Source organism: Ranitomeya variabilis, chromosome 2, assembly GCF_051348905.1.
Source record: "Ranitomeya variabilis isolate aRanVar5 chromosome 2, aRanVar5.hap1, whole genome shotgun sequence".
NCBI classification, from domain to species: Eukaryota; Metazoa; Chordata; class Amphibia; order Anura; family Dendrobatidae; genus Ranitomeya; species Ranitomeya variabilis.
The window spans coordinates 338722935-338867113 of NC_135233.1; the positions used below are offsets into that span (position 1 = coordinate 338722935).

General features: G+C 43.6%; 1 protein-coding gene and 1 long non-coding RNA gene across 4 annotated transcripts; both read left to right on the top strand.

The window, feature by feature from the left end:
• Positions 1–7435: 7435 nt before the first annotated feature.
• LRCH2 (leucine rich repeats and calponin homology domain containing 2) lies at positions 7436–118502 on the top strand. 3 transcript variants are annotated; one of them, XM_077285383.1, is made up of 21 exons: positions 7436–7812; positions 50171–50315; positions 51685–51811; positions 51919–52024; positions 53530–53666; positions 55179–55312; positions 57506–57593; positions 57848–57956; positions 59977–60071; positions 60160–60227; positions 62503–62610; positions 64970–65047; positions 70635–70680; positions 78687–78797; positions 80751–80795; positions 85455–85505; positions 87289–87346; positions 91542–91654; positions 96157–96294; positions 118020–118097; positions 118185–118436. In XM_077285383.1, exons 1-21 carry the CDS (start codon positions 7485–7487, stop codon positions 118302–118304), a joined length of 2283 nt encoding a protein of 760 aa, XP_077141498.1. In that variant the 5' UTR covers positions 7436–7484; the 3' UTR covers positions 118305–118436. The 3 variants fall into 3 exon arrangements, with proteins under 3 accessions (XP_077141498.1, XP_077141500.1, XP_077141499.1); XM_077285385.1 differs by lacking the exon at positions 64970–65047 and having other exon boundaries at positions 118185–118502; XM_077285384.1 differs by lacking the exon at positions 85455–85505.
• A 4858-nt stretch (positions 118503–123360) lies between these two features.
• Positions 123361–126290, top strand: LOC143805760 (uncharacterized). The gene is made up of 2 exons (XR_013221319.1): positions 123361–124851; positions 124887–126290. It is a non-coding gene; the product is annotated as an uncharacterized LOC143805760 (long non-coding RNA).
• The last annotated feature ends 17889 nt before the right edge of the window (positions 126291–144179 follow it).

The window sequence follows — 144179 nt, forward strand, 5'->3', positions numbered from 1 at the left end:
CACGGCCGGATGCGGTAGTTAAATGCCGCTGTCTGCGTTTGACAGCGGCATTTAACTAGTTAATAGGCGCGCGCAGATCGCGATTCTGCTCGCGCCTATTGCGGGCACATGTCAGCTGTTCAAAACAGCTGACATGTCCTGGCTTTGATGTGCGCTCACCGCCGGAGCGCACATCAAAGCGGGGGTCCCGACATGTGACGTACTATACCGTCAGATGTCGGGAAGGGGTTAATCCATATTTCAGATCAGACTCGTCCATTTAACAGTCTGATGGCGCCATTATGGAAATACAACTGTACATACTGTTAAAGCACCACTCCAGCATTTTTTTATTTCAGCACAGGAGTGGTGCTACTAATCTAAGTTCCCTGCCCTTACTGTTATAATTACCAGCAGGGCATTCTTCTCTTTCCGACGTCGAGCCGGTCCCGAGCCGCCATCTTGTGACGGACCGGAAGTCAGAGGTAACGGTAACCAGCTCTCAAAAATTGCAAAGTGCTCAGGAATATATTGGCGCTATAAAAAAAAATTACAGTACCATCATGGTACACGAGATTTTTTAAAATCTCATTCACACCCCACATAAAAAAAAATCCACAGTTTAAATGGACGAGTGCGGATTTTATATCAGCAGCACTTCTATTTATCCTGCAGATGTGCTTGCTTATTTCATTTTTTGTGATGCAAAAAGTGAATTTATTCTCAATGAAATGGAATCAGTCATCAGGTTTTTGCTGCCCTATCTGAAACCAGTATGATGTAAGGGCGGAGACCCAGATTCCAGCAATATATCACTTACTGGGCCACTTGCTGCAGTTTTCAGAGAATCACAGTTTTCCCTGCAGTGCTCAGAATGCTGAGCTCTGTATAACCCCGCCCACATCACTGATTGGCTGCTTTCTGTGTACACTATGCATAGGCAGAAAGCTGCCAATCAGTGGTGACAGAGAGTTTATATAGAGCTCATTAAAATGGAGTACTACATGGCAGCAGGTTTGCCAGTTCTCTACTGATAATTTCCTGATGATATTACAGTAAGTGATACATCACTGAAATCAGTGTCTCTGTCTCTACATTATACTGCTCACAGATTAGGTGACAGATTCCCCTTAAATACTTTTGGCTTTGGATTTCCTTTGCTTTTTAGGCTTCAGAACTGCTTGGGATCTTGCATTAAACTTCTACTGAGAGCTAAATAATGGGTCTCTAGAATCAATAAGCTACTTTGCTCTCAGATGATGTAGCTAAGACCTGCTGGCAGATTATAGAGATGATTAACAGCAACCTGATGTGGGGGCAGAGACCCTGATTCCAGCAATGACACATTGCAGGGGTGGGCATATGATTGGGGCAATCTTCACAGCGGCCTGTTGGTAATGGGACCCATTTCCACCTCCAAAGTAGCAAGAAGCTTCTGCCATAGACACATTATTGGACTGCAAGGGGCCCATTTACTGTTCTTGCACTGGCGCCCTATTTTGTCTGTGTCTGCCGGTGACGCAGTGTATTATTCTGGTCATTCTAATTATTAGTATGCGTTATTATGGAAATTCGATCCAGCATAAATATATAGAAAAAGTTAATAGGCCTGGCAGTATTGGGGTACTGGCGCAGCGGGCTCGCCGGTGACGTAGAGAGGAGAGGGTTAACATGGTAACGTACTATCTCCTAGCACATGAAAAATGCCTGATGAAATGACATCTGTTTCTAAGCGATTTTCAGAATAATTTACCGCTATTATACAATCTGGATGAATGCAATTTGAATATTGCACAACGGATCCGATAAGCTAGTATTAAGTATAAGTGTGTTGGCATAGCAACAGCGTGAGCTATATATTCCATGAGAACATGGACCCGGCCTGGTAGCTGATCCTGTGTTATTCTTACCGTACAAGTGCGTATAGCAGCACTTCTCAAGGATCATTTGCAGTTTTAGTCCCCGATACACCAGTCTTTGTCAGGATTTCGGCCTAAAACTGCATGGTTGGCACAAAACTTTGTGACTTTTGGCGTTTTTATGCCAGACCCAGCCTTCTCTATATACGCTTTGTGGAGGTGGGATGGGGCATTGTCAAATTCATCATCATTATTCCAATAAATGGCGGCCATTACGACAGAAATGTACTCCAGTAGTGAACAGCGGCTGAAAGATACGCCAAATTCATTACGAGGCTTAAAAATTTTGCACATCTTACTTCAGAGGACCCGCCATCAAGATTGCCGTACGAAACGCCAGTTTTAAAGAATCGGGGTGTCACGGATCCCTCCGTGCTACCACTATTTTATCACGTACCCACTCTCAGAAAGCGACTTGGGGTTGCGCCTGCAAGGGTAAATCTATCTCCTCTCTCTCAATCCAGCATTCAACCTCTGTCCTATGCTGTAATGGGAGCATAAATCACACACTGACCCAGGCCACACACCCGGTTATACAAGCTGCCACCACTCACCGGACACACGGGCGATGAGTCCCGGAAATACTACTAATACTGTTTACCACTCATAAGGATCAGTTTAAGGCTATGGATTCTTCAGAACATACAAGGTTCAATTTAATAAAGTTTTATGCTTTAATACAAAAAGCTACAGTGCTTACAGTAAAGAAAAAGGTATACAAATATGGTAATAAAAGGACATACAACTATGCAAAACAGTTATAAAAATAAACAAGAGAAAACTTACAGAAATCCTAACTTGGTAGTCTGCTTTCTGCTCCCTGAGGGGGGAATGAATATGGACTGGAACACATCAGCTTCGGCTGCCCCTCAATCTGTGAACCCCCCCTTTGGGCGCAGGCCGAATTTATAGAGTCACCCTGGAGGTCAGATATCTAGACCAGTCCTTCATGTTGATATTATAATTGCTTGTCTCTGATTGGACCATGGCCCCTCCACCAATGAATATATTATTTTCTTCTGGGATTCCCTGTGTAAAAGTTTCTCACAGATAGATAGTGTCAGGCTGTAATTGAAGTCTCTCTTCAAAAGAGCCGAAGGTGTGAAACACTTCCTCTCCTTCCTGGTCCTTAGCTAGGCCCCCTGGCGAGATTGGAGACAGAAGGCAGCTTTCTCAGGATAATACATATTAACACCTTGGTGAGACCTGCAGCCTTCAGGGCAGATGCTAAATCACTGGAAGTCACACAATCATACCTATACATATTTCACTACACGGGGCCTTACAGTACAAATTCCCATAAAGGAGTAGCAAACATTTACTTCAGCAAAACTGGGAATAGCTCTGGATTGCGGTGTATTAGGTCTCCTCACATTAGGACAGATTCACAAGGCTGGGATTCGCGGTCAGTGCTTACACTACGATGCACAAACTGGTCACAGGTCTCCTGACCTAAATTAGGCAGCCTAATGGCCACATACGAGGCTATAGAAATCAAGAAAGGAGGCCCGTGACCAGGACGTGCGCCGTGGTACGAGCCCTAATCACAAATCTCTGAATTGGGCCTAATGCCGACAGGCATTCTATTAGATTCTGCCCATTAGACCCCCATTACCATGACACCCTAGTGATGAAGAGGCAGGGGTCAATGGGCTGACAGAAGAAGTACCTTCCCTGTGTCTAACCACCTACATGCCGTGGCTGCTACTGACGTAACATCAAAGTGTTTCACTGTGTTATCGCTGATCCCCGCAGTTTCAACAGGAGCCTATGTATATTAGTTGGGGCTTCTGGTGCTGATCACGTGGCCATAGATACAGTACATGCCCAAATAACATGACATAGTAAATCTATCTGTCATGGAGCTCTTAAAAGGAGTTGTGCAGTTTACATAGATTTTAAAGGTTTAAAGAGTCATAGAATCATAGAATATTAGAGTTGGAAGGGACCTCCGGGGTCATCGTATCCAACCCTCTGCTCAATGCAGGATTCACTAAACCATCAGACATGTCTGTCTAGCCTCTGTTTGAAGACTTCTATTGAAGGAGAACTCACCACCTCTCGTGGCAGCCTGTTCCACTCATTGAGCACCTTCACTGTAAAAAGTTTTTTCTAATATCTAATCTGTATCTTCTCCTTTTCAGTTTCAATCCATTAATCCATATACTGAAGAGAAGAAAGGGTGGCACTCACCGTTTCTAAAATCCAATCTTTATTGTGACAAACTAAAACATCTTCAGCACTTCCCAGTACCAAAAGGACCTGTAGAAGCGCAAAGGAGCGCGAATCGTCCGATTTTTTTCTTCCCGTTCTACCCCCCTGCTAAAGATGTTTTAATTTGTCACAATAAAGGCTGGATTTTAGAAACGGTGAGTGCCACCCTTTCTTCTCTTCAGTATATGGATTTATGCAATTGTTTATATGGGTTGGCAGTGCACAAATGCATCCGAAAGGGCAGTGTATTTGATGAGGTAATCACACGCAGTGAATATTTGGGCTCAGGTGTTGCAGCGGTGCAGGATTTTCTCTCTATAGTATTGATTCAGTTTCATTCCATTGCTTCTCGTGTTTCCATGTGCCAATGAGAATGATGATCCCTCTATACTGTGACATCCCTTCAGATATTTCTAGACAGCTATTAAGTCTCCTCCTAGCCTTCTTTTTTGCAAGCTAAACATTCCCAGATCCTTTAACCGTTCCTCGTAGGACATACTTTGCAGTCGGCTCACCATCCTGGTAGCTCTTCTCTGAGCTTGCTCCAGTTTTTCAATGTATTTTTTTTAAATGTGGTGCCCAGAACTGGACACAGTATTCCAGACCTGACCAAGGAGAGTAGGGGGGATAATTACATCATGTGATACTCTATGCTTCTCTTAATACATCCCAGGATGGTGTTCGCCTTTTTTGCTGCTGCTTAACTCTGTTGACTCATGTGCAGTCTGTGATCTATTTGTTTACCCATGAGTCTGTCTCATCTTGTACATTTACAGCATATGTCATCTATGGGCTATGCCATAAATGTCTAGTAGACGTGGATTTCCTCATTTTTCATCAAGATAAGGTGGTTTTGAGAACATCCCTGTCCTTTCTACCGAAAGTTGTCTCATCTTTCCACCTCAACGAGGAAATTGTCTTGCCTTCACTTTGCCCGCCACCACTACATCGTACCGAGAAGGCTCTTCACACACTGGACTTGGTGAGAGCTCTTAGGAGATACGTCTCGGGGACGGCGTCTTTCCACAGGTCAGATGCCCTGTTTGTGCTCCCGGAAGGGCCAAGGAAAGGTCTAGCCGCTTCCACCTAGGACCAGCATATCTACATAAGTCAGGAACAGGTCCTGCTGAGCCCGAGTGTCAGTGGAGAGGTGTGTTGTGCATGCATGGTTTGCTCCATTCATTTATATAGGAATTGGCTCTGCAATTCTCCTAACTCTCATACAACTGAATAGAGAACCATGCATTCAAGGCCACCTCTCTATCTCTCTATGGTCCAGGCTGAGAACCACTGATGAATGAGCTGCGGCGGGCGCAGCATCATTGACCAGCGGTGACATCATCGAGGTTACCGCCGGTCAGTAAGGCTGCGTCCCCAGCAGGGCTGAACTGTGGTGACCTCAGCACCATGGGAAAAAGACAATGATGAGGTCACCGCAGTTCAAGCTCAGTGTCTTCACAGTGTCTTTATTTTTGAACTGCGGTGACCTCATCATTGTCTTTTTCCTGTGGTACTGAGGTCACTGCAGTTCAGCCCTGATGGGATCGCAGCCTCACTGACCGACGGTAACCACGATGATGTCACTGCTGACCAATGACGCTCGAAGCAGATCAACCATCAGTGGATCTCAGCCTGGACGGTGCCAATGAGGGCTTCGGTGGAATTAGGCGTTACGTGAATATAACTGTGTTTGTTATTTTAAAATAAAAATGAAAAACTGTGTTTAGTCTTATTTCTAATAAAATACTTTATTCTGGCTGTGTATTTACCATGTAACTATTGGATTAGTAATGGATAGGTGTCTTATAGACAACTCTTCATTACTAACCCATGGGCTTGATGTCACCAGACAATACAAAGCTGACATCAACCCCACAAATATGAACCCCACTTGCCACAGGGCAAGTGGGAAAAGCCGGGCAAAGCACCAGAATTGGTGCATCTAATAGATGTGCATTTTCTGGGCAGCTGCGGGCTGCTATTTTTAGGCTGGGGGGGCCTATATCAATGGCCCCTTACCAGCCTGAGAATACCAGCCCCCAGCTGTCAGCTTTAGCAAGGCTGGTTGTCAAAAATGGGGAGGAAAACACGCCATTTGTTTTAATTTTTTTTTAAATAATGAAAAAACCAGGGTGGGGACCCCTTTATTTTTGATAACCAGCCTTGCTGAAGCTGACAGCTGAGGGTTGCAGCCCCCAGCTGTGAGTTTTGCCTGGCTGGTTCTAGAAAATAGAGGGGAACCCATGCCGGATTTTTTTTAAATTATTTATTTACAGCGCAGGAGCCGGTTGATGAATACTCCCATCAGCTGATCCTGCTGTCACTGTTATTAGTGCCAGCAGGTGTAGGCTGATGGGAGTAATAGTCCCATCAGCAGACACCTACTCTCATTGATATCAGTTGAATATAACTCTCATCATTCTCCCCTGCTCGCGCTGATCGCCAGCAGAGCAGGGGAGAATGATGAGAGCGGTCTTCAGCACCCGGTGCCGGGGAACAGCGCTTACTGTACCGTTGCTTCTCAGGCACCGGGCAGTGTCACACGGATGACATCCATGTGCATCATCCGTGTATGGGTTATTTTGCGGTCCGTGCTGCTGGTAAATAACGGACACATCTACGTGTTTTGCCCACAGACACACGGAATCACACTGACATGTGCACAGAACCATTCACTTGAATGGGTGTACGTGTGTCAGTGACTCCGGTACCTGTGAAAACTGTCACCACAAGTACCGGAGACGCGGACGTGTGAAAGAGGCCTTCCAAAGTTGTTATTTTCAGACTCTAAATAATAAAAATATACACGTTTGTTATCGCCTTAATCGTACTGTTCTGGAGAATCCTGTGTCCGCGGTATTTTTAGGGGCACAACAAACGCCAGAAAAAATAGTAGTAGAATATTTTTACTCTTTTTCGGTACATAGTAAAAAAGATGGTGTCATTCACAGCTACAACAAGCCGGCTGTAGCGATGGAAAAAATAAAAAAAAGGTTATGGCGCTTGGAAGAAAACGTACGCGCAAAAATAAAAAATGTCATAGCCTGAAGGGGTTAAAGCTGACTGGCCCCTTGTTCTGTCAGTATCGCCCACATACTCCCTTCTGTTATGGCAGGACATGGCACAAGCCCCAGGGTTCCTGCGTTTATCCGCCGGAGCTGCGCTCAGGAGCGGCTCTGCCCCCGCTGCTCGTTATCTGTCCCCAGACTTTCTGTTTTGGTTTCGCCTTCCGCCGCGCACAGGTTTCAGTAACGCCCCCCCATCGCATCTCCCCTGTTGGTACAGCCCCCTCTATCAGCGGCTACTGCGCCTGCGCACAGAGCCGAGCACTTGCTAACGGTGTCATTATAGCAGGGCTATTCCTTGGCAGAAATGGCGGCGAGTCAGACGGCGGTGGCAGCTGCCGCTGCGGGGGGCCCCGGTGGGCAGAGCGGAGGAGGAGGCACTGGACAAGGCGGCGGCACTGGAGGAGGGGGTGTTGTGAGTACGACCGCCGCTGTGTGCCCGGGCTCGCTGTCCATGTTCCCCAGCTTCCCCAATGGACCGCACTGGAGCACGGGGACCCTGCACCAGCACACGGTGAGGAGCCTGGACCGGGCGCTGGAGGAGGCGGGGACGTCCGGGATCCTGAACCTGAGCGGCCGCAAACTGAGAGACTTCCCGGGCACCGGCTACGACCTGACGGACACCACACAAGCAGGTGCGGCCATTGTCACTGGTCTGTACACAGTCATCAGCTGGGGCCCAGAGGCGGCACATAGACAGTACTGGCCCACGGGAGACACAGCTGGCCACTAGGCATGGGGTCACCGCTCCTGTGGCGCTAGTATAGCGGTGTGGTGGTACCGGTAACATGACCTGTCTGTCAGGCGATGTGGTGGTGCCAGTAACGTGACCCGTCTGTCAGGGGGTGCGGGTGTTGTGTGGCTGTGGTGGTGCCGGTAACGTGACCCGTCTGTCAGGGGGTGCGGGTGTTGTGTGGCTGTGGTGGTACCGGTAACGTGACCTGTCTGTCAGGCGATGTGGTGGTGCCAGTAACGTGACCCGTCTGTCAGGCGGTGCGGGGGTTGTGTGGATGTAGTGGTGTCAGTAACGTGACCCGTCTGTCAGATGATGCTGGTGTTGTGTGGATGTAGTGGTGTCAGTAACGTGACCCGTCTTTCAGGGGTGTGGGTGTTGTGTGGATGTAGTGGTGTCAGTAACGTGACCCGTCTGTCAGGGGTGCGGGGGTTGTGTGGCTGTGGTGGTGCTGGTAACGTGACCCGTCTGTCAGGGAGTGCGGGGGTTGTGTGGATGTGGTGGTGCCGGTAACGTGACCTGTCTGCCAGGCGGTGCGGGTGTTGTGTGGCTGTGGTGGTGCCGGTAACGTGACCTGTCTGCCAGGCGGTGCGGGTGTTGTGTGGCTGTGGTGGTGCCGGTAACGTGACCTGTCTGTCAGGCGATGTGGTGGTGCCAGTAACGTGACCCGTCTGTCAGGGGTGCGGGGGTTGTTTGGATGTAGTGGTGTCAGTAACGTGACCCGTCTGTCAGGGGTGCGGGGGTTGTGTGGATGTGGTGGTGCCGGTAACGTGACCAGTCTGCCAGGCGGTGCGGGTGTGCTGTGGTGGTGTCAGTAACGTGATCCGTCTGTCAGGGGTGCGGGTGTTGTGTGGATGTGGTGGTGCCGGTAACATGACCTGTCTGTCAGGAGGTGCGGGTGTTGTGTGCATATGGTGGTGCCAGTAACGTGACCCATCTGTCAGGGGGTGCGGGTGTTGTCTGGATGTGGTGGTGCCGGTAACATGACCCATCTGTCAGGGGGTGCGGGTGTTGTGTGGATATGGTGGTGCCAGTAACGTGACCCGTCTGTCAGGTGGTGCGGGGGTTGAATGTAAGTCCACAAGGACAGGGTTCTCTCCCCTCTGCACCAGTCTGTCATTGTAAATCTGTTTACTGTAAATGATATCTATAACCCTGTATGTAACCCCTTTCTCATGTACAGCACCATGGAATTAATGGTGCTATATAAATAAATGATGATAATAATAATGTGACCCGTCTGTCAGGGGTGTGGGTGTTGTGTGGATGTGGTGATGCCAGTAGCGTGACCCGTCTGTCCGGCGGTGCGGGTGTTGTGTGGATGTGGTGGTGCCAGTAACGTGACCCTTCTGTCAGGCGGTGTGGGTGTTCGTATGGATATGCCAGTAACATGACTGACCTGTATGGCGGTGCTGGTAATGTGACCCTAATGTCAGTTGGTGCAGGTGTTGTACATGGATACGCTGTAAAGACCAGGTTTCTGTAATTGCTATGATGTGCGATCTGGCGGGGAACATTGTACTTGTGCTGATGCCTCCATTTGTTCTTTGTTTCCTCCAACAATGTGACATTATGATTTTGGAAAGAGAAATGTGACCCGAGGAGCCCAGTTATACATGTATAGCGGTGGTAACAAGTAAGGCCATGTAACAGACGGTGGTGGTTTGTCATGAGGAAGGCTGTGTAATAGGCGGGTGTGATGGTTTTCTGACTTGAGGAAGGCCGTGGTGGTGGTCTTCTGTCATGAGGAAGGCCGGGTAACGGGTGGCGGTAGCCTTCTTCTGTCATGGGAAGGCTGGGTAGTAGATGGCGGCCTTCTTTTGTCATGGGGAAGGCTGTGCAACAAGCGGCAGTGGTGGTCTTCTGTCATGGGGAAGGTCGGGTAGTGGGCGCCGGTAGCCTCCTTCTGTCATTGGGAAGGCCAGGTAACAGGTGGTGGCGGCCTTCTTCTTCTGTCATAGGGAAGGCTGGGTTACAGGCGGTGGTGGCGGCCTTCTGTCATGGAGAAGGTCGGGTATCAGACGGTGGTGGTGGCGGCCTTCTTCTGTCATGGGGAAGGTTGGGTAACAGGTGGTGGTGGCGGCCTTCTGTCATGGAGAAGGTCGGGTATCAGACGGTGGTGGCGGCCTTCTTCTGTCATGGAGAAGGCCGGCTAACAGGCGGTGGTGGTGGCGGCCTTCTGTCATGGGGAAGGTTGGGTAATAAGTGCTGGTGGACTTCTTCTGTCATGAGGAAGGCCGGCTAACAGGCGGTGGTGGCAGCCTTCTGTCATGGTGAAGGCTGGATATCAGGCGGTGGTGGCAGCCTTCTGTCATGGTGAAGGCTGGATATCAGGCAGTGGTGGCGGCCTTCTGTCATGGAGAAGGTCTGGTATCAGGCGGTGGTGGCAGCCTTCTTCTGTCATGGGGAAGGTTGGGTAATAAGTGCTGGTGGACTTCTTCTGTCATGAGGAAGGCCGGCTAACAGGCGGTGGTGGCGGCCTTCTGTCATGGTGAAGGCTGGATATCAGGCAGTTGTGGCGGCCTTCTGTCATGGAGAAGGTCGGGTATCAGGCGGTGGTGGCGGCCTTCTTCTGTCATGGGGAAGGCCGGCTAACAGGCGGTGGTATCCGTCTGTAGTGAGGTAGGCCTGTTACTAGGCAGTACTAGTTTTCTATCATTGGGAGGCCATGTAACCGGCAGCGGTGGCATTCTGTTACTATGAAGGGCATATAACAGGCATTGGTATCATTGTGTTATGAGAAACCTATACAAAATGTGGTGGTCTTTGATTAGGACCCCCTACAACTCCAGCCTGTGGTATCATCTGACAGCACAGTGCACACGGTATTGATGTAGCACTGATATTACAGGAGGCTGCGCAGGATACTTTTTAACCAGCTGTTATTGCTCTCGCCTTCACCTTGCGCCTGTCCAGCTTCTTCTAAACTGTAGGTTCTAGTACACCCCGACAGCAGTCGTCATGATGGGGTGGAGAATTGTGACGTAGGAATAATGCAGGGAAGCCCCTCATTTATTATTGCCAGTAACTTGCTGGAATGGTTAGAGGGCCCAGCTTGTCCACGCGCAGGGTGGATTGATTTAAATCACGCCGATTTAAATCATGATTTAAATCACGATTTAAATCAAAAGATTTTTTTCTATTTAAATCGGATCGATTTAAATCATGATTTTAATCATGATTTAAATCACTGATTTAAATCAAAAGGTTTTTTTTAATATAAATCACGATTAAAATGAGAAGTGAGAGCAGTGCGCATGTACGCCCATAGTTACACGGAGGAAACTAGGGGCAACGATCTAACGCCAGGGTGAGGGGCGGACCCCAAAGTAAGTAAAAATCTTTTTTGTTTTACTATATGGCAATAGGTAGGTGTTTAAAAGCAGCATGTCTTAATTGTATAAACTATTAATAGCCTCCACATTTTGTTCATACTGCCCCTTTAATTCCACACTTCTAGCTTGGTTTCAGTTTTGGTTTAGTTTCTTTTTCCATTCAGTTGACATGCCCAAACTTGTTGGATAGTCAGCATCCTACAGAAACCTCTGGAAGAGCATGGCATTGTGAATGTTACACATATACAGCCTTTATTCTACTGAGTTAAACAACTCAGCTTTATCTCATGATGGAAGAACCTTTGGATGGTAAAATATTTTCCTCAAAAAGCAGTTTATTGAAAAAAATCCGATTTAAATCAAAAAAATCCGATTTTTTTGATTTTTTTAAAAAAACATTGATTTTTATCCACCCTGTCCACGCGTTATATGGACAGAGCATTGACTTTAATAGCTGTCATGTGTGGCTTTCACAGGACCCTGTCACCATGAAAAACTGTAAAGGCTGTGTATGTGAGGTGAGCTGCCAAATGTCATTTTATATTGGGCCCCCTACTGCCCAAGAGCTTTCATTATATGGCCGAGCGTAGGAGTCCTGCATTTACACATAGAAAATGTGCTGCAGGGAAATGTCAGCGAGTATCCAAATAAAAAGTATCTTTTTTTGGATCTGCGTCTTTCACTTACGCTGATATTACAGTGGTTTGTGAAGGATCTCCTTGATGATTTAGGAACTCCAAACTACTGTATATCACTAAAACAATGGAGTTATCAACAGCCAATCAGTTTTATTTTTGCAACTTTTGAGTTGTTCTTTTTGGGAATCTTATATATATTAATTTGTAAAGCGCTGCGGAATATGTTGGCGCTATATAAATAAAATTATTATTATATTCTTTGTAAGATGGATACAAAGTCATCCATCCCGTTGCACAGCTTCTATATACTTCCTGTACTACAGATGATCACTCTGTGGGAATGCTCCCCACTTACTGTACACAGTGGGGTCCGTCCCAGTAATCCCCCTATAGCTCTTGTACCTTTAGGGCTGATTCTCCATCATTGTTATCGGTGCATTCTTTCCAATTACTACATTCCCGAGCAGCGCTTTCTTTATTACGCACAGTACAGCTATGTCACAGGATATCCCTTCTGGTATCTTGCCCTGGGAAATACTAGCACTTATTTCATGTACTAGTTTTCTTTGTCAGGAAGCCCCCTCCCTACATTTATTACTTTAACCCTGCGGGGGACATACACATATAAACTGACTTTCCTCTTTTGAAAAGAACAAGCAAAATACAATGACATGTTATACAGTATGTGAACATGCATATGTGAGGGTCCAATGATAAGTCATAGCGTTAGATAGATATTTACTTGTATGACACCAAAAGCTGTTCACAAGCTGTATGATCTCCCCAATCACTGTACTTTTAGTCACTTTATCACATGAACTATATGAGGGGGAAAGAAAAGCGTGTGCATTCTTCATAGGCATTAATATGGAGAACCCCATCCTCTTTGCAACTATAACATCCAGAAGAGACTGATGTTGAAAGAGAGGCCGGGCTCACAACCTCCTTTCTTTTTTTCCCAAAGGTCTTGGAAGGTCTCTTCCAACACCGAACTCTGCCAATCATGCTTTTATGGACTTTACTTTGTATTGGGCAGATTCATGAGGAACCAAAAAGGGCTTACATTCGTTCAAAATGTCTTGTAAGCCGAATCATTAAGATTTCCCTGCCCTGGGATTATCCGTCCTCCACCAAACTTTACAGCTGGTGCAGTCAGGTGGGTATCATTCTCCTGGCATTCACTAAACCCAGACTTGTCCATCAGATGCCAGATACAGGACACGTTTCCACTACTCCAGATTCCAGTGACAGCTGCTTTATATTATTCCTTCCGACACTTGGCATTGTGCTTGGTGGTGTCAGGCTTGTCTTCAGCTCCTCTGCCATAAAGCTCCCACTAGTGCACCGTTTTTGTGCTGGAGGTCCTAGTGATGGACCCCCAGTGATAACCATCCTGTAATAACTGGCAAATTCCTCTAATATTCTGTCTGCCCTTTTGGTATTGGGCTCTGATCTCATTCACAATCCTTTTCATTCAGTAAAGGATATTTGCTGTATTAGATTTTTTTTTTTTGTATATTTGATGATGAGAGGTGAGGTCTGCAGCTGTATTTTTACTGTCAGAAATAATAGGATCCTGCAAGAATAGTGATTGCCGCGTCATGTCTGTGATGGTTAGGAACTGAGGCCATCATGGTTTTGTGAACAGAGCCTACTCCCCTGCAAGTCTTCAAGTAAAATGATAATATAGGGTAATTGGTCCACAGTGCACTTACCCCAAATATGTGCTCATACCCTTCTAGTGGTCTGTTATGTATCTTCATTGTGCCTCTGATTTTATATGGAAGCACTAGAAAAAAGAGGCTTTATGCCATATTACAGAAGTTTTGCAGCTTTGACCTTGTCTTGAAATGCGTGCAGTGTTCACAAGCCGTGCTTTGTCCACAATTCCTCATTCTTCCTTCCCCTTTAACAGCCTCTGCCATGTTTACCCTACTCCTGTATCTTCCCCCCCATAAAAGACAAAGAGCTGATTAGCTGTTCACATCTATAAAGCTGCCCATCCTGAGGTTTCTGGTTCACGAACATAGTGCCATGGACCCCTTAAGAACAATTATTTTTTTTGTTTTTACGTGCAGCTCTATCTAAAGTATATAGACATCTCTTCTTTTAACCATTTTTTTTTTTTTTTTCTTTCCCTTCACGTTGCAGTAGGCTGGATGCATTTCTGGCAGGCTCATCTTCTACAAGAATCAATATAGAGCCGCTCCGTGCTTCGTTGCCTCTATTGCTGTGTCGGCAGGTGCTTTGCCGTTGAATAGTCATCTGCCCCTTTAATTCATTTCCAGCTGTCTGTGTCGGCGCTGTCTATTGGAAACGGAGTCCCCAGTTTCTGTGCTGTTCAGTCTTGCAAATGATGTGCGAGGGAATAAGAATTCCATTCACAGCATCGCTTCCTGACAAATGAGGACGGGAGATGTAGATACAGTAAGACGCCTGCGATAAGTGATGGGTACAAAGGACTCGGATGTTCCCGGCCTATCACTCGTTATTATTGTGTCTTTACCTTCCCCTTCATATTTTGGGGGTTGTTTTCCCTTCCCCTGTCCCTCTAGTCATGTACACGCACCTCCATCTAGTTCTGTATTCTGACTCATATGAGTGTTCTCCAACCATTTTCTGCAACCACTTCCATGTTTCATGGCCCGCACGAGGCGCCTTTGTTACTGGAGGCAGGGGTATATTTATGGCCTTTGTGATCGCTCTCTATGGAATTCCAAAGAGATGGATTTTATTGGATGGGAGCTGGCAATTGCTGGGTTTGTTTTGTTTTTTTTTCTTTGAGTATTAATGTCATAAAATTTACATCCTAATTTATTATTTTAGCTTTATATTAAAGCTTAGGCCAATTGTAATTATGCCTGAAATAATAGTGGAGGATTGGGAACCGGAAGTCGGGAGAGATCTGCTATGTGGACGGCACATTAGCCTGTGTCATGTATGCATTCACGAAAGGCCAGTTAACTCTAACAAGCCCACCGTCTGCAAACGCTGTGTGCATGGCAGATTGAACATAATGGCAAAGTGTCATTATCCAGACAGGGCTGTCAGTGACAACCTGATCCAAGCTGACAGTTATGTTGCACAGGGCTGTGGAGTCGGAATCTGTGTTCAGTCGTTATTAAATGGACCGATTCCTATAAACTGGATGCTGTAGTTAATGCAGGATGTGCTGTAATTTTTTTTCATAAGCATTTGGGAAGGTTATGAAATGTCCTATTAATGTGTGTTCTGTTCCTGATCTGAGTTGTCTTTAGTTGAGATGAATCTGTGCTGCACTTTATGTACAGTGCCTTGCGAAAGTATTTGGCCCCTTGGAACTTTTCAACCTTTTCCCACATATCATGCTTCAAACATAAAGATACCAAATGTACATTTTTGGTGAAGAATCAACGACAAGTGGAACACAATTGTGAAGTCGAATGAAATTTATTGGTTATTTTAAATTTTTGTGAAATTCAAAAACTTATTCGGCCCCTTTACTTTCAGTGCAGAAAACTCACTCCAGTAGTTCATTGTGGATCTCTGAATGATCCAGTGTTGTCCTAAATTCCTAATGATGATGAATATAATCCACCTATGTGTAATCAAGTCTCCGTATAAAAGCACCTGCTCTGTGATAGTCTCAGGGTTCTGTTTGAAGCACAGAGAGCATTATGAAGACCAAGGAACACACCAGGCAGGTCCGTGATACTGTTGTGGAGAAGTTTAAAGCCGGATTTGGATACAAAATGATTTCCAAAACGTTAAACATCCCGAGGAGCACTGTGCAAGCGATCATATTGAAATGGAAGGAGTATCATACCACTGCAAATCTACCAAGACCCGGACGTCCCTCTAACCTTTCATCTCAAACAAGGAGAAGACTGATCAGAGATGCAGCCAAGAGGCCCATGATCTCTGTGGATGAACTGTAGAGATCTACAGCTGAGGTGGGACAGTCTGCCCTTATTACAACAATCAGTCATACACTGCACAAATCTGGCCTTTATGGAAGAGTGGCAAGAAGAAAGCCATTTCTCAAAGATATCCATAAAAAGTGTCATTTAAAGTTTGCAACAAGCCACCTGGGAGACACACCAAACATGAGGAAGAAGGTGCTCTGGTCAGATGAAACCAAAATCGAACTTTTTGGCAACAATGCCAAACGATATGTTTGGTGTAAAGGCAACACCGCTCATCACCCTGAACACACCATCCCCACTGTCAAACATGGTGGCGGCAGCATCATGGTTTGGGCCTACTTTTCTTCAGCAGGGACATGGAAGATGGTTAAAATTGATGGGAAGATGGATGGAGACAAATACAGGACCATTGTTGAAGAAAACCTGTTGGATTCTGCAAAAGACCTGAGACTGGGACGGAGATTTGTCTTCCAACAAGACAATGATCCCAAACATAAAGCAAAATCTACAATGGAATGGTCCACAAATAAATGTATCCAGGTGTTAGATTGGCCAAGTCAAAGTCCAGACCTCAATCCAATCGAGAATCTGTGGAAAGAGCTGAAAACTGCTGTTCACAAACGATCTCCATCAAACCTCACTGAGCTCGAGCTGTTTGCCAAGGAAGAATGGGCAAGAATTTCAGTCTCTCGATGTACAAAACTGATAGAGACAAACCCCAAGTGACTTGCAGCTGTAATCACAGCAAAAGGTGGCGCAACAAAGTATTGAGTTAAAGGGGCCGAATAATATTGCACGCCCCACTTCTCAGTTTTTGAATTTCCACAAAAATGTAAAATAAACAATACATTTTGTTCAACTTCACAATTGTGTTCCACTTGTTGTTAATTCTTCACCAAAAATTTACATTTGTTATCTTTGTTTGAAGCATATGTGGGAAAAGGTTGAAAAGCTCCAGGGAGCCGAATACTTTCGCAAGGCACTGTATATGCTCAGTGGTGAAGTGAGCCAAGGCTGTGGAGTCAAGTGTGTGGGAAATTGAAGAGTGTGAAGTTTCTTACCGAATCCACATCCCTGGTTGCTAAATAGGGGAAAATGGTTTCCAATATAAGGGTATGTGCACACGTTGCGGATTTGTGTGTGGATTTTTCCACGTGGATTCAGCAGAATCCACAGGTAAAATAACCAGTTTTTACCTGCGGATTTTCCACAGATTTACTGCAAATTTTGTGCGGATTTCACCTGTTTTCACACCTACAGAATCCTATAATGGATTAGGTCTAAAACGCTTCGAAGTCTGTACAAAGAATTGACATGCTGCGGATAATAATCCGCAACGTTTGTGCGGACTGTCCGCAGCATGGGCACATTGGATTTTGTTTTCCATAGGTTAGCATGCTACTGTACAACACATGGAAAACTGCTGCAGATCCGCAGCCAAATCCGCAATGTGTGCACATACCCTAAGGCCATCTTTCTGAGATTAGACTTAAACCACCACCTCTTCTTTTCTAGGAGGGTCCAGTCATATCCATGATAATGTAGTGTTTTAGCAAAAATTTTAGGAACGTTGGGAACTACATACACCAGTTTCCTTGACATGCCTAGAAATGGACAGATGTGAATGATTACCTGCCTCTCTTACCAATGTTGCTGCAGCACCAGTTGGTTATGGAGGGGACCTGGTCACCCCAGTTCCATAGATGGATGTGAATTACGGGACCTGTATCTATTCTTTACACCTCAGAGAGGTGAAGACTCATTTAAAAAAAAAAAAAAAAAAAAAACCCACACAGCAAAAACACAATAATTAGGTATCTGACTCTTGCGTATTTTGGTGTAAACACAGCCGGGATAAGAAGCATTATTTTTGCATGTGGGAACGTGGCCTAAAATTGCTGTATCAATCATCCGTTATCACCCCAATAGAAAACTCCTTGAGCCAAATCACCAGGTGAAGAAAAAAAAAAAAATAGAACTTTATTGCAAGAAGATTAAAATAGAAGATTACATCTTCAATTACGGTACATATAACACACAATCCAGATTAACAAACCATTACATAACATAACATTGGCACCATTATCTGTGATAGTTTCTAACCTTTTGTGCACTGTCCTCCCTTTATGCACTGTATCACTTTTATCATTCTATTCACCAATATGAGGATTGTTTAGAACACCTCTTGGGTGTATTACTTTTATATATTTGTGTGCTTCTTTTGCATTGGGTGGTCCCTTATCAACTTTGTTTTATCATCGTATCATGTGTCATCACTTATGACCGTTACCCCATGGTTTTATAGTTCCCGTTCACTTTCAATACATCATTTTATCCACTCACCCTTTTTGTGTCATGTATGTGTACATGGTATCCCCATGGTTACATTCTCTACTCACCTATTAGTGTCAATTGTTTCATATCTTCTTGCTCCCATCTCCTTTTGGCACAAGAATTTCCTTTTTTTTTTTTTTCTCACCCATTTCAAACTTTCTAGGCCACTATATTATTCATTCACCAACATTCAATACATTTATATTGGGTATATACATTTTATTTAAATCCCATATCCTTGGTTTCTCTGAGGTTTTTGGTTCCTGGCAATAAGGTCTCCGATGTCTGTGGGCTGTGCGCATGCGCTGGTTTGCGTCACGCGCTGGACGTTCCTGTCTTTGGTCACGGATGGTAGCGATGACTTCCGTCCGCCTATGGCTGGGTGGTACGCATGCATTCCATCACAACCGGAAGCAGGAAGTCCTCGGTTGTTTGGGGTGATGCCACCTCCGGATGCACCGCCGCTCCACAGCATCTGGTGGTTTCTCCATGGTAGGGTCGGTTGCAGTTAATGAACATACATTTCAGTAGGCCAACACTTTGAATTTTAAAATCATTTTTCCAGCTGGTGTTATAAAGTATTCTAATTTACCGAGATAATAACATTTGGGTTTTCATTGGCTGTAAGCCATAATCCTCAACATTAACAGAAATAAACACTTGAAATGGATCACTCACTTTTTGTATTGAAGAACTGAAATAAATGAACTTTTTGATTTTTGATGATGATCTAATTTTGTAAGGAGCACCTGTATCTGCTTTGTTTGGTCTCATGTATTCTCCATGTCATGGAGAAGAGTCAGTGGAGCCCAGCACCATAGGAGCAGGTAATCCTAAATGGTGCGCTATGTGGTCTTATCTGGGCCAGCTATTGATTTATTTTTTTTTACTGAATGGGTGAGCCCTGACTCCTACAGCACAAATAGGAGCAGATGAGGGGAAGAAGTGGCCAGGTATGACTGCTTCTATATTCATTGTAGTTTATGGAAGAATGGTCGACTAGTCAGCAATGTAGAGATCTAGATGTGTGTGGGTGTTTTTTTTTTTTTTTTTTTTTTAACCTTTTTAGACAGTGAACCCATGAGTAATGCACCTATACCCTCCTGGTAGGTGGAAGCCCTATAATAGAGCTTGCATCCTTTGGACATTTAGGCAGTAAATATCTCAGAAGGTAAAATAATACTGTTGTAACGGCACATGGGGTTGGTTTGATCTGACAATGAGGCCTTTGGATCCAAAAAGATGTTGCACCCCTGTGGTAAAGTATACTATTCATGTATGGTTAAGCTGATTGGAATCCCTCCTGTCTGCAGATTAAAGGGACACTGGATCCCAGCGCTGTGCTGTGGCCTCTTCACTACACTCGTATTACAGTAGTATCAGCGTCTGTAAGGGCTGAGTGTAGGGCGACTGCTTGCACTAGCAATGCTATTATGCACCATGACATGTAGTCTTGCCCAATAATAATGTTGCAGGATGGGTATCCCATGTATTACGATCACTATTGTGCAGGCGGAGGCTGCGGGCTTGGTTCCCTATCGCTGAGCCTGCCTGCCATGACTGATTCACATTATTGGCACTGCTTAAATACTGTTGATTGCCGCTGCTCCCTGCTCTCTTTCTCCAGCCTCTTTTGTGTCTAGGAGATGAAGGGGGAAGCTTTTTACAGCTGTGGCTTCAGGATGATGTATCTGGTAAATCCAGCACAGCAACATCCAAAAATAACTTCCTGATTTCTAAAGCAGCCAGCCATTGTTAGTGAGAGCCGCTGCTCCATGGCCAGCCTGTGTCAGTGAAGGGAAGCCCTCCTAGATGCATGCTACATTGTATCATTTCTCTGAGATTAGCAGAAGAGGAGTGATGGCTACAGTGTCTCTGTGTAACATTAGTTTCTCTCTGCTTTTGGATGCTGTGGTTGATTGCTTATCTGTATGCACCCGTGAAAGAAGTTTTGGGATAAGCATTAAAAAAAAAAAAAAAAGGCTTGTATCTGTCTCTAGTTTCTCATGTGTTCGAAAAAGCAACCTATTAATTGAGCTTTCATTGTACCGGCTCACTATGTAGCTGTTTACCATTTCAGACACGTTATCACTTTTCCATAGCATAACTAATGGCTTACTGATCTGTGGGGTCAGACTGCTGGGACTTGCACCAATTGGCAAAAGGCCCTCTTTTAGCCCCATAATAATACATTGGAAGTGTGCACACCAGAACGTCGCTCCATTCATTGCCAATGGGGCTGCACCTGACTTTTTCCTACAGTACAAAAAAGAATATATGGCGTGCAGTCAGGCATCTGGTGGATAAGTGATACCTTGTTTTCACTGTACTACTCCTTTTTAACCCCTTCACCCCGAAGCCTGTTTTCAACTTCCTGACCAGGCCATTTTTTTTTTTTCTTCAATACTGACCACTGTCTTTTTATGAGGCCATAACTCTGGAACGCTTCAACGGATGCCAGTGATTCTGAGATTTTCTCGTGACATATTGTACTTTGATACTGGTAAAATTTCTTCGATTATGACTTACATTTATTTGTGAAAAAATAAATGGAAATTTGGCGAAAATTTAGCATTTTTTTTTACTTAAGATTTTTATGCCCTTACATCAGAGAGATATCTCACAAAAATTAGTTCATAAATAACATTTCCCACATGTGTACTATACATCAGTACAATTTTGGAGCCAAAGTATATTTTTTTTGTCAGGAAGTTATTAGGGTTAAAAGCTGACGACCAGCGATTTTTTTTTTTTTTTTTTTTTTTTTTTTTTATCCCCCCCCCCCCCAATAAAATCCCCCCCAAAAACACACACACACACACACACACACACACACACACACACACACACACACACACACACACACACACACACACACACACACACACACACACACACACACACAGTGTATATATATGTGTGTGTATGTACATACATACATACATACATACATACATACATACATACATACATACATACATACATACATACATACATACATACATACATACATACATACATACATACATACATACTCAAAATTCCTGCATAGGATAAATTGATTTTTCAAGTTTTAAACGTTTTTTTGTCTAATATCTTCGATGCTAATACGACATATTATATATGGTTTTGTTCAGAATACAATTTTGCATTCTCTCCCTGTAATATTTTTAGCTTTTGAAGCCGTTTTGCCTGAAATGATTGCAACAATATGGGAATTGAAAGCACAACTAAATATTGTACAGCTTCAGATCCAAAATTAGCCAATCACAGATGAGGTTCTTGTGACCAATCATAACCTGGATATGGAAGCCAATCACATTGCATTACATTGCATCACATCTGCTGCTTTGTTTATTTGTTTTATCTATTGGTCTATCTAGTGAATCATACTGTAGAGTTTTATGATGGGAGCCTTCAGATTTTTGTCAACGGAGGATCGTGTGCGAGTTGTGGTGCTACATGAAGAGGGTTATACTGGCCCCCAGATCGCAAGGAAGGTCGGCTGTAATCAGAGTATAGTCGTAAGAATTTTGCAGAAACATAAGCAGCTTGGAATTACCCAGGACAGGCCCAGATCTGGTCGGCCCAGAAAGTCAACTAAAAGGGAGGATAGAGTACTGATAAGAACATCCCTTGCCAATCGAAAGCTCACCTCTCCTCAGCTTCTGCGAGAATGGCAAGAAAAGTGCAATATTGAGGTAGCAACATCAACTGTTAGGAAGAGATGTTTGGAAGCAGGATTGAGAGGGTGCAAGGCCCGAAAGAAGCCATTGATGACAGCCATACAAAGACAAAGGCGAAAACTGTGGGCATTGAAATATTTAAAGGGCCACTGTCACCCCCCCCACCCGTTATAAACTAAAAGAGCCACCTTGTGCAGCAGTAATGCTGCAGTCTAACAAGGTGGCTCTTTTAGTTTTTGATTCATTTATTACCTCAATACAGCGTTTTAAAAATTGGCCACAAATACCAGATATTGTACCAGGAGGCGGTCCGAATCGTCCTCTATCAATCTCCCAACTGCCGTCACTCTTCTCTTCAGGGCCGATAGTCGCCGCCCCCTTCGCGCTGTTGCTTCTTAAATCCGGCGCCTGCGCTGTGCGTGCCTGCCTGGGGCAGGCGCAGTCTTCATTGTCAGTCACAGCTCAGACGCAGGGTGCCTGACTGCGCCTGTGCGGGCAGTGCGGCCACCCTGTTCCTGAATCCCCGCCCTGCACTATGTTATTCATTATGCACAGTGCGGGGCTGGGGTTCCTGGGCATGCGCACTGCGCTTGTCAGACGCTCCCCCGGTCCCCCGCCTTCCAGCGTTGTTCTTTGTGGCTGTTCAAAACGTCGGCAATGAAACCTGTATATTCCAGCAATGCTGGAAGGCGGGGGAGCGTCTGACAAGCGCAGTGCGCATGCCCAGGAACCCCAGCCCCGCACTGTGCATAATGAATAACACAGTGCGGGCCCCAGGCAGGCACGCACAGCGCAGGCGCCGGATTTAAGAAGCAACAGCGCTCGGGGCGGCGACCATCGCCCCTGAAGAGAAGAGTGACGGCAGTTGGGAGATTGATAGAGGACGATTCGGACCGCCTCCCGGTACAATATCTGGTATTTGTGGCCAATTTTTAAAACGCTTTATTGAGGTGATAAATGAATCAAAAACTAAAAGAGCCACCTTGTTAGACTGCAGCATTACTGCTGCACAAGGTGGCTCTTGTAGTTTATAATGGCTGGGGGGGGTGACAGTGGCCCTTTAAAATGGAGGAGTGGGAAAAAGTGCTTTTTAGTGATGAAAGCACTTTTTGCATTTTAGGAAATGATGGCAAGTGTTATGTGAGAAGGTTCCCACATGGAGTACAAGCCAGAGTGTTTGAGCTTCTCTGTGAAACATCCGATGAAAGTAATGGTCTGGGGCTGTATGGCAGCCAATGGTGTTGGAAGAACAAGGTGGCTACTATTGACTGGCCAGCTCAGTCCCCGGACCTCAATCCAATTGAAAATTTGTGGCACAAGGTATCATTAGAGATATCTAGAAAACAGCCAAGGACCAAGAAAGAGTGAGTTGATTGAGGCTCTGATACAGGCCTGGAACCACATCATCACTCGTGAACATCTGCAGAAGCTTGTTCACTCAATGCCACAGAGATGCAAGCTGGTGCTCAAGAGCAAAGGCTGGCCCATAAAGTATTAGAAGCTAAAGATGCACTCAAAAGGCCCTTTTCAGCACTAAATAAAAAATAATAAATCTTAAAAAGTAAAATTTAAGTCTGTGTGAACTTGCATTGGAAGTTAATGAACTTAGAAACCTGTTCACCATTCAACACACTGTACTGGTGTAGGTATGGTTATGCTGTAAAAAAAAAATATCAAAAATGCGCATACCATAACAATTTATACACTTGGGACATTCAAAAAGGAGTATGGCATACAATGAGGGATTACAAAAACATATGTGCCACCAGTTTCACTGTAGAGATTCAGAAGTATGAAACATATAGTTTTCTTCACGCCTATGCAGGACTTTTGAACACCATTGTGTGTGTGTGTATATATATGTGTATATATATATATATATATATATATATATATATATATATATATATATATATATATATATATATATATATATATATATATATATATATATATATATATATATATTAGACTGTGGCCCGATTCTAATGCATCGGGTATTCTAGAATATGCATGTCCCCGTGGTATATGGACAATGATGATTCCAGAATTCGTGGCAGACTGTGCCCTGGCGGCCTCGACCAATCAGAGACGCGGGATTTCCATTATGACATCATCGTCGCCATGCTGTGCCCGTCTCTGATTGGTCGAGGCCCGGCGGCCTCGACCAATCAGAGAGGTGGGATTTCCAGGACAGACAGACAGACAGACAGACAGACGGAAAAACCCTTAGACAATTATATATATAGATAGATAGATATGTGTATATATGTGTATTTTTTTTTTTTTTTTTTTTATTTCTTTTTTTTTTTAGATGGTGGCCCGATTCTATCGCATCGGGTATTCTAGTATATTGCCCAGCCACGTAGTATAATGCTCTATGCAGTTATGGCCCCATAGATGCTCCATATAATGCTCCATGCAGTTATGGCCCCATAGATGCCCCATATAATGCTCCATGCAGTTCTTTATGGCCCCATAGACGCCCCATACAGCATTGTGCCACATTTAATGCTGCTGCAAAAAAAAAAAAGTAAAAAAAAAATCACATACTCTCCTCTCGTCGCTGCTCCTCAGCGTCCCGTCTCTCCGCACTGACTGTTCAGGCAGAGGGCGGCGCGCACACTAATACGTCATCGCACCCTCTGACCTGCACAGTCAGTGCAAGAGGACGGGAAGACGGAGCGGCACCTGGCAGATGGGACGTGGACAGGTGAATATGAAATACTCACCTGCTCCTGGCTTCCGGTCCCAGGGTGTGATGACGTCGCGGTCACGTGACCGCGACGTCATGGCAGGTCCTTCTCGTCCAGGACCTGTGATGACGTCGCAGTCACATGACCGTGTCGCGGTCACATGATCGTGACGTCACGGCAGGCCCTTCGCGCGCAGGACTTGTGATGGCAGGTCCTTCGTGCGCGGGACTTGTGATCATGTGACCGCGACGTCATGGCAGGTCCTTCTCTCAGACCATCCTTGCCACCGGAACATGCTGCTTGCCTGGACCGGCCGGAGCCGCGGCGGAAGGGGAGTATATAATAATTTTTTTTTTTTTTTTAACATTAGATGTTTTTACTATTGACGCTGCGTCAATAGTAAAAACTTGGTCACACAGGGTTAATAGCGTTAACCCTGTGTGAGCGGTGACCGGAGGGGTGTATGCGGGCCATTTTCTTCCGGACTGTGCGCGTTGCTGATTGGTCATGGCAATGGTCATGGGCGTTTTGCCACGACCAATCAGCGACTTGGATTCCATGACTTTCAGAGGTCGCGACCAATGAGTATCCGTGACAGACAGAAAGAAGGACAGATGGAAGTGACCCGTAGATAGGTGTGTGTAACCACTGTTTGGGCACACGGCAGGGCTCGGAAGGGTAGGAGCACCTTTTTAACTTTTCGAATGCAAAATTGACTGGAATTGAGAGCGGACGCCATGTCTTGTTTGAAGAGCCACTGATGTATCTAAACATTGGAAACCCCCACAAGTGACCCCCATTTTGGAAACTAGACCCTTTAACAAACTTATTTAGCTGTGTGGTGAGCAGTTTGAACACCCAGGTGCTTCACAGAAGTTTATAGTGTAGAACCGTGAAAAAAAAAAAAAAATTTTCAACAAAAATGATCTTTTTGCAACAATTTTTGCACAAAGTACAAGGCCGACGTTAAATATTGGATGCTCGGGCTCTCAGATGGCACTGCATTAAAAACAGACATGATTTGGTTGTGCAAAGTGTGTCACTGGCTCAGACAGACTTATTTCTAGAAATCATTCTGTGAACACAGTTTGCCATGCAGTGCACAAATAGAAGGTAAAGCTCTATCATGCAAAGAAGTTCTAAATCAATGCAATCCAGAAATGCCACCGTCGTCTTTGAGCCAAATCTCATTTTAAAATGGTTTGAGGCAAAAAGGAAAATTGCTCTGTGGCCAAATGAATCAAAATGTGAAATTTCTCATGGAAACCACAGATGCCGTGTGACTTGAGTCCCGTTGACTCCAGATGTTCACCTCACTTCCCAGATACTTACAGACTGTTGTGAAAAGTAGAGGAGATGCTACACAATTGTAGCCGTGGTCCTATCCCAACTTTTTTGTGATGTTACTGCCATCAATTCCTCAAGGAGTTAGACAATTTTTCCGATTCTATAGAATTCATCTTCTGATCTGTGTTCTGCTGGGAATAAAATATGGCTGTAAGATTTCCAAATCATTGTATTCTTGTGTGGTGTTTTTTTTTTTTTTTTTTTTTTTTTTTTCTTCCCTCTACATCTTGGGTCTCGTTTAGACCAGTGTTCCCCAACTCCAGTCCTCAAGGCCCACCAACAGATCATGTTTTCAGGATTTCCTTTGTATTGCACAGGTGATGCAATTATCACCTGGGCAAGACTAAGGAAATCCTGAAAACATGACCTGTTGGTGGGCCTTGAGGACTGGAGTTGGGGACCCCTGGTTTAGACAGCTGTGTTTTTTTTTTTTCACAAACACAAATAAAATGGTACCGGTACTTGTTTTGTCAGTGTTTTTCACTTATGGATTATTAAATAAGTTACAAAACTCCTTGCAGTGATCATCACGGACTGTACATAGATTGTGAGCTAATGCCATCCGTGTAGAGTTTGTATGTTCTCTCCGTGTTTGAGTGGGTTTCCTCCGGGCACTCCGGTTTCCTCCCACATTCCAAAGACATACTGATAGGGAATTTAGATTGTGAGCCCCATCGGGGACAGCGACGATAATGTGTGCAAACTGTAAAGCGCTGCGGAATATGTTAGCGCTATATAAAAATAAAGATTATTATCCGTGTACTGTCTGTGGTTTTCACTGATCCATAGATTTGTGTTGACACGATTTCATCCCTGCAACCTGAAAAAAAAAAAATAAAAATTTGGACATGTTGTAAAGATTTTTGCACAGAATGTGAATATCAGCATAGATTTTAATGGGTACGTGTTGTAACCATGAAAAACGCAGAACACGGGTGCACAACATGGGTGTCTGAGGCCTGACGCAGCATCCCGACCTTCTTGGAGCGATGGATGTGTGTATTTGTGTATGTTATGTTGGCTGATGTTTTCTGAGACGCTGCACATAGATTGTGGAGACTCGCTCTTATCTGGGTTAAACACTAGGTGTGATGATCTCACAAGCTGTGTTACTGGATGGGGAAGATCATGCATGGACTTGTACTGTAAAGTGAACCTCTGCTGAGATGCTGCACAATCCATGGGCAGCATGTATCGGATCTCGGCCAGAAAAATAAACCATACTGTAAAAGCTACTATAGACTAGTCTGACAGGGTGGTCCTCGGCAGCTTCTCCCTGCCTGCTGCCTGGAGTGACAGGTCTCTGTCTATACATGCATTTTACATCTGTTTGTAACTGATCCATTGCTGAGATGAAAAACTTAGGCAATATGGATGACACGTGAGAGAGAAAGTCTGTGTTTGGATGTAAAATCGGAAATCGATGTGTGGCGTCCATCTTATGTGTTGCCTGAAATCTATTTTTGGTTATTTTTGTTCATTGACTTTTTTACAGCAATGAGGTTTTTTGTACAGTACGGCCGGGGACATAACGATGTCCGATGGTTGTGACATCCTGGCCTTAGTAACAATATGAATCAGTTCTGGATTATCTGAGGCAGTCTGCTATAAACTGTAGTAAATGTTTCACTCGTGCGCTTCCACCTCTCCTCACAATCTTCCAGTCTGACATTTCTCCTGTCTGCATGAAAAGAGGAACAAGTCTACGCAGGAAATGTTCTTGTCCGACCATCCGCAAGTTTTGTTTATTTTTGTATGTCGTGTAATAAAGTGCAAGATTTATAATTGTTTTAGGCGTGTCAACAAAAATGAGAATTTTTAATTACCTTGTACACGCTAAAGCGAGAACTTGGAGGAGGACTGTAGGGTTTTTACCGCTCTTGCAATGTTACCTTCTAAAACTGCACTCGGATTACAAATGTTGTTCAAATAATTTTTATTAGGAATTTAAACTTATAACAAGGAAGGATAAGTTAGGAGAGGATGGTGGGGGAGGGTGGGATAAGAGGGTAGGGAGAAACAAACCCCTATGGCAATAGGGGAGATAGGTAATCAAACAATCAATCAATTTGTCGATTAGTATAGCATAACCCAAGTTAGAATTCAGAATGAAGTTGCGTGGCGCACAATAGGGTAGAGATATGTGCCCTGTAAAGGGTCATTTGCTATGATCCGAAACAATAATTAACTTAGAACATAGAACTATGTACATTAAAAGGAATACCTATTCGTAGTACCTTAGCGTATCAAACAAGAAAGTGAAACATTCAGATTGGGGCCGGAATTTTAAGGGAATAGCTCATTCCAGCGTGACCATTTCATATTGTATCTCCTCAGGTTTCCGTCAACATTTGCGAACTTGGCCTCATAAGTCTTGTGGAGCATGAGAGAGTCGATTATGTCTTGTAAGGATGGAACTTCCTCAGACTTCCACTTATAAGCTATCAGATTTTTAGTTGTGAGGAAAAGGTGAATAATTATTGGTCTGAGATTAGTTTGGATTTTGTTGATCTCTAGAGAAAGAAGGGCTAGTTGGGGAGAAAGTTTGAATTCCTTTCCAATAATCCTAGAGACCAAATCCTCAATTTTACCCCATAGGGAGGTGATTTTAGGGCAACTCCAAAACACATGAAGCAAATGTCCCTTCTGACCGCACTTCCTCCAACAATTTGGGGATTGTTGTGCATCAATATGGTGAACTCTGTCCGGTGGAAGATACCATCTGGACATGATTTTGAAGAATGATTCTTTTAGGGACATAGAAATTGTTGCTCCATACGTGCTGGAAATCGCCTTCTCCCAATCCTCTATCCGAAAGCTGGTGTGAAAATCTTTCTCCCATCTAGTCATAAATGAAGTTTTTGTCATGTCTGTGTCATTATTAAGGCAATCATAAATATATTTATGGCTCCAAAAAATAGGGTGCCCTATGTTGGAGAGTAGATTTATTGCTGGAACCGAGAAGTATGGCTTCTTTTCTAGAAAGGAGTGAGTGAAATCTTTGATAATTTGGAATTCCATAAAGGAGTGGGATGGGATTTTGAATTTAGTTTTTAATGAGGAGAAGGGCACAAAATTTTTCCCATCATGAATATCTTTAAGGAGCTTAATTCCTGAGTCGGCCCACAAAGAGTTAATTGACTTGTTAAATAGTGAAGCTATGAGTTTTATTGGGATATTGGCTAAAGAGAGTATCCTTTTTGGGCCTTTTTTATATTTTGAAAGGTTGTTCCAGGCTAGACATGTTGCAGAGAGTATAGGGTGAGTTATGGAAGAATATTTTCCCGTGTTCATGAGCTTATTGAGAATAATTTCTTTTGGTGGTTTGTTTGAGTTTAATGAAGTTTCCAGGTCCACCCAGATGGGTGTTTCCCCTCCCGACCACCAGTGGACAGATTGTTTAATAAGGTTGGCATTATAGTATGCGGTAATGTTTGGAATACCAATGCCACCTCTAGATTTATTTTTGAGAAGGATTTTGATAGGAACTCTTGCCTTTTTATTCCCCCAGATGAAACGGTTAATACTCTGTTGTAGTGAATTAAGTTGGGTTGGGGAAACCGATATGGGAAGTGATCTTAAAATAAAGGCTATTTTTGGGAGTATAAATGTTTTGACAACAAGGACTCTACCCCACCAGGACAGCTCGTTTCCACTGTGGATATTGAACTCCAGAGCTAGCTTGGTGCTAATTGCCTCCAGATTGACAGGAACCAGTGAGTCCAGCTTCCTGGTGATGGTTATCCCCAGGTAAGTAAAACTGTTATCTGCCCACTCCCATAGTGAGAGTTTTTTTATCTCATTGATTTGAGATCTGTTTAGGTAAAACGACATTATTTGGGATTTTTTCCCGTTAACCTTGAAGTAAGATATTTTAGAAAATGAATCGAGGATTTCATTTAATCTACTAATGGAACTTGTTGGGTTTGATAGGGAGAGGATGATATCATCTGCGAACAGACCTATTTTGCACGTAATGTTTGAAAATTCGATGCCTGATATTTTGGTATCCTCCCTAATCATATGAGCCAAGGGTTCCATGGCCAGAGCAAATAGGAGGGGGGAAAGGGGGCACCCCTGTCTCGTACCATTTGAGATGTCAAATGTGGAGGACAAGTGGTTGTTGGCGTATATCTTTGCAGATGGGTTTGAATATAAAGCAAGTATTCCAGACAGACACCGAGGGCCAAAACCAAAGTTCTCCAAGACAAGCCTGATATATTTCCAGTTGAGGCGGTCGAACGCCTTTTCAGCGTCGAGTGACACTATCACCGATGGGATTCTCCCTGAGTTGATTTTTTTTAGTATATTAATTAGTTTTCTGGTACCGTCGGTGGCCTGCCTGGACTTAACAAACCCTATCTGGTCCCTATTAATTATCCTCGGGAGGATGTTATTAAGTCTATTTGCAAGGATCTTTGAATATACCTTAATATCGGTATTGATCAGGGAGATGGGCCTATAATTTGTTATATGACTTAGGTCTCCCTTTGGCTTGGGAATTACTACAATTGTGGCCTCTAACATTTCCTTGGGGAAAGAACCTTCTTCAAATGCTTTGTTAAATATACGTGATAGGTGGGGTGAAAGCAATTCGCCAAAGGTTTTAAAATAATCGTTGGTGAAACCGTCGGGGCCTGGGGCTTTATTTAGTTTAAGGTTTTTGATAGTGCTAAGAATCTCTTCCTGTGAGAAAGGGGCCGAGAGAGTTATAATATCCTCTTGCGTTAATTTGGGGAGTTTGAGAGAGGCGAAGAAGGCCTCGGAATTTTCCTTACTCGGTATCTCTGAGGTTTTGTTTTGATTAATGTTATATAGGGTAGAATAGAATTTACCGAATTCCTCCACTATTTTTTGCGGGTGTGAGAGGTAATTGTTTCCCGAGGATAGAATCTTATCGATCCTGTTACTGATTCTTTTCCTTTTTAACCTGTTCATCATGAAACTCACCGGTTTATTAAGGAAAGCGTAATTTTTAAATCTAGAAGATTTGATTGCGGATTCAAAATGGGAAAGAATCTCCGCTTTTAGTTTTTGTCTTAATTCCAAGAGTTCTGATTGAATTTTGGGAGAGGGGGGGGAATTTCCTAATTGGGAGTCTTCTTTGATTTTTATCAAATTCTGGATATCTTTGATTCTGGCTGTGTTTGCTTTTTTATCTCTGGAGGATATCTGCATTAAAATCCCCCTAAGGACTGCTTTATGTGCATTCCATAAAGTGAAGGGGTTTACATTATCAAGGTTATTTTCTTTAAAAAAATTTTTGATGTCGTTTTTTATTTTGTTTTGATGGACTGGGTTGGACAGAATTGATGATTTGCATTTCCATAAAAACTGGTTCCTGGTCCCTGCAATAGAAACAAGCTCACATACAACTGGGGAGTGGTCCGAGACCGTCCTGGGGAGTATAGTTGCCCTGCTGAACCTAGAAACAGAAAAGACATCAGTTAAGATTAGATCTATTCTCGAGGCCGTCTGGTGGACATCGGAGAAATGAGTGTATTCAATAGAGGTTGAGTTAAGGCATCTGAAAACATCAAACAGTTCGTTGTCAGACAGCCATTTATTTAGGGTTGCGGCCTTGTGTCTGTTTTTTGCAGATGAGTCCATGTGCCCATCTGGGACTATATTAAAATCTCCCATAATGAGCAAGACACCCTTTTTGAACAATGAAATTTTTTTGGCTAGTCTGCTCATGAATCTTAGGTGGTTTTTGTTTGGGGCATATACATTCACAATGGTATAAACCTGGCTATTTACTTTACAAGACAGTAAATGGTAGTGACCCTCAGGGTCTTTGATCTCTTCTAAGAATTCAAATGAGACTCCACTACCAATCATAGTCAAAACTCCTGCCTTTTTTTTAGAGTTAGAAGACTCGAAAATATGTGGGAAGTTATTTATGGCAAAGCTGGGGTGGTCATTGTTTTTGAATTTGGTCTCTTGGAGGCATACCACCTCCAAGTGTAATTTTTTTAGCTCCTTTTTTATACTAAACCTTTTTTGTGGGCTATTCAGTCCTCTGACGTTGTAGGTGACACAATTAAGGCTCATGTTGACGATCAACCTGGGGGGGAAACAGCAGAAAGGGAACGGATCTCAGCTGAATATTTGGGTTAAGCAGAGTAAAGCTAGGAATGAGGAAGAAAGAAGAAATTAGTTTTCCTTTATTTTATAGTCAAGGTACTGCTAATGCAATTAATTTAACAAATGACCGAACTCAAAAGATTCGGTGTAACAAAATAACACAAAAAATTTCCAACAAAACAATGTATACTACCAACTTAAAAATCCTTGGTAGTGGCCTTTTAGAGGCTCTCTCTCTTTCTGAGGGGGAAAGTTCGTGTAGAGAGCTCCGGACTTGAAATCCTCTGGTGGATAAACGGTAATCCTGGAAGGCTCAAACATTTAGACAAATACAGTTATACATAACATTTCTAAAAGTGATTAATGCAGTGTTAATATATTAAGGCATAGGGCCTAAACACTCGGAACTAAGACCTTGCATAGAAATTGTATTAATCAGGTCTTTCCCTGTCTGGACTGAGGGGGAGGACGGCCTTGGCTGGGGGGGTCACGCACAGAGGCAATGAATTTCTGGCCCTCTTCTTTAGTACGAATGGGGATTGTTTGACCTCTGTAATGAATTAGCAGTTTTAGAGGGAATCCCCACTTATATGGGATTTCTCTGTCCCTGAGGGCGGCAGTAATCAGTTTAAAATCTTTCCTCCCCTCAATTGTTTCTTTAGAGAGATCTGCGAACAGTTTGAGGTTTGAATACGGTTCTGGGAATTGTTTGTTTTCCTTCATATAATTTAGAATCCTCTCCTTCACTTGGAAAAAATGGATACGAAGGATGGTATCCCTTGGGGAATCTGGGGGGATATTAGGGGGTTTAGGTAGACGATGAATTCTGTCTATTGAGAGGTCAAGGTCACTAAGGGAGGGAACCGCTTTTTTGAATAGAGATTTAGCGAAGTCCATCAGATTATTGTTTGTGACACTTTCGGGAATGCCTCTAATCTTGAGGTTGTTCCTCCTGTTGCGATCCTCAATATCAGCCATTTTGAGTTTAAGTTTATTTAGTTCACATCTAATGTCATGGTTTTCTGCGGATATATTTTTTGTGGAGGTTTCAATTTTATTTATCCTGACCTCCTGCTGATCTATTTTGTTGTTTATCTTGTCAATGGCGTTTTGGAACACCAATGTCTGTTTTTTAAAGTTAGAATTGATGGTCTCTGTTACGTTATCTTGTATTTTTATTGCTAAATTCTGCATGAGAGATTCCATATTTTTTTTTGCATTTGTTCGTATGATTCTATGGGCCTGTGTTTATCAGAGGAAGGAGATGGATTATCAGTTTTAGTGCGGGATCTAGACGGTCCTAGATTTGCGGAGGCGTCATCATACTCTGCGTCTGACGTTTCCGGAGAGGTAAGGAATTTGTTTCCCCATGTACCTGGACCTTTCCTCTTATTTGATATGGATAAATCCATATTTTCAGAGAGACGGGATTTATCAGGGAGGTCCTCAAACTCAAGACTTTTTTTGGGTGGGTTAGAAGAGATGTGTTTGGGGGCTTTATCCATTTCTTCTCTGTCTCGGGGGGATCTCAGACCCAGTCCCAATGGGCTCAATTTGTTAACCTCATCGTTCTCTGGATTATACTCAGTGAGACTGATTTTGTGAGACCTTTGAGATGATGATGGTTGAGGGTTATTATTTTTCTTCCTTTGAGTGGTCATTATGGAAGGAAGATTTGGTGTGCCGGTATATATACGAGTAAATCAAAGAATACCACGACGTTTGAAAGACTCTGTAAGCTTTGATAATTAACCACCTAAATGGTCCCAGAGCCCCAGAGCAGGGAACTGGAGTGTAGATTAGCCGCAGTGTTTGGGAGAATTGTAATACTTGGCTTTAGAGTCCCTAGACAGAAAATAGCTTTAACAACAGTACAAGTGTTAACCCTTGAGAGGTGTTAGTTTCGATTCCCCCAATGGGATATATTTTGTTGCAGCTGCTACCCCTTGGACTAAGGGAGCTTTATATATATCCCCAAGTCCCTGCAGTGAAAATTAAGCAGAATACCAAGGTGAGCAGAGTATGTGAGTTATAGCAGAACCATATAACAAGCTGCTAGGAGTGTGACCTTTATGTGAACAACAGTACAGAAAAGCAGCAGTAAAGCACAGCAGTGGGCCCCTATGAGGAGCTTATTACAGTAGGAACGTCTGAGATTGTGCCTCCCAGGTGACAAATAAAGATGTGGCAAGCTAGTATCTTCTCCTGCTGTTAGAGCAAGGGAGGGAGGGGGAGTGGGGGGAGAAAGGAGATTTTATAGTGTTGCAGCGGCGCTGTAGATGGGTGCTCTGTGGTGGCTTGCAAATAGATGGGGAAGTTAGTTTATTTATATAGCCTCTGTGCGCCAGACATTCACCACCACTCACTTATTTTACTGATGACTAGATGCCCGACGTGAGTCCTGAAGAGATCGTTCCTTAGGAGGGGGCTTTAATCTGTTGAAACGCTGTAAGATCTGTCTTCACTCTCCTTAGGGAGAGCAAGCCTGCAGCATCGCGGTATTAAGTACTTGCGAGCAGGCGTGCATTAATCAGCGGCCACCGGCAGATCCTTGTCAGCCGGGCCGCAGCGTCGCTGAATAAAGATCCGGCCTGCACGCGCGGATTGATCTACAACCCGCCGGCAACTCTTTTCCGGCCGGGCCGCAGCGACGGGGTATGGAGATCCGGCCTGCTTGTGCGGATTGATCTACCGCACGCCGGCAAAAGAAAAATCTCCACTCACCGCCGCCTTGTCCTCCGATGGAGCCGCCAGCCAGGGGATTCCTCGGGTGATGGCAACGTGAGGGCACAGCGGAGGGAGACCTTCTGTTGCTCCTTTGAGAGCGGTGGGGAGCTCTTTTCTTTGTCGCTGGGTTGCCTCTGTGGCGCTGCGTCCGCCGGCCTCTCTGGTGTCTTTGCAGGCAGTCAGTCAGCTCTTCTTTCTGGAAGGTGCAGGACGTCTTCAAAGAGGGGCTTGAAGATAGGTTAAATGTAGGATAACCCCCCACAAAAAGAGGGACTTGACCTTCTCCTGTGGCAGAAGCTCAGCATCAGTGAGGGAAGGTGGATGGACAAAAAGTCCTTTGCAGCTTTAAGCCAATATATCTGTGAATTCTCTGTTGGCTCTTTTCAGCAGCAGCTTTATCCAGGGAAGGCTGTACGCTGTTTTCTAGAATTGTATGGTCCTTCCAGCATGAATCCTGCCTTTTCAGGGTCAGATGAGATGTAGCTGTCCTTGTAGGCCTATATAGGCCTTGCAATAGGCCCAAATGGGACCTGACTATCCCAGTGGTGAAAAACTGTCAAAAATGACAAAAAATTCAAAATGAGAGGCCCAGATGATGCCTCATAAGAAGCCTGTCAGGATGCAAGTAGATTTTTCTGATAGATGGCACGATTTGAGTCGGATTGAAATAGATTTTGAGGATTTCCCTCAGGAGCACTCAGGATCTGCTGCCTACATGTGCAGGATCCAGGCCACGCCCCCTCGGATTACAAATGTTTGCTAAATGTATAGTGTCTTTTTTTTTGATACAATTAGTAGTTCAAGGGCTTCATCCTCTTGTGGTTGCCTGAAAAGTGTTGCTGCTTTTAAATGGCCATGTATACCACTGACCAGGAAAGTTATTATTTTACATTGCTTTTTAGAGGACCTGTGAACAAGGTCAAAAGTATCAGTTTTTGCTTTGTTGTTTTTTACTCCTTGGAGTATTCTGTGGCTTTTTTTTCCTTTAATCCACCATATAGTTCCAGAGATATGGACCTTTATGTTTACTGCTGATTTTTATGGTCTTTACCAGGGGTGCATTGCTTGCAGTCAAAAGCTAATTGAAACATAGCAATAGTTCGCCTAGAATCATTGCACCATTGTATGTAATGATCCCTATGGTGTTGTGTTGCAGTCTGCAGCAGTCCCAAATGTTTCCAAATGTTTGTTTTGTTTTTGTCACTGGTCGCAAGTGACCCACTTGCCATAGTCTTCAATGCGAGACAAGTCACATATGCGTTGCATGTCACGTGCGACTTGTCTTTAGAGCAAAGTCAGTGCTCTAAAATAGTCGTGCGATTGTCGCAGACAGATTGCACACAGGGCTGTGCAGTCAGTAAGCCAAACCTCCGACTCCTCAATTTCCCTGACTTAATGACTCCAGCTCGACAGCACTGCCTCACTACTCATGTACATAAAGTGCAGCCCAGATTCATCTCAGCTACAACTCCACAGCTCTGCCTCATTACTGAGCATGTACATAAAGTGCAGCCCAGATTCATCTCAGCTACAACTCCACAGCTCTGCCTCATTACTGAGCATGTACATAAAGTGCAACCCAGATTCATCTCCGCTACGACTCCACAGCTCTGTCTCATTACTGAGCATGTACCGTACATAAAGTGCAGCACAGATTCATCTCAACTAGACTCCACAGCACTGGTCACTACTGAGCATGTACATAATGTGCAGCGCAAATTCATCTCAGCTACAACTCCACAGCTCTGCCTCAATACTGAGCATGTACATAAAGTGCAGCACAGATTCATCTCAACTAGACTCCACAGCACTGGTCACTACTGAGCCTGTACATAAAGTGCAGCACAGATTCATCTCAGCTACAACTCCACACTGGTCACTACTGAGCATGTACATAAAGTGCAGCACAGATTCATCTCAGCTACAACTCCACAGCTCTGCCTTATTACTGAGCATGTACATAAAGTGCAGCACAGATTCATCTCATCTCAGACTCCACAGCACTGGTCACTACTGAGCATGTACATAAAGTGCAGCACAGATTAATCTCCAATAAAAGCAGAGATCCTTAGATCAGGTACAGAACAGACATTTATGGGACATTTCCTAACTTTCCCAAATTCTGAAAAATTTTCAGCACATCCTGCATTGTACTACTGAACCCAATTTATTATATACTCTAGGACCGGTCCATTTTATTGTTACTCCACAGCCCTGGTTGCACAGATGTTTTGTCGCTTGACTTTTCTGAGTTGTTTTGAGAAAGTAATTGCTAATGAAAACCTTATATCCGAAACAGAGGCCATGTAAATATATAGAGGACTGACATAGATCCATCGTCATTGAACATGAAGAGAAACTGGAGGAAAAAGACGATATTCTGGTCCAAATATACGAACAAACATATGTACAAAATAAAGTTTTAGTAAACAAATACACAACAGTTGTAAAGGGAAGAGGGTGGCACACACGTCACAAAGTGCTGTAAAAAACTGGGGCGCACATACATTGGCATAGCTGCATGTAGCAAAATGTGTAACATCACTAACCTGATTATAATGTGCATATTACAGTAAGGCTATGTACCCACGTTAGAGAATGTCTGCAGAATTTTCCTCATCAAAACCGGACTCGCTTGCGTTTTGCCCATTTTTTTTGTGTTTTTATCACGTATGTTGGGTTTTTTCACGGATTTCATGGTTTTTTTTTTTTTTTTCTTTCCCCATACGTCCTAATACAATTCTATAGTGGCAAAGTCACCCATTTTCCGCAAAATTAATGATCATGCTGCTTTTTTTTTTTTTTCTGCAATGCGTTTACGCTTCGGAAAAAAACGCAGCATGGGCACAACAATTGCGGAATGCCATTAAAATGATTGGGATGCCTTTATGTAAGCGTTTTTTAAGCGTGTCTGCAGTGCAAAAACGTGGAAAAAAAATGCTTAAAAAAACCTTAAAAAGCTCAACGTGGGCACATAGCCGGACGCATGAGAAAAACGCATTAAAACCGTGATAAAAACGCAAAAAACCCGCTAGAAAACAGCAAGCGGATTTCCTGGCAAGGGAGTCTGGTTTTGATGAGGGAAAATTCTGCATACATTCTGCGACGTGGGCACATAGCCTTAAAGTCATGATACATAATGTAATAAAGTTCTGCATAGGAGGTAAGTGCTAGAAAATAACCAGTAAACACATGTATTGCTATATACTGACAAGCCCCCATGGCCATGTGCAAAGAAACATGCAATGAAGGACTATACCTATGCCCAGGAAGTGCCCACCCGCCCCAACGCGCATTCCGGGTCTTCCTTCGTCAGGGGGCATACATGTCCTAAGACCTGGTGGGTATTTATAGATGATATTTGTGATTAGTGAGTTTGTTTTGTAGCTTTAAATAGGCAATAGAGAAAATGGAAACGTATGGCTGAATACTTGGCGGAGCAGCAGGAATAAAATTGAGGGAAAAACTGGTTACTTCTTTGGTGACAGGTTCTCTTTTTAAAGGAGTTGTCTGGAAATGGCATACTGCTCCTGTCTGAGCAGGGACACACAGCAGGGTATGGATCCAACAGAAAGAACATGATATACAGTATAGATGGGAAAAAAAATGTTTTCAATGTTCACTTACTCCTGAATATCTGACCTATCAATAGTTTAACACTGCACTCTCAGCGACCAGGTGATAAGCAGATAAATTGATGTCTGCGATGGAACGCCGCTCCCCGTAGATTTAGTGGCTACTAAGTACTAGATGGAGAAGTGTGTGATAAATTTTTATTTTTTTCTTTAAAATCTGTTTTGTTTTTTTCCTCTCCCTTTTTTAAGCGCTTTTTTTTCTGCAGTATTTTGATGCGACAGCACCATGTTTAAAGCAGATTCCGTCATGATCTGCTTCAAATCGGTCACCAGTTTTACATTTTTTTTTTTGCCGTCCTAGTTATTAAAAATAAAAAAGTGAATAGTTTGCAGAGGAGCAAGACTGCGGATGATTTTAGAGTGGTCCGAAAAACTTTGTCTCTACTTTGTGGCTGAGTTGCTGCGATTCCTTCTAGGTTTCAGTAATAACCACTCACATGTGACTTGTTACCCTGGTGGCTTCTATTATAGGATCACACTCGAATTCTTTCATAAATGATTGTGAAAATGGACTGCTCATCTAACTGAAATTCCTAAATTGAATGATTGGCAGGCGTGTGCCAATACTATTGCTCCAGATGAGACATGAGCTGACCCCACAGAGGCTGTATGTGAGGGGCTATAGTCTCTGTAGGGGGAGCGGTCTGGACTGCAGTCCTTGGGGTCTCTGCTGCCTCCTGGCCACCAAGGACATACCTGTGCCTGCCCCCAAGAAGAGAAGAGCCCAACATTGCAGAGACTGAAAGGGGAATATACACTGAAGTGTGGTGTTTTCTGCTTTGATATGGTTAAAGTGACGATCTGCTTTATCACTGATTATTTTTTTTTTTTTTTTTTTTTAAACTTGTGCTATAACCCCATTAAAATGGTTCTAATTATGCAGGATTCCTTTGAACCTGGCAGCACTTTTAATGAACGCTGATAAACGGCCTCATGTTGGCATTCTATACATATATTATTTTCTTTGCCAGGTTTTGAGATATGGCACTATTTCCAGGCACATAAATCAGGGAAAGCTTTGACTGCTAATTGAAGTTGCACATTCACAGAAGGCGCCTTCTTTTCCTCTGAAATGTAAATGCCAGGCGGTTCTGGTGGTTAATCATTCTTCATAAATTGTAAAATAAGTAAACATGGTGGCGCAGAGTCCCCGCACAGAACAGAGCCTCTGGGTATTCTCTGTACCCATTACTGACAGTAATGGAGGCTTGCTTTGCTTATGAGGCTGCCAGTGTAATAGACTGGGTGCCGTGTGTGGCACTGAAGCAGTGTTATATATCTCATCAGTATACTCTATGGTAAATCACACACATTAGCCTCTTGTATTTAAAGGTATATGCACACAATGTCTATTTTTCAGGCAGGTGCTCTCCATAACCTGCCTGGAAGCTTCTCACTTTTTATGTAGCACAACAACAAAAAAATAAACACAAAAAATAGCAAAGCTCTAAAAAAACAAAAAAACAAACCTTTTCTCAACTTTTTTTTTTTAATTCTTTTTTTTCTTCCTTCGACCCTCTTTTTCTCATCTTTGTGTGACAACAGCTAAGTTGATCTGGTCATGCATGTGCTTAGAATATTACCCAGAAGAGAAATAAGCGTTGGGCTCCTTTCAGACTTCTGCTTTTCCTATACAGATGGCACTCGAATGTATTATAAGGTATGGGGCTGTTCACATCTTTGTGTATTTTTGCTGATTGGTCTGTCTAAAATCACCGAGACATGACAGATTTTGAGTTGAGCCCCAACTCAGATTCACCAATTTAAGTCTATTTGTCTGAGAAAAAAATTGAACATCGTGGACTGTTTGATATGAGAAGCATGTAAAAGCTCCACTAGTTTTTTTTTTTTTTTTTTTTTTTTTTCATCCATGTAAAACTGATGGTAAAAACTGAGACATTGACAAACCCTGATGAAAATCAGATCGTAATTTGCATACAACAAACATCACTGTCATCTGAATTAGCCCTTATACGTACAGTTACACATTAGAGTGTTTTGTCTTTTACATCCTCCACAATTTTAATAAAACCCTATATATGCCCTTTTAAGGGTTTTTCCAGGTACAAAGTTAATTTTAGAGTTGATTTTAATCAATGGATCTTGGAAGAATAATAATTTCCACAATTGGATATGATGAAATAAAATGTTCCTGTGCGGAGATAATCCTATAAATGTGCCCCTGCTGTGTACTGTGTAATGGCTGTGTCTGATCATACCACATCTGGGCAGGGGAAGAAGAAAGAGTATACAGACAGGACAGCTCGGGATCACAGCAGATTTTTTGTGAGATAAAACATTTCATTGCCTGTTTTTAATGTTTTACCTCCAAAGAAAAATATATTTGTGATCCCCTGCTGTCCTGTCTGTATACTCTTTTGCTTCCTCCCCTGCCCAGTAGATGAGGTATGATCAGACTATGTCCCTGTACGGTCAGACACAGCCATTACACAGTACACAGCAGGGGCGCGTGTATAAGATTATCGCAGCACTGTAAGCAGGTCATTACAATGCAACAGCGGAGTCGACAGGCAGGATAAACAATTTACTTCTACTTTATTCACTTAACAGTTAAATACGGGAAAGATTATTATCACAGATAAATCGCACAAGAACAATATTCACAGTATCATTTACAGGCAATTACGTGTATCTACTATATAATTGTCTAAGGGTCACTTCCGTCTGTCTGTCCTTCTGTCTGTCACGGATATTCATTGGTCGCGGCCTCTGTCTGTCATGGAAACCCAAGTCGCTGATTGGTCGCGGCAAAATGGCCACGACCAATCAGCGACGGGCATAGTCCGGCGGCAAAATGGCCACTCCTTCCTCCCCGCAGTCAGTGCCCGCTCCATAATCCCCGCAGTCAGTGCCCGCTCCATAATCCCCTGCAGTCAGGGCCCGCTCCCTACTCCCCTCCACACAGCGCTCACAAAGGGTTAATGGCAGCGGTAACAGGCCGCGGGTAACGCACTACGTTACCGCTGCTATTAACCCTGTGTTACCAACTTTTTACTATTGATGCTGCCTGTTATGATCAGGTGACCTTGGAGCCGCATAAAACTTTCTCTGGAGTCGGTGGAACCTGTACTGACCGCAATCCTGAACTAACACCGCAACTAGAAGTAGCCGTGGGGTGTGCCTAACACGAACCTAGACACCTCGACGCAGCCGGAGGACTAAATACCCCTATAGAGGGAAATAGGAATGCTACCTTGCCTCAGAGCAGACCCCCAAAGGATAGGCAGCCCCCCACAAATAATGACTGTGAGTAGGAGAAGAATAGACACACGCAGGTAGAAACAGGATTTAGCAAAAGAGGCCACTCTAGCTAAATAGGAAAGGATAGGACAGATTACTAGGCGGTCAGTATTAAAACCCTTCCAAAAATATCCACAGCAGATAATACAAAAAGTTCCACAATCTAACTAAAGACATGGAATGTATATCTGCCACTCCAGAGAATCCAACAAGACTGAGAAAATACTGACACAATCAAAGCTGGACAAGAAAACACAAAGAATAGCACTGAATTGTGAAGCACACTGCATGTGTGCCACAGGAAAAAAAAAACCCAGACACTTATCTTTGCTGATTTGGCAGAAAGGCAGGAGGAACCAGGCAGATGTCCATAACCTCCCAAGAACAATTGACAACTGGCAAGGACAAATGAATCCTGCACGCCTAAATACCCCAGTCAGAACTGCAGATACACCTGACCAGGGCTGCAACTCAGGGGCAACTGCATCACCACCTACAACCACCGGAGGGAGCCCAAAAGCAGAATTCACAACAGCTGCCTATGCAGCATCAATAGTAAAGAGATCTAATGTTAAAAATAACAATAAAAAAAAAAATCGTTATATACTCACCGTCCGTCGGCCCCGGATCAGGAACAGTCCTTTCCCGCTCCTCGCGATGCTCCGGTGACCGCTCCATGCATTGCGGTCTTGCGAGACCGCTACGTCATCATCTCGCGAGACTGCAATGCACTCTTGGGACCGGAGCGCATGAGGAGCGTCGGTAAACGCTTCGCCTGCATCCGGGGCCAACGGAAGGTGAGTATATAACTATTTTTTATTTTAATTCTTTTTTTTTTTTTAACAGGGATATGATGCCCACATTGCTATATACTACGTGGACTGTGCAATGTACTACGTGGGCTGTGCAATATACTACGTGGGCTGTGCAATGTACTACGTGGGCTGTGCAATGTACTACGTGGGCTGTGCAATGTACTACGTGGGCTGTGCAATGTACTACGTGGGCTGTGCAATGTACTACGTGGGCTGTGCAATGTACTACGTGGGCTGTGCAATGTACTACGCGGGCTGTGCAATGTACTACGCGGGCTGTGCAATGTACTACGCGGGCTGTGCAATGTACTACGCGGGCTGTGCAATGTACTACGCGGGCTGTGCAATGTACTACGCGGGCTGTGCAATGTACTACGCGGGCTGTGCAATGTACTACGCGGGCTGTGCAATGTACTACGCGGGCTGTGCAATGTACTACGCGGGCTGTGCAATGTACTACGCGGGCTGTGCAATGTACTACGCGGGCTGTGTTATATGCTACTTGGGTTGTGTTAAACTACGTGGCTGTGTTAAGCTATGTGGGCTGTTATACACTTCGTGGGCTATGTTATATACTCTGTGGGCTGTGCAATATACTTCGTGGGCTGTTATATACTCCGTGGGCTGTGCAATATACTCCGTGGGCTGTTATATACTCTGTGGGCTGTGCAATATACTCTGTGGGCTGTGCAATATACTTCGTGGGCTGTTATATACTCCGTGGGCTGTGCAATATACTCCGTGGGCTGTGCAATATACTCCGTGGGCTGTTATATACTCCGTGGGCTGTTATATACTCCGTGGGCTGTTATATACTCCGTGGGCTGTGCAATATACTCTGTGGGCTGTGCAATATACTCCGTGGGCTGTTATATACTCCGTGGGCTGTGCAATATACTCCGTGGGCTGTGCAATATACTCCGTGGGCTGTGCAATATACTACGTGGCTGTGCAATATGCTACGTGGCTGTGCTATCTACTACGTGGGCTGTTACATACTACATGGCTGGCCGCGAACAGTCAGCGACAGGCGCAGTCCGGCCGCGAATTGGCGCGGGATTTGAACCATGCTTCGTTAATTGGTCACGGCCGGCCGAATCCTGTGTATTCAATGTATTATTCTAAAATCTTCATAAATAAACTACATACATATTCTAGAATACCTGATGTGTTAGAATCGGGCTACCATGTAGTAGAGATACACTCACCGGCCACTTTATTAGGTACACCATGCTAGTAACGGGTTGGACCCCCTTTTGCCTTCAGAACTGCCTCAATTCTTCGTGGCATAGATTCAACAAGGTGCTGGAAGCATTCCTCAGAGATTTTGGTCCATATTGACATGATGGCATCACACAGTTGCCGCAGATTTCTCGGCTGCACATCCCAAAGATGCTCCATACAAGGCAGGATGGATCCATGCTTTCATGTTGTTTACGCCAAATTCTGACCCTACCATCCGAATGTCGCAGCAGAAATCGAGACTCATCAGACCAAGCAACGTTTTTCCAATCTTCTACTGTCCAATTTCGATGAGCTTGTACAAATTGTAGCCTCAGTTTCCTGTTCTTAGCTGAAAGGAGTGGTACCCGGTGTGGTCTTCTGCTGCTGTAGCCCATCTGCCTCAAAGTTCGACGCACTGTGCGTTCAGAGATGCTCTTAGGCCTACCTTGGTTGTAACGGGTGGCGATTTGAGTCACTGTTGCCTTTCTATCAGCTCGAACCAGTCTGCCCATTCTCCTCTGACCTCAGGCATCAACAAGGCATTTCCGCCCACAGAACTGCCGCTCACTGGATTTTTTTTCTTTTTCGGACCATTCTCTGTAAACCCTAGAGATGGTTGTGCGTGAAAATCCCAGTAGATCAGCAGTTTCTGAAATACTCAGACCAGCCCTTCTGGCACCAACAACCATGCCACGTTCAAAGGCACTCAAATCACCTTTCTTCCCCATACTGATGCTCGGTTTGAACTGCAGGAGATTGTCTTGACCATGTCTACATGCCTAAATGCACTGAGTTGCCGCCATGTGATTGGCTGATTAGAAATTAAGTGTTAACAAGAAGTTGGACAGGTGTACCTAATAAAGTGGCCGGTGAGTGTATATTGGTTAGTACATTACAAGATATATGTCCTCAAGATCAGTTCGGGCTCTACAATCCAACCTTGGTCTAACCGGGAAGAGGACAAACACTATATAGCGGAAACAGTCTTGCAGCTTTCCTGGCCCTGACAAAGTCTAATAACTCTTTCCGGCCCACTTTAGGGCATGTGCACACGTTGCGGATTCCATTGCGCATTTTTCCGCAGAATCCGCAGTTTCTGCGTGGAAATTTCCACAGCATGTGCACTGCGGATTTTGTTTTCCATAGGTTTACATGGTACTGTACACCGCATAGAAAACTGACATAGATCCGCAGGGCCAAGTCCGCAACTTGTGCACATACACTAAGAGTCAGCCGGACCCTGTCTCATCTGCAGTGCCCACACCCTGTACCATAAGTTTCTGCTGAAAGTAATGGTCCGTCCCACGCATCTCCTTGTTGTCCGGCCCAGGCTCGGGTCTCTGGCTGGATATCCTCAGGGCTTCTTCGGTACTTGACCGACTACAAGTGTCTCCTTGGCTGTTGACTGGCATTGTTTGGGTCTTTGGTGTTTGACTATCAATGAGTCTGGGCCTTGCTGGTCCACACGTCTGTGGCCAAACCTTAAAGGGACTCTGTCACCTGAATTTGGAGGGCACAATTTTCAGCCATAGAGGCGGGGTTTTCGGGTGTTTGATTCACCCTTTCCTTACCCGCTGGCTGCATGCTGGCTGCAATATTGGATTGAAGTTCATTCTCTGTCCTCCGTAGTACATGCCTGCACAAGGCAATCTTGCCTTACGCAGGCGTGTACTACGGAGGACAGAGAATGAACTTCAATATTGCAGCCAGCATGCAGCCAGCGGGTAAGGAAAGGGTGAATCAAACACCCGAAAACCCCGCCTCTATGGCTGAAAATTGTTCCCTCCAAATTCAGGTGACAGAGTCCCTTTAGGCCATGTTCACATTTTGCGGTTTTTACCGCGGAACCGCAGCGATTTTGATGCTGCGGGTCCGCAGCAGTTTCCATAGCGTTTCCATTTACATGTAAACCCTATGGAAACCGCAAACCGCTGTGCACATGCTGCGGGAAAAACCGCGCAGAAACGCAGCGGTTTAAAACCCGCAGCATGTCACTTCTTTGTGCAGAATCGCTGCGATTCTGCACACATAGGAATGCATTGAACCGCTTACTTCCCGCATGGGGCTGTGCCCACGTTGCGGGAAGTAAGCGGCTAATGTGCGGGTGGTACCCGGGGTGGAGGAGAGGAGACTCTCCTCCAGGCCCTGGGAACCATATTTGGGGTAAAAAAAAGAGTAAAAATAAAAAATCATGTTATGCTCACCTCTCAGCGCTGCACGCGGCCGGCCGGTCAGAGTTGCTGTGCGAACAGGACCTGCGGTGACGTCGCGGTCACATGACCGTGATGACGCCGCGGTCACATGACCGTGACGTCACGAAGGGTCCTTCTCGCTCAGCATCTTTGGAACCGGAGCGCCGCGTGCAGCGCCGAGGAGATCCGGACATCAGAGGGTGAGTATAACCAATTTTTATTATTTTTAACATTACTATTGATGCTGCATATTGCTGCATATGCAGCTTCAATAGTATAGGAGCAATCCCGCAGCGGAAACCGCGGAACAAACCGCGATAAATCTGCAGGGATAACCACAGCGGTTTTGCCCTGCAGATTTATCAAATCCGCAGAGGGACGCCGCAAAGTGTGAACATGGCCTTAACGGCTGCTGGAGCTGCACCAGGACCAACCGTCACTTCCCTTGGTGCCAACTGCCTCTTTTCAGCCTGGCCATGCCTTTTTATATTTAGTCGCTGCAACACAGGTGTCACCTGACCTGGTGTCATCCTTGAAACTCTTCCCCTGGGGGCCATGTGCTTCCTTATTGGTTCCTGCTAACACAATTCTTTCTTTTTTACTTTCACTTTTGTCCAGCAGATGGCGGTGTTTGCTTACAGTTACTCAGTCTCTCGTCTGTCTCTACAGCATAGGAACTTTTTTTTTTTAAACACATCATGGGAATTATTCCAAAATCTGTTGATTTAAAATGAACTCTGTTCATGGGAAAACCTCATTAAAGAAAAAAAAAAAGCATCCAACTGTTGTGCATGTTCATAAAAGGAACCTGTCTGCAGGATTGTGCACAGCAACCTGCATTATGAATATCTAATCAGATCACCACATGAAGACCCCCACAGGCTGCCCTGCAACACGGGCATATCATTAACTAAAAACTGAAAATAAAGATTAAACAACAACCACAAGACAGATTTCATCACCAGATATCTTTGTAATCAGTATAATGACACTGACCTGACACTGTGTGTAGGTTACTGAGCACAGTCCTGCCGACAGGTTCCCTTTACATGTTATGACTATTGATTAGATTTTTGTACATGGTCGTCTCATATGAGTCTTTGCCCAACTGCTTCCATTATGTAACAATAGATGTCTGTACATATTACATGTTCATGAATGAACGACTTCCTTCCTTGTGCTAAGATGGTGCTTGGTTTACCACCTGGGCCAACCTCTGGCACTTGTAATCCCTTTCAGTATTCGCTGCAACCTGAAATGTATGAATGATTCTCTAGGGTTATCAGGATGATTGGGATCTTCCATCGTGGTTCCTTGGCTTTTATACATTCAGATATACCCTAATTAAATTGTCTATGTAGCTGCCTGTTCTCTGCAGTAATTGGTTATTTCTGCACCTTCAGGGCATTCACAAGTTTTATACACAGTGGAGGAATATTGTAATGATTTGTTAGAGACCCGGCCGTCCCCCGTGATTCTTCATCTTTGTTCAAACCCTGCAGACTGTAAGCTGCCAGCGCTCCATTGTTAGTTTGGACACCATGTTTATTTGTATCCTGTATGTAACCCAGAGGTGTCAAACTGCATTCCTCGAGGGCCGCCAACAGGTCATGTTTTCAGGATTTCCTTAGCATTCCACAAGGTGCTGGAATCATTCTGTGCAGGTGATTAAATTATCACCTGTGCAATACAAGGAAATCCTGAAAACATGACCTGTTGGTGGCCCTCAAGGAATGCAGTTTGACACCTCTGATGAAACCCCTTCTCACGTATTTCCCTTTTTTTTTTCTTTTTTATGGGGGGGGAATGCAAATGCATATCTGAATTTTAGATGGCACTTTACGTCCTGCCTGAAGATCATACCATAGAGCCGGGGTGGGCAATTAATTTTCCCGAGGGGCCACATGAAAAACTGTGACTGTTGTGGATTGCCAAACCAATAGGCTGAAAGTCTGTTAATTATTAATATTAACATACAATATTAATATAAAATACTTATAGTCTATCGCTTAATATTGAGCAGAATTAAAGGGAACCTGTCACCACGTTTTTGGAAGATGGGATAAAAATAGCGTTAAATAGGGGCAGAGGTGGGCGTTACATTAGTGTGTTTGTTATGCGTTTATTACCCACCTAAGTTGCCGAAATACCTTTGCAAAGTCTCCGTTTTCGCCTGTCAATAAGGCTGGTCTGGTCAAAAGGGCGTGTTGTCTTCCCCCAGATTTTGCGTAGTTTTCCGTTGGTGGCGTAGTGGTGTGCGCATGCCCAAGGTCCCGAATCCTCTGCCAGGGGATTTAAAAGAGCGCGCTGTTCGTTATTTCATTGGTGATCGGTGGGAGCGGCCATCTTCCTTTGGCCGCGCGTGCGCAGAAGCGGCGCTCTGCTGGCCGCGGCTTCAGGAAAATGGCCGCGGGATGCCGCGCGTGCGCAGATGGATATCGCGGCGGCCATTTTCCTGAAGCCGCGGCCAGCAGAGCGCCGCTTCTGCGCACGCGCGGCCAAAGGAAGAAAATTATTATGAAAAAATTTACAGCACATTCTGCATATATTTTTGGAGTCAGTCCATTTTATTCCTCCTCCACCAAAATGGCCGGCTCTAACTCTTGCTCCATGACTCTGACTCCACATCTGTCTGTGAATATGTCATAAGTGTTGATCTTTTGACAACAAATGCTAGCTCCTTTTACCCTAAAGCTTTATGCTTCAAACAAAATACCTATCTGACCTCCGGGACACTCGTGATAATGAGAACATGGGTCCTGGGACCTCTGCAACATTTACACACTAATTTATATAAGGGAGGGGTTTGTGGGGGTTCATACTGTATGTAAGGGGGCTGTGTGGGGGCTCATGCTGTATGTAGGGGGCTGTATGGTGGCTCATGCTGTATGTAGAGGGTCTGTGTGGGGCTCATACTGTATGTAGGGAGGCTGTGTGGGGCTCTTGCTGTATGTAGGGAGGCTGTGTGGGGCTCATGCTGTATGTAGGGGGTCTGTGTGGGGCTCATGCTGTATGTAGGGAGGCTGTGGGGCTCATGCTGTATGTAGGGAGGCTGTGTGGGGCTCATGCTGTATGTAGGGGGTCTGTGTGGGGCTCATGCTGTATGTAGGGGGTCTGTGTGGGGCTCATGCTGTATGTAGGGAGGCTGTGTGGGGGCTCATGCTGTATGTAGGGAGGCTGTGTGGGGGCTCATGCTGTATGTAGGGAGGCTGTGGGGCTCATGCTGTATGTAGGGAGGCTGTGTGGGGGCTCATGCTGTATGTAGGGGGTCTGTGTGGGGCTCATGCTGTATGTAGGGGGTCTGTGTGGGGCTCATGCTGTATGTAGGGAGGCTGTGTGGGGGCTCATGCTGTATGTAGGGAGGCTGTGTGGGGGCTCATGCTATATGTAGGGACACTGTGTGGGGCTCAGGCTTTATATAGGGGATGTCTGAATGCTCAATTCTGCTTAATATTTAGTGATAGAATTAATATAAAATAATTAGCATATTAATATTTAGCAGAATTATGGTAATTTCACTTAAAATTAATTCCTGATCTAGAGGAAGGTTTTGGCTAATCTAAAGAAAAAATCCATCCTTCCTAACTCCACATCTGGTCATCAGAATAAAATCCGGGATTGGCGACCGATAACTCGTAATCTTGTCACTGAAGGAAGGAAATGAAGGCCCTGGGCTTGATATTTGTCACCTGAAATGAAACCGCGTTTATTTTTTTATATTTGGCCGGTTTTCCCATTTGGCTAGAAGCCTTGGCTTGTATACCTTTCCTCGTACACATGCTTACATTTATCAGTCTTGCCTCATTTGCCTCTTCTCGTCTTCCACTAAACGCCAACATCACGAGCCGTCACTACAAGTTCACAGGTTTACCCGCGTGAAGCAATATTGATATTTTCCTGTAGTCACGGGTTTCACGCATACACGCGTGTAGTTTCATCATCTTCTTGCATGACGGACTTCTGTAAATAATGGCGCTGACATATCCGTCATCGTGGATTATGCCGGCGTGTGCTGACTGTCCCCAAAATAAACCTTCATGGAAGATGTGTCCTGTGGGTGATCGAAAGATAAATCAGAACTGATTAGCACATCGGCAGTGGAAAAATCAGCATCTACCAAGACAGATTATATAAATGTGATCTCTGATTATGGGGTTTTCCTGTTGATTCTGCGACAGGGATGTTGGATTTCCTAGAATTAAAGTGTTTTATTTTAGCTTTTACCGAACATCTGAACTTCCCTCTCTCTCCTTTCCATTATTTATTGTAGCTAATAAGTTTTTTTTCGTCATGCAATGAATGAAATTAATAAAGATGTTTTTTTTTTTTTTATTAGTATGCATGTCTCATAATAAGACACACCATTTCCTGTTTTTAGACTTATCCAAAAACCGCTTTGCAGAGATCCCGCTCGATGTCTGCCTGTTTGCACCGCTTGAAACCTTAAATTTATATCACAATTGCATCAAGTGCATTCCAGAGACCATCAAAAATCTCCAGATGTTAACCTACTTAAATATCAGGTACGTGGGCTCGGGTCTGTAACCTTACACTGACATCGTAATAAAGTTCTGCCTGGAATCAATATTAAGGGGGACCTGACAGCGAAGATGTGCAGCCCGATCCACAGGGGGCATGATTTCAGCCCGATCCACAGGGAGCATGATTTCAGCCCGATCCACAGGGGGCATGATTTCAGCCCGATCCACAGGGGGCATGATTTCAGCCCGATCCACAGGGGGCATGATTTCAGCCATGGAGGTTTGACTCTGAAATGCTGCAGGAGCGAGACACAGCGAAGACAAATAGGACCGGCAGGTCTCAGTGGCTTCTCCTCGCCCTCTCCCATGGAGTGACAGGTCTCTCCCGTGTACATGTTTAGAGAGATACATGCTGCCCGTGGAGCTGGTCTTGTGTTCCTTAACGTGGGTTATCCCACCACTACAAAATATATACCGTATATATATATATTTTTTGCGATGGGGCGCATACAAACATCACAAGAATGGGCGGACCTGTGTCCTTGTGTGCAAGGAGCGGTATTTGCTCTTACTTGCTGTGCATGCGCTACTACTGCTCCATCTGAACTGGGGGCGTCAGACCCATGTGTTCATGATCAACGGGACCCTCAGTGATTAGTAGTTATTGTGGGACAACCTTACTAATATTGAATGCTCCTACCCTTTAATGACCTGTGAAGTAAATGTCACTATGAGCCTTTTGGAGGCTCAGGAGCTCAGCCTGCTCCATACCGAACACATACCGGCTGTGTTACACAGCAAGCATCTGCACAGGCCAATGCAAGCTTCGACCGCTGCTGTTAACCATTTAGATTCCCCTGTTAATCTTCCTTAAATGGCCTGATTGCCGGTGCGATCATGGAGACCCGAATGGGATGCTGTGGCAGCCAGGGTCTGGCTGAAGGCTCTCGGGGCTGTCACTTTTCTTTTCCTTTGAAGCTCGGCCACAGGTTGTGCTTCATAAGAGAACTGCAGGTGCTCTCTATACTGTAATGCTGTGGTATTGTACTACTAACATACTGTAATAAAACTTTATCCATAATATTGCAGTTCAGGGTATAAGTGATCAATGAATTGTAGTTTTTTACTGATTTAATCAAAATAATCTTCAGATTCAGTTGAGAAAGAACAGTTGAGAAAGAACAAGTATGAAAAGTCATCAGAACTTCTACATTTTGATGACTTTTCATACCTGTAGAAAGTTGAGTAGTGGCAGCATTCACATTTGTTGTCCTTCATGGAGTACAGGGCGTAATCTGTATCACAAGTCCTAAGTTACTACTAGTGTGAAATTGACAGAACACCACGTGACTCGTAGAGTGCTATTGGCTTTTTTATTCTACAATCTAACCTTTTTATTTTCTCTGTTTAGTCGAAATCTTTTATCAACGCTGCCAAAATATCTTTTTGACTTGCCACTGAAAGTTTTGGTTGTCAGTAATAATAAGTTAGTTTCCATTCCTGAAGAGGTTGGAAAATTAAAAGACTTAATGGAACTGGTATGTAAATTTCCCTGTTTTAATTTTTCTTTTTTTTTTTTTTTTTTTTTTTAACCATCTTGATTTTTTTTTTCATTTATTTTCATTTTTTTACCCTATTATTCTAGGATGTCAGCTGCAACGAAGTACAGATTCTTCCATCACAAGTAGGAAAGCTCCATTCTCTTCGGGAACTAAATTTGAGAAGGAATAATCTTCAAGTCTTACCAGATGGTAAGTCTCCATTCTATCTTGGAACTTTTGCCTTATGCTTATTTTTTTTAATACTTCATATCTTTGTATTGCCATTCAGAAACTTAGATGCAGTTAAAGGGGTTCTCTAATAACATAATAAATTGGCGCTATTACAGAATTCTTAGTCAGGTGTCAGGAACCACTGTAATCTGAAGAAACGCTGCTTCCGAGATCTGTGTCTCAACTGTCTGAGGCAATGAATCGTAAGCAGACATACCAGAGATGACATGGAAACGCTGTGACAAGAGAAGAAATATATTTTCTCCTTTTTTGATTGATCATGGAGGGCTAGGGCTGGAAAAAAATCCTTTGCTCAGTTGGCCGAGTAGAAAATGCCCTTTTCCAGCAGCTTTGATATGTGCTTACGATATGGCTCCTCTGCATTTAGGACACAGGTCTCTGGAGCGGTGTTTCTTCAGGCTGCAACCATTCCTGACATGTGACAAAGACTGGGTGCTACATAGCTTGGGCCATTTTATTACATTCTTGGAGAACCCAACACCTCCCTACCCATTAAGGAAGTGTTATAACATGGTAGGAACAATATTTGTCTGTCATCTGGAACTTTTTTGCAGGCTGCTACTTTATTACTCTATAAGTCTTGAAGTTATGTTGAGATATTGACAGAATATCTTAGTTCTCGTGGCCTGATCTGGCGTTTATAAGGGGTGAAATATACACGATAGCAATAGCGATCAGTTCTTGAAGTTGATAAGAAAAAATGGGTAAGTGAAAGGATACCATAAATTATGGCAAGGGGCAATTTGCAATGGCTAGATGAGTGGGTCAGCGCTATATTCTAATCAGGCTCGAATGGCACTGGGGGTGTGTCAGTGCAGTGACATGCCCACAGTCCCCTGCAAGTATAATTTACATATGGATTCATTGGTAGATTTCTCAAGACCGACACATCAGATCTCCGGAAACAAAAAAGAAAAAAGTATAATTTTTGTTGTGGGACCATTGCTGAAACAGCAATACTGCTACCTTCATGTACAAAATAGGTTCTGACTGGTTCATTTCAAGAGGTTAAAATTGTTGTATATTTAAAGGCGCAATTAATTTTTTTATTTGTGGATTCAGTTACTTAGTATTGTGAAGTGAGAAAATGAGCAATAAAAACGCATACAAATATCTGACAACATCCACTGAGCACGGGAGCTCAGTGGATAGCACTGCAGCCTTGCAGCGCTGGAGTCCCGGGTTCTAATCCCACCTTGGACAACATCTGCAAGGAGTCTGTATGTTCTCTCCGTGTTTGTGTGGGTTTCCTCCGGGTTCTCCGGTTTCCTCCCACACTCCAAAGACATACTGATAGGGAATTTAGATTGCGAGCCCCATCGGGGACAGTGATGATAATGTGTGCAATCTGTAAAGCGCTGCGTAATATGTTAGCACTATATAAAAATACAGATTATTATTTATTATTTTACCTTTGTCCCATTCCTTTTAAAACTGCTTATAAACGTGTGTATTTTCCGCAGATTTGTCATTACTTCCACTGGTAAAGCTAGACTTTTCGTGTAATAAGATCACAGAAATCCCAGTAAGCTACAGGAAGCTTCGGCAGCTTGAAGTATTAATTTTGGATAATAATCCTATGCAGATGCCTCCAGCACAAGTAGGTGGTCGGCTGAACATGCCTGGTTTTGTTGATTTTTTTTATTTGTATAGTAAAAAAATACAGAAAAGTGGTACTTAGAGGAGTGATCTAAAACTAATATTGTTTTTAATCCTAAATGTCTGTCTATTGTAATGTAATCTCTTTTCTAATATACTTGGATTAATAATTCCCATTCCCTCTCTACCCTAACTGCTTTTTCTTTTTTTTACCTACTTTTTGACATTTCATTTGTGAATCCCCAGTGCATGCTGGGATACTCAAACCGTACATAATTGGAACAAAGGATGCGGTCGCTGCTGCACTCTTCGCCCCCACCATGTAACGAAGCGTCATCAGTAAACTCATCAGTTTCAGGGGCTGGGATAGTCCCTGTTCTGCTGAGCATGTAGCAGTTCTGACATGCTGAGTATTAACTCCCTGTGCTATATTCTTTTCAATGCACAGCGCTCCCTCACCAGCTCAAATAAGAAGTAACAAGCTGGTAACAGAGCGCACTGTCACAGCGCATTGAAAGGCAAGAACATGGCAAGCAAGGAGAGCAGAGACCATGTCTACCCCCGAAATAAAATTTTGGGGGGTGAAACTGGTCTCTCACCTTACAATGCACACCGACACTGTTCTTTCTTGATTACTCCATTAGAACCAGCGAAGGAGCGCACTGTCACTAGTACGTTGGAATTCACAACAGACACATGCTCAATAGAGCAGGGACTAGCCCAGTCCCTGAAATGGACATCGCTGATGAAGTTTCATGTCAGGGTGGGGACAGAGCCTGCGGCAGTGACTGCATCCCCCACCCCTTTATATAATCCCATTTGAGAGTCCCCAGTACATGAGGGATACTCAAACGAATTGTCATCAAAACTTAAATAAAATAAAAATAAGGCAGAGTAGAGAGGGAACGGTATGGACTTTTTAATTAAACTATATTAGAAAAGTGATTGGACTATTACATTATTTGGACATTTTAGGATTAAAATAAATATTAGTTTCAGACTACTCCTTTAAAGGTTAATTCCCCCCAAAATCAAGTTATAATTTGTTTATATTATTGTGGATATCTTGCTGATCTTTACTGGTCTGCAGTGTTCCCGAGAACAGGAATCTTGGAACCAGGCTATGCAGCCGCGTTCTGAATGTAGAGGAGGTGTGCGTGCTCAGCCTCCACACCTATCATTGTCTATTGGACGGCGGGTGATAGTCGAGTGATCTACAGTCCTATAGAAAATAAAGTGAAGGCTGAGCGTGCACCTCCTTTCAGGACTGGGCTGTGCAGAGCCTATGGATAAGGGGATAATTCAGATTTTAATTTCTGAGAATAAAGAATGCAGAACTGAAAAATCTTGAATTTTACAAGCTCAGCAACAAGAGTTGGAACATATAAGGAGAAGGCTAAGCAATATTTTCTTGAAGCTTGTCTACAAAATTATCTAAATGGATTTCTTACCAATTCATCAGATTGAATAATCTTTTTTTTTTTTCTTTTTTTTTGTTGTTGTACGGATACAGATTTGCCTGAAAGGGAAAGTTCACATATTTAAGTTTCTGAATATTCACGCTTGCTGCCGGACAGAGAAGAAGCCGGACTCTCTGGACTTGCCGCCTCTAGTGAAAAGACTCCCTTCTCAGCCTCTCACAGACAGGTATGTGCCCAGCGCTCTTCCAACATTCTTGTTTTTTCTGCATGAAACTAAACTAATAAATTGTTTAAAGAAAATCATTTACTAATATTTCATATTTTTCATTGTCAACCAAAACCCGAGCTCACTATTCCAGCTGGGCCCTGGTGCTCTGATGCAGTCATGCAGCTTTCCCAAGGTGCAGGGGGTACACTGGACTTCAGCATAATAAAAAAAAATGATGGTTTAGAAAAGTTTTTTTTATTTTTCTTTCTATGATTGAATTTAGGCTGAAGTTAAGTGTAGACCTGTAAAGTAATTGTGAGAAACAAGGAAAAGCGAAAAAAAAGTGCAAGACGTGATCAGAGCAAATGATGGCTGACTAAGGGTATGTTTCCATGTTCAGGAAACGCTGCGTTTTTGACGCTGCGTTTTTCCACAGCGTCAAAAACGCAGCGTCCAGATGTTACAGCATAGTGGAGGGGATTTAATGAAATCCTGACTCCACTATGCGTTAAAAAACGGATGCGTTTTTGCCGCGAAAACGCACATGCGGTGCGTTTTTTCAAAACGCAGCATGTTGCTACTGTGAGCAAAACACGCAGGTACACCGCAGGTGACCTGCCAGTGATCTCAGGTGCAGTTTTGGTCAGGATTTTACCTGCATAAAATCCTGACCAAAGCCTGAAGCAAAACTGAACGTGGACACATACCCTAAGGGTATGTTTCCACGGTCAGGAAACGCTGCTTGTTTGACGCTGCGCAGAGCTGCAGCGTCAAACAAGCAGCGTCCAGATGTTCCAGCATAGTGGAGGGGATTTTATGAAATCCCGTCTCCACTATGCGTGGAAACCTGCACGCGGCGGCCCTGCGACTACGGACATGCTGCGCGTCTTTTCAGATCGCAGCATGTCCGTACACCTTGCGGGGACGCAGCGTCCCCGCAAGGCATATCACAGGGCCCTATGGGAGCGAGCGATCATCCCGGATGTGAAGAGTTAACACATCCGGCATGATCGTGTCCCAGAAAGGGGGCGGGGCTTAGCGCCTTGCGGCTTCGTCGCTGCGGCGATACCGCCGGCCATCCTGAACGTGGAGACATAGCCTAATAAGCGCAGCAGAAACTGCTTTTTGGTGACTCTGCCTTCTTGTCAGTCTTGCACTGTGTGTACACAGCCGTACAGACAGGTCAAAGCGGTCATGCACAATAACTTGCTACGAGACAACCCCAGATCAGAACATTATTTATGGGAAAATGCAGAAAATTCACAAATATCTCAGGAATTTCTCAATGTTTTTTTTTTTTTTTTCGTGACCCTATTTCTAATATTGCATTTAAAGCCAGTTTCACACATTCGTGCAGCTTGCACCGTTTTTGCTTTGGCCTGTGAAGCAAATGGCTAAGGACAGGAGACTTGGTGTTCGGACCAGGTTTTTTTTGACTGGTCGATGTTTCACTCTTCTGGGAAACTGGCCTAAAACTTAAAAACATTTATTATATCATTTGCGCCTTTTTTTGTCTGACTTTTCATTTCGGCTTTTTTTTTCTTTTTTTGTGTTTTCCATTGTGGTTATTGTCTTATGTTTCTTAGCTGATTCATCAATTGCATCGTCTCTAAAAAGTTGTTAAACTTTTGTGCAAATGTTTTCTATTTTCTCCCTGGAGTGATTTTATATACACTAGGTAATTTGCACCATTTAGTAAAACAGGCGGCTTTATGCAAAAAGTTGCAAGACAGATCAAAGACCGGAAGTAAAGGTGCGTTATTTTTTCGCACAAAATTCATTCATGATTTTAAATGAGGGGCACAGCCATGCCCGTTAACCTCCTCACTATTTTGTCTGCAGCAGGATGTCTAGAAGCACATAAAACACTGGCATTTCAGAGAAAATATACTATGAAGGTCCAGCCAGGGGCCTAAAGCTGGAGACCAGACTAGTCCGACTCCACTGCCGCCCGGCTCTTGTTGGCACTGATAGATGTGAGGGACCGATCTCTCTCTCGTGCATACATAGACGGAGACCTGTCGCTCACATCTAGTAGTGCTGGGAAGAGCCGGCTACGCTAGTCTGAAATGCCAGTGTTTCAGAGAGTGATATACCAGGCTGCCCACAGTTTGAGCAGCATGAATCGCCTGATTAGTTCCCTTTAAAGATTTGGACGTCCACCATCATGACATGTAGCACGTTTTATTTTCTATTTTCTACCACTTCTAGTATTGAAGACTTTTACCCAAGTAAAAACCATGGACCCGACTCTGGGATTGGCAGTGACAATGGGGATAAGCGTCTGTCCACAACCGAAGTACGTGATGCAACTCTGCTCTGTGGTTATGGTGGGGGGGAAGTCTTATAAATCTGTAATGTGTTTTGTCTATTGGTCTGATTGTGAAGTGCCCACAGGCGTCACGTGGCCACTGAGGCTGAAGGTGGACACAGCCCGTGCATCCATCATGTCTGCCATCTACTTGTATCTCCGCAGAGAGTGAAAGCTGCCTATGGCGTAGGATATTTCTTACTATAGTGACCTGTCGCCCTTTATTCTCTTCTCGCGTGCAGCCTTCTGACGATGATACAATCAGCCTTCACTCTCAGGTATCCGAATCAAGAGACCAGGCACTGAAGAATGACAATCATTTACTAGGGAGTAAGCTGGACTCTCATAAAGGTACGCTGCTTCTCCAGTGCAGTGTGATGCGGACAAACTTGCAGGACAGATATGTTCACATTGTGTTGATAGCGGTCTAGCGCCATCTAGACTAAAAAAAAAAGAAAATGTTCAGCAACTTTTGCATGTCAAAAAGAGATGTCCAACAGAAGACTTAGACATGCACTACAAAAGTGGAGGAATACAGTCTGGATTTTTCTACACTGCTCAACAAAATAAAGGGAACACTTAAACAACAGAATATAACTCCAAGTAAATCATACTTCTGTGAAATCAAACTGTCCACTTAGGAAGCAACACTGATTGACAATCAATTTCACATGCTGTTGTGCAAATGGAATAGACAACAGATGGAAATTATTGGCAATTATCAAGACACCCTCAATAAAGGAGTGATTCTGCAGGTGGGGACCACAGACCACATCTCAGTACCAATGCTTTCTGGCTGCTGTTTTGGTCACTTTTGAATGTTGGTTGTGCTTTCACACTCGTGGTAGCATGAGACGGACTCTACAACCCACATAAGTGGCTCAGGTAGTGCAGCTCATCCAGGATGGCACATCAATGCAAGCTGTGGCAAGAAAGTTTGCTGTGTCTGTCAGCATAGTGTTCAGAGGCTGGAGGCGCTACCAGGAGACAGGCCAGTACACCAGGAGACGTGGAGGGGGCTGTAGGAGGGCAACAACCCAGCAGCAGGACCGCTACCTCAGCCTTTGTGCAAGGAGGAACAGGAGGAGCACTGCCAGAGCCCTGCTGCAAAATGACCTCCAGCAGGCCATAAATGTGCATGTGTCTGCACAAACGGTTAGAAACCAACTCCATGAGGATAGTCTGAGTGCCGACGTCCACAGATGGGGGTTGTGTTCACAGCCCAACACCGTGCAGGATGCTTGGCATTTGCCACAGAACACCAGGATTGGCAAATTTGCCACTGGTGCCCTGTGCTTTTCACAGATGAAAGCAGGTAAACACTGAGCACATGTGACAGACATGACAGAGTCTGGAGACGCCGTGGAGAGCGATCTGCCTGCAACATCCTTCGGCATGACCGGTTTGGCAGTGGGTCAGTAATGGTGTGGGGTGGCATTTCTTTGGAGGGCCTGCACAGCCCTCCATGTGCTCGTCAGAGGTAGCCTGACTGCTATTAGGTACCGAGATAAGATCATCAGACCCCTTGTGAGACCACATGCTGGTGCTGTTGGCCCTGGGTTCCTCCTAATGCAGCACAATGCCAGACCTCATGTGGCTGGAGTGTGTCAGCAGTTCCTGCAAGATGAAGGCTCTGAAGCTATGGACTGGCCTACCCATTCCCCACACCTGAATCCGATTGAACACATCTGGGACATCATGTCTCTCTCCATCCACCAACGTCATGTTGCACCACAGACTGTCCCGGAGATGGCGGATGCTTTAGTCCAGGTCTGGGAGCAGATCCCTCAGGAGACCATCCGCCGCCTCATCAGGAGCAGGCCCAGGCATTGTAGGAAGGTCAGACAGGCACATGGAGGCCACACACACTACTGAGCATCATTTCCTTGTCTTGAGGCATTTCCGCTGAAGTTGGATCAGTCTGTAACTTCATTTTCCACTTGATTTTCAGCATCATTCCAACTCCAGACCTCCGTGTGATAGTTGTGATATAGTTGTGATTTACGTTGATCATTTTTAGGTTTTGTTGTTCTCAACACATTCCACCATGCAATGAATAAAGATTTACAACTGGAATATTTAATTCAGTGAAATCTAGGATGTGGAATTTTAGTGTTCCCTTTATTTTTTTGAGCAGTGTATAATTAAAAAAATAAATAAAAATTCTTCAGACACATCAGTGCTGCAAAGAGGACATTCTGCGTCATTCACATTCTATTTCTGTAAAGACTTTCATAAAAGGTTTTTTTTTCCCCATTTATTTTTATAAATACATTGCACATACTTATGAGAGCTTGGGTGTGTGTATACAGATTTTTGTCATTGTGAAATTCTGATTTTGACTACATCATTTTTTTTTTTATTCTTGCAGGTCACGATCAGGAGATTTATGACTACGACCCCAGCGCTGAAGATACAGATCACAGTGACGTTCAGCTTACTGGTCCCTTTGTTTCTTATATTAAGGTAGTGGTTGTACAGATGTAAACTGCACTATGATCCCTCTTTTTGCTGTCTTGCATATCTGAGGTCTTTGTTTCCCCATTTATTTAAGGAAAGAGGGAAACTAAGTGATAAATCCGAGAAAGTTGAAGAAAACGAAGAGTGGGAAGAGGAACAAAGGTATTTTTTACTCTCTTATTCTCCCTTAAGTTTAAAAAAATGTAAAAAAAAATATATGCATGCATGCCATTTCAGCCCCAGTTGTGGCTTAAAGGCTCACACATGGAGTCGAAACGTCACATGATGGTCTATTAAATAGCAGTTTTTCTACTTGAGATGGTGTGCTACTTCCAGATAATCATCAGATAATCCGCAAAATACAGGGTGTGTGTGTGTGTGTGTGTGTGTGTGTGTGTGTGTGTGTGTGTGTGTGTATTTTCTGATAATAAGAGGCACTTCAAATTTTGAGGAAAAAAATTTTCTTTAATAAAATGGTGGTGCTTCTTACAATCCATGTGTCTTATTGCTTACCGGGGGTGGTGGCTGTGGTGAAGCGGGGTCCCAGGGTTGCTGCTGGCGGAGCCAGGAGTGGGGCGATGCTGTGGACCCCAGACTGGGAGAAAGGGGTGTTTAGATGTGCGACGCTCTGGGTGTTCAGTGGTGCAGGGTCTCCGCCGACATTTTGTGAAAGCCTGGGACCCCCGTACTTCCATGGTTTGCTTTGCGCTGGTGGCGGTGCAGATGGAGATTTTGACGTGGAGATCTCATCTCCTGAGATCTTGGTGCCAAGATCTCCGTCTGTGCATGCGCTGTCCCCGGCAGCCATTTTCCCAGAGTCCACCGCAGTGTAAACCATGGAAGTACGGGGGGCTCTGGGCTTTCACAAAATGTCCTAGGAGCCCCTGCCCCACTGAACACCCGCAGTGGCGCACCTCCAAACATCTCATCCCAGCCTGCGGCCTGCAGCAAAGCTCAAATTTGAGGGGAAAAAAGTGTCTTATAATAAAAAAAATACGGTATATAATATCTATCTCTATATCAGGCTAAAAAAATATATATGAAATTGTCGCGGGGGAAAAAAAAATACAAAAATTGATTTTGTTATTTAATTATCAAGCAGCGATACAATATATAAACAACTACCGTTTAAAAATATACGATAAAAATACAAAACAATCATACAAAAAAGTGTGCAGCACAGGACGGCCTTCCTGGTGCATCCTTTGGTTTGGTGATTGGTTTTGGTTCTTGGTTTAAGTGGTCTCCACTTTCTTTTTCCTCAAAAGACACCCGGGTGAGCTAATATTACTATATTTATGATTGTGATACTGATTTATATATAGCCTTTATTTTATTTGGGTTGTTCTTTTGTAATTTTCTCTAAAAATTGATTTTGGTAGCTGAACAAATGCACTCGCAGATATGTAAAAACTGTGACTGGTTATTTAAGATCAAAACACTATCTGTTAGTTAGATCTGGCTAAGAAAGTCGCTGGCAAACTCTGACTGCAGCTTATCTCCACTGAATACAAAAGGATCGGGCATTGAAATTCCGACTCCTCGTCCGTCCTTTTCCCTGCCGTCTCCTGTAAGGGGCTTTCACACGGTGTTCTGGAACCTGTTAGTTGTCCCTTCGGGGCTTACATCCGAACCCCCCATAATGGTGCTGACAAAACAAACATGTTCTTTGTCGTGCATCATTTTCTTCCGTGTGCTCCTCCATCTACGTAGTAGAGCTGTAATTTTTTTTGTACCATTTTGGAGTACGTACAATGTATTTTGGTGGGAGGAGTGGTGACCAAAAATGACTTTTCTGGAGCTTTTATTTTATGGATTTATAACCAGTAACTATACATCTTGATAAATCCTTGTTCTATGGATGTGGCAATACTGACATGTTGTTTTTCTATTTTATTTAATTTTTAATGGATTTCTGGATTAGGATTTTTTTCCACTTTCTACATAGTAGTTGACCCATTCAGTAACTTTAAAAAAATAAAATAAAACTCACCTACATTGAAAGTAATGATCTCCTATGAAGAGAAGCAGCAGGATGGCAGTGCCTGTCATGGTAAACCATTAGCACTGCTGGGCAAGGCCAGCCAAAGCGTATGCTTAAACCCATTTACATGCCTGGCTGGCTGTGGGGTCCTCTTGCTGTGGGTGCCAGAAGCAGGACCTGTCGGGGTGGTCCATTCCTTACCCCTGGGCAGTTTTTGATGAGACCACCGCCTTTACCCCCCAGGGGTTTGCAGGCTTTTGTGTTTGCACATGTTTATTTCAGTTGCTCTGAAACATCTTCTGTTCCTTTTTCAGAGACCTCCATGGAGTCTGTATAACCCATTTTATGTGCTTTGCATTTCTGTATACTTGCAAAAGATTATTTCTGCTCCAGCGACGCGAAGCAACCAAACCTGGCCGGGAGCGTGATTTTCTTGTGTGTTTTTCATGTCAGGATTCAGAAGGAGCAATTGTTAGAAGAGGAAGAAGAGGATGAAATAAAGGAAGTAACAGACCTGAGGAAAATAGCAGCACAGTTACTACAGCAAGAAAAGCACAACAGGTAGCACGCCCTTTTACACTGCAGGATGTGTGATCAATAGCTTGTGCTTTTTAGAGCTATTTTTACTTTTATGTACCGACACAAAAGCGGCAAGTTGTAAAATCGGAACCACATAATGCCACCACCAAGGACTGATATTGCCGGCCACATAACATATGTAATCTACCAACCAGAGACGCCCGGGCGTGACCACAAATGGTTAAAAAAAGAAAGTACAATCTTTATGCACAGAAATGATAAACCACATGCAAAATCAGGGGAGCAATAGCGACATCTGCTGGCCAAACAGGAGTATGACATAAGTGTAAGCTGCAGGGGATCTGATAAATCTTTCCACTCTGGAATTTTTGGGTTGGATAGTAGCTTCGATCAGGCGACCTGCTGTCAGACTCACTTTTTAAAGCCATTTATACTATATTTTAGGCCTGCATAATCAGAATTAATGAACGTGCATTTAGTACTTGTATTGCTTCATACATGTGCAAGTGAGGTGTCAGCAGTCGCAGATCATCAAAAGAGGTCACACGAAACGGCATAAGAAGAACAACACCCCATGTCGCACTGCCTTGATTCTGGGAATAGTGCCCTATGCCAACCATTGAGTGTCAGCACCCCCTCTGCCCGCTTACACCACTAAAATAATACAGGATCTTGTAAATGCCTAATAATTACTATTATAGTCATCTGAACATGGGAAGTCAAGGAAAATACGGGGCCCATAGACCCCCACTCCCTAAAATATGCAAAAAAAATATCAATTTACTAAATGGCAGAAAACACTGCAGAATATAACAAGAAGGGTATGATAAAAATCAGGATGAAAGGTGAAGACTGGAGCATAAAGGGGCACACCGATGGGCAGCAACAGTCTTGAGTATATGCATATACTATAGCTGTGAATATTGCAATAGCCGTACAAAATATACATGTATATAACTGCGCAGGGCCTGTGATTATATGGAGATCAAGGCATGGATCTTGGTACTGACCACACACACAGCAGCCATGAAAATGCGAAAACCTTATGCACTGCATATCAACCATGTTATTGCTTACCTATTACTCTATGTGCCAAGAGGTGGGCCCGCAACCCCGAGGCGCGTTTTGCATTGCCTTCCTCGTGGTGGTTGTTACTCTAACATGTGTAAGGAGCCTGTTCACGTTTAGTGTGAGGTACGTTTTAAAACCACACAACAGGTATTTAATGATGCCGCTTGGCCGAGCTGTAGCCCCTAATGTTTGGGCGTAGTACAATTATGCTTCCAGTCTCCATTTAGAATGACTTCTATAAAGCGCAACACATCGCACCTTTCTGTGGTTCTCGCATGTGCTCGATCCGTAGATGACAAGGTAATGTGATGTTAACAGCTCCTTTCCCAGATACCCCCCACATTTCTTCAGAAAAGTAGTGGTAAGATACTTTTGGAGTTGAGCTTTAATGGGTTATTCTCAAAACCGTAAGTTATATCCTCCCCCTATTACTTACTGATCGCTAGGGGTCCTACACCTGGGAAGCCCCAGTAATTTTGAGAATGGGGTTTTGTACCCTTCTTTCTCCTGCAGTCCCATGGAACTTGAATGGAGTGAAGGTCTCTCTTCTTTTCAAGATGGGGTCTGATCTCAGAGACCTGTTCTTGGTATCCCTGGGGGTAGCACTGGTCGGACCCCCAACGATCAATATTTTTTTTTTTTTTATGGTTTAGAACTCGAATATTAGCACTGCATGCCATCTTTGCAGGTCTGTAAAGGCTACGGATACTTTTGGGGGCTTGTAAGTTTGGTTTGAATATCTTGTTTTCTCCTGCATCCCCTATGTATCACATGGCAAGCTGCAGAATTCCTTTCACTAGCAAATCGCTGTCTCCATCCCTGATCTCTTCTCTCCTGAATGGTTTCATAGCCTGATTTATGTTCAGATCAGAGCTGAGATTTGCTTTGCTCATAAATCTGTTTAAAGAACCGTCCAGGAGAGGAGAGATAAGGGTACAGACCGGCGTTGTCACAGTGTAATGGATCTGCTCCTGGCAATCTCTAGCTTGCTATGTATTGTGCTGTATAGAAGCTGCAAAAGCCAAACTGATGGAAATGTTTTATTCCAGTCTGTAACAATTTGTAATAAAAAATGGATGCATTTTAGTAAAATAAAATACAGGAATTTCCCCCCAAAAGTCTCATTACCTTTAATAACTATTTAACACTGCTCTGACTTCTTCTCTCCGCTGTCTGTAGAATAGACAATTAATCTTAATCTGTTTCTTCCCTTTCCTGACAAAACTAACAACTCTCCACTTTCCGAACTCTCTCCTCCTGCCTTCTTCATCTTTGGGTTTGGTTGGTTTGATTGATCTTTGTGGAACAGACGGAGGCCATTAAGTTATAGAACGTCATTCAGTGAAAAGCTCTTCCAGAGGACGAGAGCCGCGGGGCGGGTGTCAAGGTATCTAATCTAGCGACTTACTAGGGGTGAACTCCGGTGTTGAACACATTATTGTGCCATTTAACTTCACCTTCATTTAACGTGGCAGTCTTACGAAGACAACCTATATGTGCAATTGGGGCATTTGGTCATAATAAAGGATGGTCACCTGGGTGGATGGGATGCCCCATGATATGTGCCAAAAAGGAGAGCCACTGTGTCTTGTTCTGACGGATTTAAAGGGGTGGTCCACTACTCAGCCAATTCCCTCTCAATTACAATATTCCTCTCATCTAAAAGAAAAAAACACCATGTACTCGCTCCGGCGCCATGCCAGTGATGGCGGCACCAGGACTCGTGTGACTCTGTCATCTGCCGCTAATGTTGAGCTCTACTTTTATTGCCTTTGGATGAAACTGACATCTGAAAGAAGTGAGAAGTGCTGTCCTCTGACTTCTTCCAAATGTCAGTTTCGTCCGAAGCGTGAGTGTGGCCGCTGATTGGCTGCAGGGCTCACATGACATAATATGTCCGGCAAGCCCCAGGAGACTCAGCGCCAACATTGCTGGAATGGTCCTGGAGATTTGTATTTTAACACTGGAATATAGCAAAGATGAAAGGGTCTGAATAGCGGACAACCCCCTTAAGATGTCCTTGTATTGCTACGTTTGCATTGGAAAGGTGACCGTGTAATACTGGTGTTTTCTCTGTAGGGAAATAGTGGCCGGCACCTCCAGCAAAAAGCTGGTTGCCCCTACTTCCAAATTGCTGTTATCTTATAACAATCGCCTTTTATTGCATGCTGTCTCACACGTGATTTCTTCGCTTCCGTTCTCTTTGTATGTTTTGTATACTTTTCTGACCAATGATCACGAAAGTACTCTCGGAGTGATACCTTTATTGGCTAACCAGAAAATATGTTTGCAGCTTTCAGAGCACAGAGGCTGCTTCTTCAGGCAAGATTACAAATAGATTAATAAGAAAAAAGCACAACATTTAAGGGATATTACAGCAGGACATTTGTTCATGAGGTGGAAGAGGTGAAGCCTCCTAAAGAGAAGCCAAGGAAATCAAATCGGGCATTTTCTTACAAATGGAGAGGTGGTGGGAATAATGTTCTTAGTTATCTGGAGTCCGTCTGGTGGAGGTGTGAATTGTATCCATGTAGTGACTCATAAATCCAGGTGTTAAATTGAGTCCTAGAGTCAAAGAATGAAACATCTTTATCAGTTTGAATTCCCAAATTTTTAGTATTAAGAGTTTTAACCCCTTCTTGACCTTGGGATTTTTCGTTTTTCCGTGTTCGTTTTTCACTCCCCTCCTTCCCAGAGCCATAACTTTTTTATTTTCCCGTCAATTTGGCCATGTGAGGGCTTATTTTTTGCAGGACGAGTTGTACTTTTGAACAACATCATTGGTTTTACCATGTCGTGTACTAGAAAACGGGAAAAAAATTCCAAGTGTGGTGAAATTGCAGAAAAAGTGCAATCCCACACTTGTTTTTTGCTTGGCTTTTTTGCTAGGTTCACTAAATGCTAAAACTGACCTGCCATTTTGATGCCCCAGGTCACTATGAGTTCATAGACACCTAACGTGTAGGTTATTTTTTACCTAAGTGGTGAAAAAAAATTCCAAACTTTGCTTAAAAAAAATAAATAAAATTGCGCCATTTTCCGATACTCGTAGCGTCTCCATTTTTCATGATTTGGGGTCGGTTGAGGGATTATTTTTTGCGTGCCGAGCTGACATTTTTACTGATAGCATTTCGGTGCAGATACGTTCTTTTGATCGCCTGTTATTGCATTTTAATGCAATGTCGCGGCGACCAAAAAAAGTAATTCTGGCGTTTCGATTTTTTTTTCTCGTTACGCCGTTTAGCGATCAGGTTGATGCTTTTTTTTTATTGATAGGGCGATTCTGAACGTGGCGATACCAAATATGTGTAGGTTTGATTTTTTTTTTATTGATTTATTTTGATTGGGGCGAAAGGGGGGTGATTTAAACTTTTATATTTTTTTTATTTTTTTCGATCTGCTGTTCGCTGCTATGTAGTAGAAAATCAGGTGTGCTGTGAGCGCCGACCGCATGGTGGCGCTCACAGCTGCCGGGGATCAGTAACCATAGAGGTCTCAAGGACCTCTATGTTTACAATGGAGAAGCATCGCCGACCTCCGATCATGTGACGGGGGTCGGCGATGCGCTCATATCCGGCCGCCCGGCCGGATGCGGTAGTTAAATGCCGCTGTCTGCGTTTGACAGCGGCATTTAACTAGTTAATAGCGGCGGGTGAATCGCGATTTCACCCGCCGCTATTGCGGGCACATGTCAGCTGTTCAAAACAGCTGACATGTCCCGGCTTTGATGCGGGCTCACCGCGGAGCCCTGCATCAAAGCAGGGGAGCTGACCTCGGACGTACTATCCCGTCCGAGGTCAGTAAGGGGTTAAGTCTGTCATACAATGTCCAGGTCCAGAGAAATGTTTTCCCACAGGCGTGGGACTAACAAAGGGACTAAGATTCTGTCCCGCAAAACAGCTTGATACGGCTCCAGTTTTGTTGTGATATTGAGGAATTCTTGCACAGATTGCGACTTTTTTGTTAATTTATTTATAATTCTGCCTGAAGAAGGAGCCTATGTGCTCTGAAAGCTGCAAACGTATTATTTTCTGGTTAGCCAATAAAGGAATCACTCCGAGAATACTTTTGTCATCATTGGGCAGAAAAGTATTCACATCGATTTTTCTGGCTAACCCGATGTCACAATATAATTTTGTTATTGTACGTTATGTTTTGTATATGCACACAATGATTGGGCACTTTTTTAGAGACCCCAGCTGCATGTTAGACTTCCAGAACCGCAGTAATTCACCGTGGTGTACAGTTTACTAAATACTGAAGTTTGTTTGGTTTTCTTTAGTGCTCTGATACATGTTAAGAACCGCTTTTTTTATTTTTTGATCAAGGACACCCCGTCCCCCATCAACATAGTGTCTCCCAGCAGCTGGCTCAGAGTCACCATATTGATGCTGAGGACAGAGAAGACCCCTGATCCACATAGCACAGAATTGACCAGAACTGACAAGCTCAAGTGATCCAACAGCCCAAGCCTCCCATAGTAGCTAGCATTACAGGTGTGCGCCACAGCACCCAGCAAATGCTAAAGTTGTCCTGCAGGAATTTTGCTCCATGACTGCATAGCGTCTTGCTTTACCGCCAGGGATGTGGAGTTAGTAAGCCAAAAAACCTACTCCAATGCCTCAACTTCCATGACTCCACAGCACTGGTCACTACTAAGCATGTGCATTAAGTGCAGCACAGATTCATCTCTAGTACAAGCAGAGATCCTTGGATCAGGAACAGAACAGATATTTATAGGACATATAACTCCGACTCCACCCCACTGCCTCACTACTGAGCATGTGCATTAAGTGCAGCACAGATTCATCTGAACTCCGACTCCACAGCACTGGTCACTACTAAGCCTGTACATAAAGTGCAGCACAGATTCATCTCAACTAGACTCCACAGCACTGGTCACTACTGAGCATGTACATAAAGTGCAGCACAGATTCATCTCAAGTACAAGCAGAGATCCTTAGATCAGGAACAGACATTTATAGGACATATCATAACTCCGACTCCACTCCACTGCCTCACTACTGAGCATGTGCATTAAGTGCAGCACAGATTCATCTGAACTCCAACTCCACAGCACTGATCACTACTGAGCATGTGCATACAGTGCAGCACAGATTCATCTCAAGTACAAGCCGAGATCCTTAGATCAGGAACAGAACAGACATTTATAGGACATTTCATAACTTTCCAAAATTCTTATGAAAACATTTACAGCACATCCTGCATTGTAATACTCTACCCTATTTATTATACATTTTAGTAGTCGGTCCATTTCATATCGACTCCACAGCCCTGCTTACCTCATGTTGGAGGTGCTGACATGATATAACCATCCACAGGTATTGGAGGACACAGGATGCGCCAAGAAAAACATTCCCCTCACAATTATTCCACATCATCCAGCCTGAACCCATCAATTCATGATTCTTGTGCCAAATTGTGACCCCCATGATAGTTCCCCTGGCCAAGCAATGTATTGCCACTGCTCAGTGATCGTTATTTCACTCTCGGCCTCTGTCTTCCATAGACGGCCATGGCACTGGCTGCCTGATAAAGCCCATCTTTGCTAAGGATTAATGATCTGCGCTGTAGAGCGTTGCATTTGGCGCAGTTTGCCTCATTGGAACAATTCTGGAAATGATGCTTGTGGCTACTCTAGAGCACATGACCTGTGTCCCGTCTGATCACTCAGTTTTCCCAATCTGACATGGTTTCACGCTAGCCCTAATTCACGCACTCGCTCTTTCCATTGTTGTGATGATCTCCGGGGTCACGTGTCCTAATTTCCATTCAGGAAAATTCCGCTAGTGAAAAGGGCAAGTGTCTCTAATAAAGTGGTCAGTCGGGTACTAGTCACTTTTACATTTTTATTTTTTTTTCTCCGATTCAAATCTGCTATTTCCAACTCCAGAGTGGCCAGATTGAAGCGATGAATGGAGCCAGAACCATGCTGATCCATCGGAGAAATGCAGATCCGGTGCTATTCATTTCTGTAGGAGCGGCCGTCCTCGGCGGTGGCGCAGTCTACAGAGCCATGCTGCTCGGCTCCTTTTACACTTACATCTAGCCGTCGCCAGAGATGAATGGGTGTCAGACCCCACCAATCTCAGTGATAGCCTAGGCTTGGGCAACACATTTAAAGATCCTGGAACTTATGAAGCTTGTTGTTGTAAATGTTGCTGGGTGGATTATGGACTGTGTCCTTATAACATTGCAGCTATACATGTAGCCCTCTTCTTCCTGTCACCTTTTCAGAAAAATATCAGGAATATCCTTAGGCTGCATTCACAATGCCTCCTCCACGGTGCATATTTTTGCCGCAATCGTAGCAGTGCCGCATCATTTGGTACGGTTTAAAAAAAAAATGATGGAAACTGATGCAGTTCTACCACGATCGCTACAAATAAAACAAAAACGAAACCCCTCGCGCTACGGCTGCAATGTATGAACGCAGCCTAATTAAGAAAAATGCATTATGCCGATTCCAGTATTCACCAGCAGGTGGTAGTATTGTGCCATGTGAAGCTGTTTTCTCATGCTGCTGCTCTCCATGTGGCAGGCAGTCTGCTGTGTAAGGCTGGGGCGGACATATCACAATCTGCACAGCCGCTCAGGGGCCCAAGAGGGATAAGGGGCCACTGCCTCCTCCAGAGCAGGAGGAGCTGTGGATTATGAGTTATTGGATTGCAAACTACTGTCTGTGTCTGCCAGTGGTGTAAGGCACACAGTATACCTGAAAGTCTAGTATAATTGTTCACTGCTATTATGGCTTCTAATACTGATTTGTTAAATTGTATTGATCATGACATCTGTTCTATCGGTGGAAAAACCCAGATAATTGCAGGCTGTTTTGCATTATAAATCTGCTTCATCTAATTGTGCAACGGTTTATGATGCTTTTTTTTCTGTTGTCTTTAGGTATTCTGACTTTACCAGATGTGTACATTTACACCCTGTTTCTATATTTTCAGTTGTTCTTCAGGGGATCACTCCCAATTATCTCCATGTAATTGGCAGGTAAAACCTTTTAATTCTTAATACACTTCTTAGTAGTATTCTTCCTTTATGAATCAGAGGAGCTAAAATTTAGATACAGTTATATGAAAAAGTTTGGGCACCCCTATTAATCTTAAGCTTAATGTTTAATAAAAATTGTTTTTTTGCAACAGCTATTTCAGTTTCGTATATCTAATAACTGTTGGACACCGTAATGTTTCTGCCTTGAAATGAGGTTTATTGTGCTAACAGAAAATGTGCAATCTGCATTCAAACAAAATTTGACCGGTGCATAAGTATGGGCACCCTTATCATTTTCTTGTTTTCAATACTCCTACTTTTTACTGACTTACTAAAGTACTTTTTATGGTTTTGTAACCTCATTGAGCTTTGAACTTCATAGCCAGGTGTATGCAATCATGAGAAAAGCTACTTAAAGTGGCCACTTGCAAGTTGTTCTCCTGTTTGAATCTCCTCTGAAGAGTGGCATCATGGGCTCCTCAAAACAATTGTCAAATGATCTGAAAACAAAGATTATTCAACATAGTTGTTCAGGGGAAGGATACAAAAAGCTGTCTAAGAGATTTAACCTGTCAATTTCCACTGTGAGGAACAAGGACAATCCTCAGGCCACCTCCAGAGAGCTGCAGCATCAACTTGCTGCAGATGGTGTCACTGTGCATCGGTCAACTATACAACGCACTTTGCACAAGGAGAAGCTGTATGGGAGAGTGATGCGAAAGAAGCCGTTTCTGCAAGCACGCCACAAACAGAGTCAGCTGAGGTATGCAAAAACACATTTGGAGAAGCCAATTTTTTTTTGGAAGAAGGTCCTGTGGACTGGTGAAACCAAGATTGAGTTGTTTGGTCATACAAAAAGGCGGCAAAAAAACACAGCATTCCAAGAAAAACACTTGCTACCCACAGTAAAATTTGGTGGAGGTTCCATCATGCTTTGGGGCTGTGTGGCCAATGCCGGCACCAGGAATCTTGTTAAAGTTGAGGGACGCATGGATTCCTCTCAGTATCAGCAGATTCTTGACAATAATGTTCATGAATCTGTGACAAAGTTGAAGTTACGCAAGGGATGGATCTTTCAGCAAGACAATGATCCAAAACACTGCTCCAAATCTACTCAGGCATTCATGCAGAGGAACAATTACACTGTTCTGGAATGGCCATCCCAGTCCCCAGACCTGAATATCATTGAACATCTGTGGGATCATTTGAAGAGGGCTGTCCATGCTCGGCGACCATCAAACTTAACTGAACTGGAATTGTTTTGTGGTCAAAAATACCTTCATCCAGGAACTCATTAAAAGCTACAGGAAGCGACTAGAGGCTGTTATTTTTGCAAAAGGAGGATCTACTAAATATTAACCCCTTCCCGACATCTGACGTACTATCCCGTCGAGGTGGGGTGGGCCCCCATGACCGCCGACGGGATAGTACGTCATACGCGATCGGCCGCGCTCACGGGGGGAGCGCGGCCGATCGCGGCCGGGTGTCGGCTGCATATCGCAGCTGACATCCGGCACTATGTGCCAGGAGCGGTCACGGACCGCCCCCGGCACATTAACCCCCGGCACACCGCGATCAAACATGATCGCGATGTGCCGGCGGTGCAGGGAAGCATCGCGCAGGGAGGGGGCTCCCTGCGGGCTTCCCTGAGACGATCGGTACAAGGTGATGTACTCACCTCGTACCGAACGTCTTCTCCCTGCAGGCCCCGGATCCAAAATGGCCGAGGGGCTGTATCCGGGTCCTGCAGGGAGCACTTCCGGGTCGGAGCAGGCTGCAGATGAAAGCTGCAGCCTGCACGGCTGTAAGTGAGATCGGAGATCTCACAGAGTGCTGTGCACACTGTGAGATCAGCGATCTGTAATGTCCCCCCCTGGGACAAAGTAAAAAAGTAAAAAAAAAAATTCCCACATGTGTAAAAAAAATAAAAAAAAATTCCTAAATAAATAATAATAAAAAAAAAAATATTATTCCCATAAATACATTTCTTTATCTAAAAAAAACAAACAAAAACAATAAAAGTACACATATTTAGTATCGCCGCGTCCGTAACGACCCAACCTATAAAACTGCCCCACTAGTTAACCCCTTCAGTAAACGCCGTAAGAAAAAAAAAAAAAAAACGAGGCAAAAAACAACGCTTTATTACCATACCGCCGAACAAAAAGTGGAATAACACGCGATCAAAAAGACGGATATAAATATCCATGGTACCGCTGAAAACGTCATCTTGTCCCGCAAAAAACGAGCCGCCATACAGCATCATCAGCAAAAAAATAAAAAAGTTATAGTCCTCAGAATAAAGCGATGCCAAAATAATTATTTTTTCTATAAAATAGTTTTTATCGTATAAAAGCGTCAAAACATAAAAAAATGATATAAATGAGGTATCGCTGTAATCGTACTGACCCGACGAATAAAACTGCTTTATCAATTTTACCAAGCGCAGAACGGTATAAACGCCTCTCCCAAAAGAAATTCATGAATAGCTGGTTTTTGGTTATTCTGCCTCACAAAAATCGGAATAAAAAGTGATAAAAAATGGTCACGTGTCCGAAAATGTTACCAATAAAAACGTCAACTCGTCCCGCAAAAAACAAGACCTCACATGACTCTGTGGACCAAAATGTGGAAAAATTCTAGGTCTCAAAATGTGGAGACGCAAAAACTTTTTTGCTATAAAAAGCGTCTTTTAGTCTGGTTTCACACTTGCGTTTTTATCTGCATGCGTTTTTTTAAAAAACCACGTGTGAAAAAATGCATGTAAACGCGGTAAAACGCATGCGTTTTTATAGAAAAACACAAGAAAACAAGAAAAAAACAAAAAACCCTAACCCTACCCCTAACCCTACCCCTAACCTGAAATACGTGGCACTGAAATACGTGGCACTGAAATATACGTTTATATACGTATATAAGTGCCACGATATTTCAGAGGCCACGTATTTAAGTGCCACGTATTTAAGTGCCACGTATTTAAGTGCCACGTATTTCAGTGCCACGTATTTCAGTGCCACGTATTTCAGTGCCACGTATTTCAGTGCCACGTATTTACGTGCCACGTATTTACGTGCCACGTATTTACGTGCCACGTATTTTTCAGTGCCTGAAATACGTGGCACTGAAATACGTGGCACTGAAATATCGTGGCACTTAAATACGTGGCACTTAAATACGTGGCACTGAAATATCGTGGCACTGAAATACGTGGCACTTAAATACGTGGCACTGAAATACGTGGCACTGAAATACGTGGCACTTAAATACGTGGCACTTAAATACGTGGCACTTAAATACGTGGCACTTAAATACATGGCACTGAAATACGTGGCACTGAAATACGTGGCACTGAAATACGTGGCACTGAAATACGTGGCACTTAAATACGTGGCACTTAAATACGTGGCACTGAAATACGTGGCACTGAAATACGTGGCACTGAAATACGTGGCACTTAAATACGTGGCACTTATATACGTGGCACTTATGACTGTCAGAAAATGTTCAGTAAACGGTTAGGGGTGAGGTTAGGGGTAGGGTTTCAGGTAGAATTGGGGAGTTTCCACTGTTCAGGCACATCAGGGGCTCTCCAAACGCGACATGGCGTCCAATCTCAATTCCAGCCAATTCTGCGTTGAAAAAGTAAAACGGTGCTCCTTCCCTTCCGAGCTCTCCCGTGCGTCCAAAAAGGGGTTTACCCCAACATATGGGGTATCAGCGTACTAGGGACAAATTGAACAACAACTTCTGGGGTCCAAGTTCTCTTGTTATCCTTGGGAAAATAAAAATTTGGGGGGCTAAAAATCATTTTTGTGGGAAAAAAAATATGTTTTATTTTCACGGCTCTGCGTTGTAAACTGTAGTGAAACACTTGGGGGTTCAAAGTTCTCACAACACATCTAGATAAGTTCCTTGGGAGGTCTAGTTTCCAATATGGGGTCACTTGTGGGGGGTTTGTACTATTTGGGTACATCAGGGGCTCTGCAAATGCAACGTGACGCCTGCAGACCAGTCCATTTAAGTCTGCATTCCAAATGGCGCTCCTTCCCTTCCGAGCTCTGTCATGCGCCCAAACAGTGGTTCCCCCCCACATAGGGGGTATCAGCGTACTCAGGACAAATTGGACAACAACTTTTAGGGTCCAATTTATCCTGATACCCTTGTGAAAATACAAAACTGGGGGCTAAATTTCATTTTTGTGAAAAAAAAAAAAAAAAAATTATTTTCACGGCTCTGCGTTATAAACTGTAGTGAAACACTTGGGGGTTCAAAGTTCTCACAACACATCTAGATAAGTTCCTTGGGGGGTCTAGTTTCCAATATGGGGTCACTTGTGGGGGGTTTGTACTGTTTGGGTACATCAGGGGCTCTGCAAATGCAACGTGACGCCTGCAGACCAATCCATTTAAGTCTGCATTCCAAATGGCGCTCCTTCCCTTCCGAGCTCTGTCATGCGCCCAAACAGTGGTCCCCCCCCACAAATGGGGTATCAGCGTACTCCAGACAAATTGGACAACAACTTTTGGGGTCCAATTTATCCTGATACCCTTGTGAAAATACAAAACTGGGGGCTAAAAAATCATTTTTGTGAAAAAAAAAAAAAAATTTATTTTCACGGCTCTGCGTTATAAACTGTAGTGAAACACTTGGGGGTTCAAAGCTCTCAAAACACATCTAGATAAGTTCCTTAGGGGGTCTACTTTCCAAAATGGTGTCACTTGTGGGGGGGTTTAATGTTTAGGCACATCAGGGGCTCTCCAAACGCAACATGGCATCCCATCTTAATTCCAGTCAATTTTGCATTGAAAAGTAAAATAGCGCTTCTTCCCTTCTGAGCTCTGCTATGCGCCCAAACAATGGTTTACACCCACATATGGGGTATCGTCGTACTCAGGACAAATTGCACAACAACTTTTGTGGTCTAATTTCTTCTCTTACCCTTGGGGAAATAAAAAATTGGGGGTCAAAAGATCATTTTTTGTGAAAAAATATGATTTTTTATTTTTACGGCTCTGCATTATAAACTTCTGTAAAGCACTTGTTGGGTCAAAGTGCTCACCACACATCTAGATAAGTTCCTTAGGGGGTCTACTTTCCAAAATGGTGTCACTTGTTAGGGGTTTCAATGTTTAGGCACATCAAGGGCTCTCGAAATGCAACATGGCGTCCCATCTCAATTCCAGTCAATTTTGCATTGAAAAGTCAAATGGCGCTCCTTCCCTTCCGAGCTCTGCCCTGCGCCCAAACAATGGTTTACACCCACATATGGGGTATCAGCGTACTCAGGACAAATTGCACAACAATTTTTGGGGTCCAAATTCTTCTCTCACCCTTGGGAAAATAAAAAATTGGGGGTGAAAAGATCATTTTTGTGAAAAAATATGATTTTTTATTTTTACGGCTCTGCATTATAAACTTCTGTAAAGCACTTGTTGGGTCAAAGTGCTCACCACACATCTAGATAAGTTCCTTAGGGGGTCTACTTTCCAAAATGGTGTCACTTGTTAGGGGTTTCAATGTTTAGGCACATCAGGGGCTCTCCAAATGCAACATGGCGTCCCATCTCAATTCCAGTCAATTTTGCATTGAAAAGTCAAATGGCGCTCCTTTGCTTCCAAGCTCTGCCATGCGCCCAAACTGTGGTTTACCCCCACATATGGGGTATCAGCGTACTCAGGACAAATTGTACAACAACTTTTGGGGTCTATTTTCTCCTGTTACCCTTGGTAAAATAAAACAAATTGGAGCTGAAATAAATTTTGTGTGAAAAAAAGTTAAATGTTCATTTTTATTTAAACATTCCAAAAATTCCTGTGAAACACCTGAAGGGTTAATAAACTTCTTGAAAGTGGTTTTGAGTACCTTGAGGGGTGCAGTTTTTAGAATGGTGTCACACTTGGGTATTTTCTATCATATAGACCCGTCAAAATGACTTCAAATGAGATGTGGTCCCTAAAAAAAAATGGTGTTGTAAAAATGAGAAATTGCTGGTCAACTTTTAACCCTTATAACTCCGTCACAAAAAAAAATTTTGGTTCCAAAATTGTGCTGATGTAAAGTAGACATGTGGGAAATGTTATTTATTAAGTATTTTGTGTGACATATGTCTGTGATTTAAGGGCATAAAAATTCAAAGTTGGAAAATTGCGAAATTTTCAAAATTTTCGCCAAATATTCGTTTTTTTCACAAATAAACGCAAGTTATATCGAAGAAATTTTACGACTAACATGAAGTACAATATGTCACGAGAAAACAATGTCAGAATCGCCAAGATCCGTTGAAGCGTTCCAGAGTTATAACCTCATAAAGGGACAGTGGTCAGAATTGTAAAAATTGGCCCGGTCATTAACGTGGAAACCACCCTTGGGGGTGAAGGGGTTAATGTCACTTTTCTGGTGAGGTGCCCATACTTATGCACCTGTCAAATTTTGTTTGAATGCAGATTGCACATTTTCTGTTAGTACAATAAACCTCATTTCAAGGCAGAAACATTACTGTGTCCAACAGTTATTAGATATATGAAACTGAAATAGATGTTGCAAAAAAAAAATTTTTTATAAAACATTAAGCTTAAGATTAATAGGGGTGCCCAAACTTTTTCATATAACTGTATGACTTAAGAAATAAAAGTTTCTACTTTTGCACTGATCAGATGTGAAGGAGGTGCGCACTGCAGGGGTCGGAGGCATACAGTAATAACGCAGTGAATGACAGTGGGGTCCTAATCCTGCTCTGTACAATATGGAGGCTTGATACTGCATCGTGCCTGAGCTCTAGGGAAAGTGGGGTCCTATATGTCATAGAATAGCATAAGTCCGAGTGTGACCCGATGTTTTGTCGGGTTGCACGCAGATTGAAAATACGATCGTCTGCTCCTGACGCGCGCACACACACACTCTCACACTCTCTCTCTCTCTCTCTCTCTCTCTCTCTCTCTCTCTCTCTCTCTCTCTCTCTTGCTCAAAAAAATAAAGGGAACACTTAAATAACAGAATCTAACGCCAAGTAAATCAAACTTCTGTGAAATCAAACTGTCGGCTGATGTTTTGGTCACTTTTGAATGTTGTTTGTGCTTTCACACTCGTGGTAGTATGAGACGGACTCTACAACCCACATAAGTGGCTCAGGTAGTGCAGCTCATCCAGGATGGCACATCAATGCGAGCTGTGGCAAGAAGGTTTGCTGTGACTTTCACCGTAGTGTCCAGAGGAGGTTCACACTGAGCACATGTGACAGAGTCTGGAGACACCATGGAGAGCGATCTGCTGCCTGCAACATCCTTCAGCATGACCGGTTTGGCAGTGGGTCAGTAATGGTGTGGGGTGGCATTTCTTTGGAGCCTGACTGCCATTAGGTAGCAGGATGAGATCCTCAGACCCCTTGTGAGACCATATGCTGGTGCGGTTGGCCCTGGGTCCTGTTAATGCAGGACAATGCCAGACCTCGTGGTTGGAGTGTGTCAGCAGTTCCTGCAAGATGAAGGCATTGAAGCTATGGACTGGCCCACCCATTCCCCAGACCTGAATCCTATTGAACACATCTGGGATATCATGTCTCTCTCCATCCACCAACGTCACGTTGCACCACAGACTGTCCAGGAGTTGGTGAATACTTTAGTCCAGGTCTGGGAGGAGGTCCCTCAGGAGACCATCCACCGCCTCATCAGGAGCATGCCCAGGCATTGTAGGGAGATCATACAGGCATGTGGAGGCCACACACACTACTGAGCATCATTTCTTTGTCTTGAGGCATTTCCACTGTAGTTGGACAAGCCTGTAATTTGATTTTCCACTTTGATTTTGAGTATCGTTCCAAATCCAGGCCTCCAATGGTTAATACATTTGATTTCCGTTTATGATTTTTGTGTGATTTTGTTGTCAGCACATTCAGCTATGTACAGAACAAAACATTCAATGAGAATATTTCATTCATTCACATCTAGGACGTGTTATTTGAGTGTTCCCTTTATTTTTTTGACCAGTGTGTATATATTCTATTTTTGTAGGATGGGGAGAAGGACCGGATTAATGAGCAAGGATGGCCGTCCGCAGAGTGTGCAGTGTGGCAAGCAGAGGAGAGGCGGCGATCCAAACAGACCAGGAGAGAGTACTTCAAGGTAACCGGCCATGCGGCTCATCAGGATGTGTACAACGGTGTCTATCAGGATTGTTGGGGTCTTGCATTCTGGATTTATACACACGGATTTTAGTCAGTCTTCATATACTTGTGTTTCACTGTTTGTGTACAGTCCGTGACTTTCGGTCCCGCAGCGGCTCTACAAACCCAAACTAGCAGCAATATTTGTGCCTATAAGGATATTACTGAAATCTATACACGGACCGTGAAAAGTGTGAATCCAGACATTTATAGCCACACTTGTTCTCATTTCCTCTTCTGTTCTGTCCTGAAGAAGGTCCCTATTCTATGCAATGATGTTGTCTTTCGGGTATCTGTTTACAAACTTAAATCATTGTGATTGTCTTAACAAATTTGGATCCGTTTACTGGCGGATGAGCAGATTTTAATTAGATTAATTAGTCTGTTACTATTTTGATTGGTCAAAAATCTATTAGCTGTATTTTATAGTGATATGTAAAACTTTTCAGGATTCCATAAAAGTATCATGTGCAATAAACCGCGCCACTAGGTGTACCGTGAGGACGCTCAAAGTTTTATCATGGTTACATAGTTGACAGGAAAACCAGTCTGTACACCCCCTTATTGATGATCATACTGTCAGCAAAGCCAAGAAAATCCAATAATTATGACTCACGTGCTGTATTCTAACAAGGAATAACGTCACTTTAGTCATCAGCCGGGGAAGTGTCCTGGATTGTCTCCTCTAAACCTTCCCCAGCCCCTCCACTCCTCTCTTAATAATCTCTAGTGCTCCTTAACATCATGTAACATCCTGTCGAAACTCAGCCCAATGCGCCACAGTTTACGGAGCGAAAAAGGCTAAGTTCACATTTGCGTATGTGTCCGCAGGGTATCGTCTGCATGCGTAAACGCATACAAAAGCATGCTCACACCTGCACATCATCTTGCGCATAACGCAAACAAAAACGCTGCATTTAAATGCATTTGCGTTTTTTATGCGCATGGTGGGGGCGGTGACATAATTTTCTGGACATGTGCAGTCTAAAGTACGCATGCGTATTGAACGCATTCGTACGCATGTCATTGCGTACCAATGTGTTCCCATGGACACTAATGCATTGTTTGATGCAATCGTTCGCATGCGCAATATTTGACGACTCAAAAAATGCAACCTGTTGCATTTGCCGGACCCCGCCGCACACCTCAAAACGACGCATGCGTACGCATCCACATACACCATGTTAAAGATATGTGCGTGTGACGATCTATGCGGATCGTTTGCTGCACAGACAGACGCAAATGTGAACCCGGCCTAAGATGTCATACGATCCTGGAGAAATGGAAGTAATACATTTTTGGCACATATCAATGTTACGAGTTGTCCAGGCTTGGGACTCAAGTCTGTGTCTGCAGACATGTGAATGCTCGCGGCGTGCACAGTGCCGCTGTCAGGATTCTCAGGATTGCAGCTAGACATGTCCGACCTCTCTCAGCTCCCCTGTATTGAGCAAGGTCCTGCACGTCTAGTTGGCACATGACCGTATATGCAAATCGCTTACTTGTGGTTACGTGCCCACCCGCTGCCGACACCGAAGAATCCTGACAGCGTGCACTGTGAGATTACACAAGTTTGCCGTCACATGGAATGACTGCAGACTTGAACCACAAGCCTAGGCCACCCCTTAAAGGTAATGTTTCGAAAAAATACATTCAAAATTTGGAACACACAAAATCCACACACACACTGTTTTGGGAGAAAAATCTAAAATTGAATTTTAATGGGCATAGACATCAGAAAACATTATTATTCAGAAAAAAACATCCTCTTGTCAATTTTGAGAATGGAATGTGTGAATAGAAAATGCAGTATTATTCACAAAACATCTCTAAGTTTATGTAGCTGATAAAAACCACGTCTGTGACCTTTTGAACAATATATCTAATTTTGTCATTAATTTTTTTTCCACAGTACAAATCTTCTCGAAAGTGTTCAACCGGAAATGACCATGATGAGGTGAGACGCCCAGGACGGTCTTTTCTTTTTTTTTTTTTCCTCCATATTCTGCCTGTTCTGATTTTCGCACTAGATCCACATGAAATGCATGTGCTCGATCACCCAATCCATTGCTTCTTCTATACTCTTCCTTTTAATACACAGACATTTCTCTATTGTGTTTTCAAAAGTAATAATATCTGTGTAAAGTGGGGTTTCCACCTCGTATTATCACTAGTATATGCAGTCTCTTCCTACACGGTGGGGGTTTGAATGTCAGGATCCCCATCTAAATTCAGAATAAAGGGGGTGTCTGGTCTATAATGAAAAGCTTGCAGTCACTGTGTCTGCAGACTTGTGACTCCCCCCAGCGAACACACTGTGTGATGCAAGGATTCGCTGACTTCTGAGCCGTGAATAACAGTGCCGTATGTGATATGCCTACTCCTGGGCAGAATCTGTCTAGTGGGCACTGCCACTAAATGGCTTCTGCCAAGGAGTATGCATGTAGCATTCATCACCGGCGTTCCCTGCTCAGAAACCGGTGAATCCTTGCAGCGCACAGTGCGTGCACTGGTGGGGGGGGATTCAAAAGTCTACAGTGACTGCAGACTTTTTGTTTTTCGACTGGACAACCTCTTTAAGGAGGCCTTTTTAAGTGGTCTCAAAGTGAATATACAACCATTTCTTTAAATGGTCTTTAAACCGTTTTTAAAGGGAGCCTGACTCCTCCGAAAAAGCTATTTACTTGCAAATATAGGGGTTAATCGGCATATATAATATGGAAGATCTCCTAGCGAGCACCACCCAATAGTTCAGACTTAAAGGGTAACGCTACTTTCAAGTAGCTTTTCAGATTACTCTGTCCAGTGTGTATACATGAGGGATTACAATGGTTTTGGCCATCATGTGACTTCTGTCCTGTAATCTCACCAGTTTTCCCCTCTGCATGCTCGATCTGTAACTTCCAATCCAGTGTTTGCTTGGGGGGCAGGAGATGAGCTGCAGTGATTCCTCCCATAGAGAGAGCATGGCTCGGAGAGAGGACGTTCTACAGCAGAGCTGAGGTGTCTTGATCTGTATCCAGCTCTGCTGTGAGATTAAACACTTATTACAAGGCTCTGCACAATGTTTTTTTCTGTTTGCTCCTCACTCCTCATCCCTCCGTTCTCCATAGAGGATAATGGGCTGTGTCACATCACACCTGTAGTCCGTCTCCTCTGAGCAAGGAGGACTTGAGCTAGTATTTCACCGTGGACGAGTTCAGGAGGGAGGGAAGAAGTGTCTGATAAATGGAGAAAGAACATGGCTTCTCTGATAAGATACATTACAAAGTTTCTTATCGTCGCCCGTACTACTGATTTATGCAAAGTTTGTCGAAAGTACAGTTTTCTTTTAACCCCTTCCCGACCTTTGACGCAGCGTATGCGTCATGAAAACCTGTGCCAATCCGACCTGTGACGCAGCATATGCGTCATGGTCGGATCGCTGTCCTGCAGGCCGGGTGAAAGGGTTAACTGTAATTTCACCCGACCTGCAGGGACAGGGGGAGTGGTACTTGAGCCCAGGGGGGGTGGCTTTGCCCCCCCCGTAGGCTACGATCGCTCTGATTGGCTGTTGAAAGTGACGTTTCACTTTCACTTTCAATCAGAGCGATAGTAATATTTCACCAATGAAAATTGGTGAAATATTACAATCCAGCCATGGCTGATGCTGCAATAGCATCAGCCATGGCTGGAGATCGCGATCTGCCCCCCTCCACCGCCACCGATCTTGTCCCCACGTCCTGTAATTGCTGTCCTCCGCTCCCCTCCGACCTCCTGTCCGCTCCCCCCGCAGTCCGATCCCTCCCCCCGCTGTCCGATTTCCCCCCCCCCCCCCCCTCATACTTACCGACCTCCGGTGTCCCTCCCATGTCCGTCCGTGTGCTCCATGGGCGCCGCCATCTTCCAAAACGGCGGGCGCATGCGCAGTGCGCCCGCCGAATCTGCCGGCAGATTCGTTACAGGTACATTTTGATCACTGTGATAGAACCTATCACAGCAATCAAAATAAAAAAATAATAAATAAACCCCCCCCTTTATCACCCCCATAGGTAGGGACAATCATAAAATAAAGAAAATATATATATATATTTTTTTTTACACAGGGTTAGGGCTAGGGTTAGGGCTAGAACTAGGGTTAGGGTTAGAATTGGGGTATGTGCACACGGTGCGGATTTGGCTGCGGATCCGCAGCGGATTGGCTGCTGCGAATTCGTAGCAGTTTTCCATCAGGTTTACAGTACCATGTAAACCTATGGCAAACCAAATCCGCTGTGCCCATGGTGCGAAAAATACCGCGCGGAAACGTTGTGCTGTATTTTCCGCAGCATGTCAATTCTTTGTGCGGATTCCGCAGCGTTTTACACCTGTTCCTCAATAGGAATCCACAGGTGAAATCCGCACAAAAAACACTGGAAATCCGCGGTAAATCCGCAGGTAAAACGCAGTGCCTTTTTCCTGCTGATTTTTCAAAAATGGTGGGGAAAAATCTCGCCCGAATCCGCAACGTGGGCACATAGCCTTAGGGTTGGAATTAGGGCTAGGGTTGGAAATAGGGTTAAGATTAGGCTGTGGTTAGGGTTAGGGGTGTGTTGGAGTTAGGGTTGGGATTAGGGTTAGGGGTGTGTTGGGGTTGTGGTTGTGGTTAGGGGTGTGTTGGGGTTAGGGTTGTGATTAGGGTTATGGCTAGAGTTGGGCTTAGGGTTAGGGGTGTGTTGGGGTTAGTGTTGGCGTTAGAATTGAGGGGTTTCCACTGTTTAGGCACATCAGGGGTCTCCAAACGCAACATGGCGCCACCATTGATTCCAGTCAATCTTGTATTCAAAAAGTCAAATGGTGCTCCCTCCCTTCCGAGCACCGACGTGTGCCCAAAATAGTGGTTTAACCCCACATATGGGGTACCAGCATGCTCAGGACAAACTGGGCAACAATTATTGGGGTCCAATTTCTCCTGTTACCCTTGTGAAAATAAAAAATTGCTTGCTAAAACATAATTTTTGAGGAAAGAAAAATGATTTTTTATTTTCACGGCTCTGCGTTGTAAACTTCTGTGAAGCACTTGGGGGTTCAAAGTGCTCACCACATATCTAGATAAGATCCTTGGGGGGTTTTAGTTTTCACAATGGGGTCACTTGTGGGGGTTTCTACTGTTTAGGCACATCAGGGGCTCTGCAAACGCAACGTGACGCCTGCAGACCAATCCATCAAGTCTGCATTTCAAAAGTCACTACTTCCTTTCCGAGCCCCGACGTGTGCCCAAACAGTGGTTTACCCCCACATATGGGGTATCAGTGTACTCAGGACAAGCTTGGCAACAACTAATGGGGTCCAATTTCTCCTGCTACCCTTGTGAAAATAAAAAATTGCTTGCTAAAACATCATTTTTGAGGAAAGAAAAATGATTTTTTATTATCACAGCTCTGCGTTGTAATCTTCTGTGAAGCACTTGGGGGTTCAAAGTGCTCACCACATATCTAGATTAGTTCCTTGGGGGGTCTAGTTTCCAAAATGGGGTCACTTGTGGGGGAGCTCCAATGTTTAGGCACACAGGGGCTCTCCAAACGTGACATGGTATCCGCTAAAGATTGGAGCCAATTTTTCATTGAAAAGTCAAATGGCGCTCCTTCCCTTCCGAGCCCTGTCGTGCGCCCAAACAGTGGTTCCCCCCCACATATGGGGTATCAACGTACTCAGGACAAATTGTACAATAACTTTCGGGGTCCAGTTTCTCTTTTTACCCTTGGGAAAATAAAAAAATTGTTGCCAAAACATCATTTTTGTGACTAAAAAGTTAAATGTTCATTTTTTCCTTCCATGTTGCTTCTGCTGCTGTGAAGCACCTGAAGGGTTAATAAACTTCTTGAATGTGGTTTTGAGCACCTTGAGGGGTGCAGTTTTTAGAATGGTATCACTTTTGGGTATTTTCAGCCATATAGACCCCTCGAACTGACTTCAAATGTGAGGTGGTCCCTAAAAAAAATGGTTTTGTAAATTTCGTTTTAAAAATGAGAAATCACTGGTCAAATTTTAACCCTTATAACTTCCTAGCAAAAAAAATTTTGTTTCCAAAATTGTGCTGATGTAAAGTAGACATGTGGGTAATGTTATTTATTAACTATTTTGTGTCACATAACTCTCTCGTTTAACAGAATAAAAATTCAAAATTTGAAAATTGCGAAATTTTCTAAATTTTAGCCAAATTTCCATTTTTTTCACAAAATAAACGCAAAAATTATCAACCTAAATTTACCACTAACGTGAAGCCCAATATGTCACGAAAAAACAATCTCAGAACCGCTAGGATCCGTTGAAGCGTTCCTGAGTTATTACCTCATAAAGGGACACTGGTCAGAATTGCAAAAAACGGCAAGGTCATTAAGGTCAAAATAGGCTGGGTCATGAAGGGGTTAAAATTGGAGATTGTCTCAACTTGTGAAGAAATATAGGAGAAATCATATAATGTCCAGAAAGTGTTATTCCTCATGTACCCAAACAGCAGCCTATTCTGAAAAGTTACCGGAACTGATGGCTAGATACAAGTCCGTAGCACAATATGAAATCAGGGGTTTCTACCTGTAAGGTTTGTATACAGAATTATTTCATTTTAACTTTTTTTTTTTTCTCATTTCATTTTTAGCAAAACAGTGATAGTGCAAATGTGTCACCCTCATCTCCTGTCTCATCAGAGGTACATCTTGTGCTTTCTTTTCTTTTGATTTTCTATTCAGTCTGTTATGTCACATGGTCGCCTTTGTCATTTTCAATAATATCAGCGCTTTGTTAATGCAGTTTATTTACGATTTGCATTGTCTCTTTGCTACAACCCGACGTGCTAGTGCGGTCAGTCCCCCTCCCCCACCACCACTTCTTCATTCTCATTCATAGTGCATTTGCCATGGTGTTCTCAATAGTTGGCATTGGCAATAAGCATGCATGCTCTGTTGATCGGAGCTTGCATATTTATAAGACAATGTGACGGCAGAGGTTTAGCAGAATCAAGCACACGGTACTGTACTACTACTTATACAGAGGGTAGAATGACAGTAGATTCAGCTTTTGTAGTCTGTTGTGCTGTTGTAGACATAGGTCCCAGCCAAAATGGAATTAATCGGTGGAGCAGAGAAACCTCATCTTCATCTGCCTTGCCTGTTAGCTGTTCTTCATAATTGTTGTCTGTACCAAGGATTGCTTAGAAAGCGTGTAATAGTAGACATGCAGGCATTCTGTAAAGCTGTAGGGGCACATCTATTATAGATTCTTTGGGTAGGCTTGAGATCAGTGTCTAGCTTCCTTGCTGAAGATGACCCGTCATTTGCTAAAAGAAAAAAATGAATTGAGTACCTTGTAAAAATCCTTGAGTTCCCCTCATTCTTTCACCCTTTACCATTTTGTACAGCGTCGTTCCATTGCAGAGATCTTATCACTTGTTGCGCACAATGTGAAATCTCTGCTCTGCAGGCCAACTAAGAATGTCTTCAGAATCTTCTCTGGGAGGCGTGCCCTTTCACCCCTCCATCTCAGACGCTGCCAATCACAGCTCGGCAACAACAGACTGGTAGATCAGCTGCCGAACTGTGATTGGTAGCATTTAGAAGGAAGGGGTGAAAAGGCACGCCCCCAGAGAAGATTCTGAAGAAGTAAAGCAGAGATTGCCCGTATTCACATCAATCAACTCATCTTGGTCCCGAGGATTCTCCATTACAACAGCGCAGCCTGATATTGTGTTATCGTACATATTGATCACATTTTCTTTTGTTGATTTTGGAGTGCAATATCCCTGCAATGGAGTGACACGGCGCAAATTGAAAAAAGCGGCGCAATCGGGAGAGGTCAGGATTTTTACCAGGGGTGTAACTGACCAAGTGATGTATCCTCTTTAAATGGCTGGACTTGAAGTTATAAAATAGCTGTTGGCTTTTTAATGACTGATGAGATGCTGCTAATCGTCAGAGTTTAGGGATGCAGGTCCTGCGATAATCAGCCGATAGAAAAAAATGAATCCTCTTATATTTGGTCAGAAGTAGTGATGAGCGAGCATGCTCCGATAAGGTGTTATCTGAGCATGCTCATGTACTAATAGTATTCGAGTACGCGAACAATATATGTTCGAGTCACTGTGACTGCATGTCTTGCGGCTGTTAGACAGCTACAACAAATGCAGAGATTGCCTGTCAAACAGCCACTGCGACTTGAACATGGTATACAAGCACACCGAAGACACACTGCACATGAGCATGCTCAGATAACACCTAATTCAAGCACATTCCTTCATCAATAGTCATAAGTTAAAATCCTTACCAGGTTTTGCCGTAATGTAGCTTGTAGCTAAGAGTTAAAACTTTTATATATATATATATATATATATATATATATATATATATATATATATATATATATATATAATTTTTTTTTAATCCTAAATTGTGACTTTATTTATTTATTTTTTATATGTTGTGTTCATTGAATGATAGGATTGTGAAAGGTCGCATAGTAACTCGCCAACGCCGTTTGGATTGAAGCCAAGATCTGGTAAGCATTAATTATCCACTTATGTCCCTAAAACTTCCTTGGATTTTTTTTATTTCTTGTAATAGAGATTTGATAATTGATGAAAATATCCTATGTATCATAGCATATATATAATTAAAGGAACACGTCAGATAAAACCGTGTGATGCGCAGTGCGGGACATGATCGGGAGGTGCATAACACAGGGGTTATAAGAGCTTTTCATGGAGCATCTTTTTTAAACGGGTTGAAGGCCAGTTATTCTTGGCCAGTAATGTACCTGGTTAAAGAGAGCGTCTGCCTACATTGTTTGGTGTCGTCGGCAAAGACTGACACTTTACTCTCAATCCCATCCCCAATGTCACTGAGAGAGAGGTTAAAAAGAATCTGTCCCAGCGCAGATCCCTTCTGTCCCCACTGCTCCCAGCGCAGATCCCTGCTGTCCCCACTGCTCCCAGCACAGATCCCTTCTGTCCCCACTGCTCCCAGCGCAGATCCCTTCTGTCCCCACTTCTCCTAGCGCAGATCCCTGCTGTCCCCACTTCTCCTAGCGCAGATCCCTGCTGTCCCCACTTCTCCCAGCGCAGATCCCTGCTGTCCCCACTTCTCCCAGCGCAGATCCCTTCTGTCCCCACTGCTCCCAGCGCAGATCCCTGCTGTCCCCACTGCTCCCAGCGCAGATCCCTGCTGTCCCCACTGCTCCCAGCGCAGATCCCTGCTGTCCCCACTGCTCCCAGCGCAGATCCCTTCTGTCCCCACTTCTCCTAGCGCAGATCCCTGCTGTCCCCACTTCTCCTAGCGCAGATCCCTGCTGTCCCCACTTCTCCTAGCGCAGATCCCTGCTTTCCCCACTTCTCCCAGCGCAGATCTCTGCTGTCCCCTCTTCTCCCAGCGCAGATCCCTGCGGTCCCCACTGCTCCCAGCACAGATCCCTGCTGTCCCCACTGCTCCCAGCGCAGATCCCTGCTGTCCCCACTTCTCCCAGCGCAGATCCCTGCTGTCCCCACTGCTCCCAGCGCTGATCCCTGCGGTCCCCACTGCTCCCAGCGCCGATCCCTGCGGTCCCCACTGCTCCCTGCGCCGATCCCTGCGGTCCCCACTGCTCCCAGCGCCGATCCCTGCGGTCCCCACTGCTCCCAGCGCCGATCCCTGCGGTCCCCACTGCTCCCAGCACAGATCCCTGTGGTCCCCACTGCTCCCAGCACAGATCCCTCCAGTCCCCACTGATGACTATATCCCATTTAGAGAACGTACCATTTGACAACTCTCTTGCTGTCATTTAGTCAATTCGTTACGCATCTTCATATAGATTCCCCAGTTCTTGCTTCAGTATAAGGCTGTTATATGGAACAGTATCAAATGCCTTTTCAAAGTCCAGATAAACCACATCAGCCGCATTACCTACATCCAGATTTGTACCAGCCTTGTCATTGTAACCCAATATGTTGGTTAGACACAACCCATCTTTCATGACTCCATGACGGTTGTCAGTTATTATATTATTCTCTGCAGGTTATCTCTTATACTGCACTCGAAAACTTTGCACACTACTAATGTAAAACTTACGGGACGATAGTTCCCTGGATCCACCTTCTTACCTTTCTTAATTGTGTTTCTTCAAAGTAACTTAAGAAGTGATGTAATCCCTAAAAAAACCAAAAAAGTTATGTAAATTTTGTGGGAAAAATGGGAAGTTGGAAAGGTTATAAAAGTTGTTCCAGAAATTTCTCAACAAAAAAGTTTCGAAAGTCATGCTGATTTAGGCTATGTGCACACGTTCAGAAATTTTCGCGTTTTTCCGCTATAAAAACTAGATAAAACCGCGAAAAAAACGCTCACATTAAGCATCCTATTATTAGAATGCAATCTGCAATTTTTGTGCACATGTTGCGTTTTTTTCCGCAGCGGAATCGCATTCTGAAAAAAGCGCAGCATGTTCATTAATTTTGGGAATCGCAGGGATTCCGCACACATAGGAATGCATTGATCCGCTTACTTTCCGCATGTGGCATTCCGCATGTGGCTATGCCCACCATGCGGGAAGTAAGCGGATCATGTGCGGTTGGTACCCAGGGTGGAGGAGAGGAGACTCTCTTTCAGGCCCTGGGAACCATATACCTGTAAAATGCCCGCGTTCCCAGTAATGCTTTGCGGCAATGACCTGTGATGACGTAGCGGTCTTGCGTGATGCTACGCCATATGGGGTTATTGCCGCTTGGCATTATTGGGAACGCTACAGATCGCTTGTAAAACGCTAGTGTTTAGTGGGAAAACGCATGCCAATTCCGCATGCCTTTTTCCTGCAGCAGGGAGTTCCGGAATTGCCTCAGAAATTTCCGCGGCAATTCCAGATGTGTGCACATAGCCTTAAAGTAGACCTGTAAAATTGTATTTATAAATTAATTAGTACAACCTGCAATAACTAGTTTAAGGATATAAACATTTTTCTCAAATTCTGATATTTTCACAAATAAACGCATAAAGGTTCGACCAAGACCATGTTTCTTAAAATTTTGCGTTAAATACCTTGTAAAAAACCGAGCTCCCTTGATTCTGACATTCTTTTTCTGTCTTTTGCTGCTTTGCTTTGTTGCAGAGATATTCTATTCACATTTGTTGCTACTTGAGTGCAATATATGAAATCTCTTCTTGTAGTGCAAGTGGTGTTTGTTCAGAGTCTTCTCTTGGGGCAAACGCCTACACCCCTTCCTCGCACGTTGATCAAACAGTTTCAGATGCTGACGAGCTGGTGAAAACAACCGCCCCCAGAGAAGACTATGAAGGAACTCACAGTTGCACTATAGACAGAGATTTCACATATTGCGCAAATTTCTGCAGTGGAGCAAAGCCGCACAATATATGGAAAAAATACAGCAGAATCTGGGAACCTCGAGTATTCTTAAAAGGTATTTAACAAAAATTTTTGGGGTGTAATGGACAAGGCCTCTGTTTACAATTAAGCAGCAAATGAACAGTTAAACGATGCAAAGTTGTCCATAGACAATTAAAGTGAACCGGGGGCCTGATTCATGCTGTCTGAACCATGGGCTCTGCTTGATATGCACCAGGATTACCCTAGTATTGCACAGGCAATGGAATTATCAAGGTTTCAGAAATTGCTACAGGTTTTCTCACTTGTGCAATACTAAGGAAATCCTGAAAACGGGACCTTATGGGACGTGTACACAAATGGGAGAAGAGAATGTTCTCTGATTTCCAGGTCTCAACCCTTGGTTAGTTTTCACTGTTTTCAACGCCTGACCACAGATAGGAGTGGTAGTGAATGCTTTGGAGGTGACACTTGTGCCCTGCCTCATTTTCTAGTGTTTGACTGCGGTGTGTGGCTGTTTCTGTTGGCTCCTTAGACCTTCGAGAACTGTCATCATAATTAAGTGTGTTTAAAATAAAGGTATAGCCATAATGGCGCTCTTATACTGATTTAATAGATACCTGTAGGGAAGAAGTCCGTATCCTGGTTCTAGTTTAATGCACTTTAGAAGTTTAGAATATCCTTTTTGTGCATTGGGGCAGGACTGTGGGTGGGTTTTCGGCTCTGCCGCAGCCCCTCTACATTTGTACCAGCCTCCCTTGTCGTGGGTGGGGCTTGCACACATGCGTTTTCAGCAAAATGGCTTTGGTGGCAGCGCATGCACAGATTCACACCTCACCACCGACGGTTTGACGAAGACCATCATTGGAAACACGGCAAAAGATGAATGGCCGGCAAGGGCACAGCTAGCACCAACATGTAAAAAAAAAAAAAAGACTCCTACAAACACAGAAGGCGCGCGGCAGAGCCGAAGACCTTCCCCCACAGTCCCGCCACAAGGCTTGAAAAGGATATTGCAGGAAAACCTTTAACTTGATGTTTTCTTCCCTACAGGTATCTATTAAATCAGTATAATATTACAATTATGGCCATTCTTTTATTTTAACATCCTAAATCATGATGATTTAATAGTCAGGCATTTGCCTGTGCTCCGCTGCTTTATGTCTATGCAGTGAGGAGCCATGGTGGGCTTAGTACCAGCATTCTTCTGATGGCTGGGGCCCAACAATTATACATTTGTTACTTTTTTTTATGAATAGGTGATACATTTTTTCCTTTTGTAGGATAACCCCTTTCAGTTGTTTCTGATATTTTTGAGTTGTTTTTTTTTGCATATTAAAATACACATATCACACCTTCATATGACATTTGTTCCTTTTTATTTCAGCTTTTAGTCGCTCTTCTCGTCAAGAATGCGGCTCATTAGATCCAGGTTTCACAATGCGAAGAAAAATGGAACATCTAAGAGAAGAAAGGGAGCAGATAAAGCAGCTGCGAAATGTATGTGAACCTGGGGGCTAAGCTGTCACTTCAAGAGTCGAAAACACCAATATACCATAGTCTAATGGGAGTGTGCGCCATGTGTCAAAAGTATTCAGCAAAACAGGACAACCAAAAAGTTTCTCCCTCTACCATTCTTCGCCTGATTTCCAGACTTCTGTTTCTTGTTCTCCCGTGACAGCAAGACTGCAGTAAGAAGGAGAAGAATGGAGCTGCCTGGTACAAATACGCCCTGCTACTAGATAGGAAGTATATGGCTCTGCCGAAAATGACGAGCAATGTGCTCCTTTAGAAAAAAAATGGAGTTGAAGGGGTGCGACCGATCGCTCCACGCAGCTTCTGCTGTATGCAGTCTTTCTGCCATGGGGGATGGGGAAACCAAGTCCCTCGTTCTATCAATTGGTAGGGGTCCTTGTACTGTGATTGATGCTGATCTAACAATTGATACTTGTAGAATTGTTTTGGTCAAAATCAACAGTGCATCTGAAAAGAAAAATCTATAAAGAAAAATGTGATGCTTCTCTATCTACTCCTGTTTTTAGCTCTGAAAAATAGCATGTTTTTTTTTCCAGTTTTTGCTTAAATGAATAAAAGTATCCTCCATCGGCCAGTTGACTATAAGACTTACCACTGTTGTGACCATCAGCTGTAACCTAGTGGAAAAGCTGGCAGCAAGGCTAGGTATTACTTGAGTGGGCTGACTTTGTAATGCACAGACAAGTCAGATCTCCCTGAGCTTGGCACCATTTTTTGTTGCTGCTTTTTTCTGTGTCTAATAAATGGGGACAGTTGCAGATTGTAATAATAGGAGATCAAATAATCCACAGTTTGAAAAAACAATTGTATGCACACACTGATAAATGATTAATAGTACATTGTCACACCACGTCTGACCTGCGGCAGCCATATATTTCTTACTGCGACAGGCTGAAGAGTGCAGTCATGTAGATGTAGCACGTGTTCCCGGCACTTCTCACAATCAGATACAGCTCCGACCGCTGCCATGGCCTGACCCTTGGTCGCCCTCCCTGGCTCTTCTGCTGCTGCTTTAGCCAATTTTTAATTATTTCCATCACAACCCAGGCGTTCTCGATTTTATAGGCATCCCTAGCGGCTAGGAAAGTGACTCATTAGTAAGTTTTATTTAGTCACCTCTGTTTATTCTCATAGCTCTGTCTCATTGTTTAAATAGTCACTAAGCACAAACCTTTTTGCCATATTCCTTCCTTCTATAATTTCCTGGAACCAAACGTTTATTCTCAAGAAAACGCAGTAAAACTCTCTCACTAAAAAGAAAAAGTTTTCCATAAAGTTCAAGAAAAACCTAGAAAAAAATAAATAAAATAAAAATATATATTATTATTAGAACGTTTACACTACAAAAGTAAATAACTGAATTAAAAGAAATAAGGTAAAATAGGTATTAATAAGGCTTTGTTTTGCAAAAAAGGATGCAAGAAATATTTAGGCAGCTCAGTAATGAAAAAAGTAACACTGTGTGTGTTAAATTGCTAAATGTCCAGTCATTTGACCAAGAATCCTAGCTCCATGTATCACTTAAAGGGAACCTGTCATCGGGAAAAAAAATGGTATTAACCTGCAGATATGGTTTAATCTGCAGTTTAATATAATTATTTCTGTTGATGGGTTCCCTTTTATTGCAGCGCTGGAGTGGTGCTTCTAATCCAAATTCCCGGCCTCCTAGTCTCATACTTACCTGCTGCCATCTTCATCTTCTATCAGCGTCACTCCTGTCGCTCTTCAGCAGGTTGTGACCTGCCGGTTGCTCCAGTGTTTGCCAGAGCGAGCCAGAGGACACCTTTCATTGTGAGTCTATGAGAGCCTTGGTCTGCAAGAAAAACTAAGACCACCAATCCAAAGCAAGTTATCAAAAAGCACGGTGTGATTATAGATTAAAAATTAACTTTTATTGTCTAATTTAAAATCCTCATATCCAAAACAACCAAAATACACAAATACAAATAGGACTCACAAAAAAATCACATTTATAGGAATATTAAAATTGACCACTCTATCCCAGAGATCCTTGGACTCAAAATGTTTACACATCTCCAGGGAAATGATTCTCCCAGCAAGAGAATCCTAGACATACCGCATTGTCAATTACAAACCACATATCCCATATGTCGGTTATTGGGTCAATCACAGTGAGCGTGGTTATAATATAGAAAAATGGAACGATCTCACCTCTATGCTTCCTTCCACATGCGAGGTTAGTGCCGCTCAATATTGGTGCTGTATCCGGGAAGGAGGCGCATTCCAGCTCCACAAAAACCCCACCATCGTACGCTACCAATTCTTATAATAGCCCCAATAGATTAGATACATTTCCTTACGCGTTTCGTTTGTTCACTCATCAGGGGAAAGTTGTATTGTTCCTCCAGCCATGCGGGGGACTGCTAAACGTGGGGGTAATCAGACGGTCTTGGTCTGTCCATCATAGACTTACATTGAGATATTATGGCTGTTGCTTCTGATTTACATATAAGAAAAACGTGGATTTCTCTGGAATAAGACATCTGATCACAGATATCAAGGTATCATTTTATCCAACTTCCTATGATCTCCATGACCATATAGATGATCCTACTGACATATTCCCTTTAAAGGCCCCGTCTCACATAGCGAGATCGGTAGCGAGATCGCTGCTGAGTCACAAGTTTTGTGACGCAACAGCGACCTCCATAGCGATCTCGCTATGTGTGACACGTACCAGCGATCAGGCCCCTGCTGCGAGATCGCTGGTCGTGTCGGAATGGCCTGGACCTTTTTTTGGTCGTTGAGGCCCCGCTGACATCGCTGAATCGGTGTGTGTGACACCGATCCAGCGATGTCTTCACTGGTAACCAGGGTAAACATCGGGTTACTAAGCGCAGGGCCGCGCTTAGTAACCCGATGTTTACCCTGGTTACCAGCGTAAATGTAAAAAAAAACAAACAATACATACTCACCATCTGATGTCCGTCAGGTCCCTTGCCGTCTGCTTCCTGCTCTCACTGACTGCCGGCCGTACAGTGAGAAGTGAGAGCACAGCAGTGACGTCACCGCTGCGCTCTGCTCTCGCTGTACGGCGGCTCAGTCAGAGCAGGAAGCAGACGGCAAGGGACCTGGACACCGAAAGGCGAGTATGTACTGTTTGTTTTTTTTGGTAACCAGGGTAAACATCGGGTTACTAAGCGCGGCCCTGCGCTTAGTAACCCGATGTTTACCCTGGTTACCCGGGTGCTGCAGGGGGACTTCGGCATCGTTGAAGACAGTTTCAACGATGCCGAACTCGTTCCCCTGATCGTTGGTCGCTGGGGAGAGCGGTCTGTGTGACAGCTCCCCAGCGACCACACAGCGACTTACCAACGATCACGGCCAGGTCATATCGCTGGTCGTGATCGTTGGTAAATCGCTAAGTGAGACGGGGCCTTAAACCTTTGGAGCCCTAATGGACTTTAATCACCTTGTCACAAGATGGGTGTGAAATGTCTGATCTCTAAAAGGATTTACACTGCCAGTTAATCATGACTCTGCATTACTAAAAATACTTGTTTCACAATTGTTTCCATGTAAACGGGCTGCTGATCACCCGATTAGCAAGCAAAACGCTCGATCATCAGGTGAAATGATCTTTTGTGCCGCACAAAAAACATCTTCACTCTCGGCGATGCAAATCCTGTGTTCATATCACTTACTACCAAAAATGATGGTAGCAGCGCCGAAAACTATGGTTCACTTTGGCCTGCCTGTGTGAACAGACTTTTTTTAAATGACCGCCGATCAGTAAAAGTTTTCTGATTGGTGATGTATCGGTAAACGGACCCTAAGACACCCATTATTGATTTGAACAGAGCCCCCCCATCCTCCTCACTAGATCACTGACACTAGATAATCCAGTTTGTCACTGGCAATGTCCCATATATCAAGGATGTGATTTTAGGAAGCGAAGCATGGGCTCAATGTACAGGACATAATTACAGCAGGAAGCAAACATTGCAAGTACATTATTTATTTTGCTCACTTATATAGCACCATTAATTCCACAGCTCTTTACAGACATTATCACTGTCCCCATGGGGGCTCAAAATCTAAATTCCCTATCAGTATGTCTGTGGGGTTTGGGAGGAAACTCGCACAAACATGGGGAGAACATACAAACCCCTTGCAAAAGGTCCTTGGTGGGATTAGAACCCAGGACTCCAGCACTACAAAGCTGCAGCCCGTATAATGAATTACAATTTGGATTAATTTTGCATTTTTACAGCTAAGGGTATAGCAAATTGGTAAACCTCTTCTTGATTTTTTTAATATATATATTGGTAAACCATATCAGTGTGAATTTTCACCATGTTAATGCTACAAATTATTCTTTCTGTACAACGACATCTGGTTCTTGGTAAGCGTGTTAGTACGAGTTTGCGCTCTCTCCGTCCCCCATATACATAGATGCCGGCAGGTCACGGACCTCCATTTATAGAATTGCATTATTTCCACAGAATCTGGAATCCAGGCTGAAGGTCATCCTGCCAGAAGATATTGGAGGAGCCCTCATGGACGGCGTAGTATTGTGTCATCTTGCCAATCATATACGACCCCGTTCAGTTGCAAGTATTCACGTTCCATCACCAGCAGTGGTAAGGACTCATGTTGTTATAATGATTGTCAATTCCTTATTAATCACTGATCACATGCACTAAAAAAAGCAAAATCATCTGTTATTTTGGTTCTGATTCGTTACTACATTTGTGCCCCATTGTTTCTTTCTTGCAGTTTATTTGTGCCATGTGATGGGAGCATTTTTGCGTCTTTCCACAGTCTAAAAAATACCCTTTGACCTGAATTATCCTACCCCATTCACCTTGTAGGATGCAAGAATGTTTTTATTCCTTGACTGCAAACATAAATCTTAAAAGAAAAGAGAAAAAAAATGCAAGAAATGATTAAACAAAGGGTATAAGAAATGATAAATAAGTGAAATGCTTGCTTTGTCCCCAGCCCTTGGCATCCGTCCTCCCTGTGTTATCGATGGTGATTCGCCTATAATTTATAGCTTGATCCGGTAGTGTCAGTACGGTGTGGCACAGTTAGGACCCTCCGGCCTCTTTTCTTCCTTCCTTCCTCTGATAACTGCAGATATGGTTTCCCCACCGTTCCTGTATGTAATGCAGCACATCCAGTGTCTTATCATGGCAGGCACCGGTGTCATCGGGTCATGTAGGATTCTGGATAAATCTTTTCTTACGTGACAGATTCTGTTGTTCTCAGGCTTTTTCTGTTTCCACTCTCTAAGGAAATAGTAAGGCCATTTTTAGAATACTTTTCTTGAAAAATTTCATTTGATGAACGTGTATCTTCTATTCTTGGTCTTAGATTGCAGGGACCATAAAAGAGACCACCTACCTCTACACATATATCCACGTTATGTGGGTAGGAACCACTTACTGTCTCAGTGCTGGTTGTTTTAGACCTAAGACTTTGACCTTAGAACTAAGGAAGCGCCATAAGGCTTAGTTACCCTCCTGTCATTATCTTATCAGTCAGTATAAATGGTGACATTGCAGAGCCCCCTTTTGTCACTTGCCACAGTGAATGGGTCCACAATTGAATGTTATGTGCACTGACCCCAAGGGCTGTGTATGATAATCCACCTCTGCCTCCTGTGCCACCTACAGGGATGGACTGTCAGAAGGAAAAGAGTAAATTCTCCATCCATAAAATCCTGAACAGTGTGCTTATCATTTTATCACTACGATCATCATAATTAAAGAGGAATTACTCTGTCGCCTCATTGGTGGACACAAGACCATGGGTGTTATGCTGCTGTCCACTAGGAGGCGACACTATGCATAATCTGAAAAAGATAAACCATGGCTCCTCCTCTGCAGTATACACCCCTGGACAGCATCCGCCTTCTCCAGTTTTTGCTTAGTGTCGCATTAGAGGCACACCTAAAAATTTTTTCTTTACTCCGTTTTTTCCGATTACAGATGAAGAAAAGTGGGTCTCCTGCGAGACTCCCGGCATGGCTCCTTCCTCAGCCCCCTATAACGGGGTGCCGGGTTGAAGTCGAGATGGCTATTCCCCATGTCGCTCCTTTCTCAGTACCTCGGGTGCTGGTTCGGAGTCGAGACCCCCCCCCCTCCTTCCCCAATTCTTTTTGGTTTCTGGGTTGAGGTCGAGGTGAGGATAAAGCCCCCTGATGGTGACAGCAGCACCCTCCCTAATCCCCCTTTGGGGGCATTAGGTTGAGACGCCTCAGGTAGGGCCTGTACAGGCAGCACTCTGCAGCTCCCAGCAATGGGCCAGCACACTGCGCCTGCATCCAGGGACCCCAGCCCAGCTGCGGGCTCCCATCGGGGCCAGGGGGAGTGCAGGCAGGCATGGCACAATAGAGACCCAGGGCTCCCTGCGGCCCTGTCTCTGCGGCAGCACTAGCTCTATACTGCCTCAGGGGGACCCCTCACTGGGCCCCCCCTTCTGCTTATAGCCCCACCGCTATCCTGCCTTTAAAGCCAGGAAAGGGGGGTCTGGTTCAGATCCGACCCCCTCCTGGACTTCCGTGCCGGCCTGGAACCTTTCTGGGCATCAGGCATCTAATTTAGGCGGCTGCTTCGGCCTAGCTGAAGCCGCCGCCGCCTCCTCTGCCCCTCGGCCCGCCCCCCGGATGACAAATATGACACTCTACAGTGTTAATGAGGGGGCGGATCGAGACAGGGCGCGTTTTTACACAGCTCTGCCGCCTTTTTCAGCTCTCCGCCCCGTTCTCCCCCTTCCCCTTCTTCCCGGCGGCCATTTCTGCTGCAGGGATTAACCCTGCACCTCCCGGTCAGCAGGACCAGGCCAGCCAGTCTCCGGGGGGCACAGGACTGTGGAACTTTGGCGCTGGACCTAGGAGAAAACTGGTGGGGTAAGATCACAGCTGGGTTTTTTACTCGGCTGTGAATCCATATTCTCCATAAGGCTCCCCTATAGGTTCCTCTGCATAGCCACCCCTAAGGGTCCTCTGCATAGCCAGCCCTTCTGCACTCTGTGCACTAGGCTTGGCTCAAGGTCCAAGAGAACCAGGCAGGACTGCTATTATGCATTCTGCACAGCCTGCAGGACCGCTCTCCCCAGTGGCAGCACATACCCGCACTGCCAGGACTGCATCCAGACTACTGCGTCAGAGCCCCAAGAAGCCCCTGCCAATGCTTCGGTGTCTAATGCCGCACCGGAATGGGTCACTCAGAGGTCGCAATCTATGACGCAGTCTATAGATAACCCAAACCTCCACATTGCTTCAGGCTCTGCAGAGTCATGCCTTGGCTATAACTGTTACCCAGCAAAGGGAGAGCTTGACTCAGGGACAGGACGACCCTGGCACATCCACGTCTAGGTCAGGATGCAAGCGGGCCCATAGGTCAAGTCCATCTGTGTCATCCCATAGCACACGGTCATCCCCTTCTAGGGAGAGACACTGTAGTTCCAGGTCATCTAGACTGTCCCCTTCCAGGGGCAGACAATGCAGATCTCCGCAATCCCCGACCAGAGAAGGCCTCCGCCCCAGCTCACCCAGCAGGGGACGCTTCAGTGATACACAGGATTCGGAAGGCATCTGCGACTCTGGCTCAGACAAGGGAACGGAGGAGTTCCTGATCCCAATTCCCCCTAGCAATACAGCGCTAGTTGAGGACATAATCTCTTCTATCCATCGGGTGCTGGACATTTATGATCCGCCACCAGAGGCCCCAGAACACAAGATTTCCTTTGAAGGAGCTCTGAAGCCGCCTAAGGTTTTCTCTAACCACCCAGAGTTTAAGGCGATCCTTAAAAAGCAGCTCTCACAGCCTGAGAAAATATTCGCTAATCACAAATATCTGGAGGCAAGGTACCCTTTCCCACAGGAGGACACCAAGGAATGGACAGATCCACCCGAAGTGGACCCCCCAGTCTCTAGACTAGCAGCACAGACCCTCCTTTCACTGCCAGATAGCTCAACCTTCAGGGACGCAGCAGACCGGCAGGTAGAACGCATGGCTCGTTCAATTTTCGAGGAGGCAGGGGCCTCCCTGGCTCCCACGTTCGCTTCAGTTTGGGCTACCAAGGCCATCCTGGCTTGGACTAAAAATTTACAAGCTGGCCTCTAAGCATCTGCTCCTGAGCTGTCGGACCAAGCGGTTCAAATAGCAGTTGTAGCAGATTACATGCTTCATGCAGCTTTGGATTCAGCAAGGGGTGTAGAGGGGGATAGCATCAAACGCCATCACGATTCAGCGTATCCTCTGGCTGTGGGAATGGAAAGCGGACGCAGCCTCAAAGAAGTCCCTCACGCACCTCCCGTATCTCAGGGGGCGACTTTTCGGTGAAAAGTTGGACACAATGATATCCAACGCCACCGGGGGTAAGAGTACCTCTCTCCCTCAACTGAAACCTAAACGCACTTACAAGAAGCGTAACGAAACCCGATTCCGATCCTTTTGGAATTCTTCGGGCTGGTCCATCTCACGTCCAGCACAAAATCGTAACCATTCCCCACGCAGGGACAACTCGCGGTCGACGCAAAGGTCGGACAAGATCTGGCAGTCAAGCAGGCCAGTCAAAGCCCAAAGGAGGAAAACCTCAGACTTTCTCCTCCTCATAACTCACGGACTTCGGAAGACATCCCACCCGTAGGCGGCCGACTTTTGCTCTTTCAGCAAGTCTGGATGCCTTACAGAAGACAGGTGGGTCAGGGAACTAGTGTCTTCCGGATACAAGATAGTTCAATTCCAACCCACCGAACCGATTCTTCCTCTCTGTTCCCCCAAAACCGCCAGCCAAAGCTCGTGCCTTCCACCAAGCGGTTTCCTCGCTTCTTCAAGTAGGAGTCATAGTACTAGTTTCCGTGGCCGGGCGCTTCCGAGGGTTCTACTCCAATCTATTCGTAGTCCCCAAGAAAAGAGGCCGCGTACGGCCCATACTGGACCTAAAACAACTCCACAAATATTTACAGGTTCGTCACTTCCGCATGGAGTCCCTTCGGTCCATCATTGCGTCCATGAAGAAGGGAGAATATCTCGCCTTTATATACATACAAGACGCATACCTGCTTATACCGATTGCACCTGCTCATCAGAGTTTTCTCAGGTTCGCAATCGACCAGGACCACTACCAGTTCGTGGCTCTCCCGCTCGGACTCGCCACGGCTCCCAGAGTGTTTACCAAGGTCATGGCAGCCACCATGGACGTCCTGCACTCCATAGTCGTTCCATACCTGAACGATCTACTCATTAAGGCTCCCACCTTCAAGGACTGCAAGCTCAGGGTCTCAATCACAACCGACACTCTGAGTCGCATGGACAGGTTAGTCAACCTACAAAGGTCATCACCAACCCCGAGTCAGTCTCTGACCTTCCTGGGAATGCTATTCAACACCTCCAGGAGTCTGGTGCTCCTTCCCAAGGACAAAGGCACTGGCTCTCCGCCTAGGAGATCGCACCCTCCTCCGCAAACCCTTTCGATCTCTCCAGTTTGCCATGAGATTCCTCGGCAGGATGGGGGCAGCAATAAAAGCAGTCCCATTTGCCCAGTTTCACCTCAGGCCTCTCCAACTAGCCATTCTCAAGTCCTGGGACAGGAATCCTTTTTCTCTCAACAGGGAGTTCCAGCTAACATCGTCAACCAGAAACCAGGAGGTCCCTGCACTGGTGGTTCAAGCCAACCTCGTAGCAAAGGGGAAATCCTTTCTCACAGGTCAATGGAAGGTTCTGACCACCGATGCGAGCCTGACGGGTTGGGGTGCGGTGCACCTACACCACAGGGCAAGTGGTCCCCAGTGGAAGCGACCATGCCCATCAACATCCTGGCATTGAGGGCCTTCCATCACTTACTGGCAGCCTCTCGCATCAGAATACACTCGGACAATGCCACGGCTGTGGCATATGTGAATCACCAAGGGGGGACCCGCAATACCTAGGCGATGCGAGAAGTGTCACACATCCTCCACTGGGCGGAGGACACAGGCTTGGTTCTCTCGGCGGTCCACATTTTGGGTGTGGACAACTGGGAAGCAGACTTCCTCAGACGACAAGGAATAGACTCGGGAGAGTGGTCTCTCCATCCCAAAATTTTTCACCAGATCTGCCATTGCTGGGGGACCCCGGATGTGGACTTAATGGCATCCCACTTCAATGCCAGGGTCTCTGCGGTCGCTCGGAGCAGACGCTCTGGTTCAGGACTGGACCCAGTTCCTGCTTCTGTACATTTTTCACCTTTCCCCCGATATCCAGTGTGGTGAGGAAGATCAAGCAAGAGGGAGTTCCAACCATCCTAATCGCACCGGTCTGGCCCAGACGTACATGGTACGCCGACATCGTACAACTTTCAGCAGATGCCCCCTGGCGCCTCCCTGACCGCCCGGATCTTCTATCACAAGGCCCGTTCTACCACCAGAACTCAGGGGCTCTCAATTTGACGGCGTGGCCCTTGAAACCTGGGTTCTAACCCAGGCAGGGCTCTCGACGGACGTCATTAGGACCATGATCAGGGCACGGAAGCCAGCCTCTACCAAGATCTATTACCGTACCTGGAAAGTTCTCTTTACCTGATGCGGATTTCCTGGTTTTTCTCCAATCGCGTCTGGAGGCCAGGCTGTCCCTGGGCTCGCTTAAGAGCCAGGTGTCAGCCCTCTCAGTGCTTTTTCAAGGACGCGTTGCTACCAAGCCGCAAGTAAGGACATTCCTTCAGGGGGTTTTCCCGATTGGTTCCCCCCTACAAACGTCCACTAGAAACTTGGGACCTCCACCTGGTCCTGACAGCATTGCAGGAACCACCCTTCAAACCCCTTAAGGAGGTCCCGCTCCGCCTTCTATTCCAGAAGGTGTTTTTTTCCTGGCGACAATCACCTCGCTACGCATGGTGTCTGATCTGACAGCACTCTTCTGCAGACGGCCCTTTCTGGTTTTTCACCAGGACAAGGTAGTCCTCCGTACGGTCCCATCCTTCCTTCCGAAGGTTGTGTCCAACTTCCACCTCAATGAGGACATTTCTCTGCCTTCCCTTTGTCTGGTCCCGGTTCATAGAGTGGAGAATGCTCTGCATATGCTTGACCTTGTCAGGGCATTGCATATATATGTGTCTAGAACTGCGTCCTTCCGGAGGTCTGATTCTCTTTTCCTTCTTCCGGAAGGCGGCCGCAAGGGTCTGCCAGCTTCCAAAACTACCCTTGCCAGGTGGATCAAATCCACCATACAAGAGGCCTACCGCCTTAAGAATTCTCCTCTTCCAGCCGGTATTACGGCACACTCCACACGGTCGGTAGGGGCCTCCTGGGCCATTCAACACCATGCTTCGGCACAACAAATGTGTAAGGCGGCCACTTGGACTAGCCTACACACATTTACTAAACACTACAGAGTTCATACCCAGTCTTCAGCGGACGCGAGCCTGGGTAGATGTGTTCTGCAGGCGGCGGTGCCCAAAGTGTAGGGGCGTGTCTACACAATATTCGTCCATTGCTTCCCACCCAGGAACTGCTTTGGGACGTCCCATGGTCCTGTGTCTCCCCTATGAGGCGACAGAGTAAAGGAGATTTTTGTGTACTCACCGTAAAATATCTTTCTTTTAGCCTCTAATTGGGGGACACAGCTCCCACCCTGTTGCCCTTTCGGGGCCGTTGTTACTGTTAAGTTCTCATATTGTTTTCTTGAGTTCGTACATAGCTGCCTTCTTATAGGCATGGTTATGTTATTCATGTTACGTTGCTCATGCTTTTGCACAATACTGGAGAAGGCTGACGCCGTCCAGGGGCGTATACTGCAGAGGAGCCGCCATGGTTAATCTTTTTCAGATTATGCATTGTCGCCTCCTAGTGGACAGCAGCATAACACCTATGGTCCTGTGTCCCCCAATTAGAGGCTAAGAGAAAGAGATTTTACGGTGAGCAAAAATCTCCTTTTTCATCATCTGAAATTTGTAAAAGTGCTTGTAGAAACAGAGTTACAATTTACCACTTACTAAGGCTGGTTTCACACTTGCGTTTTGATCTGCAGCGTTCGTAAAAAAAAACCCGCAGGTGGTGAAAAAACGCATGTAAACGCGTGCAAACGCTGCGTTTTTGCATGCAGTAAAAAAAGCGGCGTTTTGACGCGTTTACATGCGTTTTTCCTGCGTTTGCGTTTTGAAACGCATGCTGAGAAGTGTGTGACAGCTGCCAATCATCAAAATCAACTAGAAAACCCACTATTAATAGAATTAGCTAGGGTTAAGGTTAGGGTTAGAGTTTGGATCCCTAGGGTTAGTGTTAGGGGTAGGGTTAGGGTTTGGATCCCTAGGGTTAGGGTTAGGGGTAGCTTTTTATTAGAAGAATGTCCTGGTCACCAGGTCACTGATAAGCCACCCCCCACCATCAAGGTGATAAAGGGATCCAAACCCTAACCCTAGGGATCCAAACCCTAACCCTAGGGATCCAAACCCTAACCCTAGGGATCCAAACCCTAACCCTAGGGATCCAAACCCTACCCCTAACCCTAACCCTAGGGATCCAAACCCTAACCCTAACCCTAGGGATCCAAACCCTACCCCTAACCCTAGGGATCTAAACCCTAACCCTAGGGATCCATAGGGATTGGCTATTATGTTGACCTGGAGACCAGGACATTCTTCTAATAAAAAGCTTTGTTCAATGTGGACACCCCAAGATATACGGTATTGCTATAGAGTACTAAAAATATAAACTCGGAGAGTATTCACTGTCATATTGTTAGGGGTAGGGTTAGGGTTAAGGTTTGGATCCCTAGGGTTAGGGGTAGGGGTAGGGTTAGGGGTAGGGTTAGGGTTAGGATCCCTTTATCACCCTGATGGTGGGGGGTGGCTTATCAGGGTGTATTCTTGTTTTTTTCTTTAAAAACGCATGCGTTTAAAACGCAAGCAAACGCTTGTACGCAAAAACGCATGCGTTTCCATAGACATCAATGTGTTTTTTGACGCAAATCAAACGCAAATAAACACATGCGTTTTTTTGCGGCAAAAAAACGCCTCTGAAAATTACTACATGTTGAATAACGCATGCAGCAAAAAAACGCATGCGTCGTTAAACGCGGCCAAACGCGGCCAAAAAAACCGCATGCGTTTTTAACCCCTTCGTGCCATGCGCCGTACTAGTACGGCGCTGCCGGCACTGCATTAGTGCCAGCCGCAGTACTAGTACGGTGCATCGATCACCGCGGTCTCGCGCTGAGCGCCGCGGTGATCGGGTGCGGGTGTCAGCTGTATATGACAGCTGACACCCCGCAGCAATGCCCACGATCGGCGCTATCGCCGATCGCGGGCATTTAACCCCTCTGATGCCGCTGTCAATAGTGACAGCGGCATAGAGGGGGATCGCGCAGGGACGGGGGCTCCCTGCGCTCTCCCACCGGAGCAGCGCGATGAGATCGCGCTGCTCCGGTGACCTGGAAGGAGTCCCCGGATCCAAGATGGCCGCGGGACTCCTTCCGGGTCATGAGATGACCCTGCTTGCCGGCGCCTGCTGAGAATTCCTCATAGCGGGCGCCGGCAAGCCTCTGTAACGTGCCTTTAAGATCGGTGATCTGACAGAGTGCTGTGCACACTGTCAGATCACCGATCTGTGATGTCCCCCCCTGGGACAAAGTAAAAAAGTTAAAAAAAGAAATGTCCACATGTGTAAAAAAAAAAATTCCTAAATAAAGAAAAAAAAAAAAAAATATTCCCATAAATACATTTATTTATCTAAATAAAAAAAATATCACACAATAAAAGTACACATATTTAGTATCGCCGCGTCCGTAACGACCCCACCTATAAAACTATATTACTAGTTAACCCGTTCAGTGAACACCGTAAAAAAAAAAAAGAGGCAAAAAACAACGCTTTATTCTCATACCGCCAAACAAAAAGTGGAAGCCGCCATACAGCATCATCAGCAGAAAAATAAAAAAGTTATAGCTCTCAGAATAAAGCGATGCAAAAACAATTATTTTTTTATATAAAATAGTTTTTATTGTGTAAAAGCGCCAAAACATAAAAAAATTACATAAATGAGGTATCGCTGTAATCGTACTGACCTGAAGAATAAAACTGTTTTATCAATTTTACCACACGTGGAATGGTATAAACGCCCCCCCACTAAAAGAATTTCAGAAATTGCTGTTTTTTGTTCATTCCGCCTCCCAAAAATCGGAATAAAAAGCGATCAAAAAATGTCATGTGCCCGAAAATGGTACCAATAAAAACGTCAACTAGTCCTGCAAAAAACAAGATCTCACATGACTCTGTGGGCCAAAATATGGATAAATTACACAGGTCAACAAAAAAAAATTTTTTTTCTGGTGTCCAAAATATTTTAATGAATTTGGGGTATTTTTGGGGTGCTGATTCTGAATATGCTATCAGTTTTGCCAGATTGGCTCAAGTTTTTGACATTTTTGGTATCTTATTTATAGCACTTGTTGGTAAATGCGACGCATCATCTCATTAATTTCTTTGGATTAGTACTTGAACTGAGCAGTTCTCAATATAGTTTTGTGTTAATTAGTGTTCTAAAAGTTTGTTCATAGCTTGATTTTTGCACTAACTTTATGTTGTTGTCTGTTTTCCAGTGAAAAGCATGAACTCATCAAGAAGAAGTTGTCTTAACGATCCAGACTCATTCTGTTACATTTGTGGTGAATACACACTGCCAAAACATAGAAGAAACATAACAGACTTCGTAAAAAAAGTGTATTTTGCCTATTTTGGGGTTATGCTTGGGGACCAAGACAAGTTTTGGGCACCACACATAGTGTGCAAAGCATGTATCGAATTATTACGAAAATGGAGCAAAGGACAAAGAAAAAGCTTCAAATTTGGTGTTCCAATGGTGTGGAGAGAGCCAAAAAATCATCATGATGACTGTTATTTCTGTGCAGTGCAAGTGCAAGGATTCAATAAGCATAAGAAACGAAAATGGGAGTAACATGGAATCTGCAAGAAGGCCTGTCCCTCATTGTGAAGATGTGCCCCGTACCTGTGTTTACCATAAATAACAGTCATCATGATGATTTTTTGGCTCTCTCCACACCATTGGAACACCAAATTTGAAGCTTTTTCTTTGTCCTTTGCTCCATTTTCGTAATAATTCGATACATGCTTTACACACTGTGTGTGGTGCCCAAAACTTGTCTTGGTCCCCAAGCATAACCCCAAAATAGGCAAAATACACTTTTTTTACGAAGTCTGTTATGTTTCTTCTATGTTTTGGCAGTGTGTATTCACCACAAATGTAACAGAATGAGTCTGGATCGTTAAGACAACTTCTTCTTGATGAGTTCATGCTTTTCACTGGAAATCCGACAACAACATAAAGTTAGTGCAAAAATCAAGCTATGAACAAACTTTTAGAACACTAATTAACACAAAACTATATTGAGAACTGCTCAGTTCAAGTACTAATCCAAAGAAATTAATGAGATGATGCGTCGCATTTACCAACAAGTGCTATAAATAAGATACCAAAAATGTCAAAAACTTGAGCCAATCTGGCAAAACTGATGACATATTCAGAATCAGCACCCCAAAAATACCCTAAATTCGATGAAATATCTTTGGCACCAAAAATGCTGTTGACCAGTGTTATAGCTCTCAAAATGTGGTGATGCAAAAACTATTTTTTGCAATAAAAAGCGTCTTTTAGTGTGTGATGGCTGCCAACCATAAAAATCCGCCCAAAAAACGCTATAAAAGTAAATCAAATCCCCCTTCATCACCCCCTTAGTTAGGGAAAAATAATAAAATTTTAAATATATTTATTTCCATTTTCCCGTGGCTACTTTCACACTAGCGTCGGTACGGGGCCGTCGCGCTGCGTCGGCCCGACGTACCGACGCATACTGTGCAAGCGCCGCACAACGGGGGCAGCGGATGCTGTTTTTCCACGCATCCGCTGCCCCATTGTGAGGTGCGGGGAGGTGGGGGCGGAGTTCCAGCCGCGCATGCGCGGTCGGAAATGGTGGACCGTTGGCACAAAAAAAGTTACATGTAAAGTTTTTTGCTGTCGGCGGTCCGCCACAACACGACGCAACCGTCGCATGACGGTTGCGACATGTGTCAATGCGTCGCTAATGTTAGTCTATGGGGAAAAACGCATCCTGCAGATGACATTCGCATACGTTCGCATTGCGACGTATGCAAAAAAACGCTAGTGTGAAAGTAGCGCTAGGGTTAGGACTAGGGTTAGGGCTAGGGTTAGGGCTGGGGTTAGGGTTGGGGTTAGGGTTTCAGTTAGAATTGGGGAGTTTTCACTGTTTAGGCACATCAGGGGCTCTCCAAACGCGACATGGCGTCCGATCTCAATTCCAGCCAATTCTGCTTTGAAAAACTAAAACAGTGCTCCTTCCCTTCCGAGTTCTCCTGTGCGCCCAAACAGTGGTTTCCCCCAACATATGGGGTATCAGCTTTCTCAGGACAAGTTGGACAACAACTTTTGCGGTCCAATTTGTCCTGTTACCCTTGGGAAAATAAAAACGGGGCTAAAATATCAGTTTCGTGGAAAAAAAAATGTTTTTTATTTTCACGGCTCTGCGTGATAAACTGTAGTGAAACAAATGTTAGTTCAAAGTTCTCACAACACATCTAGATAAGTTCCCTGGGGGGTCTAGTTTCCAATATGGGGTCACTTGTGGGGGGTTTCTACTGTTTAGGTACATCAGGGGCTCTGCAAATGCAACATGACACCTGCAGACCAATCCATCTAAGTCTGCAATTCAAACGGCGCTCTTTCCCTTCCGAGCTCTGCCGTGCGCCCAAACAGTGGTTCCCCCCCATATATAGGGTATCATCGTACTCAGGACAAATTGGACAACAACTTTTGTTGTCTAATTTCTCCTGTTACCCTTGGGAAAATAAAAACGTGGGGGCTAAAATATCATTTTCGTGGAAAAAAATATATTTTTTATTTTTGCGGCTCTGCGTTATAAACTGTAGTGAAACACTTGTTGGTTCAAAGTTCTCACAACACATCTAGATAAGTTCCCTGGGGGGTCTAGTTTCCAATATGGGGTCACTTGTGGGGGGTTTCTACTGTTTAGGTACATCAGGGGCTCTGCAAATGCAACATGACACCTGCAGACCAATCCATCTAAGTCTGCATTTCAAACGGCGTTCCTTCCCTTCCGAGCTCTGCCGTGCGCCCAAACAGTGGTTCCCCCCAATGTATGGGGTATCAGCGTACTCAGGACAAATTGGACAATAACTTTTGTGGTCCAATTTCTCTTGTTACCCTTGGGGAAAAAAAATTGCGGGCTAAAACATCATTTTGTGGAAAGAAAAAATTATTTTTTAATTTTCACAGCGCTACATTCTAAACTTTAGTGAAACAATTGGGGGTTAAAAGTGCTCACCACACATCTAGATAAGTTCCTTAGGTGGTCTTCTTTTCAAAATGGTGTCACTTGTGGGGGTTTCCACTGTTTAGGCACGTCAGGGGCTCTCCAAACACGACATGGGTTCCGATCTCAATTCCAGCCAATTTTGCATTGAAAAGTCAAATGGCGCTCCTTCCCTTCCGCGCTCTGCCATGCGCTCAAACAGTGGTTTATCCCCATATATGAAGTATCAGCGTACTCAGGACAAATTGCACAACAACTTTTGGGGTCCAATTTCTCCTGTTACCCTTGGAAAAATAAAAAATTTGGGGCAAAAAGATCATTCTTTGTGAAAATTAATATGAATTTTTTTTTACGGCTCTACATTATAAACTTCTGTGACGCACTTGGAGGTTCAAAGTGCTCACCACACATCTAGATTAGTTCCTTAGAGGGTCTACTTTCCAAAATGGTGTCACTTGTGGAGGTTTCCACTGTTTAGGCACATCAGGGGCTCTCCAATCGCGACATGGGTTCCGATCTCAATTCCAGCAAATCTTGCATTGAAAAGTCAAATGGCGCTCCTTCCCTTCCGAGCTCTGCCATGTGCCCAATCAATGGTTTACCCCAACATGTGGGGTATCGGCGTACTCAGGACAAATTGTACAACGACTTTTTTGGTCCAATTTCTCCTGTTACCCTTGGTAAAATAAAACAAATTGGATCTGAAGTAAAAATTTTGTGAAAAAAAAGTTAAATGTTCAATTTTTTTTAAACATTCCAAAAATTCCTGTGAAGCACCTGAAGGGTTAATAAACTTTTTGAATGTGGTTTTGAGTACCTTGAGGGGTGCAGTTTTTAGAATGGTGTCACTTTTGGGCATTTTCTGTCATATAGACCCCTCAAAGTCACTTCAAGTGTGAGGTGGTCCGTAAAAAAATGGTTTTGCAAATTTTGTTGCAAAAATGAGAAATCGCTGGTCAACTTTTAACCCTTATAACTCCCTAACAAAAATAAATTATGTTTCCAAAATTGTGCTGATGTAAAGCAGACATGTGGGAAATGTTGTTTATTAACTATATTATGAGATATTACTCTCTAATTTAAGGGCATAAAAACTAAAAGTTTGAAAATTGCTAAATTTTCATAATTTTCGACAAATTTTAGTTTTTTTCACAAATAAATGCAAGTCATATCGAAGAAGTTTTACCACTATCATGAAGTACAATATGTCACGAGAAAACAATGTCAGAATCACCAGGATCCGTTGAAGCGTTTTAGAGTTATGACCTCATAAAGTGACAGTGGTCAGAATTCTAAAAATTGGCCCTGTCACTTAGGTGAAAACAGGCTTCGGGGTGAAGGGGTTAATGTTAAACATAGGGGAAAAAAAACGCATGCGTTTTTTTCGGTAAAAACGCTGCAGATCAAAACGCAAGTGTGAAACCAGCCTAACCCCTTCACCCCAGACCATTTTCCCTTTATCTTTTTTTTTTTTTTGCTCCCCTTTTTCCCAGAGCCATATCTTATTTATTTTTCTATCAATATGGCCATGTGAGGGCTTATTTTTGGCAGGACGAAATGTACGTTTGAACAACACCATTGATGTTACCATAAAATCTACTGGGGAACGGGGGGAAAACTCCAAGTGCTGTGAAATTGCAAAAAAAAGTGTAATTTTACTTTTTATTTTTTTACCATGTTCACTAAATGCTAAAACTGACCTGCCATTATGATATTATGATTCTCCAGGTCATCATGAGTTTGTAGGTACCAAATATGCATAGGTTTTTTTTTATTTAAGTGGTGAAAAAAAATCCAAAGTTTGTTTAAAAAAAAATAAATAAATAAAAATAAAAAATGACTCTGGGGCTGGTTGAGGGCTTATTTTTTGTGTACCGAGCTGACGTTTTTGTTACTATTTAGGTGTAGATACAATGTTTGATCGCCTCTTTATTTAATTCTATTACTATGTTGCGGCGACCAAAAAATGTAATTCTTTTATTTATTCTTTTGTAATTATTTTTTTTCTGGCTACACAGTTTACTGATCATATTAATTCTTTTTAAATTTTGATGCAATTCTGAATGCAGCGATACCAAATGTGTATATTTTTTTTACATATTGTTTGGTTTTATTTTGAACTAGCTGAAGAGCCCAGCGTTGCCCGGGCATAGTAACTAACTGTGGTTAGTTATAACAAATTATAATGATTATCCTCCATCCCATAGTCCCGTGCCCATATACCAATCCTACATCCTCCATCCCACAGTTCCGAGCCCATGTACCCATTATGACATCATCTTCGCCATGGCAACCTATTATGACCTCATCGTCGCCAATGCAGCCTATTATGACCTCATCGTCACGATGGCAACTATTATGACATAACCGTCACCATTACAACCTATTATGACATCGTCGCCATGGCAACCATTATGACATAACCGTCACCATTGAAGCCTATTATGATATTGTCGCCATGGCAGTCATTATGACATCATCTTCGCCATGGCAACCATTATGATATCATCATCGATACACATGTTTTTATATAAATAGATGGATAGGGCAAAGGGGGGTGACTTTCCCCAAGAGAGATCTTAACCCCTTACTCCCATATGGCGTATTATCCCGTCAACGTGACCTGGGACTTAATTCCCAGTGACGGGATAGTACGTCATTAACCGCCGGCACACTGCGATCAAACATGATCGCAGCGTTTCGGGAGCATAGGGAAGCATCGTGCAGGTAGGGGGCTCTCTGCGGGCTTCCCTGAGACCTTCGGTACAAGGCGATGTGCTCACCTTGTACTGAGCGTCTCCTCCCTGCAGACCCCGGATCCAAAATGGCCGCGGGGCTGCATCCGGGTCCTGCAGGGAGGTGGCTTACCAAGCGCCTACTCAGAGCAGGCGCTGGTAAGCCAGGAGCAATGCACGTCAGATCGCCGATCTGACATAGTGCATTGCAAAGTGTCAGATCAGCGATCTGACCTTATAACATGATGCCCCCCCTGGGGCAATGTTATAAAGTAAAAAAATATATATTCAGATGTGTAGTTAAAAAAAAAAAAAAAAAAACCTAAATAAAGAAAAAAAATATATATCTATAGTTCCCATAAATACATTCCTTTATCTAAATAAAAGAAAAAAAAAACAATTAAAGTACACATATTCAGTATCGCCGTGTCCGTAACAACCCCACCTATAAAACGGTCCCACTAGTTAACCCCTTCAGTGAACCCCGTAAAAAGAGGCAAAAAATAACGCTTTATTATCATACCGCCGAACAAAAAGTGGAATAACACGCGATCAAAAACATATAAATAACCATGGTACCTCTGAAAACGTCATCTTGTCTTGCAAAAAACGAGCCGCCATATAGCGTCATCCGCGAAAAAATAAAAAAGTTATAGTTCTCAGAATAAAGCGATGCAAAAATAATTATTTTATCTATAAAGGAGTTTATCGTATAAAAGCGCCAAGACATAAAAAAAAGATATAAATGTATCGCTGTAATCGTACTGACCCGAAGAATAAAACTGCTTTATCCATTTTACCAAACGTAGAACGGTATAAACGCCCCCCACCCAAAAGAAATTCATGAATAGCTGTTTTTTGGTCATACTGCCTCACAAAAATCGGAATAAAAAGCGATCAAAAAATGTCACGTGCCCGAAAATGTTACCAATAAAAACGTCAACTCGTCCCACAAAAAACAAGACCTCACATGACTCTGTGGACCAAAATCTGGAAAAATTATAGCTCACAAAATGTGGTAACGCAAAAAAATATTTTTTGCAATAAAAAGCATCTGTGTGTGACAGCTGCCAATCATAAAAATCCGCTAAAAAACCCGCTATAAAAGTAAATCAAACCCCCTTCATCACCTCTTAGTTAGGGAAAAATAAAAAATTTAAAAAGTGTTTATTTCCATTTTCCCATTAGGGCTAGGGTTAGAGTTGGTGCTAGGGTTAGGGCTAGGATTAGGGTTGGGGCTAGGGTTATGGTTTGGATTAAATTTACAGTTTGGGTTTGGGTTAGGGGTGTGTTTGAGTTAGGGGTGTGGTTGGGATTAGGGGTGTGTTTGGGTTAGGGTTTCAGTTAGAATTGGGGGGTTTCCACTGTTTAGGCACATCAGGGCTCTCCAAATGTGGCATAGCGTCCGATCTCAATTCCAGCCAATTCTGCGTTGAAAAAGTTAAACAGTGCTCCTCCCCTTCCGAGCTCTCCCGTGCGCCCAAGCAGGGGTTTACCCCAACATATGGGGTATCGGCATACTCAGGACAAATTGGACAACAACTTCTGGGGTTCAATTTCTCGTTACCCTTGGGAAAATAAAAATTTTGGGGGGCTAAAAAACCATTTTTGTGGGAAAAAATTATTTTTTATTTTCACAGCTCTGCATTATTAACTGTAGTGAAACACTTGGGGGTTCAAAGTTCTCACAACACATCTAGGTAAGTTCTTTGGGGGTCTAGTTTCCAATATGGGGTCACTTGTGGGGGGTTTCTACTGTTTAGGTACATCAGGGGCTCTGCAAATGAAACGTGATGCCTGCAGACCAATCCATCTAAGTCTGCATTCCAAATGGTGCTCCTTCCCTTCCGAGCTCTGCCATGCGCCCAAACGGTGGTTACCCCCCACATATGGGGTAACATCGTACTCAGGACAAATTACACAACAACTTTTGGGGTCCAATTTCTCCTGTTACCCTTGGGAAAATACAAAACTGGGTGCTAAAATATAATTTTTGTGGAAAAAAAATAATTTTTATTTTCACGGCTCTGCGTTATAAACTGTAGTGAAACACTTGGGGGTTCAAAGCTCTCACAACACATCTATATAAGATCCTTAGGGGGTCTACTTTCCAAAATGGTGTCACTTGTGGGGGGTTTCATTGTTTAGGCACATCAGGGGCTCTCCAAACGCAACATGGCGTCCCATTTCAATTCCAGCCAATTTTACATTGAAAAGTCAAATGGCGCTCCTTCCCTTCCGAGCTCTGCCATGTAACCAAACAGTGGTTTACACCCACATATGGGGTATCAGTGTACACAGGACAAATTGCACAACAATGTTTGGGGTACAATTTCTTCTGGTACCCTTGGGAAAATAAAAAATTGTGGGCGAAAAGTTCATTTTTGTTAAAAAATATTTTTTTTTATTTTTACGGCTCTACATTATAAACTTCTGTGAAGCACTTGATGGGTCAAAGTGCTCACCACACATCTAGATAAGTTCCTTAGTGGGTCTACTTTCCAAAATGGTGTCCCTTTTGGGGGTTTCAATGTTTAGGCACATTAATGGCTCTCCAAACGCAATATGGCGTCCCATCTCTATTCCAGCCAATTTAGCATTGAAAAGTCAAACGGCGCTCCTTCCCTTCCGAGCTCTGCCATGCGCCCAAACAGTGGTTTACCCCCACATATGGGGTATCTGGGTACTCAGGACAAATTGTACAGCGACTTTTGGGGTCCATTTTCTCCTGTTACCCTTGGTAAAATAAAACAAATTGGAGCTGAAGTAAATTGTTTGTGAAAAAAAGTTAAATGTTCATTTTTTTTTTTTTTTTTTTTAAACAATCCAAAAATTCCTGTGAAACACCTGAACGGTTAATAAACTTCTTGAATGTGGTTTTGAGTACCTTGAGGGGTGCAGTTTTTAGAATGGTGTCACACTTGGTTATTTTCTATCTTATAGACCCCTCAAAATGACTTCAAATGTGGTCCCTAAAAAAAAAATGGTGTTGTAAAAATGAGGAATTGCTTGTCAACTTTTAACCCTTATAACTCCCTAACAAAAAAAATTTGTTTCCAAAATTATGCTGCTGTAAAGTAGACATGTGGGAAATGTTACTTAAGTATTTTGTGTGACATGTCTCTGTGATTTAAGGGCATAAAAATTCGAAGTTGGAAAATTGCAACATTTTCCAAGTTTTTGCCAAATTTCCTTTTTTTTCACAAATAAACAAAGGAAATATCAAAGAAATTTTACCACTATCATGAAGTACAATATGTCTCAAGAAAACCATGTCAGAATCACTGGGATCCATTGAAGCGTTCCAGAGTTATAACTCATAAAGGGACAGTGGTCAGAATTGTAAAAATTGGCCCGTTCATTAACGTGCAAACCACCCTCGGGGCTTAAGTGGTTAAGACAATCCCTTCTCTGGGAATAAATCTGAAAATGAGGAAAAAGAAAATGCAATACAGGTTTTATTGTCTTATCATAAAATCTAATTGTTTTACAATGTAGGGAGGAGATGTCATTCATGAAGGCTTTTAAGATTTCTTTTATGGCAATTGCTTCTTGGGATACAGCTGTAAATTATACTGAAATCCAGCAACTGTGAAGTCTCTGGGACGATTTCTAAATTATTTATACAGAAATTGTATTTAGTTTCGCGGATGTCCTTAGTGGATGTCCAGATTGGCACGGTCTTCAAAAAATAGAAACAAACCTTCAGAAATACTGAAAAATACTTATGGCCGTCTGCCACCGACCAGATTAAATTGTTTAACTCCATAATTGAATCCAGCATTAGTGCTTTGGAGAAAACCTTGTTACTCCCAATTGTTGGCCATGATTTTTGCTGTCTTATAGATCTGTTAAGTTCTGGTTCCTGGCTGTAGGTTATGTGTCCTGGCGTACCCCGGACTTAATCATCTCAAGCCAGAAACGAGCGCAGAATATAGCGTGGATTGTAGTTTAGAGTGCGTTCAACATTCATAAAGTACTCACAAAAAGTTTGGGATATTTGGCTTTCGGGCAAAATTTTAGAATGAACGTAAAATGCCCTCTAACCTTTTCAGATGAACTTAATGTGACCGTCTATAAACTTTTGGATGCACATGTCCAACTGTTCAGTGTTTCAGTACTTTTTGTACAACTCGCTGTTCTCTAACAAGGAGCTTAATGGCAAAATTCACAACAGGTGTTTGATCCATTAATCGGCTGATACATTTTTGAGTGTTGAAATGGTATTAAACAGAATCTGTCACCCCCCCCCCCTTTTAAGCTACTACTATTGGCATTGCGGTAATAGAATGGTTACAATAGTCCTACCTTTATGCCTCATAGCTGCGGTCTAGTTGTTCAGAAATAGTTTTCATCTTTTAGGTTAATTATTACTTCCAGGCTCCAGGGCGTGCGGTGCCTAGAAGAAAACTCTGCCTCATGCCTTCATTATCATAGCACCCCCCTCCCATGCACGTCACCATGCAATGTGATGTTCAGTTGTGGTGCCGGAATCTCGCGCCTTCGCCCTACACTCCACCCTTCTATGGGCAGTGTCTTCTGCGCAGGCGTTCACTGCGACTTCTGCTCCAGTGACCTCCGGCAATAAGATGCTCTCTCCACTCCCTCCTTGCATAGTCATCGTTAGTACCTATACCGCCGCCCATGGGCAGAAAAGGTATCCATAACCGCGCAAGTGCAGGACGCAGGTGCGAGATTCCAGCACCACAACTGCATGGCTCTGTGATGTGCATAGGACGGTGCTGCTATGATAACGAATACAGGAGGCAGAGATTTCTTCCAGGCAGCGCACACCCCAGAGCCGGGAAGAAATCATTAACATAAAGATTAAAAGGCTCTTAACTCTGTACACCAGAACTTCAGTGGCCAACCCGAGTGGGACGCCATGCCTCAGCAGACAGTAACTCCACGTGTGACCAGCAGGAGACGTCGTTGTCGAGCTGTAATTGATGCTCAAGGCCACATGACAAGTTATTGAGACATTGACATTTTTTGGGGGTATTCTCACCACTTGTTGGCTTTTGTTTCAATAAATAGTTTGAGATGAGGAAATCACCACTACGTGCTGCTACTTAAATGTCCGATTGGCATGATAAAATAACACAGGAGCTGGAACTTTGTACGTTTTTCATTAATTTTGCCCGAAAGCCAAATATCCCTAACATGTCACTCCTCTTCATTATCCACATTAAAATCTGAAATGAGAAATGACATTGTGAAATCTGCACCTCTGATCACTTGCCCTGCAGAAAATCCCTCCAGTGGATGAGAATTGTTTCCTTCTTGTCCACAGGGGTAATACTATATTCTGCCGGGTTACGGAGTGCAAATCCATACAGTTACTGAGCAGCGTTTCCTCCCCGGGTGGTCTCAGTCCGGACACTTATCTGTAGTCTGCATTTGTATGTCATCAGTCATTGTGTTTGCTGAGAAAATTCTGTTTTGCCTTGGGGCTTGTTCGCACGCTGCATTTTTTTTCAAGAGTTAAAAAAAAAAGCTTCCCCAAAAACGCATTCTACCATACCAACAAAATGAATGAGATTATTATTTTTTTTAATCCCCCGCATACTCTGCCTACTTTTTCATTGCGGATTTGAACAATCATTGAATTTCTTAAAATCTGCAGCTTGTCAGTCATTTCAGTTTTTGCAACTTTTTTTATTTTTTTGTTCAATTCAAATGACTTAAAAAAAAAACGAAAAAAAAAAAACAAACACACAAATTCATCAAAATGCTTTAAAAAAAAAAAGCAAAAGCACTAATTTTACTCAGCGTTTTTCCTGCCAACAATTGACTATTCACAGTGGATTTTTCGGCACCAAAACCTAAACCTGTGCGCATGTTCTTAAGAGTACACTTCTACGGAGCATATTCCTACCCGCGGACTCGCGCACAGAATATCTATGACCATAACGGCATATTATGGATGAACTTTCCTGAAATCGCATTGACTTGTCACTGAGAAAATCCAGAGTGTAAATTTGACCGCTGCAACTTTAAGCTTCCGATATTGCTGCGGATTTCACCTTTTTTGTTTCCTGCAAAGGGTAAAAGCTGCTCGCTTTCTGCTGCGGAAATGTCTTGTGGGATGGACAACTGTAGTGGTGGATAACGCGTCACCGCAAGACCAAAAGAGTTCTTGTCTGATGTTTGGATAATACCATGTTGAGGTTAAGCCAGAAGTTGATGGATTATGATGAGTGCAAAAATGTGCCGGATTTCCTGTGTAATCACCAATTCTGTCCGATATGTGTAAAAATATCAGATTTTTTTTTCCCCTAGCCTAAGCTCAGCATGGCAAAATGCAGGCGTAATGTAGAAAACTTTCTGGAGGCATGTAAGAGACTGGGCGTTCCACAAGTGAGTTGTATACGTTACCTTCCTACCTACACGTGGCGGATGTTCTCAGGTTTGTAGTAAATCATCTCTTCCTCTTGTCTCTTCCAGGACAGGCTGTGTTTACCCCACCATATCTTGGAAGAGAGGGGACTGGTGAAAGTTGGGGTCACCGTCCAAGCACTATTAGAACTTCCCTTATTGAGAACTTCCCAGCTTTCGTCAGTGTGACCTGCTGTGGAGAGCCATGGATGACGAGCACGGACCTTCTTCAGGCTCATCCTAAAGCCTCAGTGGTGGATGTACTGGCAAGACTTGTCCTGAGTGACGTTAGCCCTGACATGTGAACTGCGCACAGCTACTGTCCCCTCACTCAATATACTGAATTACGGTGAAGGGTGTTTTTTTTTTAAATATATTTAATTTCTCAACCTGTTTTTATTGATGTTTTTACTTGTGAAATACCACTGACTGCACATCTGTGAATGCCTGTGCGTGTGGATGTGAATGTGTTTTCATAGACCCAGAGCCGGGCAAGCTTTATTAACATGGACAATGCAAAAGTCAAGAAATCAATCCATCAAAGAGGTGATACCCAGCCTCGCTTTCACCAGTCACTGGCGGAGGCACGTCACTTTTTGGGTGTCGAGATTCGCAAGGATTGGATAAGCATCAGATGGGAGCTATTGAGAATTATTATTATTATTATTTTTATTTTTTTTAACTGCCCTAAGCTTTTTGCCAACTTCCTCTTCCAAAAATCAAAATTGTCTGCTGGACGACCCTTTTAGAGAGGTCAAGATGGTCTTGATTCTTGGCACCGTTAGTTACGAATCAGCTTGTCCCAATGCTGGCTACTGCCGGATGGTGTCATCTTTGTAGAGGTGGGGGTACTGCACGTCCTCACCTGTCTATATTCATCAGTGGATGTGCAGTACCCCACTGCGACCACGATACAGTTGATGGCGCTGTGTTGTTCATCTCCGCAACTGATGAACTATTTGACTGGAGGTGTCGATAGGATAGGCCACCAATATTAAAGCACTGGACGACCCCTTTATTGCCTTCTCGTGCAGACTGACTACGTTTTGGACAAGCAGCTGAAATAAATGGTGTCCTCTCCCTAGCATACTCTTTGCAGGTATGTGCGTATCTTAGATGAGGCGCTGTCATTTACCTTGGTTATGTGTCCTGCAGTAGTAAAGAATATTACCGTGCTCGATGATCAATGCTCCGCAGGCAGTATACAGTCATCCTACACCTGGTTTCTGCTTAGTCCTGCCGGCAATACTGTCCCACGTAACAACTGTGGTTGCCACTAAGGTCATTTGACTTTGCATTGCCATGGACTATAACCGGCCTTGTGTGACATATTACCCTGCAGCTATAGCCTGAGGTTACGGCGTACGCACTGGAAGGGTTATGTAAGAATAGATTAGTATAGCCGATAGATCGGACGCGAGTCAGAACTGTTCTGGCCGCTGCTCGCTCCTTCCCAGCGACTCCATTGTGCACTGCAGAAATGCTCGTGTATCTAATGATGTCTGTCTGCAATGCCATCAGTCTGAGAAAGAACCGGACCACAGCTAAAGAAAGCAGTAAATGCCCACCTCTGTAACACCACACTGTTTGGAATGATGAGAGAGTTCTTCCAGGAGGGTTTATACCTTTATTCTGCCATCATCCTGTCCTCCGTGATAGGCTGGCAAAGATGTCTCATATTCTGGCCAATGTAACACAATGTGGGCAGCGTACGCCCTGCTTTACTGTGCCAGCACTGAATGCTGGTGATGGCTTGTAATCATGTACCAGTGCGGCGTCAATCAAGTCACAAAGAGGACTGGCCAGCATGACTCTTCAGAGGATTGGCTCCACCCCTATGACTACCAATCAGTAGAATACAGCGTGTGCTATTTTGAAAATACTTCTCTCATGCTATTTTTTACCTTACCTGGGTTGGTGGCAGTGTTAGGTTTTAACCCTTCTCACAGGTTATCTGTAATATAAATTTATCACATCTGGAACTCTTTCTAACAGTTTTCTAAAACCTGTGTACAGATGTTAAGTTATTAAAAAATAAATAAATGTAGCTACCTACAGCCACCACCAGGGGGAGCTGAACTTTTTACTCTATGCAGTCATACCATTGAGTTCAATGTATGGGCAGTTCGTTGGAAGCTCCTCACTTCCCTCTAGTGGTGGCTGGAGGCAAACTAAGCACGTTTTTTAAAGGGAATCTGTCAAAAGGGATTTTGCCACCTAATTTAGAGACAGAGACCCTGGTTCCGTCAATGTCACTTACTGAGCTGCTTGCTGTATTTTTTTTTTTTTTTTTTTAATAAAAATCACTGTTTTATCAGCAGAAAATTATCACTAGAGGACTAGTAAACCTTCCGAAATGTAGTCCTCTGAATAAGCCCACCCTTGCCACTGATGGATTTCTCTGTGCAGGGGGGGTTATACAGAGCTCAGCATTTAGAGAACTGCTTGATCTGCTGCAGAGAAAACAATGGTTTTATCCAAGCTGGAACAAGCAGCCAAATAAGTGACACATCGCTGGAATCAGGTGGTCTCTTCCCCTATATCTCACATTGGATAGCATGAAAATTAGGAAGGGTTCCCCTTAAACTGTCTATAATGTAGATTTGGAGATACAAATGGTGTTCAGGAGTGGCCATTCTTCCTCTTTAAATACGACTGTTGCTGTAACACATTTTTAGTTCTTGTCGTTTTCTGCTACTGCAGAGTTTATTTTGTCTGCCCTAATACAAACCAATGGGATCCTGTTTTAAATATTGGATTATGTATTGCACTCCTAGTAATTTATATTCTTTTTTTTTTTGGGTATCCCTTATTTTCATTTTCTGACTGCTCCAAGATGATACTGACTCCTTATTTTTTTTCTGGTTTTATATTTGTATATATATTTGTAATTTTTTTGAATGCTTATTTTTATAGTCTGAGTTGGTGCCAAAACCTCTCTTTCAGTTGTAGACTGTTTACATGTGAAGTGCCTGTGTTACTGACGTTGTCGATGCTGGACGGAGGCGTCGTGCCGTCAGTTCTGTTACGTTCACACACTGAACAGGGTTTCACGTATTTCTTTTGATGACTTTTTACGTTCTGACTATGGTATTGTACTGTTACTTTGCGTAGTGATCGCTGGGTGGGGATTGTAAATACTTTTTATTCCTTCTGATGCTACAATTGTCGGCACAATGAGCCTTTCCCGGGTATAGGACTCATCACTGGAAGTGCAGTAAAGTGTGTAAGTATGTATGTACAAGTACAGCTGGCAATACCCACATTTCAATGTCAAATTTTTTAAAGGAAATTAATAGAAGCTTTTGTATTTAATTTTTACATTTTTTTTTTTTAAATTTTGACTTAGTGATTTATTATGAATATAGTCGGCTGCGGTAAAACATTTTGTGCACAATAGTATTTTTGAAAAGAAAAAAATTAGGATTCCAGTTCATTCTGTCTATTATGGGGTGTCATAGTTTTTTTTTTATTAACCAATGAATGACCAGTGTCGGACTGTGGTACCAAGGGCCCACCAGTAACCAACTCCGGGGCCCCACTTCTCAGCTACATGCAAATGTGACATTATCCTCAATCACAAGTCTATATAACAATGAACTGGGCAGATTGTTACATGAATAAGATGCCGCCTTTATCTGTACGTAGTGATTCAAGTATATTGTGCCAAGTACCACTCATATAACAGGGTGGTGGCCCACCGGAAGATTCTCCTATTGTCCTGTGGGCCAGTCCAAGCCTGAATGAATCTAATATTACCCATTCCAGAGGTTAAGAAGGTGGGTTTTTAATCACCTGACTTAAATTTTAAAATGAAATTGCACATTTGAAAAAGCTATACATTAGAAACTTAATTAAAAAGTTGAGTATTTTTGCAGCATCTTGCCTTGCGGCATTTGTATCCACGTTACTTTGTTTCCGATCACTCCATTCCTACACTGAGGTGCTTTTACTCTGCAATCACAATTCTGTTGCTTTTTTTATTTTTCTTTTTTAATTGGTGATTTAATTGCCAAATTAATAACCCAGCAGCTTAGTTCTCCCTATATAACACTCCTGTGAGATCCCACAATGCACTGCTCTCGGGCACCAGCTGTCCGTTAGGTCTAACTGCTAATATTCAAAATGTAATAATTGTTACAAGATAAGTAAAGAGAATGATTTACAAAGATACTCCGGTAAGACTGGGATATTGTGAAATGTCCTTGAGAACTGGAGTTTTCCTCCTACCTTACATTTTATAAGTTTGTTGTCCACTATTCAGTATAGTAAACTTACTTTTAGGAAATCACAGCACTAAAAAAAATAAATGTTTACCTTTACCGCCCCGTTAGCAGGTTAAAAAGAGTGTCCATCAGGTGAGAGATGAGATGTTTAATGTGTCCTCCTGGCGATGCTCCCACTTATATACTTAAATCTGTGCACAAAGTGGAGTTTAAATATGGATTCTACTATGTATAATGTTATAATTAAGCTTATACCAATCTTGTAAGTTATCAGCTATCTATACGTTCTGATCGCTGGCAACTCAATCACTTGTTAGCCCACCACTTCAGAGAACAGGAGTCTGCAGAGCCTCGTCTGAATGCTGCTGAGATGGAGCATGCACGTCCCCCGCTGCTCCATTCATGGTCTGTGGGAGTACTCCTATATTTCTATCAGTTCCATAGACAATGAATCTTGGGTGTAGGTGCACATGTTTGGCACACCCAAACCCCCTTCATATTTCTGTTCAGAATCAAGTGGGGTAGGGTACCAGCGATTAGCAAGTCCTCACTTGCCTTGGTGCAATCCATTTTTCCTATGATTATAAAGTTATGGCTGGTATGAAGGTGTCTTCTGCTTTAAAGGGAACCTGTCACCCCCAAAATCGAAGATGAGCTAATCCCACCGGCATCAGGGGCTCATCTACAGCATTCTGTAATGCTGTAGATAAGCCCCCGATGTTACCTGAAAGATGAGAAAAAGAGGTTAGATTATACTCACCCAGGGGCGGTCCCGGTACGATGGGCGTCATGGTCCGGTCCGGGGCCTCCCATCTTCTTACGATGACGTCCTCTTCTTGTATTCACGCTGCGGCTCCGGCGCAGGCGTACTTTCCATGCCCTGTTGGGTGCAGAGCAGAGTACTGCAGTGCGCAGGCGCTGGGAAAGGTCAGAGAGGCCCTGCGCACTGCGACGCCCATCAGACCGGACTGGGACCGCCCCTGGGTGAGTATAATCTAACCTCTTTTTCTCATTTTCAGGTTACATCGGGGGCTAATCTACAGCATTCCTTAATTATGTAGATAAGCCCCTGAGGCTGGTGGGCTTAGCTCATCTTCGATTTTGGAGGTGGCAGGTTCCCTTTAATAGTGAACTTGAGGATGGAGAATAAGTAGTTTGTGGCTGGCGGTTATGAAGTCAAAATCACAAGATCTCAGTTTACACTTACTAGGAGAAATGATCTCACCCAGAGTTGTTTCTCGGAAATCTTTGAGGCGGCTCTTTTGGATACTACTGATGTGCCAAATCAAATAGTGACCTCACACTGTACCCAGAAGTTACTTCTCATGTGCTCTGGTGATTTGTGGTTAAGTCATTAAATGGAAAGTCAACACCACTGCTCTGATTTGTGATACTGGTTAATGATCCGTGCTCTTGTGAGGACAGTTTTTACTGGAAACATTGCTTGGCAGGTTTTCAATTTCCCTGGAGCAAATTATACCGCACGTGGGCTGTGGATTACTCTCCGGTCTGGTCCTCCAGGACAAACCATGCTCCCTGCTGTGTCCTCATGACGAGGTTTGGGGGACTTTACAGGGTTTTTATTGGGTCATCAGCATATATATATTTTTAGATTACCATCTATATATATTAAAAAAAATCTGCAGTTTCACACAAACTACTAGACCTGAAACTAGAACTCTATTTCCTGTTCTTTACATGGACATTAAATTAAAATCAGGTCTGAATCAGTCTATTGCTTTTTTTTTTTTTTTTTTTATGAAGTGGCTATCCCCTGATCAGGATAAAGGTCTTCGTGAAGAGAGGGGGAGGAGGTGAGCTGTGAGATCATCTCTACTGTATACTGAAGCATTCGCTTTCATTTTTCATTGAAATCATGTCTGTGATGATAGTGAGACTCCTGAAAAGCCTTGTGTACAAAACACAAGATGTTAGTATACTGGAAGGGGGATTGGTCAGTATGAAAAGGAATTTTTATTTATTTATTTATTTATTTTTTTTTAAAATATAGCTGTGATAAGGGGCAATTTGAAAAAAAATAAAAATGTTTAGAACAATAAATTTCATATAAAAACAAACTTAAACAATAGTCCAAATTTCTAAGAACACTGTAAAGATAGTCTTAAGAGGAAAAAATAAAATATTAAATATAAAATGTTTAATCTCCTGGAACCTCAAGGTGGTTTAAACTCGGTAAAATATTTGTCCTCCCGATTCCTTAAAATAACTGTTAAAATTTAGATCCAACTCCAGTAAATCCAGTTACTGATATTTTTTTTCCCAACCTTATTAACCCTACATTCAAGACCTTACCAGAGAACGCTCACTCTTCACTAGTTATCACTCATACTAAACTATTAAAAAAAAAGTATGTTATTGTGACCCATCACTGTAAACTGTGTGTGTATACACACATGGCCGAAAGTGTTGGCACCCTTGAAATTGTTCCAGTAATTCAAGTATTTCTCCCAGAAAGTTATTGCAATTCCACATGTATTTGTTAAACACGTGTTTATTTCCTTCTGTGTGTATTGGAACAACACAGAAAAGGATAAAAGGCAAATTGGGCATAATGTCACACAAAACCCCAAAAATGGGCCTGACAAAATAATTGGCCCCCTCAACTAAATATTTGGTTGCACACCCTTTGGAATAAATAACTGCGATCAATCATTTCGTTATATAACCCTTAACTGTATAACTATAGCTTCAGATCATCCATCTCTCTGGAAAAGGAGGCAAAAATATCTGCATAGTTTTTGCATTTAGAAATGTGGTTATCGCCACCTTTCACCCCTAGAGCTTTTTCCAGGTAATAAAGAAGGAACTTGCACTTGATCCAAATTGATTGTGATCATTGTTTGCCTTGTTATCTAGGGAAATGTTCTCCGTGCTAACAATACATTTGCTGAGCTGACCTTTGTCTTGATTCCTAGGAATGAGGGGATTAGGACCAAGAGAAAATGTACAATCTGTAACCTTGTAGATGCTCTGCCTGGATTTCTCTACTGCAAACAAGGCTTACCCTTACTCTGGTTATCAACATTTCCTTTATAGTGAAATTCCTTAGAAATGCACAGAGTTATCTGTATTTTTAGCTGTTCCTAGAAACTGAAGTGGAAGTTGTTGTTTTTTTTTTTCGTAAGTCCCTTGAGTATCTCTCATCTCTTTTAATCAATGATGTTTGAACAAGTTTTGAACATAATTGCATTTTCTTCTACAAAAAAATTGTGTGTATATTAATACACACACTCACTCACTGACTCACTAACACACACAGCATGTTCACCTTATAGCAACCGGTGAATGTAACCACGTTTGACACAGTCCCAGTGACTGGAAACAAGCAGCTGAAGGGAGAAAACTTCATGTTCTCCTTGTAGCTGCTTCTCCAATAAACCGGCCACATGGGATTAAAGCACTATTCATCTGCAGATTATCTCTATATCTGCAGCTAAATGGCGTTTCTCAAGGTGACAAGTTCCCTTTTAAAGTAGATGTCTTTTACTAGACCATCCCTTTTTCATGGGTCAAGCTTAATAATCCATCGACTTATTATATTTATATATTCGAAAACTAGATTTTTTTCACCCCAGATAGCTTTGAAATTGTTGAAAGTTCATCCTGCCGGTATTCTGCTGTACTGTACATACTCATTTCTGCGCCACAGCGATAATTATTGAGTAACTAACAAATCCTAATTCTTTTTTTGTCATTTGGATTATTTCTGTATGTAAATATTTGTAATACTGCCAGTCTAATTTACTATTTAAGTAATTTTTTTCATTCTGGAAAGAAAAAAAATTTTGTGAATGCTTCCAACTTTTCTATGTTAGCCTTTACCTAATTACTTCCTTTGGTTTGTAAATAGGACACTTTTTTTCATTGATCTTGCATGAATGTCTGGAAATAAGACTGTATATATTCTATGAATAAAATTCAAACCATTTCATTAACGTTGTTGTAGTCTGATTGTCGGTTTCTATCAATCACCGGTGAGTAAATGGCAGTTGTGAAACATATTAAATTACTCATTTCTTTTGTTTTTAGTTTACGTTAGGTAATTAACTGAAAACCACTTACCGTAATTAACTAAAAGAAAATGGCCATTTTTAAAAATTGTGTAAGAAAAATTCCAAGAAATTGTAACTTTAGATTTCATTTTCTATACTGTAATTATAAGCACTATGTAAATTGTCAAAGTGCACTACTTTGTAAGCAATGACCCATGAAACATTCCAGTAAAAAAATGAGGAATAACAGTACACTACAAGCCAAGGAAAAATGTTATCAACAAATTCTTTAGTATATTCTGGGAAATTTAAGATTCACAACACATACACAGGGGGGCATTTACCCATTGATCTTGTGATCCAAATTGTGTGCAAATTACAGCATAATTAAACCAATGTCAGACCTAAAATTGATGTGACATTAAAATGACAACACTTTGCAAATTTACCTTGGGCAAATAAATACCCTACCTACGTTCCATCAATCACAAAGTATATTACAACGTTTTAATTTTGACGAAAAATATGTCTACTATGTCCACATCCCAAAAAAAGTGTAAAAAGCAAAATTCTTTATTTTCCATCAGCCACGAAGCCACACTGCCCCTTATATCGTGAAGGGACAAACGTAGAATATCTTGTTCCATCTGGATTAAAGAGGTGATTCAGCACCTGAAATTTATTTTGTAAATATTTATACTTACACCCTAGCCACTTTTGTAATTTTCTTTATTACACGACTCTTTACACTTCTCCCTATCTGGCTAATCCCTAATTTTTTTTTTCTGCTCTTCCTGTGACGTTTTGTTTGAGAGGAGTCTCAAGCGTGACATCACTGGAGGCCGCACAGCGTCAATTCCCCCATCTTGGAGCAGGACATCAGTTACTACAGTTTCTTGCACCACCGCCCCATCTGAAGTTGTTGTGGATCCTGGGTGATGACCGCTGTTGTAGATGCAAGTGCAACGCAGGCAGTATGCTTCTATGTTTGCTGTTCTAGATGAAAGACAACTTCAGGAGGCAGAGATAGAAGCAGTGAGTGTCACCAGCACTGCCCCACAGCTTCTAGCACAACCCATAAACGAACCTCTTGATTAATTTGTGGGCAGTATTAGAAGCTGTGAGGTGGCACAGCTGTAACTTAATGCCATTTTCACCCTTGATGATATGGGCAGTACCAGAAGCGGTGAGAGACACCAGTGCCGCCATAGTGACAATTCGTTTGAAGGTGGTGCTAGAAGCTCTGGGGCATCGCTAATGTCACTCATTGCTTCTATCTCCACCTAACATCCTTTTTTCAGTTAGAAGCTGCAGTGGAAGAGATAGAAGCACTCGCATCTCCCACAACATCTATCACCCAGGATCCAGAACGTTTTCAGACGGGGCTGCAATGCAAGAGGTTAGTGAGTTACTGCAAGTGCTGCACCCTGTTCCAGGAAGGACAATGGATGCTGCAGGGAAGTGAGTGAAGCCCCAGGGTCCTATAATGTCACATTTGGGGCTCCTCAAACAAAACGTCACAGAAAATAAATTAGTGATTAGCTAGATGTGGAAAAGCGTTGGATATTTTATAATAATTGAAATTGCAAAAGTTTGTAAGTTTGCCCACTGACAAAGACATGAACAGTTTTTAATTTTAAGGGTAGGTTAAATTTAACATTGAGAGATAGAATATCAAAAATAAAATCCAGAAAATTACATTGTATAAATAATAATTTATTTGCATTTTGCTGTGAGAAATAACTATTTGATCCCCTACCAACCATTAAGAGTTCTGGCTCCTACAGACCAGTTAGACGCTCCTAATCAACTCGCTACCTGCATTAAAGTCAGCTGTCTTACATAGTCACCTTTTATAAAAGACTCCTGTGCACAGACTCAATAATTCAGTCAGACTCTAACCTCTACAATATGGGCAAGACCAAAGAGCTTTATAAGGATGTCCAGGACAAGATTATAGACCTGAACAAAGCTGGAATAGGCTACAAAACCATAAGTAAGACGCTGGGTGAGAAGGAGACAATTGTTGGTGCAACAGTAAGAAAAAGGAAGAAATACAAAATGACTGTCAATCGACATCGATCTGGGGCACCATGCAAAATCTCACCTTGTGGGCTATCTTTGATCACGAGGAAGGTGAGAGATCAGCCTAAAACGATACGGGGGAGGGTGGAGTTATTAATGATCTCAAGGGACATGTGCAGGCGTGTCTGAAGTTTGCCAATGAACACCTGGATGATTCTGTGAGTGATTGGGAGAAGGTACTGTGGTCAGATGAGACAAAAATTGAGGTCTTTGACATAAACTCAACTCGCCGTGTTTGGAGGAAGAAGAAATGCCTATGACCCAAAGAACACAGTCCCCACTGTCAAGCACGGAGGTGGAAATATTGTTTGGGGGTGTTTCACTGATAAGGGCACAGGACTAGTTCGCCGCGTCAGTGGGAGAATGGATGGAGCCATGTACCATAAAATCCTGAGTGACAACCTACTTCCCTCTGCCAGGACATTAAAAATGGGTCATGGCTGGGTCTTTCAGCAAGACAATGACCGAAAACATACAGCCAAGGCAACAAAGGAGTGGCTCAAAAAGAAGCAAATTAAGGTCATGGAGTGGCCTAGCCAGTCTCCAGACCATAATCCTATAGGAAACTTATGGAGGGAGTTGAAGGTCCGAGTTGCCAAGTGACAGCCTCAGAATCTTAATGATTTAGAGATGATCTGCAAAGAGGAGTGGACCAAAATTCCTCCTGACGTGCGCAAACCTCATAAACTACAAAAATCGTCTGACTGCTATGCTTGCCAACAAGGGTTTTGCCACCAAGTATTTAGTCTTGCTTGCCAGAGGGATCAAATACTTATTTTTCACTGCAAAATGTATAAATTATAAATTTGCAATGTGATTTTCTCGATTTTATTTTTGATATTCTATCTCTCAATGGTAAAATTAACCTACCCTTAAAATTATAGACTGTTCATGTCTTTGTCAGTAGGCAAACTTACAAAATCGGGATGAAATAATTTCCTTCACTGTATAATGTGTATATTTTGAAAATATATTTTATGTTCCAGACCACTCCTTTAAACTGAATATTAAGATGAGTATTTTATGAATTCAGCTATAAAATAAAAGAACTCATGAGTACAATTGTATTTGGTTTCTACACATCCAGCCTGACTCTCAGAAGTGGCAGAGTGGAAGAACACTAACGAGCCTTCAACCAGGCTAGGTGAATGAACAGTGAGATGAACTTCCATAAAGGATTATTCAACATTCTCCTGTAGACTTACAAAGTAAATAACCTGTTATGTGTCTAGTTTGTATTTCAGATTCTGGCGACAGATCTGATTAAAATGCCATAAATAATACCATAAAAATGCCACCCAACCTGCTCTGTCTGGGACTTTCGGTCCAGTGGGTGGTTTCGTCAGTGACTGACGGCTTTCTTTGTATAAATGTGCAGGCAGAGACAGTTGTCAGTCATTGATGGGACCGGCCACTGGACCAAAAATACCAGAACAGAGGGTGAAATGATGAAAACACATTATGCTGAATCTTTTCTCACAAAAGTACATATCCGCTCCTCCTGTTCTAACATGGTTCCTGCAGATCGGATCGCAATGTCTTGGTGACAGGTTCCCATTAAGCTGAACATCCTCCATGACCTAAGATGAAGTGAGGCAAATTATTCAACTATTCCCTCAAGATAACTGATTTGTTCAGTATTTTCTATTGTTCTATCTTATTGTATACTTTTTTGTTTTTTGTTTACACTGCTATAGTTTGTTTTTGTTTTAAGCAATTTGCTTCTTATATTGAAGCATTTTTACATGTTTGCTCCTTGTACGCCAAGAAAGGAGATAACAGTCCAGAAGTGAAGATTAGAGATGAGCGAATATGTTCAGCTTCCTCCTTATTCGGCAAGCTATAGCGCTTACCGAATAAGTTGCAGAGGATACCTAGATCGCTCCGGCTGATCAGCTGTCCGGCGCCGCAGCTGCATGTGTTGTGTCTGTCAAACAGCCATGAGACATCCAGCTGCAGGGACTCAAACATATTTTTTGAGTGCGCCCTAGATAGTCTGTTAGCATCTGCTCATCACTAGTGGGAAACCTTAGTCAAAGCCCTGTAATCTGTGCGATTCCCCCCACCCCTCAGTAAAACATCACCTGTGAGCGTAACACAACACACAAATGTCAAGAATTAGGAGATTATGCACACTCAAAATGCATCAAAATATATGTTTTTGTATCTGGTTATGTCACATGATCATGTTTTTAAGAAGATGAAATAAAGCTGAATTTTACTTCACTTGGAGTCGTAACACTGGATCTATTGTGTTCCGGCACAGGATACGTTATTAAATTTTCATTTAACACTATGCAAAGAAAAGTAAATAAATGTAATTAAATGCTCACCAGACAAGGCCACTATGGTTCCATAAGAAGTATACACTCACCGGCCACTTTATTAGGTACACCTGTCCAACTTCTTGTTAACACTTAATTTCTAATCAGCCAATCACATGGCGGCAACTCAGTGCATTTAGGCATGTAGACATGGTCAAGACAATCTCCTGCAGTTCAAACCGAGCATCAGTATGGGGAAGAAAGGTGATTTGAGTGCCTTTGAACGTGGCATGGTTGTTGGTGCCAGAAGGGCTGGTCTGAGTATTTCAGAAACTGCTGATCTACTGGGATTTTCACGCACAACCATCTCTAGGGTTTACAGAGAATGGTCCGAAAAATAAAAAAAATCCAGTGAGCGGCAGTTCTGTGGGCGGAAATGCCTTGTTGATGCCAGAGGTCAGAGGAGAATGGGCAGACTGGTTCGAGCTGATAGAAAGGCAACAGTGACTCAAATCGCCACCCGTTACAACCAAGGTAGGCCTAAGAGCATCTCTGAACGCACAGTGCGTCGAACTTTGAGGCAGATGGGCTACAGCAGCAGAAGACCACACCGGGTACCACTCCTTTCAGCTAAGAACAGGAAACTGAGGCTACAATTTGTACAAGCTCATCGAAATTGGACAGTAGAAGATTGGAAAAACGTTGCTTGGTCTGATGAGTCTCGATTTCTGCTGCGACATTCGGATGGTAGGGTCAGAATTTGGCGTAAACAACATGAAAGCATGGATCCATCCTGCCTTGTATGGAGCATCTTTGGGATGTGCAGCCGACAAATCTGCGGCAACTGTGTGATGCCATCATGTCAATATGGACCAAAATCTCTGAGGAATGCTTCCAGCACCTTGTTGAATCTATGCCACGAAGAATTGAGGCAGTTCTGAAGGCAAAAGGGGGTCCAACCCGTTACTAGCATGGTGTACCTAATAAAGTGGCCGGTGAGTGTATATACATATTTATCTTGCCTGGCTTCCCAGCATGAGAGACGCTATCCAGTGAGCTGCTGAACCAGGGACGGACATTTCGTTGGTGCAACCTGTGCAGCTGCACATGGTCCCAGGAGGTAAGGGGGCCCATTTCTACCTCCAAAGCAATATTCTGTTGAGCTGCAATATTGCTATTTGTGCACTAAATATTCTTTCATTTACATAGGAAAATATTGAGTTCTGGGGAAATGTTTTTTTGAGAGTTATCACAGAAACATACATTTTCAGAGATAGGACTAGATGAGAGGAAACTAGAGGATGCACCTTGTACATTGATAAGGTTTAAATGTTTTCATTTGGAAATACACTAAGGAAAGCTGTAATGAAATCTAGGTAGAGTCGGCTAATTTTTTTTTTTTTTTTTTTTAAATGCCCCATGTGCTTATTGTTAAAGTTGCAGGTCAGTGTACTAAATATAAATCCTACAACAACCATGGAGTCATTGTCCACAAAAAGAGTAATAATATACCATAAAGATCATTCAAATGCAAGGCATAATACATGTAACAAAAAGCATATAAGAAGCACTGGACATCACATTGGCAGCCATTAGAATGGGTAAGCTGGGCTCACTATGATTAATCTGACCTTTTATTTGTTTTTTGTGATGTCTCATGCCTTATATAGACTTTACAGTAGTCATCACCCATTATATGTAACCATTTTTTGGTATAATCTCCATGGTTTGAGCATGCCCTCTTTGGACTCTCTAACTACACCTTGCATGCACCAAGCACTTTAGAGTACCATGAATCATGGCATTTTTTGCCCAGTCCTTCCATACCCTGCTATACAACTAATGTATTTATGTCTGTCACCTGAGCCTTTTCTGCGCTTCGTTTTTCTTCTTTCATGCTTTTTGTTTCATGTATTATGCCTTGCATTTGAATAAACTTTATGGTGTATTATTTATTACATTTTTGTGGACAATGACTCTGGTTTTTGTAGGATTTATAGTGTCCTGGTATACTGATTCTGGTCTTCCAGATAGGTATATGGCTAGTTGGACATTTATATAGTATGTATCAGTGGATTCTTATTTCAGTGTACTAAATTGTGTATTCCCATTATTTAAAAGTTCTCCATACAAAAGTTAGGTGATCATTTGCAGATTGATTGGGTTGTTACTAGAGATGAGCGAATATGTTCGGGTTCCCTCTTATTCGGCAAGCTATAGTGCTTACCGAATGAGCTGCAGAGGGAACCTGGATTGCGCCACCTGATCGGTACTGCGGGTGAATGTGTCGTGACTGTGTCAGTCATGACACATGCATGGAGAGCCCAACAAACAGGCTGTGCAAGCATGTGCTGTGACTGTGACACAGCCGCGACACATTCAGCTGTGGTTCTGATCAGCCGGCACAATCTAGGAAACCGAGTTCCCTCTGCAGCTTATTCGGTAAGTGCTATAGCTTGCCTAATAAGAGGGAACCCGAACATATTCGCTCAACTCTAGTTGTTACTAGTGATGATCAAATGTGCTCAGATAAGGTGTTGTCGGCGCATGCTTGGGTTCTAACCAAATTACTTAGGTATGTTCGAGTCCCCGTACCCGCATGTTTTGTGGCTGTACGACAGCAGAAACATATGCCGGATTGCCTAACAAACATGCAATCCCTGCATGTGTTGCTGCTGTCAAAAAGCCACGAGACATGCAGTCTCTTGAACATATTTTTCGAGCTCGCCAAAGTAATTTGGTTAGAACCCGAGCATGTGCCGATAACACCTTATGTGACCACATTTGCTCATCCGCTACTTGTGAGCACTAGGAACCAGAAACACAAAGAGAATGTGGATCTGAAATTCCATGTCAGTGTGGAGCTGTATCCCCAACTTGTGCATCGCTGCACTATTTATTCTTTATGGCACTGATGGAGCTACCCAAGTGCAGAGTTGAACTGTCCGGCATGGATGAGTGGAGCTGTGGTGCACTTGCCAGATGTTAGACCCCCATTGATCCATCATCAAACTTTTTATAATGGGAATAACTCTGTAATTATTTGGAGTTAAACTTGCTCCATTTGTTTGACTGGACTGAGTAATTTGCTCGTTCAAGACGAGTGTTAAGAGGCCATTAGTTACGTCTGCTGCACACTGCAATGGAAAATAAAATGCACGTGAGTAGTTATGCTTGGGTCTGTTCAGACTGGAATCAGGACTTCCATTTATAACAAAGCCAGAACCATCTTCAGATACCAAAATACCATCTAAGTCTAGGGGATTGTTTTTGTTTTTTTTCCGGGGACCATTTTGGTTCCAATATTTCTGAGTGCATGAAAATGTCTGCACACTGCTCTATAAAGGACAATCAAGACTATATGCTAATGGTAACCAAATCTAAGCCATGCGACAGATTTATACAATTTTCCTACAACACATGGACTCAGTTTTTCCTCTGAGCTTAGAATAAAAGAATAATTTAAAAAAAAAAGCAAACAACCCAGTAACGTTATTTCTGGCAATTATATTACACTGCTTAAAAAAATAAAGTGAACACTAACATCCCACATCCTAGATATCAATGAATGAAATATTCCAGCTGTAAATCTTTATTCGTTACATAGTGGAATGTGTTGAGAACAATAAAACCTAAAAATTATCAACATAAATCACAACTAATATCTCATGGCAGTCTGGAGTTGGAATGATGCTCAAAATCAAAGTGGAAAATGAAGTTACAGGCTGGTCCAACTTCAGTGGAAATGCCTCAAGACAAGGTAATGATGCTCAGTAGTGTGTGTGGCCTCCACGTGCCTGTATGACCTCCCTACAATGGCTGGGCATGCTCCTGTTGAGATGGCGGATGGTCTCACAAGGGATCTCCTCCCAGACCTGGACTAAAACATCCGCCAACTCCTTGATAGTCTGTGGTGCAACGTGATGTTGGTGGATGGTGCGAGACATGATGTCCCAGATGTGTTCAATCGGATTCAGGTCTGGGGAACGGGCCGGCCAGTCCATAGCTTCAATGTCTTTATTTTGCAGGAACTGCTGACACACTCTAGCCACATGAGGTCTGGCATTGTCCTACATTAGGAGGAACCCAGGGCCTACCGCACCAGCATATGGTCTCACAAGGGGTCTGAGGATCTCATCTCGGTACCTAATGGCAGTCAGGCTACCTCTGGCCAGCACATGGAGTGTGCGGCCCTCCAAAGAAATGCCACCCCACACCATTACTGAACCACTGCCAAACCAGTCATGCTGAAGGATGTTCCGGGCACCAGATCGCTCTCCATGGCGTCTCCAGACTTTGTGATGTCTGTCACATGTGCGAAGTTTGAGCCTGCTTTCATCTGTGAAGAGCACAGGGCACCAGTGGCGAATTTGCCAATCCTGGTGTTCTGTGGCAAATGCCAAGCGTCCTGCACGGTGTTTAGCTCTGAGCACAACCCCCATCTGTGGATGTCAGGCACTCAGACCATCTTCATGGAGTCAATTTCTAACCGATTGTGCAGACACATGCACATTTGTGGCCTGCGGGAGGTCATTTTGCAGGGCTCTGGCGGTGCTCCTGTTCCTCCTTGCACAAAGGCTGAGGTAGCGGTCCTGCTGCTGGGTTTTTGCCCTCCTAAGGTCCCATCCACGTCTTCTGGTGTACTGGCCAGCATTCTGGTAGCGCCTCCAGCCTCCGGACACTGCTGACAGACACAGCAAACCTTGCCACACCTCGCATTGATGTGCCATCCTGGAGGAGCTGCACTACCTGAGCCACTTGTGTGGGTTGTAGAGTCCGTCTCATTCTGCCACGAGTGTGAAAGCACAACCAATATTCAAAAGTGACCAAAACTTAAGCCAGAAAGCATTTGTACTGAGATGTGGTCTGTGGTCCCCACCTGCAGAACCACTCCTTTATTGAGTGTGTCTTGATAATTGCCAATAATTTCCATCTGTTGTCTATTCCATTTGCACAACAGCATGTGAAATTGATTGTCAATCAGTGTTGCTTCCTAAGTGGACAGTTTGATTTCACAGAAGTTTGATTTTCTTGGAGTTATATTCTGTTAAGTGTTCCCTTTATTTTTTTGAGCAGTGTACATGTATTCTGTATTCTTCGGCAGTTGCCCTCTGCATTATCTGTCTCTAGTTTTCAATGAGTGTCAATCATACACATATCCTGGCAAGTAGTACTAAGACTTTTATACTTCGCGTATGCATGCAGAGATAATGATGGCAGCACTAACATGGTAACATATATGTATCTTACTTATCATAATGTGATGTCTCAGTGTCACTCAATGTTGCATTTGTGTGAACAGCATTAAATATAAAAATAGGGACATTATAGATCACCTGCACCTCTATCCCCTTAACCCCCCATTCCATTTTCATCTTTTCAGGGGGTCTATTGTGTCTCTGCGTTTAGTATTTGACTAGATTGTTGGTCCTCCATGTGAAGGTGTCACTCTTATGCTCCATCCAGGTACCAAGTTATTGTGCTTTTTCTGTCCTTGTTCTTCTAAAGTGATCCTTTGATATTTGTGTGCCACAGGAAGAAACCTGTAAGATACTTGTGGCTTTTACAAAGTTGAGTTTGTTCATCTGTCAATTAATAAACCAAACTTTTTCTGAAAATGAATAGGTGGTTTCAGATGAAAGTACATTTTGCATTTCCTTTTACTAATCAAGGTCCCAGAGTCTGGAGGAAGAGTGGATATTACAATGCTGCATTCCCTCGCTGTGGACTGTAACTAACGAGGTGACGTATGCGAGTCCAGCATTCCAAGCACCGGACATCCTTTGACTTTAAATTCCATGCAGTCCAAGGACCAGAAAGACGTGGCACACCACAGTGTGAGCATGTGGCACTTAAGTGGAAACATGCAGGCAAGTCTCGCATGACATCTTTTTGCAGGATGAGATGCACCTTAATCAACTCACCTGATGATTTTCAGTAATGAAACGCGTTGGGAGTTTCTTTAGGGGGTCATCCACCGAAAGGCCAAGAAGGGTACTTTTTGGCACATCCCCTAGGACTCGTTTGTCGGACTGTTCCTTTATATTTAATGCTATTCATATAAATGAAACCTTATTGAGTGACACTGAGACATCAGAATAGAGCCAATCTTTAATACCAATATGTTCTAGGTCTTTTATGTCCATGCCTTCCTTATTTGCACTCTGCATGTTAGTTTGCTTCACAAATTATGTTATTTTATAAAGTATATATTAAAAAATAATTTTTATCCCAATTGCTATATATGTGATAAAGATTACTTGGGGTTACCACACTGAGACAAAATAATTTTATCTCTAATTTTCAGTTGCCTCTGAACTAGTGGGTGGAGACTAGATTTTTTGATGTCTCCCATACAATGCATGACCAGACATAAAGTATTCCTCCTCTCCAGTCACCATATGGCAGATTTCAGAAGCAGTAGCAGCATGGAGAATGTTCTAAAAAAATATTCTCTTTTAGTACTATGTAAAGTAGCTGTGAATCCAGTTCTTGGGTGAGTTTTTGCCTTTAAACTTTAAAAGGCAGCTGTAATGTGATTCCTCAGTTAGATGAAAGTCTGTTTTGTCCATGATGAACTTTAGCAATTTTTCAAAGTGAATGATGAACTCATAGGTGAGTGTGAAGTGGCTCATTAGTGAAGAAAAAAACCACCTCTGGTCTCTCCACTTTCTGCTGTAGCAATGACATTTCTCATTACATTACCATAAGATTACCATCAATCCTGAGAAAAAAGCAACAAATGTCAGATTACAAAACAATTATTAAAATGGGATTTGGTACATAAAGGCAGGAAAAATAATTTATCTTTAAATGGGTTAAATAAATGTCTTTGTTGTGGGACTGACATGGAAATAATTTGACAGGCATGAGGTGGTTTTATTTTTTTCCATTGGGTTAATATGCCAGGAATATTACCAATAGCAGACTGATCTAATTAACTGGAAAATATTTTTTGTCGTACGTGCTTTCTTAGAATTTGGAACTATAATTGTCATTTGAAGAAAATATATTGTTTACGCCCCAGGCCAAAATATTCATCAGTGAGGGCTGGTAGTGATCTGGGTAAGTTGGCTCTAAACCTGATTAAAACAGAAGCAGATGCCCCAAATTCTCAGCAGAACGAGAAGAACCGTAACCTGGAGTTAGGGAAACAGACGTGGTAGTGCACACTAAATGCGTCAAAGTTGGAGGACGTTTTCAAAGAAAGGAACAAACTGTACGTGAGACATGGAGTGGAGCAAATACAAGAAATTCCTGGAAGAGCTTGTTATTTGTATTGAATGGTGGAAAAATGTAATTATAGGGAGCTACTATGGTTCTGTTAATGTTGTAAGAGTAACGCAAGAATAGCGAATCAGAAAGTTTACCTTTGTATTTCAAAGCATCATCATGACAGATATTGGCATAACTACTGTGGTCGCAGAGGTCGCCATCGCCATCACGCCCGGCAGGTGAGGGGCCCACTGACTCCAGCAAATACTTTAGCTGGTATTCATCCTAGCACGCACATTCAGCTGAAGTGTGTTGTGAAGAGACCAGTTGGGTTCGTTCGTGGCAATGCATGCTGCCGGCCAATCAGAGGCCAGCAGCTGACGTCAGCGTGCCCGTGACTAGGGGTGCATGGCAATGATATCATGCGCTCCCGTCGCTGGCATGCTGAAGTCAGCTGCGGGCTCCAGAAGAGGATGGGAGATGAGTATAATGGTTTATTTTTTTTCTATACATCAAATAACAGCAACAGAAGGATGGGGGATATATGTATCAAGATGGGGGCCAGGATAGGGGACATATAAAAAATAAAGGGAACACTTAAACAACAGAATGTAACTCCAAGTAAATCAAACTTCTGTGAAATCAAACTGTCCACTTAGGAAGCAACACTGATTGACAATCAATTTCACATGCTGTTGTGCAAATGGAATAGACAACAGATGGAAATTATTGGCAATTATCAAGACACACTCAATAAAGGAGTGGTTCTGCAGATGGGGACCACAGACCATATCCCAGTACCAATGCTTTCTGGCTGATGTTTTGGTCACTTTTGAATGTTGGTTGTGCTTTCCCACTCGTAGTAGCATGAGACGGACTCTACAACCCATACAAGTGACTCAGGTAGTGCAGCTCATCCAGGATGGCACATCAATGCGAGCTGTGGCAAGAAGGTTTGCTGTGACTCAGTGTAGTGTCTAGAGGCTGGAGGTGCTACCAGGATACAGGCCAGTACACCAGGAGAAATGGCGGGGGCCATAGGAGGGTAACAACCCAGCAGCAGGACCGCTACCTCAGTCTTTGTGCAAGGAGGACCAGGAGGAGCATTGCCAGAGCCCTGCAAAATGACCTCCAGCAGGCCACAAATGTGCATGTGTCTGTACAAACAGTTAGAAACCGATTCCATAAGGATGGTCTTAGTGCCCGATGTCCACAGATGGGGGTTGTGCTCACAGCCCAACACCATGCAGGACGCTTAGCATTTGCCACAGAACACCAGGATTGGCAAAATCGCCACTGGCGCCCTGTGCTCTTCACAGATGAAAGAAGGTTCACACTGAGCACATGTCACAGAGCGATCTGCTGCCTGCTACATCCTTCAGCATGACCGGTTTGGCAGTGGATCAGTAATGGTGTGGGGTGGCATTTCTCTGGAGGGCCGCACAGCCCTCCATGTGCTCGCCAGAGGTAGCCTGACTGCCATTAGGTAATGAAATTAGATCATCAGACCTCTTGTGAGACCATATGCTGGTTCGGTTGGCCCTGGGTTCCTCCTAATGCAGAACAATGCCAGACCTCATGTGGCTGGAGTGTGTCAGCAGTTCCTGCAAGATGAAGGCATTGAAGCTGTGGACTGGCCCACCCGTTCCCCTGACCTCAATCCAATTGAACACATCTGGGACATCATGTCTCACACCATCCACCAACGTCACATTGTACCACAGACTGTCCAGGAGTTGGCGGATGCTTTAGTCCAGGTCTGGGAGGAGATCCCTCAGGAGACCATCCGCCGCCTCATCAGGAGCATGCCCAGGCATTGTAGGGAGGTCATACAGGCATATGGAGGCCACACACTACTGAGCATCATTTCCTTTTCTTGAGACATTTCCACTGAAGTTGGATCAGCCTGTAACTTCATTTTCCACTTTGATTTTGAGCATCATTCCAACTCCAGATTGCCATGGGATATTAGTTGTGATTTACATTGATAATTTTTAGGTTTTATTGTTCTCAACACATTCCACTATGCAATGAATAAAGATTTACAACTGGGATATTTCATTCAGTGATATCTAGGATGTGGGATTTTAGTGTTCCCTTTATTTTATTTTTTTAGCAGTATATCCACTATATAATTGTCTAAGGGTTACTTCCGTCTGTCCTTCTGTCTGTCTTTCTTTCTGTCTGTCACGGATATTCATTGGCCGCTGCCTCTGTCTGTCAAGGAATCCAAGTCACTGATTGGTCTCGGCAGCTGCCTGTCATGGCTGCCGCGACCAATCAGCGACGGCCACAGTCCGATTAGTCCCTCCCTACTCCCCTGCAGTCAGTGCCCGGCGCCCGCTCCATACTCCCCGCAGTCACCGCTCACACAGGGTTAATGCCAGCGGTAACGGGCCGCGGTGTAACGCACTCCATTACCGCTGCTATTAACCCTGTGTGTCCCCAACTATTTACTATTGACGCTGCCTATGCAGAATCAATAGTAAAAATATGTCATGTTAAAAATAATAATTAAAAAAACCTGCTATACTCACCATCCGCCGCCTTTCGCGCTCCTAGCATCGCTACGGTGACCGCTCCATGCAAGCGGCAGCTTCCGGTCCCAGGATGGTATGCCAGAAGGACCTTCCATGACGTCACGGTCATATGACCGCGACGTGATCACAGACCCTGCGAGAAGGACCTTCCATGACGTCACGGTCATGTGACAGCGATGTCATGGAAGGTCCTTCTCGCAGGGCCTGTGATCACGTCGCGGTCACATGACCGCGACGTCATCACAGGTCCTGCGCGAGAAGGACCTGCCATGACGTCACGGTCATGTGACCGCGGCGTCATCACACCCTGGGACCGGAAGCTGACACCTGCACCGTGCACAGGGCCAGGACTTCAACGGACCTACGGAGGGTGAGTATATGTTTATTTTTTATTTTAACTCTGTATACTAAGTGGCTCTGTGCTGTATACTCCATCGCTGTGCAATATACTACGTGACTGGGCAATATACTACGTGACTGGGCAATATACTACTTGGGCTGTGCAATATACTACGTGGCTGGGCAATATACTACGTGGCTGGGCAATATACTACGTGGCTGTGCAATAAACTACATGACTGGGCAATATACTACATGGCTGGGCAATATACTACGTGGCTGGGCAATATACTACGTGACTGGGCAATATACTATGTGACTGGGCAATATACTACGTGGCTGTGCAATATACTACGTGGCTGGGCAATATACTACGTGGCTGGGCAATATACTACGTGGCTGGGCAATATACTACGTGGACATGCATATTCTAGAATACCCGATGCGTTAGAATCGAGCCACCATCTAGTGTGTATGTATATATATATATATATATATATATATATATATATATATATATATATATATATATATACATACACATACACATACACACACACAGTACAGACCAAAAGTTTGGACACACCTCATTTTAATATTTTTCTGTATTTTCATGAAAATTATACATTCACACTGAAGGCATCAAAACTGTGAATTAACACATGTGGACTTATATACTTACACACTTTTTTGTTAACAACTGAAAATATTTCTTATATTCTAGCTTCTTCAAAGTAGCCACCTTTTGCTTTGATGACTGCTTTGCACACTCTTGATGAGCTTCAAGACATAGTCACCGGGAATGGTCTTCACTTCACAGGTGTGCCCTCTCAGGTTTAATAAGTGGGATTTCTTGCCTTATAAATGGGATTGGGACCATCAGTTGTGCTGTGCAGAAGTCTGGTGGATACACAGCTGATTGTCGTGAATTCTGCTCTTGGGTTCCCTCCGGTGGTTGTTGATAGTAATGCAGTTGTCCCTGGGTTGCAATCCTGGGCAGGTGTCCCTGCTGATTGCAGCTCTGACTGGGATATTTAGGTGTGCAGGATTCATTAGCCCTTGCCAGTTGCCCATTGTTCTTGGAGGTTTTGCATCTCTGTCTGGTTCCTCCTGCCCTGCTGCCAAATCAGCAAAGATAAGTGTCTGGTTTTTGTTTCTACAGCACACATGCTGTGCGCTTTACAATTCAGTGCTATTCATGGTTTTTTCTTGTCCAGCTTAGACTGTGTTTGGATATTTTCAGTCAAGTTGGATTCTCAGGAGAAGCAGATATACATTCCATGTCTTTAGTTAGATGGTGGAATTTTTGTATTATCTGCTGTGGATATTTTTAGGGTTTTAATACTGACCTCTTAGTATTCTGTCCTATCCTTTCCTATTTAGCTAGCGTGGCCTCTTTTGCTAAATCCTGATTTCTGCCTGCGTGTGTCTTTTCCTCTAATACTCACAGTCAATATTTGTGGGGGGCTGCCTATCCTTTGGGGTTCTGCTCTGAGGCAAGATAGAATTCCCATTTCCGTCTATAGGGGTATTTAGTCCTCCGGCTGTGTCGAGGTGTCTAGGATGTGTTAGGTACACCCCACGGCTACTTCTAGTTGCGGTGTTAGTTTAGGGTTTGCGGTCAGTATAGGTTCCACCTACTCCTGAGAAAGTCCCATGCGGCTCCAAGGTCACCAGATCATAACAGCTGATAGTCCTACTGAATAGACTGTTAGAATTTGTATTCTGGCAAGAAAAAAGCAGTTAAGTAAAGAAAAACGAGTGGCCATCATTACTTTAAGAAATGAACGTCAGTCAGTCTGAAAAATTGGGAAAACTTTGAATGTGTCCCCAAGTGCAATGGCAAAAACCATCAAGCGCTACAAAGAATCTGGCTCACGTGAGGACTGACCCAGGAAAGGAAGACCAAGAATCACCTCTGCTTCTGAGGATAAGTTTATCCTAGTCACCAGCCTCAGAAATCGCAGGTTAACAGCAGCTCAGATTAGAGACCAGGTCAATGCCACACAGAGTTCTAGCAGCAGACACATCTCTACAACAACTGTTAAGAGGAGACTTTGTGCAGCAGGCCTTCATGGTAAAATAGCTGCTAGGAAACCACTGCTAATGACAGGCAACAAGCAAAAGAGACTTGTTTGGGCTAAAGAACACAAGGAATTGACATTAGACCAGTGGAAATCTGTGCTTTGGTCTGATGAGTCCAAATTTGAGATCTTTGGTTCCAACCACTGTGTCTTTGTGCGACGCAGAAAAGGTGAACGGATGGACTTTACATGCATGGTTCCCACTGTGAAGCATGGAGGAGGAGGTGTGATGGTGTGGGGGTGCTTTGCTGGTGACACTGTTGGGAATTTATTAAAAATTTAAGGCATACTGAACCAGCATGGCTACCACAGCATCATGCAGCGGCATGCTATTCCATCTGGTTTGCGTTTAGTTGGACCATCATTTATTTTTACACAGGACAATGACCCCAAACACAACTCCAGGCTGTGTATGGGCTATTTGACCAAGAAGGAGAGTGATGGAGTGCTACGCCAGATGACCTGGCCTCCACAGTCACCAGACCTGAACCCAATCGAGATGGTTTGGGGTGAGCTGGACCGCAGAGTGAAGGCAAAAGGGCCAACAAGTGCTAAACATCTCTGGGAACTCCTTCAAGATTGTTGGAAGATCATTCCTGGTGACTACCTCTTGAAGCTCATCAAGAGAATGCCAACAGTGTGCAAAGCAGTCATCAAAGCAAAAGGTGGCTACTTTGAAGAACCTGGAATATAAGACATATTTTCAGTTGTTTCACACTTTTTTGTGAAGTATATAATTCCACATGTGTTAATTCATAGTTTTGATGCCTTCAGTATGAATGTACAATTTTCATAGTCATGAAAATGCAGAAAAAAATTTAAATGAGAAGGCGTGTCCAAACTTTTGGTCTGTACTGTGTATAATATATATATATATATATATATATATATATATATATATATATATATATATATATATATATATATATAATTGTCTAAGGTTTTTTTTGTCTGTCTGTCTGTCTGTCTGTCCTGGAAATCCCGCGTCTCTGATTGGTCGAGGCCGCCTGGGCCTCGACCAGTCAGCGACAGGTACAGTATCGACGTAGATGTCATAATGGAAATCCCGCGTCTCTGACGGGCACAGCATGGCGACGATGATGTCATAAAGGTTGCCTCGACCAATCAGCGACGGGCACATACAGACAGACAGAAAAACCCTTAGACAATTATATATATAGATTATGTTATACCAAGATGGAGTGTGTATGAGCATAGAGGGGCCCCCAGTCTAAATCTTGCACTGGGGCACATCAGACTCTAGTTACGCCACAGATGATATCTCATGTTTGGGTCAC

What these genes read in the sequence shown, in the direction of transcription:
- LRCH2 (XM_077285383.1), top strand. Translation starts at nt 7,485, where the DNA reads ATGGCGGCGAGTCAGACGGCGGTGGCAGCTGCCGCTGCGGGGGGCCCC. An exon ending in CAGCAAGAAAAGCACAACAG is followed by an intron (nt 62,611 to 64,969) that starts GTAGCACGCCCT and finishes TTTGTGGAACAG; the next exon opens with ACGGAGGCCATTAAGTTATA. An exon ending in CCGGAAATGACCATGATGAG is followed by an intron (nt 80,796 to 85,454) that starts GTGAGACGCCCA and finishes TTTCATTTTTAG; the next exon opens with CAAAACAGTGATAGTGCAAA.